Source organism: Hesperophylax consimilis, chromosome 17 (genome assembly GCF_061612785.1).
Source record: "Hesperophylax consimilis isolate HC1 chromosome 17, BYU_Hcon_1.0, whole genome shotgun sequence".
Taxonomy (NCBI): domain Eukaryota; kingdom Metazoa; phylum Arthropoda; class Insecta; order Trichoptera; family Limnephilidae; genus Hesperophylax; species Hesperophylax consimilis.
The window spans coordinates 6,747,407-6,887,772 of NC_142852.1; the positions used below are offsets into that span (position 1 = coordinate 6,747,407).

Consider the following 140,366-nt stretch of genomic DNA (forward strand, 5'->3'; position numbering starts at 1 on the left):
TTCGACTTCGCGTGGTGGGACATGATACGCACAAAGGTTAAAAGTAGGAATTGTCCAAAACGCCTGTTTAAATCGGTTGACAACTACCTATCGGGACGAACTGTCTCGATATCCTATGGTGATTTTACTATAGAACGCGAAGTAAATATGGGCTGTCCTCAGGGCTCCGTTCTGGGACCTGAATTTTGGAATATTGACTTTGACGACTCCTCTAGGTTACCCTTGCCTGAAGGATGTATCATGATCGACTACGCGAATGATAAGATGTATCTTGTCTCGGGGAACAGCAGAAAGGAAATTGAAGAAAAGGCTGGTGATGGTTTGAACACCCTCCTTAAATGGGGGGAGAGGAACAAGATGACCTTCGCTCCCCACAAGACAATGGGTCTCCTGATGAAGGGCTCTCCCAGTAGAAAAAGAAACCCTACCATCCGGATGGGAGACACTAACATCAAATTTGCAGACACGGTCAAGTACCTAGGTGTAACACTCAATCGATCGTCCTCATTTCTGGCTCATGTTAAAGATGTTTCAAGCAAGGCTCAGGCGCTGTTGAGAGCTGAGGAGACTCTCCACCGCTGAATGGGGACTACGCAGTCCGGCACTACGTGCTCTGTACAGTAGGGTGTGTCAAATATTTCAACTTTTGAATTCAGAAACGCCTGATGTCTCAAAAGTTGCGTCTTACAAAGAAAATGAGAACTACATTTAAAATTATTTTTTAAAAAATGGTTATTAGCTCGCTAAAATGCATTGAAAAACAGAAAAAAAAACCCAAAACATGTATTTTTAAATAATGGTAATTAATATTTTCTTCACAATAATTTAACCTTTTAACGTTTGTTTATTATTAAAAACTGCATATAGTTGACAAAAATTAAATAAAAAAATCAATTTTATTAATGCAAGTAAATCTACAAGAATACCAAAATTAACAAAAAAATGATAAAAATCCATTGAAACGTTTTCCATTGCCATTTAGTTTGCTTTAATTTTCAATTATTGGACTTCGTTTGAAATTTGTAGAATCAAATGAACATCTCCCCTTTCCTTTCGTCTGCTCCACCACCTCTTTCTCCTACCACTGTACCCCTACTCCTGCCACAATAAGATGTTTGTTTTTTGTTAAGTTTAAGTTGTTAGTTCCAACAGTTTTTCAGATTCTGATGAGGAACCAGCGCTAAGTGAAGATCATCAATTTGCAGTGGCTCATGAAACATTATCTCCTCGAAATATACAATATTCTAAGATGAAGAATCCCTTGACGAAGTTATCTCAAATTTGTGATCGATACGGTGTATCACACAGAGCAGCAGCTGCCATTGCTTCTGCGGTTTTACAAGATGTAAATGAAGCCGGTCCGTCTTCCGTTATAGATCATAGTAGATTACGAAGAGCTAGAAAGCAAACTTGAGATATGTTATTAAATAGCCGTAAATTGACAAATATCGAAGGTTTATTTTTCGATGGGCGCAAGGACAAAACAATGTTTATTATCAAGAAAGGAAGTAAATTTTATCGACGAATAAAAGTTGAAGAACACATAACGCTTGTGCAGGAGCCAGGATCACTGTATCTCGGACACGCTACGCCATCATCTGGTACTGCTAAAGACAGCGAAAATGCCATATGTTCTCTTTTGGAAGAGGAAAATCGTCAAATGGAGAAAATTGTTGCAGTTGGTTGTGACGGAACAAATACAAACACTGGCCGGAAAAAAGGAATCATTTCAAGAATGGAACAGAGACTTGGAAAGCCATTGCAATGGCTCATCTGCCAGATGCACGCCAATGAACTACCATTGCAACATCTGCTATCTTTATTAGATGGACCGACTAGCGGACCTGTAGCTTTCTCGGGACCAATCGGAAGAAACTTAAAAAAATGTGAGAACAGGAAAATTAAGCACGGACAAAATTATTTATATAATATGTGTCTGGTTGTGTCAAAAGGTATGATAACTGTAGATTTGGCAAGGAAACAACCAGGGAAAATGTCTCATGCCAGGTGGCTAACAACTGCAAACAGAATATTACGGCTATATGTTGCAACGGAAAACTTAACAGAAATTTTGCAGATATTGGCCACCTTTATTGTGAGAGTATATGCTCCAACATGGTTTACCATATAGTGCAATAGTTCTTGTATAGATGGAGCCCGTAATCTCTGGAAAATGGTTAGCATTTCCAGATATCTTTCAGCAGAATTGAAAGCTATTGTCGATCCCGTGATTCAGAGGAACGCATATTTTGCACACCCGGAAAACATTATTTTATCAATTTTAACCGATGACAATAAATGTATAAGGGAGCTAGGATGTAGAAAAATCATTAAATATAGGGCCCTTCAAACTTCAGGAGTGAGAGAGTTCATAATTCCAAAAATTAATTTCAACTGCAATAGCTATATAGAATTAATTGACTGGCAGGCCACAGATTTAATTCTGACAGAACTTCCACTCCTGAGCAACGTAAAAACGGATGAATTACTTAAATTGTGTGATGAAGGAAATGAAAAAAGGTTCGATTTTCCTAAATTTCCTTGCCACACACAATCAGTGGAAAGGTGTGTGAAGTTGACCACAGAGGCGTCTTCTTCTGTTGCTGGTTACAATGCTAGAAAAGGTTATATTTACGCCAAGCAACATTCAAGAAACATAATGCCAAATTTTAATTCAATGCAAGATTTTAAGTAATTACTGTTTTAACAATATGTTATCATTCAATTTTGAGCATCCATTATTTTTTATTCGTTGTATTTTGGTCAAAAATGTTGTTGTACGTTATTGTTTAGTATCTTGAATTTAACCATAAAAAGTGTTATTTTTCCCTTTTATATTTTTAACAAACACATCACATATGTTTAAAAAAATATTTATTTTTCGTTCTTTGTACTGCAGTTATGGAAATAAAATTAAGTGTGCTACTAAATATAAAATATGGACCCATTGTTTTATTTTTTTCCCAAATCACGAAATCAAATTTTTTTCAAAACTTCCGGCCATTTTAGCGAGCTAATAGTGAACACCAATTTCATTTATTTTTACGTTTTCGAATAGCTACAGATCATACGCAACTTTTGAGACCCCAGGCGTTTAAAAATAAGGCTTTTTTTTCTCTCTATGGAGAGCGACACACGCTACTACCCACCCATCATACCTATTTCCTTCCCAGAACTCACTGTCCTTCCTTTCTTTAAAAATACCCCCAACACAGCATTCACAAAGATGACATAGGCCTTGAGGGTTACGATTTTCCTTAGGGCCTCCTGTGTGGAGACGATGTAAAAAAATACAAAAAATAAACAACTATCTCGCTAAATCGTTGGCTGTGACTAATGGTAGGGGTATTGGTTACCTAATAAATGGTTCCCGGGGCGGCAGAACACATAATTGTAATCATTCTTGAGGGCACTGATGTACAGACATTATGGCTCCTGTTGATTGACGAACATATACTAAAACATCGTTGGTTGGAATCGGTGCTTGAAATGACTTTAGCCATGTTTAGTAAAAAAACAAATTGGAATACATTTTTCAGCAATTTTAATTTAAAATTTGAAAAATTAAATTCTCACCAATCTAATCGCAGCAATTTTAATAGGCACATATTATGGATATTACGCTTTGTTTCAACTTAATCATTACAAGAAACTTACGTCGGGAGAGATGGTAAAAGATACATTAAAATAAAATTTGATTCAATCAATGTTCGAAATTTGTCTTTTAAAATGACTCAAAGAACCTCACCGCATGAACCCGGGCACCCCTGCTTAGTCACGAAACGTAGTAAATGATGCATTAAAGTTACATTTTTTCTTTAATCAAGTTCAAAAGATTTTTTAAGCATGGATTTGACGTTTGCGAAAGTTCTATTTCAATATAAATACGCGTGAGGCAGTCTATCCTCTTTAAGTATAAAGTCATTTTCATAGAATATGGATGTTCTAACAGAATCTAAAAAGTACGACAACGCGCGCGAAATTGGCGGTTAAGTTACAACGCATGCAAGCCGTCAAGTTTGTCAGAAATATATAGATCAACAAAATAAATCGTGTAAAATGTATATGCGACCGAAAAATGGGCGTGGATACGAGAGGGGATATATATATATGTTTGTGTTTATTTTATAGAAAACTTTGGCAATTTTTGTGAGTTATTGAAAACATCTTTTTACTAATTTTCAAATTTTATTTATTATTCTACCAAAATATGTTTACACTAGATTTTAATTCAAACTAACCATTCCTCCATTGGGCACCATGAAACAGGTAGCTGCCTAGTATGGTGCTCTAATATATCTTCTCTAAATAAATGTATTAATCATGTAACATGTAATTATAAATAAATAAATAAAAATAAACTGTTTATTTTTATTTTATTTTATTTTATTTTATTAACGCCTAGAAGGCTTTTACATATACATGTTATGGGTTTTGTTGTTCAGATTAAAATGTTTCATTGTTTTCAAAAGAAAAACAAACATTCCCTGGTTATAAATAACTTCTCCTACTACCATAACAGTAAACGGAAAATTTTGACTGTGAAGAAAAGTTGTGCAAAAAAATAGTTAAGATTGAGTGTTGTTGTTGATCCAAGATAAATAGGAGCTGACCCTGACGAAAATATCCGGCTTACCCACGGCACAAGGAACTACCCTGGCTGCAATACCGACCAAGACATTTCCATCGACGAGTGGGCTACCGGAGTCTCCCTATAAATAAAAATATTTTCTTTAGTAAAAACAAAGAGGATTTTTACATTCAAGATATTAGTAGTGATCAAAATAAGATGCCGGCATAAAAATTGGGAGTACTCGTCTATTCAATTAATGTAATAATTGAACCTTAACTATTTGATGAATATATGGAGCAGGTGCGTGAGTTTGTATGTTAAATGGAATTGAAATCGTATGGAAATTATGTTGAACAATTGGAAGAGGTGGGATTGGGCTTGAAATTATAGCATATATAAAATTATATATTATTGATAGCATGGAAGATCTACGGTCTCTCGTGAGTAGGATGAACCAAGTATGTATGAAGAATGAGTTAAAATTATTGTATATAAGTCTTAAGTCATGGTGCTTGAAAGATAAAGAACGAAAACAGTGTACAATGTAGATGTGAATGATGAATACTTGGAGAAGGTGGATGGATGAGTTCGTGTATTCGGGAATTATGTTTACGAGAGATGGAAACGCCGATTGGGATATTGAAAAATGGTTAATGCAGGAATGGTTAACTCTAGTAATGGAGGAGTGAACGCGGTTGGCGCTAACAAAATATGTAATGAGGCGTATATGTGGTGAAAATTGTAGTGAGTAAAATTAAGAAAAGGATGCTTTCATCGTTTGGGCATGAGCGAATGAATGAAGAATTGAGTGTAAGGAGAACAAATGACGCGAATATAAGAAACAGTCCATTTTTAATTGCCATTCGGGCATCAAACAGTATGTATCAGACTATGTATGAATGTGAATGAAGCAAGGACCATGTACCAGAACCGAGTGGGAATTTACAAAGGAATTCTAACGAAATATGTAAAATTCTTAAAAATAAAAAATTGAACCTGCAGAAATTTTTGAAAATCTGCCGAATATAGTTCAAACCCGCCTATATTCACTAAAATTTACCCAAGATTTGGAAATCTCGTACACAGGTGGCGTATTTTCCTTCGGTATTTTCACAAACTATGAATACCGTTGACAAAGACATCATGAAAACAAAATTGTTATAAGTAAGTTTTGCAAAATAATAATATAATATATAAATTAAATTAAGATTTTTTTTAATTTATGTTGAGGGATCAGTAGGATTTATAGGCCCTGTTAGAAGTTCTACCGAGCCGAAACCTCTGATATGAAAATATCTGGAGTCAGTGAATTATTTTCCATTTGATCTCTGCTGAGTTGACGTGTTGTTCTTGTATTGTTTAGTATTTATTTTGCTTATATAATGCACTTACATTATGTTGATTGACTAGAAGATCATTTGTGGAGAAGTGTGTGGAAGGGTTTAGTTTTTCATATGGGGAAGATTTAACCCGGACAATAAAATCGGAAGTTTAAAAATAATAACTTATATCATTGATGTCGCTATTCCAAAATCTTTTAATATTCATAAATCTGTTAATGAAAAAATAAGAAAATACACAGATTTAGGAAATGAGATAAAAAGAATTTGGCATTCTCAGACCATAAAAATATTACCATTCGTTATTTCGGCTACTGACATTATACCTAGCTCTCTCATTAAAAATTAAGGCGTATTAGATCTATCAAAAAATGTATATATAAAGATGCAAAATTTGGACATTTTGAATACATGTAGGATAACGAAACATTTTTCAAATATTTATGTTGAGGGATCAGTAGGATTTATAGGGCCTATTAGGAGTTTTACCGAGCCGAACCCTATGAAATGAAAATATCTTGAGTCGGTGAATTATTTTCCCATTTGATCTCTGGTGAGTTGACGTGTTGTTCTTGTATTGTTTTTTATTTACTTTACTTATATAATGCACTTGCACAATGTTGATTGAGTAGGTGATCATTTGTGGAAAAGTGTGTGGAAGGGCTTAGTTTTTCCTATGGGGAAGATTTAATCCGGACATAAAATCGGAAGTTAAAATATTAATATTGTTCACATTTATTCTAGGATGTGGGGAGGTTAGTGCAATCCCACACGTCCCATATAGAAATACATTTTCTTGAACAATAATTATGCAACATACAATAATATTTTTAACAAAAATATATAAAGAAGAATAAATTAACAACAGAGAAAAGATATATGAAAAATGCAAAAATATATAAAGAAGAATAAATTATCAACAGAGTACTGTGCAGGGCGTGGTCTTGAGTGAGCTTGGGCCCAGCGCTCACTCAGGAGTGGCGCTTGGTGCTGGTAGACTGCAGTCACCAACGTGTTGGCGGAGGCCATTGGCCGCATCCTTGCTCCAGTGACCCGGTGTCTCATCAGGCCGGAAAATCCATTCAGTCCTAGTTCCGTGAACATTGTCGATGCGCTGCTGTATCTTCGGTATCCAAATATGACTCTACAGGCGTCATTATATTGAATTTGGAGTCGTTCCATCGAGCAAGTTCGGTAGTGACACCATGTCTCACACGTATACAGGCCAGTACAGAATGCGTTGAACAGTATTTTTTTAACGGTATTGCTGCATTTGCAAAATCTGCGGGCAATTATATTAGACACTATGGCTTCTCCTTTGTCGTACGATATCGCCATCATCCGATATGTCTTGATTAATAATGTGCCCCAAGTATTTTACGTTCGAACATGTATTTATTCTTGCCTCTTTAAAGTATACGGGAAACATCTTACTTGTATCTGAATTTTTTCCGTGGTGGAACGCAATCAATTCCGTCTTCTTCGGGTTTTACATCATATTATGCTGTTTTCCATATTCTTCACAAGTGTTTAGGAGTAATGTTAATCCCTTGATCGACGCAGCTAGGAGGATTATGTCGTCCGCGTAGCTTATATGATTCATACATATACTGTTAACACGACAGCCCACTCTGATGTCCAGGCGACTTGATAACTTGTCCATGTATACATTAAATAGAATGGGGGACATACACCCTACTTGCCTTACTCTTGACCGCAAATAGTGCCAATAAGAGTGCCAATGAGAGTGCCATCGGGATAGTGTGTTTATAAATAAGGTAGGTATATTCATAGCTTTCAATTTATCCCATAATGTTTTATGACAGACCCTGTCGAAGGCTTTACTTAGGTCTAAGAAACACTCGTATACGGTAGTTTTTCGTTTCTTATAGAATCCTATTATTTGCTTTGCAGTATATTTTGCCATATTAGTGGATTATCTAAATTTAAATCCCATCTGGTTATCTTTAGACATTAATTTATCATGTATCTTATTTAATACCTTTTCAAATAATCTTGCAGTTATAGTTGCAAGAGATATTGGCCGGTAATTGCTGGAGTTAGTCATGTCAGGCTGTCCCGATTTCAGGATTAGAGTTATAATCGTTTTCGTCATTGCGCCCGGTAGAAAGATGTGTTTAAGTATTGTGTTGAACAGTATGTTTAGTAGTTTGGGTATGTATCTACCTCCGTATTTTATGTGTTCAACACTTAGATAATCATGTCCCGGAGACTTACCAGCCTTAGTTCCTGTTATGGCCTTCATTATATTACTTTCAGAGAGGTAAACGTTTTGTCCATCATATTCCATAATATCGGGGACAGACGGTACTTCACTTCCGGAAATATCTGCAAAGGTTCTTTTAAAAGTATTAGCAATTTTTTCCGGGTTTGTGGACCCATCAATTTGGCTGGCGATTCGAGTTTTTGGTTTGATCAGGTTATTGCTTTTCTTCCAGAATTGGGCAAACTGCTTTGTGTCAAGTGATTTTACGATATCATCCATCTTTGTTTGTTCAAAAGAGCTTTGACAGTGTTGAAGAGCTATTTTGAACTCCTTCCTTTTTCGTTTTTTTTTCATCCGCAATGGGACCATGTAATGGTCTCCCATTTTTAATCCACTCCATCAACGCCGATCTGGAATTTTCGTAGTATTCCTTAACTTGTTGATTCCACTCAGACATGTCACGATGTATTTTGGTTTACTTTGATCGTTCTCCCGATAAAATACAATATTGGCAGCCTTACTTAGGGCTTCAACAATATCTGTGTATATATTGTCCATATTTTGTATATGGTCGCATTTGTCACATATAGAATCCGAATTACAAATGGATTCAGAGTGTCTTTGATAGATTACACTAAGTAATACTTCTGCTACAGACGTATATCCACTGATTTTCTTATTATTATTCCTTCTCCATATTATGTTATTAGGCTGTTGTGGATTATTAAATATAGTTGCAGGTTCAGCAGCGATTACGCAAGATGTCGGCCGGTGATGGGACCAGTCGGTACCATAGTGTATTTTCAGACTAACTAATTTGTTCTTAAGATTATAAGTGCATATACAGTGATCGAGCCAGGAAGTGGTATTGTGTGCATCGCTAATATATGTATATGTGTCATTCGGAAGTGTTTCAATATCGATACAACTGTAGTTATTTTCGGTGTAGAAATGAGAGAGTTCTTTCCCGAATATGGAGGATGGGTGAGCATTGAAATCTCCCATAACAATGGTTTCAGAGTGTTCGTTATCTTGAATGATCGTATGTATTTTGGAAAGGTAGTTGGTGAAGACGGTAATGTTGCCCGCATGACATACCGGCATGTAGACAGTCAGTATGCTTATCGTCCCTCCGTTGGTGGTTATCTGAATACCAGCGATGCGGTCATCTCCACACGGTATTATTTTAGCTTGCAGCTCGTTCCTCCAAAGTACTGCGACTCCTCCTTAGGGTCGGCCCCATAGCGGTCCGTTTGATAAATCTACAGCAGAGGTACCCCATCCCTGGAAGTTCGGATGAATTTTGGATAGATTCGATGTTTCGTTTTGTAATTACCATGTTCCTTGCAAAAGTATTACATCGTACATATCTATAACGAAGATGACATTTCTTTTAAAACTTTTGCAGTTTATCGAAATTATCTTAATTTTGTTCTTTTCTATTTTATTTTTTTTAAATAAATTTACTGAAAACAGTGAACCAAAATTCTTTGTTCATATAGGGTTTGAAATCCGTATTCGGTATAGTCAACTTGAAAGATCCAAACTGCGTGGGATTTCGTTTATTATTTTTTTCTATTTGGATATTACTTCCTTTTATTTAACAATTGATAAAGTCTCGAATATTGTCCTCAGTAACACTATTGTCGAACCTCGAGACATAGAGCGTTGTTTTTTACTCAGCTATTTTGATCAAGTTCTCCATCGCTATTCCAGTTGTCATAATATTTTTCGATCTCCTTAGTTTTCTTGTAACGGTTTTATAACCATCCGTATTTAAATTAGTTGTCTCTGGTTTAAATGTATTTTTGTGAGATTATGTGCGTGCAACTTTGGCTGATTCATCCATTCCCGGTTGATGTACCTGTGATGTCTGTAGTATGACTTTTTGTTGTTGTGTGAGAGAGCTAGACGCCGCTACTTTATTCCATGATTGAGGAGAGTGCGTGACAGGTGGGGGAGCTAATGCGAGAGGGGCGGGCTGGGTTATCACATTATTGCAGTGCGCATTGTTGTCGAGATGTAATTCATTAGTTGGCGACCGTAAGTTTGAGCGGTTCTTTTCTACCGCAACCGGTATGGTGACCTTCAATGTGTTCAAGGACGGCGATGTGTTTAAGTCTTGATTTGGAACACGGTTATATTTATTTATTTTCAGTTCATTCCTTAGGAGAGCCATTTCAGAGCGCAACACTTCATTTGCACAACATTTGTGACTGAATTGTGGTTAGTTCACCCTTTAATGCCATTATATCTTTTAGGAGACAAGTGACATCTACGTGATCGAAATTGACAGGCGGTAGTTTGAGTAGATTCTGAGCCACAAATGTCGGTAGAGCTTCTTTCTCTGTTTCCTTCAGTATTTTAATGATATCATATAAATTCTTACACTTCCTACCTTCGCCTTTCCTCATAATCCTGCGTTTAACTGTTTCACTGCACAGAATGTCTTTTGCAGCCTCCACTTAATCTTTTGAGAAATGATTGGAGCATATTTGGACCGCGGTTAGTTCGTCTAAGACATCGATTTTGTTTTGAAGAAACGTTAGAAGTTCATTAATAATTAATTTATCACTTTTTTTCGTAACATTCATATTGTTTTCGTAAGCGGCGGCAGCAGCGTATGCAATTCGATCTTGCGCACGAGCAGACTGAAAAATACCCCTCATAAATGGGAAGTTATATACTCGAAAAAAATGTATTAGTCATCCGCCATTTTGCCTCTAGACCTAAATAATGTATAAATGTATGGCTTACTCTGCAAGCTCCCTCGCCAACCTTAGTGAATGTGCACAAATTAGTCTCGTCAACGATGTCACTAGTGAACTGTTTTTTACAGTCTTCATCGGAGAGGGTGAGAAGAGTGATCTTCTGGAGGATGTTGGAGGGTGGTCCAGGCTCCTGAAAATACAACAAAACATTTAAGCCACCACAACGATGAAATATAATGTAAATCATTCTTTTAGTTTTCAAGGTCTGTTCAATAAAAACATTTGTAAATCTCTGAATTTTATTTACAACGGAACAATCACATGATGATTTTAAAGATCTAATCTAGAAAGGTTCCGATCTCCCTGTTGGTCTGCAAAAACCTGCTTGCTCTGTGATTTGTGATGGAAGACAGAATATTCTAGTAAACACATCACATGTATTAAAAACAATACTTGATATTTTCAAATAAATAATAGTTGAAAGTGAATTCACGCTGTGAGTTTTCAACAGATCTCTGCGTTTTCAGAATTACCCCAGTGCAGCAATTAATTTTAACATTAACTTCATCATATGTTTTCAATCGCTTGGCGGTGCCATGTTTAGGCCGCAGTGTAAGAGTGCCACATTAGTTATTTAAAATAGAGTACTCCGGCTACACAATGGCAGGGAAAAATAAGACGGGAAGTAGGTTTGAGTGTCAGCCAAACCTAAGACAATTCACGGCTAGCTCAAAGCACCACATTGAGTTGTCCTAGGCCAGGGAACAGCTATCTTGTTCCGATTACTTCATTTATGTCAGGACGGCGATCGTTAATAACCACAAGTGATATTTATCAAGTGTATATTATGGTAGGGCTCAACACAAAGGAGATGTACACAGATCATTTCAAGCTTACACATACGGGTTCATGAATTACAATACGGGTACATGCATTCTATACCTAATCTCTCCTATCATCTCTCTCTTCTGGTGAATTATAAAAAGAAACTCGGCACTGAATTGTTATCGAAGCACATGAAGGGTAGCAGATTCGCAGTAGGATCCAGCCAGGAGTCCATCCTACAATTCTTGTCAAAAGCTCTAATATCGACACGTTTTAAATTAATTTAATTTCCGCGCAACGCGAGAGGAAAGCGCATCACATGTGTTGACTCTAGCAACGTTGGTATACAAGAAAGGGCTGTTGCCCGCCCACATCTCGCGAGCTAGTTTAGTTCTGAGACGCCGATTCCTGAGGAAGCACTAACTTGTGATGATTCAAAACGCTTTTGTAACAGCGGATGGAATGATTTCGATACTTCGACTTACAGTTTGTACCTTAGTCATTGAAAAGGTCTGTCCTTTCAGATTTATTATATATCTTAAGAAATCTATAAAAACAGTCCTGGGTCATGAAATTGCACTAGTTCATAAAAATGAGACTCGGCAATAAAAAAGCACCTTGTAACGAATTCCAAAGAACTTAATGATAAATATATTGTTCAAAATATATACTCATTTAGACATACATGCAAGACCACTGTACTTGGGAGTATTATTGTTTTTTTCGTAATCCCAAAACCTACCTCCCGTACACTGTCTAGCGCGCGAAGTTCCCTTGCTGCTTTCTGTAGAAATAAAATTATGGCTTCACGCAGTTCGCCGCCCGCTTTCCGCTGCTCGCTTCTAGTAATAAGCATTGCATTGTTTGTGAAATATAAACGAATAATACAATGAACGAATAAAGGAGTGAAATGAGAATATATGACGTGAATTTTAATGGTAGAAGAACTCGCGGACGCCTGAGGAAGACATTGCACGATAATGTGATCAGACACTTGAGATCAAGAGTCAGAATAATAAAAGAGTATGTAATTAGTTGAAGAGCTGTGTGCTCGAACAAAACTCACCTTGGTTTGTCCCCATCCAGTTAGAGTGACGTTGACTCCGCCGCCAGTAGAGCTGGAAGGCAGAGCGATGAAGCCGACGCTAGTGCTGGTGGTGATAGGCTCGCTGGTGGTAAGGATGGCGATATCATTGGCCCAGGCATGAGTTTTATTGTAGTCGGGGTGAGTGGTGATTTTTGACATCAGGTATTTGGTACCTCCTGAGTTCAGGTATATGCTTCCAACGATGATCATCAATTCATCAGCTTGGCGGCTGTTGGAAATGATACAAATATTTAACTAAAATATGGGAAGGCGGGTACGGGTACCGCCGCCCAGGGAACCATTCTACCATAGGTCACCCCAAGTAGTTCGCTACGTTTGGTTACTTATCCCGAGGTCGATCTTTATACCTCTACAGCCGGGCTTTTATTAATTCATATGTCTGTTACTCCAGGACAATAGCAAGAACTTAATAGTTGTCGCTGTTACTCCAGGACAATAGCAAGGACTTAATAGTTGTCGCTGTTACTCCAGGACAATAGCAAGGACTTAATAGTTGTCGCTGTTACTCCAGGACAATAGCAAGGACTTAATAGTTGTCGCTGATATTTTCGTCTTTAATTTAGACACATTTACAGCTAAATTAATTCAGCTCTTTTAAGTAAATGTAAATAATTTATAAATATGATTGAGCAGCAGTATTCATTACATATTTTTTATGTTGTATTTCAAAAGTTCTTTCATAAATATTTTTAATTGTGTTATACTGTGGTTTAGTTCAAGTTTAAGTAGCTGTTGTTTTTAATAAAATCTTATTATAAAAACCCAATTGGGCGTTAATAAAAAAGGATCCGACCAACTACAATCGCAGTTCAGTGAAATCATGACTACATTCAGGTAATGTGCAGTGTACAGAGCTAGATTTTACAAGTTTTGAATGCATTTCAATACTGTCCATGAAAATTCCTAAGTAAAACGTTGATATTGTAGATGTCACATATGGTTTTTTTACAACATTACAAATTTATTCTGAAATTTGTTTCAGAATATTTTTTTTTATTGCTATTTGCTAAAATAGCAAAATGTCCAAATAAGTCAAAAGTCATTCATCCCAAGACTAGCTATCGGAGATACAGCATATTGACACATCACGCGACGCGCACTTGGCACGGATAGCTGCCTACACGTGAGGTCAAAACGCTGAAACTCAAGCATTCTGTCTCCCCCACCAAGACAGACTTATAATTCCACACCGAAGGCCCTGAGGAAAACAAATTCCTTGAGGGCCAGTGTCTTCTCTGGAGATGTCGTGTGGAGGATCATTTAGAGAAGAGGAAGGAGTGAACATGGGTCTTGAAGAGACCCATGTTGTAGGAGGGAGGAAACACAAAGGCTTTCAATCGATCTACAGTCGAGCAAGAACGAGTCGTAGAAGCGATACGTTCTAATATAGGGCAAGCGTTTGGCGTATTTCCTGAATATGCACCGGTGCCGGACGCTAGTTCTAGTGGCAAAACAGCGTATTTGGCAGAATGCTGTATTTTAAGTTGAAATGTTCTGTCATGACAGAAGTGTGCTTTCGCAGTAACATCATTGTGCCATTTTTCTTGGAAAGTAACTACATAAAACAACTAAAAGAGACACATTAATGAAGAAGAAGATTACATTAAGAAAGCTAAACGAAACATGAAACAGAACAACGGTCTAAACTGCAAATCGAACACATGATCTACCGGAACAAGGCCTTTAACGACTCGGACATCGGAACACTATTATTTTACGTCGAAATTGTCGATCTCATATTTCAAATTCAGAATAACAAAATTATCTTGCAACTGTTTTTTTTACATATTATTGGAAGCTATAAATTTTTAATTTTTTAATTATGAGATATGAAATAAATACAAAATGAGATCGACAAATCTGACGTAGGTCCATGTATATATTGTATATATATAAGGAGGTTTGCTTACTATTCAACGCAATGTGCAGCTGTGAGGACGGTGTGTGCGTTCACAATGGAGCCTCCTCAAAGAAACTGGTTATTGATGTCCCTCAAGGACGCTATGTAGGGAAACTCATCGACTTCTGCATCTGTTCCTCCGACCACACGCCATTGGATTTCATTGTCAGCAGTGGGCGCAGCTAGAAATACACATACATTGTATTTCATGTTTATTTTTAAAATTATCTCCTTTTTTAGTTTTTTTTTATGTATAACCGTACAACTGCTTCCAGCAGTCTATAGCCAGTGAGACTATGGCGTCCCCAATTCGTGTATGTTGTGATGCTGAAGGAAGGGAAGGAGACGCGGTAGAGGAAAGTGTGGAAATTCCTGACAATTCAGATCTGATCACCAAACACGGCCAAAGCCATTTCAAGCATCCTTTCAATTCTGAATGGTGATTTTACACGAGGGCGATACTGAGAGTATATTTCACTCTCAAACGTGCAGAAATAACAGAAATTAAACGAATAAAATTAGCTCGTGCACAGTGGGTGTTTAACCCGCGACCTCCAGCTGGCCAGTCGAGAGCCTTTTCACTCGAACTAAATCCCAAAAAGAAACTGGAACTTATATACCTAGTACTACGTCGTTTGATTGTAAACAATCACAAAATCTACAAGAAACTGTTAATCTGTTTGCTGAGTTTTTTGGTGGTGTATATGTTAGTAAAAGTGTAGACAGTAAGTACTCTTGCTCTAATTTGGTTGAAAATCTTGATATATCTGACTGTACAGTAACTATAGAGGACGTTATATCTAAGCTGAAGAGTCTCGATTCCCGCAAATCCGCAGGACCCGATAAAGTTCCACCTAGATTCCTCGTTAACTGTATGCATTCATTGTCACATCCCATACATATGAAGTTACACATGAAATACATTTATGAAGTCACTCTCATCAGGTGTGTTTCCTGATCCTTTAGGATTCATTCACTTCTTACAAATTTGCGGCATCAAGTGGAGTACCGCAAGGATCTCATTTGGGCCCAATAATATTTTGTTTGTTCGTCAATGACATAGCAAATATTTTTAGTAAAGTCAAATATTTATTAATTATTTGCCGATGATCTGAAGATCTACAGAATAATTTAAGATAATAATGATCGCGCTATTTTGCAGTTGAACCTGAATAAACTATTTGCTTGGTGTTCTGAAAATGATTTGCAACAAAATATTAGTAAATGCCAGATTATTAGTTTTTACAAAGGTAAAAATCCTCTTTTCTTATTTCATTAAATCTTCTTTGAGTTTCACAGATTCTAGATCTCGGTGTGTTATTCCACGAAAGTCTACAGCTTAACTTACACATCGATGAAACTACAAGCGATGCAATGAGAATGCTCGGTTTTATTTTGAAAATGGGGGCAAAGCTTAAAATGTTTTAACTTTAAAACTTCTATATTGTTCATTAGTACGAAGTAAATTAGAATATACTTCAACAGTATGGTCAAAGTCCATTATAAAGTCCATTCTCAAGCCTTCTAAAAGGTACAAAATAAATTTCTTCGGTACATCAATTTTTAAATTAATATTTCCATCGAATTTATAAATTATAATAAGAATCGTACCGAAACAATAATTCTCAAACTATCAGATAGAAGAATTCTAACTAAGAATTCTAAGGTTCGGGTTGAACTGAAACCGGTTGGTTATAAATATATACAATAAAGTGGTATTAAAACAAAGTTATTTATTTTAATTATTATAATTATGTATACCCACAAAGTGTTTGCTACAAGTGAAAAATTAATTCTAACTGATATATTATTTTTATTATCCTGTTTGACAAACTACTTAACTGTAGTTTAACGGGATATATATGAAATAAAAAAAATAAAAAAAAAAAAATTCAAAATTATCAAATCTCTAATTGACAGCCCTGAATTATTGGAATTAATTTATATGAATTTACCTGCCAGACAAACTCAAAGCAAAGACTCTTTTAAATGTAACAATAACCTTAATTCTAACTACTCTTTGTATTCACCAATCCAAGAATTCATCACCTTGCAAACAAATACATTGAACTTATTGATATATTTGGTGTTAATAATTTTGTGAGTTTCAAAAGGCAACTAATTTCAGACCTAATTGCTAGTTATTAACTTGTTTTATTTATTGGCTTTTAAAAAATACTCTTGTCTCTATACCTTCCAACGTTTAACTAACGTACTCCTTAGTTTATTTGTTATTTATTTTTTTGGACGCATATTAATGACTGTATGCATTTACGGTCATACTTGAAATGTATATTATATTTTGATTTACTTTACCATTTCAAGTACTATTATTTTAATTCGATAGTAATTAGGGCATTGGTATTTTGCCTTATTTATTAGTTTTTTTTCTAGAGATACAACAGACATTATTTTTCTTCTTTTTTTAAACATTTGTTTTATAATACATATCAGTATATTAAATATAATTATTTTCTATTTACCTGACGTGTAAATTATTTTACTGTTTTCAGTCTTACTGGTTTTGCAAAAAAACATAAATAATTATATGCATATATGAATGTACAATGTACATACTGTGATGTTTTGGACACTCACATAAAATAAACGAAACGAACGTGCACAAAAAAAATTTTTGTTTAGACAACGACGGGAGATTTTATTGACAGACAGGGCTGGAGTAAACACATTCACACGGGACAGGGCGCAGGGACGGACAGTCAGGTTTGGAACTTGAGTGCGTTGACAGCTCCATGAAATCGATACAAATGAGAAGTGTTGTGTGAAATTGCAGTGAATTAGTGGATTCAGATGGTGTTAATAGTATTGTGGAATTTTGAACTAAAGTGAAATATTATTGATCCGGTGTTTGTGTGAAGTGAAAGTGGTTCGACTCAGTGAGAAAACAATTAATAATAATGACAATAATAATAATTGGATAATTTGTAGAGCGCCGTTTTGTAAAAACCCACCTCAGGGGCGCCAGGTGTTGTGCAATCGCGATTGTGTTATAAAGTTGTGTTGATTTAAACGTGATTTCGTATACAGTTCGAACTAGATTGCTTGTCTTAAAAACATGAAAATAATAAAAATAATGATCGCGTTTTTAAAACAAAGTGAACATATAAAGGCAGGAAGTGTTTAATCGGGCTAAGTTATTGATTTGGCGAGATGGCATTCTATCCACGGAGACCGAAACCCAGAGAATCAAATAGATTATTAACTGTGGGTTCGAATCCTAACAGATTAGGGAGGTACAATTTTATTTACAGGAATATTTAATTACCCTTTTATAAGCGTAGGGAGGAGGTCGAAAATTAAAGTGATTTAGCTATATAGTGTAACCAGGTAAGCTTCACGCTGAGAATGAGAGGTGATTAACTGGGTGAGTTTTTATATTATTTATTAAATTTCAGAGGACCTTTTTAAAAGACGGATACAACCGAGGTACAGGAACTAAGTTTACGACACCTGCCGCCCAAATAATGTTATCATTAACAGGGATGTGCTAGGCGAACCGTCAATCAGCTGTGAGCGAGAGACGAGTCAACGACCTTTTCATATATAGGAAAAGACGTAGGTACAGTCAGTCAAAGGGGGAAGTTTTGCTAGCGTATGCCGTCCCGAATTGAAAGCGATCGGATGCAACCAGACGGAACAAAATGAAAACTTTTCTTCTGTTATTTGACTTTCTAATTTAATACTTTTCATCTATTATTTGACTTTCTAAGTTACGAATTGGGATGCACAAAAACAAATCTAAAGTCGAAAGAGGGAGATGGTAATCTCCGAAATAAAACTACCAACCGAACAACTTTTCTCAACAGGTACCTTTCGAGAGGTATTTTTATTTATTTATTTATTTATAATGTATTACAAAAAACATGGTAAGTAACACATTATTCCCAATGAGTTGAGATAAAACTCATTACGGGAAGTACAGACACATAAAATACATTTTACAAGGATATTACACTTTTAAAAAAATACAACATATTGAAAAGGAAAAGAAAAATAAATAAAAAAGGAAAAATACTTTGTTAAGAATAGAGATTTTAGAAATACTGAGAGACATCTATACACATGAAACATAGTAAACCAACATATGAAAGCGAGCGAAAATTCACTGGTTTAAAAACATTTTCAGGAAATAATCTTTAAGCGTTTTAACTAATATTTTTTTGTTAGTTACTGATTGCTTTATTTCATTAGGTAATGCATTGTATTGTCTATATGCAATATATTGTAATGAGTTAATACCAAATTTTGTTGTGTGGGTAGACGATGCTAGGTGTATTAGATTTTGGGACCGTGTTTTGTGCTGGTGTATGTCTGAATTAAATGCTGGTTTGATGTTAGTGTGTGAGGATCTATGTATGATTTGTAATATTGTACAAGTGATATTGTATTTAGGTAGAACCGTAAAAGGAAGTATGTTTGTCTTTAAATATATATCTTTGATATGTATATCCCACGGTAGACGGTAGATATTCCTTATTGCTCGATTTTGAATCACTTGTATTTCTGATATTTGTTTTTTAGTAATAGTGCCCCAGATACTAACTAAATAACTCAGATGGGAGTGAATCATCGCATAGTATGTGGCCCTTAGTAGAGATGTAGAGAGAAGACCTTGGAGTCGGTACAGTACGCCGGTTATTGGGGATATTTTAGATTTCACATGCTCAACATGGGAATTCCACGAAAGTTTAGAGTCTATTAATAGCCCTAAATATTTCGTGACTTCTATATTTTGGAGCTTCTCAGTTCCAAGTGTGATATTCATTGGCACATAATCCTTATTACCGAAAGTTAGGTAGTGCGTTTTTTTTATATTGAGGCTCAATTTATTAATACGCAGCCAATTAGCTAGAATTGAGACATCTACATTCATTTGAGACTCCAGGTCACTCAGGCTTGTACTGTGATAATAGATTACAGTGTCATCCGCATAAAGTTGGAGGTTTCCAGAGATACCACATTTAGTTATGTCATTGACATATAGCAAGAAAAGCAGAGGCCCAAGAATTGATCCCTGTGGCACTCCACATGTGATTTTACCTAAGCCACTCGAGACACCTTTGACTTCAACAAGACAAAATCTATCATCTAAGTAGCTTCGGAGGAGATTTAGGGGCTTCCCAACAATTCCCAAATATTCCAATTTCTTTAAGAGTATTTCATGATCGACCGTATCAAAGGCTTTTTTGAGATCTATAAATATGGCTGCCACATATTCACCCTGGTCTATATACTGTTGAAGGTTGGAGATAAAATCAAAGGCGGCACATTGAGTACTAGAATTTTTCCGAAAGCCATATTGTTGTGGTGTAAGGATATTATTCGCAGATATGTATTTTAGGAGTCTATCTTTGATTATGGTCTCAAATACTTTTGAAAAAACCGATAGAAGTGATATAGGACGGTAGTTAGAGATACATGTTTTACAGTCTCCTTTGTGTATAGGTATTATCTTCGCTAACTTTAATTCATTTGGAAACTTTCCCGAGGACAGTGACCAATTAAAAAGTTCTGTAAGGTGACCCGCTAATTCTTCTTTACAAGTCTTAAGAACTGATGGTGTTACTCCATCGAGTCCCGGTGCTGCTTTCAGCTTAGTTTTAGAGATGATCCTCAGTACCTCATCTTTGTTTGTCCTAGCCATGTACAAGGATTGGCAAGCCTTCGGTTCCACAAAAACGGTATTACAGTCATCCGGGAATGACGGAATGGTAGCTGCTAGCTTTTTTCCTATTGAGAGAAAAAACTCATTAAATGCGGATGCTATTTGGCTCGGATCCTTAATTACGCAGTCATTTACCACGAGGGATTCTATTTCGTTAGTTGGTTTATGTGTTCGGTTTGATAGAATAGAGTTTATGATTTTCCAGGTTTTAGTGGGGTTATTTTGGTTTTGTTGAAAGCTGTTCGCATAATATTTGTGTTTTAGATTTCGCCTATAATTAGTAATCGTATTTCTCAATCTCTTTTTAAGTGTTACAAGAGTAAGATTACCAGGGTCTTGTTTCCACTGCTTGTGAATCTGGTTTCGTTCTTTGATTAATGTATTTAATTTGGAATCAAACCACGGAGTATTCAGTTGTACCCGACTTCTTAATCCTGTTTTTGGTGTAGTTGTACCTGATTCTATTGCCTTTTTAATGTGATAATTGAAACTTTTAAAAGGGTCTTCTGAGTTGCTTAAGTTGATCGTGAAATTGTTATCAAGAAGATAGGATTTTACTGACATACTGTTGATGATAGGTCTCGTAATCCGGGATTTGGTTCTATTATTAAAACATTTTTTAAAGTTGTTCTTATAATCAACAATAAGTATATTATGGTCACTAAGTGGATCATCAATATTCGATATAGTAGTCTGAATGTTTTGCCTATTTGATAAGATGTGATCTATTAAGGTGCAGCTTGTATCAGTGACTCTCGTAGGTAGGCAGCCTCTTTAAATTAAATGCAAAAAATCAAACCAATTATCCGTTTATACCTTACCTGAGAGGATAGGTATTCAGTAGGAGTTACCCACACCTAATACACGAGGATGCTAGTAACCTCATAAAATAAATACTGGAACCAAATATTAAAATACAGACAGTCCTCATCCCAAATTTGGCATATCGAGTAGACCTTACATATATCTCACATGATAATTGGCTGAATGGGTAGGCACACAACCTATCGTTAATAAGCGGGCAAAATGTCGACAAGATCGTCGTGTGTTATCTATGTATTGACCTAGAAAGGGATGTAAATCCCCGACGACGTGGGAGTTACAACGTTTTCTAGAGGTGGCACGTAACTTAGGACCTTACGTGTCACATTTTCGCGACTAGATTCGTGATAAAGGGATGTTATGGTTTTCCCCTTCTACACTCAGTAAAGTAGTTTATCCTGGAGGTGTTTGAGATTGGGGCAATTCTGAAATTGGTGAAGAGACCTGGTTTTCTTTATTCTGGCGTGAAGGTTGCCGATTTGGAACAAGGGGAGACCCGGCCGGTTGTGATATCCAGACACGCAGATATCGATTGCCTTGTTCGAATTATCATCCATCAGTTTTGTTTGGTAAGCGGAGGAGCCAGTCTTAACTTGAAAAAAAATTCATTTCCTTTCCTCTCCTTCCCCTCCCAAAATATATACATGGATGGCGCCGACAACTAACACCATAAATTTATCGTATGTATATCACATATATAAAATCTAACACTTTATTATACTCACATAACCCTACGATAGATAGAATCGCGTAGCTAGTTGGGGGAGCAGGCGACTTAGAAGATAAGGTTTATGAAATGGTTTTAAAACACAGCGGTAATGGATTCAACTCACTCTATCTCAAAAGAACCGAGGGATACCACACATACATACATAACTAGGATTCTAAACCGAGAAACAAAAAACCAACACAACGTTCGGTGAAGCCTTTTTATACTGAACCGTCACGTGAAATGAGTACGTTCAAGGTCGTACGTCACGTGGACAAACTAGGATGTACACACTTGAAGGGGTGTGTAATAAAGAGAGGAGGAAAGGCTTATAAAGACCACAGGGAGGATATTCCTACCCCGGATATACATAACCAAAGCCTTATGGAAAAGTTTCCTATGGGACTTACAGAAAATTTATCGTAGAAAGAAGAGAAGGAAAAGTTTGAAGTAGAAAGGGCAGATCATTACATCTGATGCCGCAAACCAGGAGAGATAGATTTAAAAGCTGGCTTGAGTTCATTACTGTTGTTGAGGAAAAAATGGATTTCATAAACCTTATTAATTCACACTAACAGCAAAAGAAATGGTACCTATCGTCAAAAATGATAACAGAGACATCGTACTTCAAAGGCAAAATAGAATAAACAGACAGACCCGGAAAACATTGAATTCATTGTGACGACAAAAAACATCTAAAATGTTCATAAACAACGAAGCCAAAGGATAAACAAACATCGAAATCGGATTAATTATAACACAAGAATTAGAATAACTGTAAACAATTATTGTTTATTCCAGATCTAAAAGGCAGAGAATGTTTAAGTCATAAATAACACAGACGGACAAAAAACCATCGGATCACAGCCGAGGACACAAAATAAAAACAAATCAACATGGAAATAAATAACACTCGAACATAATACAAATAACGTATTGAGATGAAACAACACTGTTTAAACAATTAACTCAGAGTTTAAAATTCGAAAATAAACAAGTGTGACATGACATATTGAATTTCTACCCATAGAGACACAAAAACACTTGAAAAAGCTGAGGGCGGAAAAAAACTCACCAGTAGAACAAGCCGATAATCACGGAAACCAAAAAATAAACAGATGGTAGGTTGCGAAGAAAAAACCGAAGAACAGGGGCGCTCAACATTTTGGAAGAATTAAAAATAAAATTTAAAATAAAAAATAAAAAATAAATACAGAGGTATTCGAGAAACGTAAATTACCTATAGTTATTTCTAATCCCATCGACTAACACGAGGAAGCGAGATTACCCGCTGGGCTTAGAACTAAAGGGAGGCTGTGATGTTTTGGACACTCACATAAAATAAACGAAACGAACGTGCTCAAAAAAAATTTTTGTTTAGACAACGACGGGAGATTTTATTGACAGACAGGGCTGGAGTAAACACATTCACACGGGACAGGGCGCAGGGACGGACAGTCAGGTTTGGAACTTGAGTGCGTTGACAGCTCCATGAAATCGATACAAATGAGAAGTGTTGTGTGAAATGCAGTGAATTAGTGGATTCAGATGGTGTTAATAGTATTGTGGAATTTTGAACTAAAGTGAAATATTATTGATCCGGTGTTTGTGTGAAGTGAAAGTGGTTCGACTCAGTGAGAAAACAATTAATAATAATGACAATAATAATAATTGGATAATTTGTAGAGCGCCGTTTTGTAAAAACCCGCCTCAGGGGCGCCAGGTGTTGTGCAATCGCGATTGTGTTATAAAGTTGTGTTGATTTAAACGTGATTTCGTATACAGTTCGAACTAGATTGCTTGTCTTAAAAACATGAAAATAATGATCGCGTTTTTAAAACAAAGTGAACATATAAAGGCAGGAAGTGTTTAATCGGGCTAAGTTATTGATTTGGCGAGATGGCATTCTATCCACGGAGACCGAAACCCAGAGAATCAAATAGATTATTAACTGTGGGTTCGAATCCTAACAGATTAGGGAGGTACAATTTTATTTACAGGAATATTTAATTACCCTTTTATAAGCGTAGGGAGGAGGTCGAAAATTAAAGTGATTTAGCTATATAGTGTAACCAGGTAAGCTTCACGCTGAGAATGAGAGGTGATTAACTGGGTGAGTTTTTATATTATTTATTAAATTTCAGAGGACCTTTTTAAAAGACGGATACAACCGAGGTACAGGAACTTAGTTTACGACACCTGCCGCCCAAATAATGTTATCATTAACAGGGATGTGCTAGGCGAACCGTCAATCAGCTGTGAGCGAGAGACGAGTCAACGACCTTTTCATATATAGGAAAAGACGCAGGTACAGTCAGTCAAAGGGGGAAGTTTTGCTAGCGTATGCCGTCCCGAATTGAAAGCGATCGGATGCAACCAGACGGAACAAAATGAAAACTTTTCTTCTGTTATTTGACTTTCTAATTTAATACTTTTCATCTATTATTTGACTTTCTAAGTTACGAATTGGGATGCACAAAAACAAATCTAAAGTCGAAAGAGGGAGATGGTAATCTCCGAAATAAAACTACCAACCGAACAACTTTTCTCAACAGGTACCTTTCGAGAGGTAGGCAGCCTCTTTAAATTAAATGCAAAAAATCAAACCAATTATCCGTTTATACCTTACCTGAGAGGATAGGTATTCAGTAGGAGTTACCCACACCTAATACACGAGGATGCTAGTAACCTCATAAAATAAATACTGGAACCAAATATTAAAATACAGACAGTCCTCATCCCAAATTTGGCATATCGAGTAGACCTTACATATATCTCACATGATAATTGGCTGAATGGGTAGGCACACAACCTATCGTTAATAAGCGGGCAAAATGTCGACAAGATCGTCGTGTGTTATCTATGTATTGACCTAGAAAGGGATGTAAATCCCCGACGACGTGGGAGTTACAACGTTTTCTAGAGGTGGCACGTAACTTAGGACCTTACGTGTCACATTTTCGCGACTAGATTCGTGATAAAGGGATGTTATGGTTTTCCCCTTCTACACTCAGTAAAGTAGTTTATCCTGGAGGTGTTTGAGATTGGGGCAATTCTGAAATTGGTGAAGAGACCTGGTTTTCTTTATTCTGGCGTGAAGGTTGCCGATTTGGAACAAGGGGAGACCCGGCCGGTTGTGATATCCAGACACGCAGATATCGATTGCCTTGTTCGAATTATCATCCATCAGTTTTGTTTGGTAAGCGGAGGAGCCAGTCTTAACTTGAAAAAAAATTCATTTCCTTTCCTCTCCTTCCCCTCCCAAAATATATACATGGATGGCGCCGACAACTAACACCATAAATTTATCGTATGTATATCACATATATAAAATCTAACACTTTATTATACTCACATAACCCTACGATAGATAGAATCGCGTAGCTAGTTGGGGGAGCAGGCGACTTAGAAGATAAGGTTTATGAAATGGTTTTAAAACACAGCGGTAATGGATTCAACTCACTCTATCTCAAAAGAACCGAGGGATACCACACATACATACATAACTAGGATTCTAAACCGAGAAACAAAAAACCAACACAACGTTCGGTGAAGCCTTTTTATACTGAACCGTCACGTGAAATGAGTACGTTCAAGGTCGTACGTCACGTGGACAAACTAGGATGTACACACTTGAAGGGGTGTGTAATAAAGAGAGGAGGAAAGGCTTATAAAGACCACAGGGAGGATATTCCTACCCCGGATATACATAACCAAAGCCTTATGGAAAAGTTTCCTATGGGACTTACAGAAAATTTATCGTAGAAAGAAGAGAAGGAAAAGGTTGAAGTAGAAAGGGCAGATCATTACAATACGTACTTTATAGATAAAACTTTTTTTTATTTACATTTATTTGGATTTTATGTTAATCTTATTATTAGCATTTGATTTTGTATTTTTTTTATTTAGTTATGGTATGATAATAATCCATGTATTATGTTTAATGAATCGTTATGTTTAATAATTGATAGGGCGTTATTAATGAATGATAAATAAACACGGAGACCGTCATACGGCCCCGAGGAAAATAATGATGGTGTGTGGAGTGTATTATAAAGAGAGGAAGTTCTGGGAAGGACACGGTATAAGGGGTGGATAGGAATCTAGGGATCAGTGTGTCCAGAAGTGACGGACTCCAACCCTCCCACAAACCGTACCGCATGAACCCGGGCACCTCTGCCAACAAAATCACTACATATAGCGAACCACGTGGACCAAACTTTGCCAGAGGCGTTGGTTATCCAATAAATGTTTCCCAGGGCGGCGGTACCCATAACTGCCTATAATATTAGAGTCTACTCTGAATTCAACCTTAATCTCCTTATTGTAGGTTCGCCATTATATTTTATATTTATTTTTAATTATTTAAGTTACTTTTTCCTGAACGTTAGTCCATTACTTTTTACTAGGAAAACCGTAAGTTGATACAAATAATTTTTTAAATTTTTCTGTCAATGTAATTAATAAGAACTAACTACAAGAACCTAACTATTTTTCCATTAATTAAGATAAGATGTTAAAATAAAACCTGCAGAACAGCAGTTACGTTTTTTTACAAAACACAATAATAGTTTATGTGTTATAATAAAAATATGCATATCATTATATTATTTATTATAATAAGAAAGATTTTAAAAATATTTATATTGAGGGATCAGTAGGTTTTATAGGCCCTGTTAGAAGTTCTACCGAGTACCGGAGTCGGTGAATTATTTTCCCATTTGATCTCTGATGAGTTGACGTGTTGTTCTTGTATTGTTTTGTATTTATTATGTTTCTCTTATTACACTCTTTTTATTTAATACCAAAAATATACAAATATTTAAGGATCGATGAAGGAAAAGCGACTAAGGCTTCCTTTTTGTAATTATAAATTAAACGCTAGACTGTTGCGAGTCTAGTCAATATAAGAGAACCCATTTGACACACTTTGCATAAGGACATATTTAATTGTCTCTTTTCACAAACAAATTATGTAGCAAACTCGACGATTCCTCGCTTACATAGTTTAAAAAACTAATATACAAATAATATCCACATTTTTAACAAAACATTAAATGTTAAATATTATTTCTGTAAATGATTGGATTATTTAATTTTTCATTTAAATTTATCCAATTTCAAACCATAAAACCACTGCTTATTACTCACTTCTGTGTAAAAACATAAGAGTCATAAATAAATCTATATGTACAAAAATCGAGGTTTTTTGGTTTGTCCCCCATAGACTCTAAATCTACTTTACCAATTTAACTGAACATTTCGAGGTTTCTTTTTATTAGCGCCAGGACTGTTCAAAGAGTGGTTTCAATGGTTGAAGAATTCTGGGACGCTCGAGATCGACTTAACACGTTATCTCAGCACTAAAATGAGATACGTAGTCGAATTAAAGTCAAAATAATGCAGTCAACAGAAACAATATAAATTTCGTGATATTGTATGAAGCGAATGGCAGAAAAATCCTAAGATTCCCGAGGAAGACACGAATCAAATAATTATTTGTGGTAAAATGAGATGTAAGTGATGAACGAAGAAAGAGGTGCTAGGAGAATATATGACTTGGAAGTGAATGGTTGAACAGGTCGAGGAACCCTGAAGAACACAAGGCACGATCAAGTGACACAAATAAAAACACTCAAAATGACATAAAAAACATTTGTTTGCCCTTTGCCACTCTCGTATCGAATATGGTATACTAGGATGGGGTTCTGCAACTTCAAGAACATGATGCAACCATCTAAATAAGCCCAGGAGGGTATTTTAAAGACCATCCTAAAAGCTCCCATAAGGACGCCAACAACAGAAATCTTCAAATATTTTGCTGTCCAAAACATTAAAAAAATCCAAGGCAAAATGTTTTAATCAAACATTTTGAAAAATCAAAACAAAATGATGAAAATAGCAGATTAGTTTGTTATAATTTTGAATTGACTTACCGAAAACTGCAACCAAGACGGTGGAGAAAAGAAAGAGTGCCCTGAACATTTCTCGACAAATGATGAGAAACTAATGATTTTTCAACTAACCAAGTTAGCCTTTTATTCAATCTCCTTATCAATTCACATAAAAAAATAAAATGTGTCACATGAGAACGTATCACTTCTATGCGTCTCTACCCTGGTTCTTGTATTCAACAGCTCGGCCGAGATATGATTCTTTGTTTCCTTCATCCTACAACGTGGGTATCTTAGAAACCCAACATTACTACGATCTTTCCGTTTCGGACAGCATTACAGCGTCCATCATCAGGGCAGATGTGGTAAACTAAAATCATAAAGGCAGATGTTTTACACATCTGCCTTGATGATGGACGCTGTTAACGTTGGCTAAAGAAGGAGGTAGCGCAACACGGCATAATTCAAATAAACCACTTTTATACATTTGGCCGTGAAAATCTCAAATCGTATGTATTTTTATATTTGTTTAATCGCCCAGAGAACTTTTCCATATATTTATTACGAGTATACCTGGTGTCTGGGGGTAAAGTGCGATAACTACGGAAGGTGATTCTACATGATGGTATTCAAATGTATGTTATTCCCTTACAAAAAGAAATTTATTTTTTCTCACCAATTTTCAATTTTTTACCTAAAAACAACCTTAAAACATTTGAATTCCGACAAAAAGTTATTCATCTTTTTTACTTGTACTATCATGTAGAATCTTTATAATCACCCGGAAAATGACATCTTTTTCAGAAATTAAAATGACAATTAAAAAAAATAATGTAAGTACACGAGTTAAGAGATACATAAATAAAAATATTACATTTTAATTCGATAACTTTTCTTTTAATATGTAATATATCATTTAAGAAGAAGATAATACGTATAAATCTAAAAGAAACATGAAACAGAACAATACACAGAAAAATAAAAAAAGGTAACGGTCTCAACTGGGAATTGAACCCTTGATCTCTAAATCAGTTGCAAGATAATATTGTTGATACTGAATATAAAATATAAAATGAATGAGTGGTCAAAGGCGTTGTTCCGGTAAGACATAGATCCTGGGTTCTGGGCTCCTAGTTGAGACCATTATCTTTCTGTATCTCGTTCTGTTTCATGTTTCCTTAAGATTTGTAGCGGCAGCTTCTAGTTGGTTCTAGAAATGCAATAAATGCAACGCGCCTCACATTGGAACCTACCAGTAAGACGGCAAATGTACGCCTCATCTACCTATCTATAATGACAGCTAAGCCGCAATCCTACATACTCGCGATTTGTTCTCAAACGAGTGGTACATGGTGACATCGCGGTACATAGTTCAGTCTTACAAGTGAGTCAGTCCCATCCAAGCGTCCTTCTACAAGTGACGACGAACGGCGACTCTGTCCGCATCAATCCGCAGGTACCTACAAGCGTACCGGCCTCGCTCGCGGTTCGAGCCCATCATCAGCCCGCATATGGAAACAAACCTTCATTTGAAAGCAAGAGCACGTTTTCATCTCCCTACATATCTTGACTGAAACTGATGTCACATTTATCATCTACCGCGATTTATTTGAAGATAATCTATAGCACAATGTAAGTAATAAATTAAGTCCTCCGTTGACCTCACAATAGCGGCCTCAATGTCATATATAACATATACTTTTTTATTTAGGAAAATGCACAATTTATTCATTTATTCTCAAATTAGGATAACAAATTCAAGAACACCCGAATTAAGAGTATTAGCTGTTGTTGTTAGGAGTATTACATGTTAATATTGTTTTTTTTCTTAAATTTTGAGTAGAGAAATAAATATAACTTAACTTACATTACGAACTAACCTCACCGCTAACACCTAAGCCAAATCCTATATAATATGTTAACTGCTGTAAATTTTTAAAATATAATTTCATCAAATTTCAATATAATGGCTTCTCGTGATTGCTAAGTTAATTAAAGCGAATATCAAAAGGGAAGAGAAAACCACATAATTCTGTTTCTTCCTTCAATCTTAAGCGCAATGTTAATTTGTATCCTTATATTTCACACAAGTAGACTGTTTGGCTAATTAGATAATTATGCATACAATTTGTACTTTTCATGTAATTTATAATAATGAATATTTGTTTTAATATGACAGCATTCTGGGTACGTAATCATAATAATTTTAACTCGCATCTGATGATACGTTTACAAATCCATATAAGATTTAATAAAACGATAAATAATACATTTTCTCTATCTCGATTTTCTTAAGCGGTCTTGCATAAATATCAAAAAAATAGTAGTTACCTATCATAGATTTCAATTTCAGATTAGCAGAGATTACCCACGATCGGTGCGTGATTACAATAATAAAAGTTATACCGTTAAAAATAGTAATGAACTTAAATCATTTCCATGCGATAACGTCATACAACTAACATACTTTGCACTCCCGCAACTAAACTGTAATAAGTCGACAAAATTTTTATTTTTTTTATTTAATATAATATAAGTGGGTACAGGATGTTATATGAGTACATATGGTTACAAAATATATTTATGTTCGCAATCTCACCAATGAAGAAACTGGTTCTTGTGCTTGGTGAGAGAGTTGCACTAATTATAAGAAAATTAGAATACCATTATGCTATAGGTAAGTATATATATATATATATAATACGAACATTATATATATATAGGTCCCACAACATTTATTGCGTCCGTGCGTAAATCCGTCTTTGGGCGTCCAGCACTTCTAGTTCTTTTTTTTAGATTGTTTTTGTGAATATTGCACTATGTTTTACTCACGATAATCGCTTACATTTATTGCGTCCGTGCGTAAATCCGTCTTTGGGCGTCCAGCACTTCTAGTTCTTTTTTTTAGATTGTTTTTGTGAATATTGCACTATGTTTTACTCACGATAATCGCTAATATCATATTTTTTTAATATTCATAATAATGCAGGTTTTGATGTTTATTACACTTTCATACATTTCTAGCGTCACGTACATACTCACGTCCGGGTGTATATTTTTTGTATATTGAAGGTTCCTTTTAATATAGGTTTCACGTCCTTTCACTCTAATTTAATTGTTACGTCTTCCGTATATTGCTGACTATTCTAATAAAGTTTTCACGTCCATACTGAATAGTTTATTCTGGCGTCCGAGTGTATATTATTTGTTTGTTACATGGCGTTTTGAAGGTCGATTTCATTTTTACGACTTCCGTATATAAGGCCCTTAAGACTCTTGGATTTGTTTTGAGAGTTTCAAAAGGTAGATTTAGGCCGTTGTTTTGCCCCTTATATTATAAAACCCCTTAGGATTGCATGACTTATTCTGATATGGGAGATATATTATTTCACCTTAAAAATAATCAATATAAATATTGTTTATTTTAATTCTTTTATATATCGAGACAAATAGACATCTATAATTTTTGAAATCTTTTGTTTATTTTGAATATCTACTTATGTGAGACTTCTTATCATTTTTACCAATGTATCTTATTTTATTATACGCTTTTGTTGTAACATTTTATTTTTTTTCGTTCTATTTTGTTTTCTCTATTGTTTTAATTTTGAAGAATTTATAATAACTGCGATACTCAACTATTAAACTAGAATGTAAAAGTCTATTAGGTGTAATAAATAAATTAACAAATAAATAAACAACACAAATTTCTTACTCTTCTAGTGAAGTTTTCACGTTCATGGTGAATTAATTAATTAATTACAGCATCTGTGGTTGAGAGGTAAGACTCTCGACTCGCAATCCGAATCCCGTAATCTGACGGTCAAACCCGGCGTGCCCAAATAATTTTTTATTTGTTTGTGTTATTTCACAATTAATACATTAAACATAATATAAAGTGTGTTTTCAACACGTTTCAGAGTGAAATATACTCTCAGTATCGCCCTGGTGTTAGACAACCATTCGGAATGGAAACGTTATTTCTAAGCTTTTGCCGTGTTTGGTGACCAGATATAAATATCCAGGTACTTTTCTACATTTCTCTTACCCATCTTCTTCCCCTCGCCAATACCTTCACCCTTGTACTCAGATTGGGGATGCCGCAGTCTCGCTGTTCCAGACGGGAGCGGTTGAGACTCTTGTGCGGTATATAAAAAATGTATGTATATATATATGTTTTATTTTCTGGCATCCAGAAACACACCAGACCTGACTATATCTTGTTATCTTGTTGCATCTTGTATACAAACGTACCTACTGGGCGCAGGCGTGTGACAATTTTTTTAACAACGATATCCTTAGTAAAAATGTATCATTTCATAACGCACCAGTTCGCTCCATTGCAGAGGGCGGTTGGACCTTTTTGGGTCGGGACGTCAATTTACCGTCTACTGTAATCCATCTTACAAAAATGTCCACCCGCGCAGGGTGATTTTTAGTTCTGAGTGCTATGTGGCATCGTTGTAAATGAACTAAATGTTGCCAAATCTAGCGTTTTACGTCACCAAGGGCTCAAACAATACATAAAAATGTACAAATTCGCAAACGGCCATGGGGACGCATTACTATCGACGTAATGCGTGGACGCAGCACGGCCGTCGTTATGTACACAAAATAATATCTACTCGTGATCGGTCACGAGGATACAATACCATCGACGCAACACTTCCGTCGTTACGAATTCAATATAATAAAATTTGTTTTTATATTTAACTTAATTAGTTCATCTTCAAAATTGTTATATTTTAATTAATGAGCTAAACTTATTATTATCATTATGTTAAAAATAAAAATATTTTTATTTATATTTCTTAACATCTTTAGTGTTACAATATTTACAACATAATATTTCAATCACTTTCTGATAAATCAGATGCTTGTGCTTAGGAAAAGACAACTATATATTTTTACATATATTTATATTGCAAATATTATTACAAAAACTATTTATAACCTTACAAGAAAATACAATAAATGTAATAAAAACAGGTTATTTATAAATAATACCTAGGAATGACAAGCAGAAACATAATATGTGGAGTTTATTAAACAGAATTGAAAAGTACCTACACGGCACACACGCTCATGTAATCTATTCAAAGTAAAACACTGTAAAACCATTTCAAATAAAAATTCTTGTCTTAGAAGAATATGTTCAACATATGTATAATAACATTCTCTCTGATTCTATCTTCAATGTAACCAAAATAAATATAATACTCAATAAAAAATGTATTAAACGTGTACCAAACTGCATAAAATGTAATGACATATATTATGTAGTATTATCTTCTGTTTTAATAATCTCCTGTTATAATAATCTCATGTTATAATAATCTCCCTCTTGAATAACGTTATATTTTTTACAAAAAAGGAAACAATACTTCTTTTTAAACCACTTTATATTTTTGTTGTTTGTTTTTGGGGTGTTATGCCGTGTTGCGCTAACTCCTTCTTTAGCCGACGTTTCGGACAGCGTTGCAGTGTCCATCATCAAGGCAGATCCGGTAGATCCGAAGATGTGAAGATCCGAACACCCCAAAAACAAACAACAAAAATGCTTTTGGCCGTGAGAATCTAAAAACTTACCCACTTTATATTTATTTAACACAATATTTGGGTTCAATCCAAACCGGTCGACAAAATATAAATTAAAATAAAGTGGTTTAAAACAAAGTATTTGTTTCATTTGTATAATGTCAAGCCACAAAGTGTTTGCTTTCTTCGATAAATTTAATATTTTTTAGATAAATTTAAGTATAGTGTTTAAATTTTTAGATACATTGTAGAATAGTATGTTGAGGAAATCTGTAATTGGTTTCTCATTTAGGTAAATTACACATGTATAAGTGAACCACATTGTAAACTGTTGATTTCCCTGAAATAAAATAAATAATATCAAACAATATAAAAAGCTATGAGGTGGTATTAGAAAATTTTAAATTGATTTTTTTTTGTAACTGTTATAATTTTTCTCAGAAATACCTACGAGTAATTTATTAAAAAAAATTATACCGTTAAATAAATAGTGATGTTGTGCTGTTGTAGTTCAAACTAGTGGTACGGTTAGTCCTCCAATATAAATATATATTTTTTAAATTAATTGTGGTATATTATTTTTATCAGAGAAATCTTTATGTAATTGAAGTACTTAATATACGAGTATTTTTTTCATAATTTTTTGTGAGAGGGGGAACTGGGAAACCTTGGAAAACATGTGTTGTTGGATAGTAATATGGCTTGTTTAAGATAATTTTTATTAATATTTTTTTAATTGTCACAATTGGAAGTAGGCATGATTTATATGCACCCCCCCCCCCCCACAAGCCACGATTCCATATATTGTAGTAGTGTAGAATGTGCAAGTGCAAAATAAATATCTTTATGTATTTTTAATGATACAGTATTTCTAAGTCTAAAAAAATATAAAGATGAGTTTTCTCATTCTGTCTACTGTGGAGTTTATTTGATTTTTCCATTTGACGTTATTATCGATAATTATTCCAAGATGTTCACACCCTAAGCACCCTTATCAAGTTTCTGAAGGAATCGCTTAGGTACCTGCTCACGCAGTTCGAGTTGAATCATGCAATCATACATAAAGATAGCAGCCTATCAAAATATGCGTTAAGAAAATTAAGATTATGTTTTATTTTTATTTTTATAGTGAATTCCTAAAAAGAGTCCCAACTGCTCTAGTCTGGAGCCAGTGAGACTATGGCATCCCCAATTGGGGTATATTGTGAGGCTGTAGGGAAGGGAAAGAGAAAGGTGGGAAGAGAAAGGTGGGAAGAGAAAGGTGGGAAAGTACCTGACTATTCAGATATAGTCATTAAACATGGCTAAAGCCACTTGGAGCAAAGTTTCAATTCTGATTGGTGTTCTTACACCAGGGCGATACTTGGAGTAACTTCCACTCGGTTGATAATTCTCAGTCGAAGTATATTACAGTAAATATGATCGAATCGGATAGGGACACATTATCTCAGTTGGTAAAGTCATGGTCTGGAAAACAAAAGGTCCTGGGTTCGAGTCCCAAATGTGACGGTGCCTTTTTCAGATTTTTCCGTTTCAGATGTTCGATTGAGTTTCGCTAATATTGTCTTCATTAATTATAAATATTACCTAATCTAGATCGGCCACGAGTACGCAATACTATCAATGTAATGCGTGGATACAGCACTACCATCGATATGTATTAAAAATAATATCTATTCGTTAACGGACGCAATACTACCAACGTAATGCGTAAACGCAGCACGATCGTCGTTATGCATTAAAAACCACGCAGGATGCTTCTTTGTTCTGAGTATCAAGCGGCATCGTTGTAAATTAACACAATGTTGCCAAATCTGATGATTTACTCAACCAAACGCTCAAATAATACATAACAATGCACTCGTGAATGGCCACGGGGACGCAGTACTATCGAAGTAATGCGTGGACGCAGCAAGACCGTCGTTATGTATATTAAATATTATCGACCGTCGTCGTATATTCAAAATAATATCTACTCGTGATCGTTCACTGGGACGCCATACTATCGACATGATGCATGGAAGCAGCACGATTGTCATTAGGTGTTAAAAATAGTATATTATCATGAGCGGCTACGGGGACGCAGTACTATCGACGTAATGCGTGGACGCAGCACGATTGTCGTAATGTATTCAAAATAATATCTACTCGCAAACGGCCATGGGGACGCAATACTATCGACGTAATGTGTGGATGCAGTACGACCGTCGATATGTATATAAAATAATATCTACTCGTAATCGGTCTCGAGGACGCAATACTATCGACGTAATGCGTAGACGCAGCACGATCGTCGTTATGTATCGAAAATTATATTACTTCGTGGACGCGGCAAGATCGTAGAAATGAATAAAAACATACACTGCTCGATATATACATCGTGTAGCGAACCTGTCGGCAAAATGTCAAACGTTCAATATTCGTTTCCAGACATTCTGAGAAATTTTTTGCTTCCACAAAAATTTTTGCCATACGATTCTACATGGGGTAAGCATCGTTCTGGCCAATTTTGACGTCAAAACATTGCAGCGTCCGTATATCGGACGCTGTAAGTCGGTGGACGCTACAATGCTATGGAGTTTTTAGGGGTCGGACGCAACAAATATAGCGGGATATATATATTTATCCCCTCTCGTACTATGTTGATCTCGCGCGACGGTACGCCAGGTATATGTTGATCCGTTTGCATTTGTTGATCCACCCCGGATATGTTGATCCACTACCCAAGCTGGCATACATATGTAAATCCCTACAGATCAACTTGTGTCATCGAGATTTTGCTGTAAGCCACGCCCATTTTTCGGTCGCATATACATTTTACACGATTTATTTTGTTGATCTATATATTTCTGACAAACTTGACCGCTTGCATGTGTTGTAACTTGTAACCGCCAATTTCGCGCGCGTTGTGGTACTTTTTAGATTCCGTTAGAACATCCATATTCTATGAAAATGACTCTGTACTTAAAGAGGATAGACTGCCTCACGCGTATTTATATTGAAATGGAACTTTCAAAAACGTCAAATCCATTCTTAAAAAATCTTTTGAACTTGATTAAACAAAAATGTAATTTTAATGCATCATTTACTACGTTTCGTGACTTAGCAGGGGTGCCCGGGTTCATGGGGTGAGATTTGTCTAAGTCATTTTATAAGAGAAATTTTGAACATTGATTGAATAAAATTTTATTTTAATGTATCTTTTACCATCTCTCCCGACGTAAGTTTCTTGTAATGATTAAGTTGAAACAAAGCGTAATATCCATAATATGTGCCTATTAAAATTGCGGCGATTAGATTGGTGAGAATTTAATTTTTCAAATTTTAAATTATGATTGTTAAAAAATTTATTCTAATTTGTTTATTACTAAACATGGCTAAAGTCATTTCAAGCTACGATTCCAACCAACGATGTTTTAGTATATGTTCGTCAATCAACAGGAGCCATAATGTCTGTACATCAGAGCCCTCGAGAACTATTACAATTATGTGTACCGCCGCCCCGGGAACCATTTATTAGATAACCAAAACCCCTACCATAGGTCACCGCCAACGTTTAGCGAGATTGTTGTTTATTTCTTATATTTTTTACATCATATCCACACAGGAGGCCCTGAGGAAAATCGTAACCCTCAGGGCCTATGTCATCTTTGTGAATGCTGTGCTGGGGGAATTTTGAAGGAAACGAAGGAGAGTGAGTTCTGGGAACTAAATAGGTTTGATGGGTGGGTAGTAATCTGGGGTTCAGTGTGTTCGAGTGATATACATAAGAATCTAACTCTCCTACTGCGTTGCAAGGCGATGCGTTGAAAGAGGACTAATCGATCCGGCCCACCACGCAGTTATTAGGCAGGCGCATCCGCCGCCAAGCCCCTCACATACCTCACCCCATAAACTCGGGCACTCCTGATAAGTCACCAAACATATCAAACAACTTGGGGAGACCTATGGCAGAAGTGTGGGTTATCAAATAAATGGTTCCCGGGGCGGCGGTACACATACCCTCCTCCCAAATTGTGATAAACTTCTACTTTCAAATGTAAAACATAATTTAAAACGTACCTAAATGACGGCCTCCGTTATCGAGGGGTAAGGCTATCGACTAGCAATCCGAAGGTCGCGGGCTCAAATAAATTTTACTAAAATAAATTTGTACTATTTTACAATTAGTGTTTGGCAACTAGATCTGAATAGCCAGGTACTCTCCCAACTTTCTCCCCGTCATCTCCTTCGAGGTTCACAATATCTTCAGTCTCACAACAACCCCAATTGGGGATGCCATAGTCTCACTGGCTCCAGACGGTAGCAGTTGGGACTCTGGTGCGATATTGCACCAGATATACCATCAACTTATTTTACCGTACATATGCCTCAGGGATCTCATTTCTACAGTATTCAGTCTACTTTCAGCCTTCTTCTGCCAGTTCCATGCCTCACTTCCATATATTAGGGTAGGTACCAGCACTCCATTGTGGACTGCTAGCTTCGCTTCTTTGGACAGTTTTTTGTTAGCTCCAACCTCGTCCAATCATCCACTAATTACCCATTATAACCAAGAACCCGGCCACCCCTACTAAGTCACGAAGCGTAATCAGGAGAGATGGTAATAGATGCAAGTTCAAAATTTCCCATATAACATTATGCCTTTTGCCGCCATTTTGGATTTTGATGGTCAAAAGGTATCCCTCAACCAGTCTCTTTCGATCCGGCCCGCCACGCAGTAGGTATTTTTTATTGATTTGATTTTTGCGAAAGTTTCGTTTCAATCTGAATACGCATACATTTCTTATAAACAATTCAAGCAACATATATTAGGGTAGGTACCAGCACTCCATTGTGGACTGCTAGCTTCGCTTCTTTGGACAGTTTTTAGTTAGCTCCAACCGCGTCCAATCATCCATTAATTACCCATTATAACCAAGAACCCGGCCTCCCCTACTAAGTCACGAAGCGTAATCAGGAGAGATGGTAAAAGATACAGGTTCAAAATTTCCTACATAACATTATTCCTTATGCCGCCATTTTGGATTTTTATGGTCGAAAGGTATCCCTCAACCAGTTTATTTCGATCCGGCCCGCCACGCAGTAGATGGGAAAACGCATCCGCCACCAGGACCTAGACAAACCTCACCCTATGAACCCGTGTACCCCTGCTAAGTTATGATTTTTTTATGGATTTGTTTTTGCGAAATTTTCGTTTCGATCTAAATACGCATACATTTCTTATAAACAATTCAAGCAACACACGTCATTTTGATTTGAAACGGTACCATTTCACAGTCATTTCATGCGATATTCGACTCTAGAGACTAATACTTTGAGTTCAATATCACAAAAGATTACGGAATCACATAAAACCTTGTGATGAACAGTCCACCGATTGCCCCTTGATTCAAGATCAACTTTGTCTAATAACTTCTTAACTGGATCAACATACAACGGGAATAGATCAATATATATGAGATCAACATAAGTATGCCAATTTGGGTAGATCAACATACTACGGGAATAGATCAATATATATGAGATCAACATAAGTATGCCAATTTGGGTAGATCAACATAAATTATGCATCCGATTTCCATACAAATTTTGAAAATTTTACTAACAGTATATCAAATGGTTTTTCTGGCAAACTGGCAACATTGATAATTACTGTACCACTGTTGTCAATTCATTCAGATGTATTCCATAATAGCCAAGTTATATGGTGTTAAAGGTGGATCAACTTAGTCTAACAACTTCTTACTGGATCAACATAATACGGGAAGAGGACAATATATATATATGTTGATCCAGTAAGAAGTTGTTAGACTAAGTTGATCCACCTTAAACACCATATAACTTGGCTATTATGGAATACATCTGAATGAATTGACAACAGTGGTACAATACTTATCAATGTTGCCAGTTTGCCAGAAAAACCATTTGATATACTGTTAGTAAAATTTTCAAAATTTGTATGGAAATCGGATGCATAATTTATGTTGATCTACCCAAATTGGCATACTTATGTTGATCTCATATATATTGATCTATTCCCGTAGTATGTTGATCTACCCAAATTGGCATACTTATGTATGTTGATCTCATATATATTGATCTATTCCCGTAGAATGTTGATCCAGGTAAGAAGTTATTAGACAAAGTTGATCTGTGTCCCTATATATGGTTTTACTAAATGAACCAATCAAGGGGCAATCGGTGGACTGTTCATCACAAGGTTTTATGTGATTCCGTAATCTTTTGTGATATTGAACTCAAAGTATTAGTCTCTAGAGTCGAATATCGCATGAAATGACTGTGAAATGGTACTGTTTCAAATCAAAATGACGTGTGTTGCTTGAATTGTTTATAAGAAATGTATGCGTATTTAGATCGAAACGAAAATTTCGCAAAAACAAATCATAACTTAGCAGGGGTACACGGGTTCATAGGGTGAGGTTTGTCTAGGTCCTGGCGGCGGATGCGTTTTCCCATCTACTGCGTGGCGGGCCGGATCGAAATAAACTGGTTGAGGGATACCTTTCGACCATAAAAATCCAAAATGGCGGCAAAAGGAATAATGTTATGTAGGAAATTTTGAACCTGTATCTTTTACCATCTCTCCTGATTACGCTTCGTGACTTAGTAGAGGAGGCCGGGTTCTTGGTTATAATGGGTAATTAATGGATGATTGGACGCGGTTGGAGCTAACTAAAAACTGTCCAAAGAAGCGAAGCTAGCAGTCCACAATGGAGTGCTGGTACCTACCCTAATATATGTTGCTTGAATTGTTTATAAGAAATGTATGCGTATTTAGATTGAAACGAAACTTTCGCAAAAATCAAATCCATAAAAAATACCTACTGCGTGGCGGGCCGGATCGAAAGAGACTGGTTGAGGGATACCTTTCGACCATCAAAATCCAAAATGGCAGCAAAAGGCATAATGTTATATGGGAAATTTTGAACTTGCATCTATTACCATCTCTCCTGATTACGCTTCGTGACTTAGTAGGGGTGGCCGGGTTCTTGGTTATAATGGGTAATTAATGGATGATTGGACGAGGTTGGAGCTAACAAAAAACTGTCCAAAGAAGCGAAGCTAGCAGTCCACAATGGAGTGCTGGTACCTACCCTAATATACAGAAGTGAGGCATGGAACTGGCAGAAGAAGGCTGAAAGTAGACTGAATACTGTAGAAATGAGATCCCTGAGGCATATGTACGGTAAAATCATGTATGACAAAATGTGCGTATGCTGTGTCTATTCTACAGATATTTTATTAGAGCCTGTTAAAAGGAGCTAGCAGCATTGATCCCCGGTGCACCGTGCACGTGCTTGCTACTCGACGGACCGAGCGGAATACACGTTCACAGTTAAGTTGATGTTATCTATACATATATGAACGGGTCGTTTCTCCGACTCGTTTTATCGTAAGTCGGCTCGCATGTGGAACGAGCTATCAATATAATCCAGGCCTCTTTAAGACCCGCATTAATAAATTCATTCCTACAGCCCCTACCTTAACCCGCCTCATAACGCTGCCCAACCGGTTGGCGACGTAGTTTCTCTGTATTTAGAGTGTAAAGACAGGGGCGCTCTAGTGAGAGGTGTCACATAAAAAAATCATACCGCCGAATTTGAATATGGAGACTTACAAAAACTTCCGTCTGGAGCTAGTGAGACTATGGCATCCTCAAAGGAGATCTCAAAGGAGATGACGAGGAGGAAGGTGGGAGAGTACCTGGCTATTCAGATATAACCAAACACTAATTGTAAAATAGTGCAAATTAATTTTAATAAAATTTATTTGAACCCGCGACCTACGGATTGCTAGTCGAGAGCCACCTCAAGTAGTTTGATATGTTTGGTGACTTAGCAGGAGTGCCCGGGTTTATGGGGTGAGGTTTGTTCGGTTCTTGGCGGCGGATGCGCTTGCCTACCAAATGCGTGGTGGGCCGGATCGATTAATCCTCTTTCAACGCATCGCCTTGCAACGCAGTAGGAGAGTTGGAATCTTATGTTTATCACTCGAACACACTGACCTCCAGAATACTACCCACCCATCCATACCTATTTCCTTCCCAGAACTCACTGACCTTCCCTTCTTTCAAAATACCCCCAACACAGCATTCACAAAGATGACATAGGCCTTGAGAGTTACGATTTTCCTTAGGGCCTCCTGTGTGGAGACGATGTAAAAAAATACAAAAAATAAACAACTATCTCGCTAAATCGTTGGCGGTGACTAATGGTAGGTGTATTGGTTATCTAATAAATGGCTCCCGGGGCGGCGGTACACATAATTGTAATAATTCTCGAGGGCTCTGATGTACAGACATTATGGCTCCTGTTGATTGACGAACATATACTAAAACATCGTTGGTTGGAATCGGTGCTTGAAATGACTTTAGCCATGTTTAGTAAAAAACAAATTGAAATAAATTTTTCAGCAATTTCAATTTAAAATTTGAAAAATTAAATTCTCACCAATCTTATCACCGCAATTTTAATAGGCACATATTATGGATATTACGCTTTGTTTCAACTTAATCATTACAAGAAACTTACGTCGGGAGAGATGGTAAAAGATACATTAAAATAAAATTTTATTCAATCAATGTTCAAAATTTCTCTTATTAAATGACTTAGACAAATCTCACCCCATGAACCCGGGCACCCCTGCTAAGTCACGAAACGTAGTAAATGATGCATTAAAATTACATTTTTGTTTAATCAAGTTCAAAAGATTTTTTAAGCATGGATTTGACGTTTTTGAAAGTTCCATTTCAATATAAATACGCGTGAGGCAGTCTATCCTCTTTAAGTACAGAGTCATTTTCATAGAATATGGATGTTCTAACGGAATCTAAAAAGTACCACAACGCGCGCGAAATTGGCGGTTACAAGTTACAACACATGCAAGCGGTCAAGTTTGTCAGAAATATATAGATCAACAAAATAAATCGTGTAAAATGTATATGCGACCGAAAAATGGGCGTGGCTTACAGCAAAATCTCGATGACACAAGTTGATCTGTAGGGATTTACATATGTATGCCAGCTTGGGTAGTGGATCAACATATCCGGGGTGGATCAACAAATGCAAACGGATCAACATATACCTGGCGTACCGTCGCGCGAGATCAACATAGTACGAGAGGGGATAAATATATATATATATATATATATATATTGTCCTCTTCCCGTATTATGTTGATCCAGTAAGAAGTTGTTAGACTAAGTTGATCCACCTTAAACACCATATAACTTGGCTATTATGGAATACATCTGAATGAATTGACAACAGTGGTACAATACTTATCAATGTTGCCAGTTTGCCAGAAAAACCATTTGATATACTGTTAGTAAAATTTTCAAAATTTGTATGGAAATCGGATGCATAATTTATGTTGATCTACCCAAATTGGCATACTTATGTTGATCTCATATATATTGATCTATTCCCGTAGTATGTTGATCTACCCAAATTGGCATACTTATGTATGTTGATCTCATATATATTGATCTATTCCCGTAGTATGTTGATCCAGGTAAGAAGTTATTAGACAAAGTTGATCTGTGTCCCTATATATGGTTTTACTAAATGAACCAATCAAGGGGCAATCGGTGGACTGTTCATCACAAGGTTTTATGTGATTCCGTAATCTTTTGTGATATTGAACTCAAAGTATTAGTCTCTAGAGTCGAATATCGCATGAAATGACTGTGAAATGGTACTGTTTCAAATCAAAATGACGTGTGTTGCTTGAATTGTTTATAAGAAATGTATGCGTATTTAGATCGAAACGAAAATTTCGCAAAAACAAATCCATAAAAAAATCATAACTTAGCAGGGGTACACGGGTTCATAGGGTGAGGTTTGTCTAGGTCCTGGCGGCGGATGCGTTTTCCCATCTACTGCGTGGCGGGCCGGATCGAAATAAACTGGTTGAGGGATACCTTTCGACCATAAAAATCCAAAATGGCGGCATAAGGAATAATGTTATGTAGGAAATTTTGAACCTGTATCTTTTACCATCTCTCCTGATTACGCTTCGTGACTTAGTAGGGGAGGCCGGGTTCTTGGTTATAATGGGTAATTAATGGATGATTGGACGCGGTTGGAGCTAACTAAAAACTGTCCAAAGAAGCGAAGCTAGCAGTCCACAATGGAGTGCTGGTACCTACCCTAATATACGGAAGTGAGGCATGGAACTGGCAGAAGAAGGCTGAAAGAAGACTGAATACTGTAGAAATGAGATCCCTGAGGCATATGTACGGTAAAATCATGTATGACAAAATGTGCGTATGCTGTGTCTATTCTACAGATATTTTATTAGAGCCTGTTAAAAGGAGCTAGCAGCATTGATCCCCGGTGCACCGAGCACGTGCTTGATACTCGACGGACCGAGCGGAATACACGTTCACAGTTAAGTTGATGTTATCTATACATATATGAACGGGTCGTTTCTCCGACTCGTTTTATCGTAAGTCGGCTCGCATGTGGAACGAGCTATCAATATAATCCGGGCCTCTTTAAGACCCGCATTAATAAATTCATTCCTACAGCCCCTACCTTAACCCGCCTCATAACGCTGCCCAACCGGTTGGCGACATAGTTTCTATGTATTTAACGTGTAAAGACAGGGGCGCTCTAGTGAGAGGTGTCACATAAAAAAATCATACCGCCGAATTTGAATATGGAGACTTACAAAAACTTCCGTCTGGAGCCAGTGAGACTATGGCATCCTCAAAGGAGACCTCAAAGGAGATGACGAGGAGGAAGGTGGGAGAGTACCTGGCTATTCAGATATAACCAAACACTAATTGTAAAATAGTGCAAATTAATTTTAATAAAATTTGTTTGAACCCGCGACCTTCGGATTGCTAGTCGAGAGCCACCTCAAGTTGTTTGATATGTTTGGTGACTTATCAGGAGTGCCCGAGTTTATGGAGTGAGGTTTGTTCGGTTCTTGGCGGCAGATGCGCTTGCCTACCAAATGCGTGGTGGGCCGGATCGATTAATCCTCTTTCAACGCATCGCCTTGCAACGCAGTAGGAGAGTTGGAATCTTATGTTTATCACTCGAACACACTGACCCCCAGAATACTACCCACCCATCCATACCTATTTCCTTCCCAGAACTCACTGACCTTCCTTTCTTTCAAAATACCCCCAACACAGCATTCACAAAGATGACATAGGCCTTGAGGGTTACGATTTTCCTTAGGGCCTCCTGTGTGGAGACGATGTAAAAAAATACAAAAAATAAACAACTATCTCGCTAAATCGTTGGCGGTGACTAATGGTAGGTGTATTGGTTATCTAATAAATGGCTCCCGGGGCGGCGGTACACATAATTGTAATAATTCTCGAGGGCTCTGATGTACAGACATTATGGCTCCTGTTGATTGACGAACATATACTAAAACATCGTTGGTTGGAATCGGTGCTTGAAATGACTTTAGCCATGTTTAGTAAAAAACAAATTGGAATAAATTTTTCAGCAATTTCAATTTAAAATTTGAAAAATTTAATTCTCACCAATCTAATCACCGCAATTTTAATAGGCACATATTATGGATATTACGCTTTGTTTCAACTTAATCATTACAAGAAACTTACGTCGGGAGAGATGGTAAAAGATACATAAAATAAAATTTTATTCAATCAATGTTCAAAATTTCTCTTATAAAATGACTTAGACAAATCTCACCCCATGAACCCGGGCACCCCTGCTAAGTCACGAAACGTAGTAAATGATGCATTAAAGTTACATTTTTGTTTAATCAAGTTCAAAAGATTTTTTAAGTATGGATTTGACGTTTTTGAAAGTTCCATTTCAATATAAATACGCGTGAGGCAGTCTATCCTCTTTAAGTACAGAGTCATTTTCATAGAATATGGATGTTCTAACGGAATCAAAAAGTACCACAACGCGCGCGAAATTGGCGGTTACAAGTTACAACACATGCAAGCGGTCAAGTTTGTCAGAAATATATAGATCAACAAAATAAATCGTGTAAAATGTATATGCGACCGAAAAATGGGCGTGGCTTACAGCAAAATCTCGATGACACAAGTTGATCTGTAAGGATTTACATATGTATGCCAGCTTGGGTAGTGGATCAACATATCCGGGGTGGATCAACAAATGCAAACGGATCAACATATACCTGGCGTACCGTCGCGCGAGATCAACATAGTACGAGAGGGGATAAATATATATATATATATATGCATAAATGATAAATAGATATATATGCATACATAAATGTAAAATTGTGATTACAAGTATAATAAATTATATTTAAAAATAATAATAAACATGAAATACTAAACAATATTAGTAAAAAGAATGAGTAACATACAAAATAGAAATTAAAACAACACTACATATAAGACAAAACACTAAAACTACGTAACCAATGCTATTCTAATTTGTAGGATTCAACAAATTGCTGGTAAAGATTATGTTAGTTCTATAAATGGAGTCAGTAAATATATCATATTTCACGGCCGGCATAGTCCAGTGGTAACGCATTGGACTGCCATTCCGAAGGTCGCGGGTTCGAACCCGGCGTGCGCAAATAAATTTTATTTGATTAATTTGTGTTATTTCACAATTAATTAATTAAAATAATATATAGTATATTTGCGGCACGTTCCAGAGTGGAAGATACTACCAGTATCGCCCTGGTGTAAGACCACCATTCAGAATTGAAACGTTGCTCCAAATGGCTTTAGCCGTGTTTAGTGACTAGATCTGAATAGCCAGGTACTTCCCCACCTTCCTCTTTCCTTTCCCCACTTACCTTCAGCCTCACAACAACCCCCAAATGGGGATGCCATAGTCTCACTGGCTCCAGACGGGAGCAGTTGGGACTCTTGTGAGGTATTCACTATAAAAAAAAAAATATATATATATATATCAATAGTACCCCCATACTTGTTGCCCAGATCATCTTATTGGTCAGTGAGTGTGTCTGTGTTCTTATGTTATCGTCAATTAACCTTAACTAAATATATATAAAATACGGCTTCTACGTGGTTAATCAATGGTATATTCGTTATTTTTACGGTTAATGCATTTTTAATTAAAAATATATGTTTCGTTTCGTATCGATGATCAATGCACGAATTAGTGTTTTGTTTTTCCAGGTAGCTTTAATGCGGGGACTGTAACCATCAAGGTGGAACCAGGACCCCAAGAAGAAGACAAAAGAGGATGTCGAAACATGGAAATTGATATAGACCTGCCGGATGTTAAAAAGGAATGCTTAGAACGTTTTGAAAAAATTGCCTAAACATCAGGTAAAACCAACTTTTATTATATAATTTATCCATTCGTGCTTTCCTATTTTATGAACGAATTTTTGCGATTTTATTTTGTGTAGATGATAAAACTTGTTGAGCCTTAATCGCTTTTTTTTCACAGATTTGAAGACACATCCTGTGGAAAAACGATCATCCTGTCCTCATTGTAACTACTCCTGCTCTTATAAGTCTATTTTGACAAGACACCTGCTGACTCACAGTAGAGAAAAACCTTTTTCGTGGTCCCAGTGCAACTATTCATGTTCCCATAAGAGTAATTTAACAAGACACATTCTTACCCACAGTGGAGAAAAACCATTTTCCTGTTCTGAGTGCACATTTGAGCCACATACTGACCCACAGTGGAGAAAAATCTTTTCCATGTTCCCAGTGCAACTATTCATGTTCTCATAAGAGTAATTTGACAAGGCACCCGCTTAACTACAGTGGGGAAAAACCTTTTATACGTTCCGACTGCAATTATTCATGTTCTCGAAAGGGAGCTTTGACAAGTCACATGCTGACCCACACTAGAGAAGAACCTTTTTCATGCACCGAGTGCAACTATTCATTTTCTCATAGGGGTCATTTGACGACACACAGTGGAGAAAATGTTTTCAAAGGGGATCTTTGTCAATAAACATGTACCTGACTCAGAGTAGAGGAATACCATTTCCGACTGTAACTATTAATTTTCACGAAAGACACATTTGACGAGCCACATGGTGTGATACAGTGTGAAAAAACTTTTTTTTATGTTCTGTCTGCAGCTATTTATGTTCTTAAAAGGGTCTTCTGTCGAGCCCTATGCTGACACACAGTGGAGAAAAACCCTTTTCATGTTCCGAGTGCAAATGAAGATTGGAAGGAACACATGATTACCCACAACTGAAAAAAAACATGTTCCCAGTGTAATATATAGTTGTATGCATTGATTACCAAAGTGACTTTTTTCATTTGTTTAACTTTTTATAATGAAAAATAATAAAAAAACATCGCGAATCCTGGTTGGAGGGTAGTGAGGTGATTTTACTGAACCGCACTCCTGACCCGGACCCAAGATGAATATGTTCACCGCTTTCATTCACAATACCATACCAGTGCCAACGCACCCATTCGCTGGATTAGTTAGTGGGGGCATTAGATTACCAATATATTATCACTATGATTTTTTTTTTATTTATCTTCATTTGACTATGAACCCTTGGAGTTTCTTTTCTAGAACTGTTGATGTTGTTGGGTTCCTGTTTGGTAACCACCATTGTTCTTGTCTTTTGGTTCTCCCAAACAGAACACTGAGTTGCGCCGCATGCTCCGTTCGAGATGTGATTGTTGTGTTGTTTGGGCTACTACTGCTTGCTGATATAGTACCTATAGCAATTACATGCATACTTACATCTCAAACGAATCTTCTACATAAAGTATAATATCTAGGACCTAATGTCAAAGTTAAAGAAGGTATAATGATATCTTTAATGATTTTTTTTACATAAAAATGACACAGGGATGATTTCTAAGGAACCAAAAAAGAAAATTAAATAAAAATTACGAGCTACATGGACATGGAGTAAGAAACGCTAATCTTTATTGTTAGATTGCCAACAAGGAATAACAATACGTAGGTACCATAGAATAAACAATATAACATTACGAGTTCCTCCCATTGAAACAAGTGTTACATGTTGCACAACTGCCTAGCATTCCGTCTCTCTTATGACATAGTAGATCTCCATCTCATTTGAATTTCAAAAGATGTTTGTATGAAAATATAGGCACCGATAAGCAAATATTTGGATCACGAAACACGCCCCCAAGGCATTTCTTTTGTTATAATTTATTCTATGCTAGGTAACACCATAAAATGCCGAATGAAATTATTACAACTAAAAATGTTCAATTTTAAAAAAGAAAATATGTCTGCCGCCCAACATTTCGACGGTACCGAAAAAAATGTCAGATGTGCATATTTTTAGTTTGGCAGGAGAGTTTTTTTTATTTTTATATATGTGTTTATTCAGTTTTTTTTATTTGTACGTTATTTTCTCTTGCTTAGATCCTACAAAACTGATCAATCAGTTTAATTGTAAGAAATCTCTCACTTTTTCTATTTATTAGCTTATAATAATATATTTAATTTGAACTTGATACTTATCTTGATCCACAATATTAATAGTTTTTATGTTTGACGGAGGTAGAACAATCTAATTTTCGTTTTTATTTTTGAATAACATGTCTCATTTTTAATATCTTCCGGTAATGAGTTAAATAATTCCGGAATTTTATGTCTTTTTGTTCTACTCCGTATACATTTTGCGATATTTTTATAATGAACATTTGTGCTTCTCTATGCCTAGTAGGGTAGTTATGGTTTACAGGTTTTTTGAATTCTGTGTTCCAGAATTCATCTAGCGTTAGTTGGTAATCTATCCTACTATGTATAGAGAGCACATTACACAAAGAAAACATTTTTTTATAATCGCCTTCACTTAATTGTATTTTTTTTGCCTGATATCAATTTTAGGAAACGGATTTGTAATTGTTCTATTTTATTTCAGTACATTTTATACGTTAATCTGTAACTATTTACTCCGTATCCTATAATTGATTCCGCTAATGCATTACATATACAGTACAATATATTTTTATTAACAAAGTTTTTGAGGTGATAAAATTTCCCTAATATGGATCTTAATCTATTACATACATTTTCAATGTGATTTGACCAGTTAAAATTGGCATCTCTTGTAAGACCAGGGTATGTATATTGGTAAAATTTTTCTATGTTTGGGCATTTACATGGCAGAGATTGGTTTTTTGTGTGAAAACAATCGTATAAGAAAGAAAGTTTCGTTTTTGCATTTTTATTGTTTTCGATTATGTATTTCTCCATTTAAATAAATAGCCAATATATCTAACAACACAACATTTCTTGATTTCAAAAACAGTTAAAATACACAAATGAAACTTTAAACAGCCTTGTGACATTGTTTTTCGGGACTGTCTATTTGTTAGGTTTGTTATTGAATATAGTCACATTTATTTATTTTAATATCAACGGTATAAAATATACCATATACAGTAAATTATCAACAGTGACATCAGAAAATATACAATTAACAGAAAGTCTAGATGGAACGGAAAGTCTAGATTGGAACAACAACAACAATCATAAACGTCAGACGACTATTTGAGTGCTCCAACATTAATCTAATCAAAAGTGTAGTAAAAAAGTTAAGTGGATCACTTCAGTTTATGAAATACAGTGTAGTTTTTCGCGCACTATCATCGCGTGATCTTAGATTCCCAACTGTAACACCCGAAAGTATCATAATAGTGTTTTGAAATTAAAACAAAAAACTGCCTACTAGATTGCACAGTTTAATCTCATTAAAAATTAAAGTTATAAAGACTGCATTTCGACAAGAAGCAAAACAAAACAAAGAGAACAATAGTAAATAATTCACAGTTTTTCGGTGAAGATGAAAAGTGAAATAACAAAATAAAAAGTGCTAAAAACGTAACAAGTGCGACAGTAAATACATGTGTATACGCAAGAGCATAAACAAAATATAAACAAGTTCTAAATGAACTTTATACAAGTATATTTAAACGTATCCCACAGCTCTCACCCAAGGCTCCATAGCTCAGTGGTCTAAAGCGTCAGCACCGCTATTCTGTCGTTCCTAGTTCAATCCTCAGACCGGCGAACAATAAAAAAATCTTTTTTTTTTAATAAATATACTCAACCCGGAATATAAAACTATCAATTGGATTTTAATAACAGCTTCACAATCAGCTACCATCACGGATTCAAACCAAAACATAACCTGTGTAACTGGTTTTGCCTGCCTATAGGCGCTAGAGAGTGTGCCAGTGTTTTTGCCTACCAACAGGAGCAACCCTCAAAATACATAACCTGTGTAATCGGTTTTGACTGCCTTTAGGCGCTAGAGAGTGTGCCATTGTTTTTGCCCACCAACAGGAGCAACCCTAAAAAAAACGACAACACAACATGTCTAAATCTCGCAGTAAATTCTCCAGCACGAAGAAAACCGCATCTTCACCACAAACTAGCACCATGGACATACCGTCGGTGACACATCAATCTATGATTAATATAGACAGTGAATCAATATTTGAATTCATCAATACGAAATTCGAGGATATGAATACAGTAATGCTCAATAAAATTGAAACAGAGCTGCAAGAAATAAAAAAACTTCACGAACTTCATCAATGACAAATATGATGACATTATACAAAAACTTCAACAAATCATGGACATTCCAAACACCGTCAACAAAATCAAGGAGGAACTAACGGATTAAGAAATCAGATTGTCTACGGTAGAAATCCACCTGGCGGATATAGAACAAGCAGCCCTGCTGAACTCCATAGAAATAAACGGCCTAAAATTACAGGACAACATATCCCCAGTCCCAAAAAACCCTTGACTCTATGCAAAAACGGGCGGTCCGTTTGATAGATTCCCCAATCTTAACAAGCGGAATGCAATCTTTAGAGCACAGGCGTCAGGTAGGTATGCTGTCCTTGTTCTATCGGTATTACAATGGAAGATGCTCTGAGGAACTAGCGTCATTGATCCCTTCGGCACCGGTGCATAGTCGGGATACACGTCAAACGCGCGCCCAACATTTGTACACGGTTGACATTTGTCACATGAGAACGGGTCGTTTCTACGATTCGTTCTTAAGTTCAACAGCTCGGCTGTGGAACGAACTGCCGGCCTCTGTGTTTCCTCCCTCCTACAACATGGGACTCTTCAAGACCCATGTTCACTCCTTCCTCTCCACAAAAAGACCCTCCACACAGCATCCCCAAAGATGACATAGGCCCTGAGGGAAATTATTTTCTTCAGGGCCTCCTGTGTGGAGTTAATATAAATTTTTTTTTTAAAAGTCCACGCTGTTACACGGATCGCTGAACTCGCAGGCGTCACGATGTCCCCAGAGAATACATACAAAGTCACAACAAACAAAACAAATGATCAAACAAAAATAACGATTAATTTTAAGGATACCACAAAAGGACAAACCATGTTAGCATCCAAACACAGCGACCCAAAAAATTCAACGGAGAAGGAGCCAAATATGTTTATCTTAATGCGGCATTAACCCAATATTACAAAAATCTGCACTGTAACACCAGAACCCAAGAAAAAGACTACAAATATGTTTGGGTAAAATCGGGAAAAATTCTCGTCAGAAAATCCAAAGACTCAAAGGTTGTGGAAATAAAACACCTAAACGATATATCTAATAAACTGACATAAACACTACTGTACATCTAACACAACCTCACATCACATACTTACACAAATACACACCAACATGGCAGATTACATGGAATATATAGACTCGGACAATCAACACTACTGTGAAAGTACAAATGATATTAACCTCTGGACCAACTTAACAAAAGAAAAACATAGAATCAAAATATTACACCAAAACATTAGATCGATCAATGAAAATTTTGATGAATTTTTTATATACCTCCAACAGCTTGATATTAATTTTGATGTCATTGTGCTTAATATTAATTGTTCCACATTAATTTTGATGTCATTGTGCTGACAGAATGCTGGTTGAATGACAACTATATACCAAAACCAATCAAAAACTATAATACACACCATACGAAAATACACAAAAACCAAAATGATTGTATAGTTATATACATCAGTGATAAAAATAACATAACCATTCAAGAAATAAACATCATAGACTCCAACTGCATACAAATTACAGATGAAAAACAAACATGTATCCTAGCTATGTACAGATCTCCATCCAAAAACAACATCACAAATTTCTTAACTGAACTTAACAATACATTAAATGATCTCAACAAATACAAAAATATCATCATCAATGGAGACCTTAATATAAACACTCTACAAAACGGACACCCACAAAACATAGAATACCTAGCAATACTAGCACAACACGGACTGGAGCCAATAATAAATGTCCCAACACGGGTCACACAAAACACTAAAAGCTGCATAGACCATATAATGATCAAGACAAAACTAAAAACCAAAACAGTAGTACTTGAAAGCACAATCACTGATCACTACATGAATATGATAGCAATAGACACCGAAAACACTACTTTGAAACAACATAAAATATTTACAAAAAAAATAATTGACTACTCAAACTTAAAAGAAAAACTCCAAAAAATAAACTGGAATACAATATACCAAATAGATAATGTCGAGGAAGCCTGGAATACATTTACAAATACGCTAACGCAAGAAATAAATAATTACACTACAATAAAACATGTAAAACTTACACACAAAGCAAAAAAAATTAAACTATGGATAACACAAGGAATATTAAACTGTGTCCGTAAACGAGACAAAATTCACAAACAAATTAAACAAACACCGTATGACATAGAACAACTTAATTACTTTAAAAGATATAGAAACATATGCACGAAAATTATTAGAGTAGCTAAGGAGTTGTACTACAAAGAAAAACTTAAAAAAGCATACAATTACCCAAAGGAAATATGGAGAATATTAAAGGAAGTTACATACACACAAAAATACAAACAAAAAAATACTATCGAACATCTAAATATTAACTCGAAAAAAATAGATGCCAAAACAAATATAAAAATGATGGCAAACCACGTCAATAACTTTTTTTCAACTATAGGGAAAGTTTTAGCGAATCGTAAAAAACACAGCACAAACACACTAACACAAACAAACAGATCAAACATCGATACCCAACCAACACAACACAGATTTATATTAAAAACAAGTTCGGAAATGGAAATTAACAAAATAATAGACACATTAAAAAACGGGATTGCTCCTGGATTAGATGAGATAACAACGGATTGCATTAAAATAATAAAAAATGAAATATTAAAACCTATAACACACCTAATCAACCTTAGCATAACACATGCCTGCTTTCCTAATACTCTTAAAAAAGGACTGGTAATCAGAGGCGGTTCCTTGGTACGTGCATTTGTGCATTGCACTGCTTGTCTTCAATCTCCACATAACAAATTACAACGACATCTGTGCCCCAGTGATCGATGTAAGAAATTCGTAATTCCCGTCAGGTCATTATTTGAGCTATCGTCTAGTAAAAAAATCCCGCGCAAGAGCAAGCGGTCGTGCATACCCCGATATGCACAGAACCAACTTTTACCATACTACTAAAACAGCGTCGGGCGGTATCGAGACAGCCCGAAGTAGCCGAAACGGTGACATGAGCGAGACAGATTACACTCTTAACGTCAAATTACGTGTTAGAGCAGTGCAGATACATAACCCATCCGTGCATTATCGAAGTGCTTTGACGGCGAGTGAATTTTGCATCACTTTGATCATGCGTAATCCAATGCGTTTGGAATGGATTCGCTTAGAAATACTAATGTTCAATGTTAACGCAACAACATTAACACATGGAACTCGTTCGCGGTGAAATCAAACGGTTTTGCTATATTTTCAACGATGAATTGAGTGTTCTTTATTTTCAAGATAATTTTGTATTATTTAATCAGTTATTTTACAAATATAACTTAGAAGATAGAATGAATTGCAGTAGGTGTTCCCATTCATTAATTTGCTCCACCTAAATTACAGACTAGGTACATTTTAAAAGTGAAATGCACTGCTGGTAATTACAGTCACGGGCCGCGTCTGCTGGTAATCCCTATGTATAAATCCGGAGATAAAATGGAAATAACTAACTACAGACCAATCACTTTGTTAAACTCACTATCAAAGATTTTCGAAAGACTATTAAAAAACCAAATAATAAAATACCTGGAAGAAAACAAATTAATCTCGGACAATCAATATGGATTTAGAGAAAAAAGAAGCACAAAAGAAGCTTTAGCAAGTACAATAGATTATATACATAGCAACTTAGATCAAGGGTTTAAATGCATAGCGATATATCTAGATGTAAGCAATAACAATGGATCAAGGGTGATTGACTTTGCAGAATCACGAAACATGATAATAGCTTCAACACAGTTCCCAAGGAAGAATATACATAAATGGACATGGACATCACCTGGCGGCAGATACCATAATCAAATAGACCATATCCTAATTGAAAGAAGAGGGGCGACCAGTATCACAAATGTAAGAAGTTACAGAGGAGCTAACTGTGATTCGGATCACTATTTGGTAGTAGCCAGCTATAGATGCAGAATAGCAAGAGATAGAAAAGGAAATCAGCCAAGTATCCCAAATCTAAACATCGATGCTCTTAAAACACCAGAAGGATTGGATAGATACCACGACTCACTGTCGACAAACCTACCAAACCAACTGAGTGATCAGCTCTCCTCAAAAGATTTAGAAGAGGATTGGACCAGTCTGAGAGATGCACTGCTGACAGCGGCAGAATCAGGCATTGGAAATAGACCTAGGCAGGTTAAAAATCCCTGGTTCGATGAGGAGTGCATACAGAGCGTCTGCAAGAAAAATGAGCTAAGAAAATTATGTATAGAAAGAGGATCAAGATCAAAAAGACAAGCCTACGAACAAGCACGAAGAAATGCTAACCATTTGATTAAAAGAAAGAAGAGACTATATTTTAACAACATATTGTTGAAAATGGAAAATGATTTTGTTAATAACAATCCACGTGAGGCATATAAAGGCGTCAATGTATTTAAAAAGGGCTTCAAACCCAACACATCCCTGTGCAGAGATAGTAATGGAGACATAATAGGAGATAAGGAAAAGATTAAGACTAGGTGGAAAGAATACTTCCAACAGCTCTTGAATCCCAATAACAACCTGACAGTCGAACCAACTCACATTCCGGATGAACTAAATAATGATGAAACGACTAGAGCGCCATCGGTGGCAGAAGTAAGGGCTGCCCTAAATAAATTGAAAAACAATAAAACACCGGGAGGAGACAATATCCCGGCAGAGCTCTATAAATATGGAAACGAACATCTGAAAAACCTGCTACACAATCTTATTGTAAAAATATGGACCGCCGAAAGAGTACCAGAAGAGTGGCAAACTAGTATAATATGCCCCATACATAAAAAGGGAGACAAATTGAAATTGAATGTGAAAATCACAGAGGAATATCACTACTTTGTACAGCATATAAAATCTTCACAACAATTTTGAAAGAAAGACTAGAACGTCATTCCGAGAACTTGCTGGGAGAGTATCAGGCAGGTTTTAGGAGGGGGAGAACTACCACTGATCAACTCTTTACTACTCGACAAATCCTGACAAAATGCTGGAAATTCGATATAGACATATATCAACTATTTGTTGACTTCAAACAGGCATATGACAGTATAGATAGGGAGAAAATATATGAAATACTCCTAAATTTTGGTATACCGTCCAAAATAGTCAAGCTTGTAAAAGCAACCATGGTTGGTTCACGATGTCGAGTAAAGATAGGAGGTGAAACAACGGAGGATTTTAACGTCTCCCAGGGGCTGAAACAAGGTGATGGCTTAGCTCCCACTCTTTTCAATATTGTTCTGGAGCACGTCGTGAGGAAGACAATGATTGCTACCGACTCAAACATTTGCTACAAAAGCAATCAAATAGTTGGATATGCAGACGACCTTAACATTGTGGGAAGATCCTTACAAGCTGTAAGAGAGGTGTTTGACCCTTTGGAGACTGCAGCAAGAGAGGTGGGCTTGCAAATCAATGAGAACAAAACTAAAATCATGATGCAAACCAGAACCCCACACCGCAGAATAAAAGATAAAGTGAATTTTAAAAACTCCTATAACTTTGAAGTGGTCGAAGAGTTTGCCTACCTGGGCTCCATCATAACGCAGGACAACGAAGACCCAGTAGAAGTAAGAAAGCGCATCACAGCCGCTAACAACACTTACTTCGCGTTGCTGCCAGTGTTCAAATCCCGAAACGTCCATAGGAAAACCAAAATAACCCTTTATAAAACAATTATTTGAACAGTCTTGGCCTATGGATGTGAGGCGGGAACACTGACAGCAAAGTCTGCGGAATGGCTGGACATCTTCGAAAGAAAGGTACTTCGAAGAATCTTAGGAGCGGTGCGAGAGGGAGAGGCATGGAGAATCCGCCACAATAAGGAGCTATATGACATCTACCAAGCTCCCAGACTCTCTACTCATTTACGGCTCCAAAGACTAAGATGGGCAGGACATGTGCACCGAATGCCAAGCACACGTGTACCAAAGAAGGTTCTAACAAGACACCCGGGAGGCAAACGAAAGGCGGGCAGACCTAGGCTGAGATGGGAGGACGATGTCAGGAAAGATGCCAGAGGACTACTCCATGTTGCAGATTGGAAGACGACGGCCGAGGACAGAGGGCGGTGGAGGCTCATGTTAAAGGAGGCCAAGGCTCGAAATGGGCTGTAGCGCCATTGAAGAAGAAGAATATCTAGATGTGGCTAAAGCTTTTGATTCAATATGCCACAAAACACTTTTTAAAAATTTGAAAATATGGGTATCAAAGACAACGAACTACAACTATTAAAAAGTTACATGAGCGACAGAACACAACAAGTCAAAATTAATAACTATACTAGCAAACCAATGCCGATTACACACGGAGTTCCACAAGGAAGCATACTAGGGCCCGTTTTTTTCACAATTTATATAAATGAACTTTGCAGCATGGAAATAGATGGAGAAATAATTAGTTACGCAGACGACACAGTTTTACTATTTAAATCTAAGGATTGGAATAAGGTTTATAACTTAGCGAATCTAGGAATCACGCAAGTGAAAAAATGGTTGGACTCAAATACACTTACACTAAACATATCGAAAACAAAATTCACAACGTACAGCATAACCAACACAGGACAGCCAAAAAAACAATACAAACACCATAAAAATACACGAATGCATAAACACCAACATCTGCGATTGCCCCCCTCTAGAAAAAACAGAACAAATAAAGTATCTAGGAATCGTAATTGACCATAATCTTAGATGGACACATCACATCAAACAAATCACAAATAGACTCCTCAGAACAATACACATTTTCCTAAATATAAGAAACATATATAAAATAAAACAATTGAACACAATATATTATGCACTATGCCAATCAATAATAGAATATGGAATAATTGCTTGCGGAGGAGCAACAAACGCAGCTTCCGCTCAAATAGAAATCGCACAGAAACCGATATTAAAGGTAATACTAAAAAAACACAAACTAACCGACACAGACTAAATATTTAAAAGCTGTGACATACTTGATATACGCCAATTATATGTAAAAACACTACAAAACTATATTTTCGACCAAAAAAATAAACCCCAACAAACACAAAATATCACTAATAGACCGGTCAGAAAAGCGTATAAAAAAAACATAAAAACTCCGACGGTAAACACTACCTTTGGACAAAGACACCATAAATACCACGCTATTAAAGCATTCAACAGTCTTCCACTTGAAACAAAAATTGAGGAAAATAAAAATAAATTCAAACACAAAATAAAAAATGGATTAAAGAACAAAAAAGACAATATTTCCAAAATTCTATACCATAAAAGAATAAAACATATACACGCAGCACAAAAAAAATATATAATCACGCAACACGCACAAACACATAAATCATTATAAATGCCGATTTCCATTCTCTTTTAATATTTTTCTTTAAGTGTGATAATTAGATTTTAATTTATAATCTTTATTTTTAGTTTAAATTTATCTTTAATTTAATGTTGTTTTTTTGTTTAAATGTATAAATTTTTATATTATAAAATGGGGGCCTCAGTACGGGTAAACAACCCAGTGAGGCCAACATTACTGAATTAAAATATGAAATACTGTAAAATAATGTATCAATAATAAAAAATAAAAAAAAAAAAAAAGTGAGAGATACAAGTACATGCAAAAACTATAGGTAGATTAATTACAGGTGTATAAAATGTATGCATTTATATTCAGGTTTTGGTTGAAAGTAGTTAAGTGCCAATCAAGCTGTTGGTTCAACTTATTGACTATTTATTTTTATTGACCCAAGTTTCCTCAGTTGCCCCAGGCAGTTCATTTTATATACATATTAATTTGACTTTTTACGTAAGTATGAGTAGACTTACATTTTATTGGGCATGATTTAAGAGATATGATAAAGGCTTTTTTGTACCTAGCTTCTGTGCAGTTAAACAGATCCGCTACATCTACGTACCTATTACTAATTTCATGTAATCTAGGTACAAGCGAGTGTTTGAAATGTTCAGTCTTAGAATTGTTACAATTGAAGAGGGTTTTAAAGCGAGTAGCTCTTATGGGTACATGAAATTCAATGAGGTTAATTAAATCAAGGCTGTCTACACTACCATTTACAATTTTGAACATAAATATTAAGTCGGATATAATTCTTCGATCTGAAAGTTTTAATAAATTTAATTTTTTCAAGTAATTATAGTTTATATTTTCAATGGGAATACCGAGTTTAAAGTTAATGTGTCTTAGGAATTTGTGTTGAATTTTTTCTATTGAATCTGAATGTTTTTTATAATGTGGGGACCAGATCGAGGAGTTTTATTCGACTTGACTTCGAACTAAAGATGTATACAAAATTTTCAAGGTTGAAATATTTCTGAAGCCTCTGTAGTTTCGAAGAATGAATCCAAGCATTTTCATTCCCTTATTGTTAATTGAGTTTATGAGAGACATAAAGTTTAATTTAGAGTCGAAAATGATGCCCAGGTCATTAATTTCTTCAACAAATGTAAGGGTTGAGTTATTAAGTTCATATGAATAAATAATTGGTTGACTTATTTTGTAAAATTTTATTGAATGGCACTTATTTATATTGAGGTATAGTTTATTTAGAGTGAACCAATTAATTAACCTGTTTAAGTTATTTTGTAGACTGATACAATCTTCTACGGTTTTTTCTTTTTTTATATATTTCTAAATCGTCTGCAAAAAGTAATACATTTATATCCTTATCAAATATATTAACAATATCGTTTATAAACAGTAAAAACAATATTGGGCCTAAATGAGACCTCTGCGGTACACCACTTGTAGCTATAAATTGGTTGGAAAGGAATGAATTGATTTTTACTAGTAGAACTCTATCAGTTAGATAGCTTGCGAACCAGTCTAAAAGTTTTCCATCGATACCGAGCTTACATAGTTTGACGAGGAGAATTTTATGGCAAACTTTGTCAAATGCCTTTATAAAGTCCGTATATATGGAATCGACTTGTCTATTAGCTAATGCGTTCGATATATAGTTTTCATATAATGAGAGATTTGTCAAAGTTGATCTGCCCGACAAAAATCCATGTTGATTCGGAACAATGAGGTGGTTAATAAAAGGTGAAATTTTATCAAGTAATAGTTTTTCAAAAAGTTTCGGTATTACGGATAGCTTACATATTGGTCTATAGTTGGTTATATCACATTTATTGCCCTTTTTGAATATAGGTGTCAGATAACAACGTTTCCAAATGTTAGGGAAGCAACCTGTATCAAGGAAATGATTAAACAATAAGCAAATCGGCTCAGCCAGTGAATCAATACAATTTATAAGGATACTTGTTTTTGTCTAGGGATTTAATCTTAGTTTTAACGTCGTTTATATTGATGTGTATGGCAGGGATATGTATGGTCTCGTTAATGGATGAAGGTGGGATGTAATTGTCTGGGATATCTTCGTCATAAACACTTTTGAAATAGTCAGCAAAATAGTTAACCTTTACTTTCATATCAGTACGACTCTTTTCTTTGAAATGCATTGAGATGGGTAAGCCTTGTTTGTTTTTTCTTAGAGAGTTAACATGATTGAAAAAGTTCTGAATGTTGGAAGGTATAGAATTTTCGATTCCATTTATGTAATTAAAATACGATCTTTTAGACATTTTTTTACATTGAGATCTATAGTTTTGAAATATCTTGTAGTTGCTTAGGGATTTCGATTCTTTAAAATTTTTGTGGGCAATTTTTTACAGATTACTAAGTTAATTAACTCTCCAGTGAACCATTTTGGGAACTTTGCTTCTTTGAAGTGTGAAAGTGGTACATATTTTTCAATGGCCCTATTAATAATTGTGTAAAATAATTCCATATTGTGATTGATATTATTGTTATTGTTGAGGTGAAGAAATGACCAGTCTTCATTAGCAAGATAATGTTACATGTTAGGATAGTCAGCTTTAGAAAAATTATAAGTACCTAAGGTTAGGCAGAATAGTTGTGTCGTCTAGAATAATTAAAGGTAAATTTTAAATTAATAAAAGGTTTTAAAAACAATGTCGATGGACGAAAAAGCTATGGGACAGTAAGTTGTAGACAAGTGTACAGTACTGTAACTTGGATTGGTTTCGTCGAAAGAGAATCACAAAGAAATGGCTCTCTGCAAGTGTCGATACATGCAATTAACTACACAAACAAAATATTTACATAAAAGCGTCAAAAACAAATAAACAATATACTTGAAAAAATCACAAACATGTCCACATTAAAGCTCAAAAATTATTAAGTTGCAAACAACATTGTTAATTTTTTCTACTGACACTCGGAAAACAAATGAAAATATAATCAAAATTAATAATAACATCAATCTTAATGTTCTTCGTATGTAATTATGATATACCGGGTTATTTAAGTGGATATCTAATCTTTCCAGAACATATCTAAATATCTTGTACATTTCGGTACTTCATTAGGGTAAATGTCAATATTTCCAGGTTACTGACTTGATTTATGTGAATTCGTTAATAGCACAGGTGAGGTGTCTATAGGGAACGATATCCAAATTGTTTCTTTCACCGGAAATGTTCACTAACTTTGTTTTATTAATTTCTAAATACAGCTGTAATAACATATTGAATTTGAAGTGAAAAATGTTGAAATACCCCTATATCGCGCCAAAAATATCGAATCGTCCCAATTAAGCATTTTAATAAACAAATTAGAAAATTAATTGATTGAAGAACATATTTTGGGGAAAAGGCTTTAGTCGGAGGCATGACGGTGACCATAAAGAAGGTGACAGTTGGTTAAGTGTTGTTTGGCATATTTTTATATATTTTTTTTTATTGCACAACAGAATATTTTGTCCAATTACAGTACAATTTTATTTATGTCAGCATTTAGCTAGGTGACTATTCAATAATTGTTTTAAGTCATTTAGAGAACAGTCACTTACATCCACATTCTTTGCAAGTTCGTTTAACAGCACACCTCCCCACGTCGTGCTATGCTTTGCCAGGACGTCGCTTTTGCCTTTTGGTACTTTGAATAGGTCATGGTATCGACTTCGGCTGTAGTGGTCTGGTACATATAAAACATCCTAAGAGGAATGGGCTATCGATAAAATTGTTCCTAATTTTGAAATACATAATAGCTAAACTTGTTTTCCGCCTCTATATTGTTAGTTGGTACCACTCGCGAGGAATGACTCGCAAATTGTGCTGAATATGAAATTTTCTTTAAAATCATTATTCTTAATTAAGATCGTTCTTAATAATAACCATTCTTATAAATTACCGTGATTTATTATTATCATATGATGAATATGTATGTTAACAATATATGTATGTGTTCAAATGTCACACGATAAAAATGTTTTTTTTTTTTAGTTATCTGGTCGCCATTAAAATAACAATAATTGTCTATGACTTCATTTTTGTCTATGCATAACCTTTAAATATTTTTGACAAGTGCTAACAAGTGCTTTCTTCTCCGAGAGCCGATTCTTCCTGTTAAACATACTATCCCACGCCTGTGATGGTTATTGGTAAAGAAAGTACTCATTCTTATATTCATCGCTATTTATTTGGTAGTTGCCGTTATTCCAGTTTAGTTAGGGAATCATTGTGCGTTTTGTCACAGTAGAATGTTTAAACTATCAATATGACTTTTTTTGTTATTTGTTTTTGGGGTATTATGCCGTGTTGCGCTAACTCCTTCTTTAGCCAACGTTTCGGAAAGCATTGCAGTGTACATCATCAGGGCAGATGTGTTATTTGATAATACATCTGCCCTGATAACACATCTGCCCTGATGATGGATACTGCAATGCTGTCCGAAACGTTGGCTAAAGAAGGAGTTAGCGCAACACGGCATAATACCCCAAAAACAAATAACAAAAATACTTTTGGCCGTGAAAATCTTAAATCATATTTGTCAATATGACGTCTACCTATTATTAGATTAGCATTTCGAAGGCATTTATTACAATGAACACAAAAAAAAACATATGGTTAACAGATATTTTGTTAAAAGCGGAATGGCGGTAAACATTGTAAATCTTCTTCTGGCTTTAGTAAGATTAGATTGTTAATGTTAATTTTAGTTGTAAGTTGCTAAATATGTAAATACTCGTATATATGTCGTTAAGATAGTAGTTATAGGCCTTAGTCGTAAGTCTTTGAGATAAGTCACTAGTTTAAGTCAGTAGTTCTAGTATTAACTATTTAAGTAATATATTTGTACAGCGCCCTTGAGGTGATTTCTCACGAAAACGGCGCTACATAAATTTGCCAAATATTATTATTGTTATTATTATTAATGAATGACTCAAACATTAAACCAAATTTATATTTAACTAATCTTCCTTCGTTGTTCTGATTTCGATTCAGGACACCTCTACCGTAGTAATGAACGGAGTGCACATAACCTGTTATAAACAAACAAAAAGAAATATTAACATATGACATACATTGTATTATTAATAAGAGTCTCAGTTTTTCAATCGAAGTCCTCTTTGTCTCTCGTTCACTGCGGCAAGCAATCCAATGGTTACGAGGGGGGGAGTCCTTCCAGACAACATTAAAAATGAAAAAACTGCAGATATATTTAATAAAAAAATGGTTCAGTTTTATGGTAATGGTCGATTCTGTTGGATTGGATGGTGTGGTGTGGATGGTGTGGGTGAGGGTGATGTGAGATTTGATGCTGTTATGGTCGATTCTGTTGGATTGGATGGTGTGGAGGTGGACACTGTAATGTTTGATTCTGTTGAATTGGATAGTGTGGGGGTGGAATGTGTTGGATTGGAAATTGTGTGTGGTGGATTCTGCTTAATTGGATGGTGTGGGGTGGATGCTGTGGGTGAGGATGTGCAGTGTGGGGTGGATTCTGTTGGATTGGATGGTGTGGGGTGGATGCTGTGGGTGAGGTTGTGCAGTGTCTGGGTAGATTCTGTTGGATCAGATAATGTGAGGGTGTAAGGTTGAAAAGTGTAAGGTAGGTTGGTGTGGATGATGTGGGATTGGACTTTGGGTGGTTGTATTCTATGGAAGTGGGTAATGTGTGGACGGATTCTATGGGATTGGATGGTCTGGTGGTGTATTCTGTTGGATTGGATGGTGTGCGGGTGGAAAAAGTTGGATTGGAAGTTGTGTGGGGTGGAGATTCTGTTAGATCGGATGGTATGGGGTGGATGCTGAGGGAGAGGATGATGTGAGATTGGACAGTGTGGATTCTGTTGGATTGGATTTAATTTATTTAATTCCAACGGTATAAATATACCATAAACAATGATAACATGTCACAGTTAAAATCGTAGAAATATTTTAAAAAAGAATTACAAATATATGTGGCATTTGATTGTGAAATGACATTAGAGAGTAAGTAAGTAAGTAAACAAGAGATACAAGTACATAAGTTTCTATAGTGCAAATAAGGTAGAATTAGATTAAATTAATATTGATTGAAAAGATTTGATAGCATAGCCCTCTTGTACCTATCTTGCGTGCAGTTAAATAGATCTGCCACATCTGCGTATCTATTACTAACTTCATGCAACCTAGGTACAAGCGAGTGTTTGGAATACTCAGTCCTGATATTGTTGCATTTAAACAAAATTTTAGAACGAGTAGCTCTCGTGGGTATATGAAGTTCAATGAGGTTAATTAAATCAGGACTGTCTATACTACCATTTACAATTTTGAACATAAATATTAAGTCGGATATAATTCTTCGATCTGAGAGTTTTAATAAATTTAGATTTTTCATCAAGTAATTATAATTTATATTTTCAATGGGAATACCGAGTTTAAAATTAATGTGTCTTAGGAATTTATGTTGAATTTTTTCGATTGAATCTGAATGTAATTTGTAGTGGGGGGACCAGATCGAGGAGTTATATTCGACTTGACTACGAACCAGGGATGTATACAAAATTTTTAATGTTGAAATATTCTTGAAACCTCTGGAATTTCGAAGAATGAAGCCTAGCATTTTCATTCCTTTATTATTAATATTATTTATATGCGATATAAAGTTTAATTTAGAGTCAAAAGTTATCCCCAGGTCATTAATTTCTTCGACAGAGGTAAGGATTGAGTTATTGAGTTTATATGAATGAATAATTGGTTGATTTATTCTGTAAAATTTAATTGAATAACATTTATTTATGTTCAGATGAAGTTTGTTAAGAGAACACCAATTAATTAACCTGTTCAAATTATTTTGTAGACAGATACAATCTTCAGGGCTTTTGATTATTTTAAATATTTTTAAATCATCTGCGAAAAGTAACGTATTAATATCTTCATCAAATATATTTACAATATCATTTATGAACAGTAAAAATAATATTGGGCCTAAATGAGACCCCTGTGGTACACCACTGGTAGCTATAAATTGATTGGAAATGAACAAATTGATTTTTACAAGTAAAACTCTATCAGTTAGATAGCTAGCAAACCATTCTAAAAGTTTTCCGTCAATACCGAGCTTACGTAGTTTGATCAGGAGAATTTTATGGCATACTTTGTCAAAGGCCTTGATAAAGTCCGTATATATGGAATCGACTTGAGTTCTGTTAGCTAATGCGTTTGATATATAGTTTTCATATAACGAAAGATTTGTCAGAGTTGATCTACCCGACAAAAATCCGTGTTGATTCTGAACAGTGAGATGGTTAATACATGGTGAAATTTTATCAAGTAATAGTTTTTCAAAAAGTTTAGGAATTACAGATAGCTTACATATTGGTCTATAGTTAGTAACATCACTTTTATTACCCTTTTTAAATATAGGAGTTAGATAACAACGTTTCCAAATATCAGGGAAGCACCCTGTGTCAAGGGATTGATTAAACAATAGAAAAATCGGCTCAGCCAGTGAAGTAATGCAATTTATCAGGATATTGGGATGTACATTATCAGGTCCAGCCTTTTTGTTTTTGTCTAAGGATTTGATTTTACTTATAACGTCGTTTATGTTGATGTGTATGGCAGGGATATGTATGCTCTCGTTAAGCGACGAAGGTGGTATATAATTGTCTGGGATATCTTCGTCATAGACGCTTTTAAAATAATCAGCAAAATAGTTAACTTTTACATTCATGTCAGTACTACTCTTTTCTTTGAAGTGCATTGAAAGGGGTAAACCTTGTTTGTTTTTTCTAAGAGAGTTAACGTGAGTGAAAAAGTTTTGTATATTAGAAGGTATAGAGTTTTCGATTCCATTTATATAATTGAAATATGAATTTCTTGATAGTTTTTTACATTGAGTTCTATAGTTGTGAAATATCTTGTAGTCGATAAGAGAGTTCGATTCTTTAAAGTTTTTGTGTGCAATTTTTTTACAGATAACTAGGTTAATTAGCTCGCCACTGAACCATTTTGGGAACTTCGCTTCCTTGAAGTGTGAAAGTGGTACAAAGCTTTCAATGGCCTTATTAATAATTTTGTAAAATAATTCAAGATTATAGTTAATGGTATTATTATGGTGAAGAAATGACCAGTCTTCATTTGCAAGATATTGATTCATGTTAGAATAGTCAGCTTTGGAGAAATTATAAGTTAGGTTAGGAAGAACAGTTGTGTCATCTGGTGAGTTATTAGTAGTGATGGTTATGCTTAGGGCGGGGTGGTGGCAGTCTAGGGGGAGAAGCTCGTCAACTGATTTAGCAATATGGACTGAGGTATCACTGCAGAATACTAAATCCAGCAGCCGATTATTGGTATTGTAGACTTGATTGACTTGATGTAGAGAGAGTAAGTTCGTCATATCTATTATTTCGCGGGCATTTTCTGGTAGGCTTAAGTTGTTATAAGAGTCCTTATTCATCCAATCAATGCAAGGGGTATTATAGTCACCAAATAAAATTGTTTTGGCATCAGGGTATTTATTTTTAAAGGTTTCGAGGTCATCTATGTGGTTTCTGTAGACTGTGATATTGGATCCAGGAGGAATGTAGACACATCCCAGTAGAATTTTGCCTGATTTAGTTTTTAGTAAAACGAATACCTGTTCCACGTCCAGATGTTTACAAATTAATCGAGTGGATGGCAGTAATTTTGTAACGGATATAAGAACTCCTCCTCCTCTGGTTTTAGTACTAGTGGCTGGATTTCTGTCAAGGCGGTAGGTGTTGTAAGATGAAAATCCAAGTTCCTCGGTGTGAATATCAGGATCAAGCCAAGTTTCGGTAAGAAGAAAAACTTCAATGTGTTGGAGTAGTGGAAGAGTAGTTTGTAGCTCTATGAGTTTGGTACGGCAGCCTCGGATATTTTGGCCGTATCCGATGATGTGTTTGAGTTTTTTGAAGTTGACCTTATTATTGTGGGCTTGTTATTCATATATTTTATTGTTAACCCAACTTCTCCTCCCTTTATCCGAGTTTCCAATTCTTGGCGGAGGTCCGACAAGAATTTTCGTTGGTTCGGTGTTTGGTCGGAAAAGATTTTAACAGTGGAGTTGGTCAGATAAAAGTTCTTTCTCCTGAGGATATTTATTGCTTCAGTGGAGTTCTTTAGAATAACCTTAACGGGCCTAGGTTTATCCGGCCTCACTGCTCCAAGGCGTAAAGTGTTGATAGAGTTAATTTCAATGTTACTATCAATCTTATTCAAGATATTTGTAATTTGTATTTTGTCATCTTGTATTTTTTCTATTTGGTTGAGCTTAGAGCTTTCAGGAATATTTATGATTATTAGATTATTTGCTCTTTTTTTTCTTTCTTCGAGTTCGTCGGCTGTTTCACAAGTAGATACTACTGAGTTAGGTTTATTGGATAATGCTTTAAAAGCTGACAGCTCACCCTCGAGTGCTGCCATTTTGGCAGCCATTTGAGCAATGGTTCCGAGAATAGCATTTGTTTTTGGTACCATTTTTGCGATTTGATCTTTGTTTAATTTGCTTGTTGGGTCAATTATTAATTCAGTGAGGGCCTCAACCGCGTTTCTCGCCAGATTGATGAATCCTTGGGAATCCATTTTATTAACTTAAATTTTTTTTTTTTTTTTTTGGAAAAATGGAGGATGGGTCAGCCTGTATTTAAGGTGGAGTGATTTGAAGTAGATACTAGGGACCCAGCCGCGCGGTAGTAGTTTGGGTGACAATAATACTTAATGTTTTGACTTTTAATTATATTGACAATGCTCACTCAGTTATGAATTTAGGAACCAGCAGGATTGCTCTCCGACTTCCTTAAACTTGCAGTCTCTCAATGACTCGTTAACTTGTTAGTTTCACTGTTTAAAAATACTGTAAAATATTAAATTGTGTTAAGCGTAAAATTGAGTGTGCTCTCCGTGTCACTATATAAGGTTAACTGATCACTATATAAAGTTATGAATTCGCGAAGATGATTTCGACGTGGAGCACTTTCCGAAGAAAGTAATAACTAAAATGAACTCTGCGATAATGGTGTGAGAATGGTACTCTGATATAACTAGTAGTTCTGTAGAATAGTAGACTTCGTGTCCAAATAAACACTATTCTCTTTTTGGATGGTGTAGTGTAGATGGTGTGGGTGAGGGTGATGTGAGATTGCATGCTGTAATGGTCGATTCTGTTGGATTGGATGGTATGGGGGTGGAATGTGGAACGCAGTGGAAAAAGAAACTCTTTTTCCATCGCGTTCGCTCTAGTCACTTATTCCAGTTGAGGATGTCATAGTTCCACGGGGATCCAAGATCAATAAGGAAATGGGACTAGTGGAACCTCTCGTAACGAGCGTAATTCGTTTCAGAATCTTGCTTGTTATGTGAAAAACTCGTTAAGAATGTGCCGATATTAATATTAGTAACCCGGAGTCGGTCCATACATTTTTTGACCGTGTACAGAACCTGTCTTCTGTACATTTTCTTCCTGAGGAGATATCCCTATTGGCAAAGGGATTAAAATATAACCTTAAATACTCGAATAATAATTTTAATGCTGCAATAGAAGAGGTAGCAGTGGATATAGACACAGCTCTATGTGGTAAACCGAAAAAATTCTGTTACAAAAGTGCTGAAACTTTACAAAAAATAACACCTAAATTTAAACCTAACCCAAATCCTGAGTTGACTATAATGAAGAATATTCGTGCCAAACTAACAGATGAAGATTTGATCCTTACGAAAGCGGACAAGGGGAATACAGTGATCATACTCCCTCGAAATGAATATAATTCTAAAGTGGCGGACTTCATTGACAGTGTCAATTTTGCAATACTTGCGAAAGACCCAACCAATAAGTTCCAAGAAAATGTGAAACAAACACTTCAAGCATCTAAAACTAAAATATTCAAAGATGAATCATATCACATAGTTAAATTTTTAACTAAAAATCCCAAAACTCCTAAATTATATGGGTTCCTTAAAATACAGAAGAATAATTGCCCCGTCAGGCCAGTAGTTTCATGTTGTAATGCCCCAAATTTTAAAATATCTTCCGTTATTACTAATGTGTTTCAAAATACCAATGTTTTTTCACCTAAACATGGCCAGTAGTTTAAACAGGCCAGTAGTTTCATGTTGTAATGCCCCAAATTTTAAAATATCATCCGTTATTACTAATGTGTTTCAAAATACCAATGTTTTTTCACCTAAACATTTAAAAACTCTTTTTCATTAGTAGAAGAATTGGAAGATATGATTCTCCCTAGTAATTCTACACTAATTTCTTTTGACGTTGTAAATTTGTTCCCCAATGTTCCCATAGAAGAGAGTAAAGGTTTAATTTCTGATTTATTAAATAGTTCCGATCTCTCTATAGATTTTATAAAAGATTTAACTTCCTTGTTTAATATATGCCTGAATCAAAATTATTTTCAATTTAATAATGTTATATATCAGCAACGTGACGGCCTAGCTATGGGGAGCCCTACCAGTTCTCTGATTGCTGATATATTCATGGATAACTTAGAGAATAAAATTTTATCTAGTACCTCACATCTTATTAAACATGTCTTGTACTGGAAAAGATACGTTGATGATTTTTTGTGTATATGGACAGGGACTAAGCGTCAACTGAATTCCTTCCTCAATCTTATAAACTCTTTTCATAATAAGATTAAATTCACATTAAAAATAGGCATAAATTCAACCTTAAATTTTTTAGACCTTACCTTATCGATCGTTAATAACAGAATTAATTTTAACATTTTTCGTAAACCCTCCTATACTGACGTTGTCATACACAGCACCTCCAATAACCCTATTTCACATAAGCACTTCGCATTCCATTCAATGGTCCATCGTTTAGTCACAATTCCAATGTCCGATAGTAATTTTGATAGTGAACTAAAACTAATTAAAGACATAGCAGTAAATAATGGCTATGAATCAAATTTTATAGATTTAATCTAAAATAAAAAACTAAAACAAATAGCCATTAATCGCTTCCTCTTCGCTAGTCCTTGTCCTCAAATCAATGATAATAATATTGATTATCAATGGCGGCGAATTTTATTCATTAATCACTTTTCTACCTTAAGTGTAAAAAACCTTCCTTCTGAAGTCAAACCGGCCTTTTATACCAATAACAATATAGGTAAATTTCTAATTAATTCTAAAGATAAGGACGATAAATTAAGTCATTCGGGGATTTATAAATTAAATTGTAATAATTGTTCGGCTTTCTATATCGGTAAGACATCACGTAATGTTAATATTAGGATAAAGGAGCATCTTCGTTGCCTCAATAATAACGGTTTTTCCGAATTCGCAAATCATTTGATCGATAAAGATCATACATTCTGTCATAGCACCGGTGCTAACATCTTACATAAAAACGGGCATGGTAACAGACTAATCAATTTAGAGGCACTAGAAATTAAAAAAGCTGTAAAAACCAAAAGTCAGATTCTTAATAATCAATTAGACATATCAAGTAGTCCAATATTAGGTCTGTTTCCAATAAACCCATAAAAAAATTCCCAGTTCTCCTTACCTCCTTACCACCATGCCAGTTAATGCTTTGTTTCTCCCGATTTATTGATATAACCCATTAGTCTACATAATTATCTGGCGGTTTTTCCATTACTTGTGCACTTATGTTAATGTATTTTATGACCGTCTTTGTGTTGCTTATATTTGTATTATGTTGTCTCCCTCTATATTTTGTTATATATATACACACATTATGTACTTCTTGTTTAGTATTAATTTGTACCCTGATGATGCTTAAGTAAAGCGAAACGGTTCTTAAATTAATAAATATCGTGGTTTTAAAACAAAAAAGGATTTTATTTTAATAAATATGTCAAACTACAAAGTGATTGCTTTCTACAATAATAAATATATAATGATAACCTCACTGGGATCTCCGTGGATTTCATTTAAATATGGTTAAAATTTAGTTGTATAGATAATATTAATTAATCTAATTAAAATTACGTTTTTTTCGAAATAATTATGGATATATTACATGGTGATTGTGGTGTTTTTGCATAAAAACGGCGTTATACAAATCATCTAATTATTATTATTATGGTGTTTTATGTTCAGTTGAGTGGTATCAGTTTCAGTCTGCATTTATCTATTTCTGATCTCCCTATGTTTTGTTTGCAGCTTTTTATTTGATATTTAAATGTTAAAATATTGTTGTGAGTTTTAAACGCGAGTGCGATTTTACTGTAAAGTTTAGTAACATAGTATAGGAAGGTTTTTTGCCTAAATTTTGTATGTCGTAGTTGCTTGTTGGATATGTTTTGGACCTTGAGATTTAGTGGTTTATATACATGTGTTAGTTGTTATTTCTTGTTTTTTTTTTATTTATGAATGTAAGGGAGTATTGTTTTAGAAAAGAGTTGTTTAAGTGACATAATATTAAGTATGTTAAGGATTTCTTCAGTGCTAGTTCTTACAGGCTCTTTCAGAAAAGTACAAGACAAGTATTCAATCCTCAAATTTTTATTTAATCTTCACATGTCCCATATTTATAGAATTACCCGTGAAAAATTTCACAACTTTTTTTCAACAAAAAATGCATAATAACATCCAAAACTCATACAGTATTGCAGCGTTACAAGACGACATGATGAAGATATTTTAATCACGGCAAGGAAAAGTTTATTGAGAGGAAAAAATGATCATATTGGTCAGCAAGTTTAAGAAAAGAATTTTCCAATTATCCAAGAGCATCTTTGGTTGTAATTAATACAGGTGTATGCTTAAGTACTACTAAATTAACGTTGAAATTTGATGAATTGTTTAAATTCTATGAAATATCCCGTCCTTAGATTAGGGGTGGTAACGGTTTTCTTTCACAGTTTTTCACATATGATTATTTTAGCCCCTGGACTCAAGACGAACAATTCTGTTGTTAAAAATTATTTAATATAATCTTTTCTTTAGTTTTCAAGGAAAACAAATCAAATATTTTACCTTGCAATAAAAAATAGGAAAAAATCTATGGAAACAAAAACGATTTTAACCACTCATGAATGATATTATCTTTGAATACTGAAGACTCCCTATTATCACGTCAGATCTAAGATTCGTTATATGTTTCAAGAAAGCCTTTCCTGTAAATGATTCCGCTTGTATCATAACTTCTTTGGAACATCTGATCTGATCTTCACTGTGAATCCGCATGTGTCTCGTCTAATGTTGCTTTTGAGAACAAGAAAAATTGCAGTCGGAACATGAAAAAGGTTTTTCTGCACTGTGATTCCGCGTATGTTTTGTCAAATGTTGCAATCGAAAACAAGAATAATTGCAGTTGGAACATGAAAAAGGTTTTTCTTCACTGTGATTCCGCGTATGTTTTGTCAAATGTTGCATTCGAGAACAAGAATAGTTGCAATCGGAACAAGAAAAAGGTTTTTCTCCACTGTGAGTCAGCATGTGTACCTTCAAATGTCCCCTTTCAGTACATACATAACTGCAGCAGGAACATGAGAATGGTTTTTCTCCACTGTGAGTCCGCATGTGTTTCGTCAAATCTTTATTTTGAGAACAAGAATAATTGCAGTCGGAACATGAAAAAGGTTTTTCTTCATTGTGAGTCCGCATGTGCATCGTCAAACTTCCCTTTTTAGTACATTAATAATTGCAGTTGGAGCATGAAAAAGGTTTTTTTCTACTGTGAATCCGCATATGTTTCGTTAAACTTCCCCTTAGAGTAAATGAATAACTGCAGTCGGAACATGAAAACGGTTTCTTCCCACTGTGAGTACGCATGTGTGTCATCAAACAATCCTTACTAATTCACGAATAGCTGTAGACGGAACATGAAAAAGGTTTTTCTGCACTGTATGTACCCATGTGTCTCGTCAAATGAAAACGTTTTAGGCATTCCTTTTTAACATCCGACAGCTCTACGTCAATTTCCTTATAAGGAATTCCCCCTCCGTCTTCTTCTCGGGGTCCTGGTTCCATCTTGAAGTTAACAGTCTCCACTTCAATGCTACCTACAAAAACCAAACAACAATACGTACATTGATATGCCCAGACGTAGAAAATTTTACATTTTAAATTACAGCAGTCCTTCTCCGAGAGAATGCTTCGAAAGACTTTAAAGTACCAAAATGTTAAATTATAAAATATACGAATGAAGATATCATTGATTAACCACATAGAAACGGGTATTTGGATAACTGACTTTAAAAGGTTAATTTAAGAAATCACCAGATTACCGCTATATGAACGATGCTTCATGGAGAAAATACATTTAATCATGAACACATTCCATAGAGAGTTTTGTAAATAATGTTTTTTGTCAATTAATCAATATTATTTTTAGTGCAACTTATATCATATCACAAAATAAGACTGAAAAAAACTGTTGCTGTAGTTTGGCAGTTTCCTGTAAATGCCATAATAAGGTGTTAATGTTGCTCCCCTCGTAACCAATGGATTGTTTGCCGTAATGAGTATGTATGGTGTTTAAATGTATTTTATCTTGTTGCCTTGTAAAGTGTGTGTGTACTTGGTACGTTTTAATAATTTCTGTATTTGGATGGATGAGTTTATTATTTATTTTTCATATAAGGAGACATGTATTATATTCATAAGAAAGTTTCTTAATGTAAATAGTTTTGATTTCATACATAATTTTTCTGTGGATGTTCCAGTTTGAAGTCAAATAGCTTTTTGATTACTTTGTTTTGTTTTACGTGTAGTTCATTTATATATGTTTCATATGCATTTAACCAGATTTCAATCAAGTAGTTTAAATTTGAATTTACGAGGCTGTAATATAGACCTTTTTTAATTTTATTTGGTAACAGATATGATATCCGGCTAAATACGCTAATTAAAGGGGAGACTTTATCTATAATATCTTTAATAAGCTGTTTAAAAGTTAAGTGTTTATCAATGCACAGCCCAAGATAATTCTCCCGTATCAGGATTTGCAGGTTGTTATATTCAATTTTTAAGGATATTCTGTTTCAGATATATTTTTTGGCGTTAAACCAGTAACCAAACTCTACCAAAGCAGACCATGGATCTACTGAAGCCAGCTACTATATCCATCAAGACGGAACCAGGGCTCCAGGAAGAAGATGGAGGTGAAATTGCATTTTCAGATTTAGATTTCGACCTCCCAGCTGTAACGAAGGAATGCTCGCAATATGCGGAGAGTACTCAGACAGCCAGTTTGTTGCATTGCATACGTGTAAAATATAGAACTTAAAATTCGGATGTCCGGAATCAACGTCTCTTTAGAAATGTCATGCAAACAGGACACACACTTGTGCACAACATCCTCTCTTATAAAATATGAGGTTTATTGGGTATTTACCTTACTCTGCGTCCTTGCCGGAAAATACAAAAATACATCACTCATTAAACTTTATTATATTATTCATAATAAGTTGTCAGTTTCTCGATTTACACCGGGATATGATGTGAATAACACGTATTATACGTTAAAAATACATAAGTATTGATTGGAAAAACAATATCGCTTTGACCGAAAACTACCAAACTCTCTACTACAGGTGCTCTAGAGAAAGAAAAGAATCGGTCCCTGAAGCGGACATCAAAATGCAATTTTTCAATAAAAAAATTCTCGTTTATAACAATTTGACGAAGATACAGCGCTGGCACTATGTGGGCGAAATTGGTGCAATTCGCTCCGGGCGTCGAATACGAAACCTAACACATCGCCCTTGATATTATTTTTGATAAATACCGCTCTACAAAAAGACACAAATCATCATTTTAATCATTACAGTGATATACTGCCTTGGCGTGTACTAATTTAGACTGTTAGGGCAGTCAATATTAAACTCGCGCCAGGCGGCGTTTGGTTCAGGGCTGGCCATGCAAAGATTTATTCTATTTTTGTCCTTTTTTATTCCAGGAAGCATAAATGTAGAGACAGTTACCAAAAACGCGGATCTCTTACCCCGACAAGTTGAAGCGGGGCTTACTTATATGAAAATTGACATAGACCTACCGGATGTTAAAGAGGAATGCTTAGAACGCTTTGGAAGAATTACCAAGGAAGCAGGTAAAACCAATTTTTCACTGTAAACTTGAACGACTCGGACTCTCCTATTTTTTTTAACCTTTCTACGAACTTACTTCGCTTATTTACTCTAAGTTTAGGAAATAAGTTTAACTGAGTCTTTTTCACCCATGTTATTTTTCAAATTTGTCGACAGATCTTCAGACGCATTTTGTGGAAAAAGGATTCACTCCTCCCCATCACAACTACTCCTCTCCTAAGTCAAATTTTGCAATAAACGTACGCACCCATGTTAGAGAAAAAACTTTTTCATGTTCCGTGTGCAACTATGCATGTTATAAAAAGAGCCGCCTAACGGGCCACATGCTGACTCATGGTGGAAAAAAACCCTTTTCATGTTCCGAGTGCAACTATGCGTGTTGTCAAAAGGGTCAGCTGAAGAGGCACATGCTAAATCATAGTGGAGAAAAACATTTTCCATGTTCCGTGTGCAACTATGAATGTAGTCATAAGGGTCGTTTAATGAACCACATGCTGACTCACAGTGGAGAAAAACCTTTTTCATGTTCCGTGTGCACCTATGCATGTTATCGAAAAAGCGACCTAACGAGCCACATGCTGACTCACAGTGGAGAAAAACCTTTTTCATGTTTGAAGTGCAACTATGCGTGTCGTCAAAAGGGTCAGCTGAAGAGGCACATGCTGATTCACAGTGGAGAAAAACCTTTTTCATGTTCCGTGTGCAACTATGCGTGTTTTCAAAAGGGTAATTTAAAGAGCCACATGCTCACTCACAGTGGAAAAAAACCTTTTTCATGTTCCGTGTGCAACTATGCGTATTTTCAAAAAGGTTCTTTAAAGAGCCACATGCTCACTCACAGTGGAGAAAAACCTTTTTCATGTTCCGTGTGCCACTATGCATGTTATCGAAAGAGCGTCCTAACGAGCCACATGCTGACTCACAGTGTAGAAAAACCATTTTCATGTTCCGTGTGCAACTATGCGTGTCGTCAAAAGAGTCAGCTGAAGAGACACATGCTGACTCACAGTGGAAAAAAAGCACTTTTGTGTTCGGAGTGTGACTATGCATGTAATCAACAGGCTAAACTAAAGAGGCACATGCTGACTCACAGTGGAAAAAAACCCTTTTCATGTTCCGTGTGCAACTATGCGTGTTGGCGAAAGAGTGACCTAACGAGCCACATGCTGACTCACAGTGGAGAAAAACCTTTTTCATGTTCCGTGTGCAACTATGCATGCTATCGAAAAAGTGACCTAACGAGCCACATGCTGACTCACAGTGTAGAAAAACCATTTACATGTTCCGACTGCAGTTATTCGTGTATTACTAAGGCTTATTTGACGAAACACATGCTGATTCACAGTGGAGAAAAACCTTTTATATGTTCCGATTGCAATTTTTCTTGTTCTCAAAAACAATATTTGACAAAACACATGCGGATTCACAGTGAAGAAAAACCTTTTTCATGTTCCGTGTGCAACTATGCATGTAAACATAGGAGTAATTTAAGGCGCCACATGCTGAATCACAGTGGAGAAAAACCTTTTTCATGTTCCGTATGCAACTATTCGTGTCGTCAAAAGGGTCAGCTGAAGAGGCACATGCTGACTCACAGTGGAAAAAAACCTCTTTCATGTTTGGATTGCGACTTTACATGTTATCATCAGGGTAACCTGAAGACACACATGCTCACTCACAGTGGAGAAAAACCTTTTTCATGTTCCGTGTGCAACTATGCGTGTGGTCGAAAGGGTCAGTTGAAGAGGCACATGCCGATTCACCGTGGAGAAAAACCGTTTTCATGTTTGGAGTGCAACTAAGCGTGTTGTCAAAAGAGTCAGCTGAAGAGGCACATGCTGATTCACAGTGGAGAAAAACCTTTTCCTTTTTCCGTGTGCAAATATGCGTGTTGTAAAAAGGGTCAGCTAAAGAGGCACATGCTGATTCACAGTGGAGAAAAACCTCTTCCATGTTTGGAGTGCGATTATACAAGTTGTTACCAGGGTAACGTGAAGGCACACATGCTGACTCACAGTGAAGAAAAACCTTTTTCATGTTCCCTGTGCAACTATGCGTGCTATCGTAAGGGTCAACTAAAGTTCCACATGCTGACTCACAGTGGAGAAAACTCTTTTTCGTGCTCCGTATGCAACTATGCATGTTATCAATAGGGCCAACTGAAGAGCAATATGCTCTCTCACATCATAGGAAAACCTCTTTAATATTCCATGTGCAAATATACATGTTTTCTGAAGTGCAACATGCTAACTCACGGTGGAGAAAAACCTTTTTCAAGTCCCGTGTGAAACTTATCAAAACGCCCATCTTAATACCCACATGCTGACTCACAGTGGCGAAAAACCTGTTTTATGTTCCAGAGTGCACATAATTATGTTATTGCAAAGGCAATCTGAAGCGCACGTTGAGTCACTACGGAGAAAACTTTTTCTTGTTCCTTGTTCATCTATGCATATTCTCAAAACGCATATCTTAAAAGCCACATGCTGACTCACAATGGCGACAAACCTTTTTCATTTTCCAAGTGCACATATTCAGATTCTAGGAAAGGCCACCTCACCCCCCCTATAGGACATTTGTTGGAACACATGCTGACTCAAAGCGGAGAAAAACCCCCTTTTTTTCCTTTTCCGAGTGCAACTATGCAAGTTATCAACAGTGTTCCTTGAAGAGAAAAAACTGACTGACAGCTAAAAAACAACTTTCCCTGTTTTCTGGCTGACGAGAGATTGAAAAAAACGCGTGCCCTCTCACTGTTTTTTTCGTATGGAATTATGCATTTTCTCGAAAAGACTCTTTGACTGGACACTTTTCTTGTTCCTTGCGTTAACATTCACCTTCACGAAAACTATTTACAGAATAAATTCTAGTATTATATCTGATAAAATTATAATTATTATGTTTCACCAGAGCGTTACCAGTATATAAAATTAATATAATTTTATAATGGTCATAATATTTATAACCTTGCGATTACGTTGAATTTGTTCTGAATCGCATTGGAAAAGATTGGATTTTTTTAATCTTAAATGTACGTGTAACTTAAATGTAAATGTATGCGTAAAAAGATAATTCTGTCATACTACTAACACGAATATAAAAATATATATGAATATGTGTACAGTAATGTATTTAATTATTTTCAAATAATATTTTTACACTTCTAAATTCACTTTCAAAACTGTAGAACTGTAGCAGCAGCTACTAGTGCGTTCTAGAACATTTTCTTTTCTGTTTACCCTGTGGAGATCGCACCTTGTGCCTACAAGAATTATTTGGTTAACCCATCTGCTAGGTACTTCAACCGCTAGAGAACGTACTACCTGGGCAGACAGAAAAAAATTCCGATTTTCCTCTCAGATACATTAAAATGTAAGTATTTTTCTCTCTACAAAACAGAAACTTATTAGTAGTTAATACAGATAATTACTTATTGGCTGCAATTTTTCATTCAAATCTAACTTTAACAACCGCATTTAGCGTTGTTCACCGTAGTTAACATTTGAACTCTGATATTACTGAAAATTTAAAAACCTATTAATTTTATTTCTATTTTTTTCAAGAACTGTTTTAGACCCAGAATCCTTATAACACGGTTTAACTTTTTTAATTTCATTTTTTATATCCGTGCCTAGTTAAGGGTTAACAACTAATAGGATAGTTATGTGTTTGCCTTTAGTTTTGAAAGTGATTTTAAGCCTTATGTATAAAGAAACTGTATAAAGGTCAGTGTCCAAATCGCTTGCACTAAATTTTATTTTAGAAACAATGTTTTTTTAATTTTGTGTAAATATTTTATTGTGATTTGTGTTCAAGGTTCCGGATTTCCCAAAGTCAACAGGTCGAAGATCTGCTGGCCCGAATATTTTTTTTTTCTTTATTTAATATTAAATTTACAATTACATGTTATTACATTACATTAAGTTTATTTTCTTTATGTTACAGTACATCGTGATACACCTTTTTTTAGAGCAAATGCTCGTGTTAAAAAGCGGAGAAACGCGTGTAAATAAATAATTTAACATATTTTTTCAGAGAGTGTAAAGATAATGAAAAGTTTTTTTTATTTATTTTTTAATTTAAGAAAATAAAAATTTTTCATGTAACAAAATTTTACAAATAGAAAAGAGAAAAGTATGTAAAAGAAGGAAAGAGATAAGAATAAGAAATAAGAAATAAGAGAAAAGGATTTCAATATAGTAATAATTGAGAGATTATATTGTATTTTTAAGTATAAACGATTTTAATATGCTATTGATATAGTGTTTTTATTGAGCTTTTGAATTTTTTATAATTCGTTTCCAATCTTAAGTAAAGAGGTAATTGGTTAAACCATTTGACACCAAAATATTTATAAAATTGTTGGGCTGTGGTGGTGTTACAGCGCGGGATAGTTTTAGAGCCAAGAATACTTTGTCTATTGCTGTTCGAAAAAGTTATTAAGTTGTCATTGTTGAAACAATCTTTATGTATTTGAAAAAGAGTTATTTTTTTATAAATAATATGAAGTGAAGGGACTTTAAATTCTTGAAATAATTTAATTGTGGGGTAATCATACGGTTTTTTCAAAATTATTTTTACTAATATTCTTTGGATGATTTCTAAAGGTAACAGAGAAGTTTTGAATGCTACACCCCAACCAACAATTCCATATTGTAATACTGATTGAATTAGTAAAAAATATATGGTTCTTAATAATTTAAAATTTAGTATGTTTCGTATTCTAAGAAAAATGTACAATAATTTTCTTAACCTTTCTACTATTGCATTGATTTGTAATTTCCACTTTATGTTACTATCTATAATTACACCTAGATATTTTACATTAGTTTTAACAGTGAGTACAGAGCAGTCAGGTTTACATAAATTTGAAATTCTATTACAATTACATGGGTGTATACTTATCTTTAAATTATCAGGGAATGAATTTTTATTAATGGTGAAAGGTATTATAAAAGTTTTTTCAGTATTAAGTGTTAAAAAATTTTTATCGAACCATTTTTTTATTTTTTTTTTTTATTTTTTTTATTTTTTATTTTTTTTATTAAGGAGAAAAAACAGATACAGATATCAATTGACAAAAATATATACGAAACATCAACTAGAGAATTCACCTGCATCCAAACTATTTCTCACGAATTAACTTAAACAGCAGAAAACATTTACAAATATTTTCACTTATAAATAGGGGAAAAATATATACATAAGAATATTATTTTACAAATAGAGATATGAAAGAAATGCGCAATATCCTTTTAAGAATTTACAAATTATTTTTGAAAAAATTTAGAGGGTAAAACAAAAAAAAAAAATATATATATAAATAGATAAACAATGTTAAACAGAAAGTAAAAAATATATAAATATATTTAAACGAAGTATGTCTAAGTTGTTTACTTTGAACTTTGTAGGAAAACAGTCTTAATTTTTCTACTAAAAGTAGTGCGTGTATCAAAAAATAAGTCAGAGTCCTTGAGGTTTTGTTTCTGATTAAGTGATTCGCACATTCTTCTGATTGGATCCCTGACACCAGCATTTGTACGCGTCCTGCTAATGTGGAATAAGTCGTTAAGGCCTTGTTACTCTGGGTGGTACTTTGAAGTTTACCAATTTCAGTAAGTCGGGACAGTCAATAACATTGTTACAGATTTTATACAGAGTCATGAGATCAAGGTATGTTCGCCGGTTAGATAGAGTGGAGACGTTATAACTCGAGAGCATATTTATGTACCCACGTTTGGGTGCGCTCATTCTGTAATTGAGGCATCGCAGAAATTTCTTTTGAATATTTTCAATATTTTCTTTATAGATATCGTAAAGTGGATTCCATATGGAGGTGCAGTATTCAAGTTGAAAACGGACCAGAGTGTGGTAAAGAAGAAGATATGTTTCAGGTTTTCGAAATTCACGGCTGTTTCTGATGACAAATCCTAGCATGCTGTAAGCTTTATTCACAATATTATCTATGTGCGCATCGAAGTGGAGTTTGGAATCAAAAAGTACGCCTAGATCTCTTATACAGTAAACGCGCTCGAGTAAATAATTACCAATACAATAATTGTGTTTGATAGCGTTGTGATTTTTAGTAAAACTTATTTGTTTACATTTATTGTAACTTAGGTAAATTTGGTTTTCATTGCAAAACGTTTCGAACCTTACTAAGTCGCTTTGTCTGAGAAGACAATCGTTTAAATTTCGAACAATGGCAAATATTTTTATGTCGTCAGCGTACAAAAGATATAAACAATGCATGAAACATTTAGTAACAGTGTTAATAAAAAGAATAAACAACAGCGGACCCAGGATTGACCCCTGTGGCACGCCAGAAGTAACTGGTTCCCATGTAGAAGTCTGTCCTCGTAATGATACGGCTTGTTGTCTTTTTGTTAAATATGAGATAAACCAACGTAATAAATTTCCTCTAATTCCGTTATACATAATTTTTTTAATAAGAATAAGGTGGTCAACCTTGTCGAAAGCTTTTTTGAAATCGCAATATATTGCATCTACCTGGTGGCCTCGATCCATGCTAGTAAATAAGAAATTTGAGTAAATAAGTAAATTACTCGTGGTAGATTTGCCTTTTACAAACCCGTGTTGTTGTTCAGTAATTTTGGCAGCAAGCTGGGGATATATATTGTCATGGACAAGTCTTTCCAATAGTTTAGGGATCGCCGAGAGAATGGATATTGGCCTATAGTTTTCCACTCTTTGACGCGAGTCACCCTTGTGGACCGTTATAATATAGGCCAACTTCCACCTATCAGGGAAAACCCCTATCACTCAGACATTTATTGAATATTATGGTAAGCGGCACACACAGTGACGACGCAGCAGATCTAAGGAAAAACGCCGGTATTCCATCGTGACCCGCACCCTTGTTTATGTCTATCAGTTTTAAACTCGATTGCACTTCTTTTTCCGTTAGTTTAATTGTGTGAATGTGCGCAAGTCCAGAGTCCTGAACTTCCTCGAGTTGGTCAATGTTACTAATTGGGTTAACATTGACCAACAAATTAGTATGTTTATATCTAACTCTGCTGTTCTTTGGGTTTCATTCCAAGTTAATCCCCCAGTTAAAATTGCTGTGTCGTCAGCGTATGAAATAAGTTTAGACATAATTGAGAGTTTAAAAATATCGTTGACATAAATGATGAAAAGAATTGGACCTAGAACAGCTCCCTGCGGGATGCCAAAATTTGTGATCTAGAGAGCCATTTAACTTTACAAATTGCTCTCTATTAAATAGGTAATTTTCGATCGACGTTAAAGCATTGTTAGTTAAACCAATTTTCGCTAGTTTAGAGATAAGATTAGAGTGTGATATACTATCAAATGCTTTTCTTAAGTCGACAAATGTTCCAATGCATTTTTTTTTACTATCTAAAGATTTATATATTTCAGATGTTAAGTCTACGATAGCATCTTGAGTGCTCATATTTTCTCTTAAACCATATTGATTTGCATTTAAAATATTATTGTCTTTTACAAATTTAAATATTTGTTTTTTTACAATTTTTTCAAATATTTTGGCAATGTTTGAGGTGAGAGAAATTGGCCTATAATTACTACTTAGATTGGGGTCCCCAGATTTAAAAATTGGGGAAATAATAGTTTTTTTGTAGGTAAAGGGAAAGTTGCCATTTTCAAAACTTGTATTTATGATGTGAGCCAATGGTTTACAGAGTGAGTCAGATTTTTTTTAAAGTATTTCTACAGAAATGTTGTCAAAACCAGGGGAAGAATTACCTTTTAATTCATTAACAATTTGTTTAATTTCATCAACAGTTCGTTGAAATTGACTCAAGGTGTTACAATTATTGGATGGTGACGGTAGATCTTTATTATCAGTGTTATTTATTTTAAGTGCTAATTTTTCATTATTATCAGTGTTTTTTTTTATTTTGAGTGCTAATTTTTCACCAACTGACGCAAAATAACTATTAAAAATATTTGCACATTTCGTTGGATCCGTGTTTACATCGTAAAGTTTTTTATCAATATCTGTGATTTTGTTTATGTTAGATTTTTTTGGTTTTTTATTGATAATTTCATTTATAGTTTGCCATATCTTTTTATTATTGTTGCCAGCAATATTGATTTTTTCTTTATAGAAATCTTCTTTGGTTTTCCGAATAATGTGGCATAGTTTATTTCTGGATTTTTTAAAATATTTTTATAGTTTATAGTTTTCTGGAAACTTTTTATGTTCTTTATAATTTTTTTCTTTATGTCTAATTGAAATTATGATTCCTTGAGTGATCCACGGTTTTAATTTTTTAATTTAGTTTTTGGAGAGTATTTTATAATGGAAGAGGAAGATTTGATGTGCTTATTCAAGACTGCTTCAAAATTTAGTGAACATAAGTCGGTGTTATTAGAGGATAGAACAGTTTCCCAATTTTCAATTTTTAGGTTTTGTTGTAATTTTTCGTAATTAATAATAGTTTTTGGAAAATTATTGCGGGAGTAATTATTCACATCTATTTTGTCAATTTTAAAAGCTAAAATGCATGTGTGATGATCAGTAATGTTATTTTTCCAAATAATTGTTTTTATTTGTTCAGTTTCATTAGAATTACACCAGATATGATCTATGCATGATGGCCTTTGTCCATGAAATTCTCTCGTATATTTTTTTATACATGGTTTAAAATTTAGTTCCGTTAATGTGTTGATATATTCAGTTTTTTCTTTATTTCTATTCTTTTCAAATTCATTAGATATATTAATATTAACATCGTCTACAACAAATGCATTTTGAGAACAATTAGTATTTATAATAGATTTCAGATTCTCGGTGAAATTACTAATGCTCGAGTTATGTGTTCTATATAATGCTATTATATCATAAAACGTGTGTTTTATAATAATTCGAATATGAAGACAATTTACAAGATCGATATGAATTTCATTTTTAATTTTTTTTTTTTTTAATTTTTTTTTTATCGTTTCTTTACATTGTATCTTTTTTTTAAGTTATAATTTTTAACCTCACTAGGACAAGCCTGTGTTGAGGTTAATAATTTTACAAAATATTAAAAAAATAGTACAAAGATTATAAGAGATTTAAAATAGTACAAATATTAAAAAAAATAATTCAAATATTAAGATAACAATATTGTTACATTGACGTTTCTGCGAATTGGATACCTACATGGTACCTATCAGCCTATTCATTTATTAACGGAAATATTCTCGTGAATAGATTTTACAAAAACAATGATTCCGCTGTTTTGATTTATTTTGTAAGTTGTCACAAAGTATTTGTAACCAGGTAAATTATAGATACCTGAGTAGCCGCTAATTCTGGCTTCAGACAACACAATACAATCCGGTTTACGAGTGAGTTCGTTTAATGCAAGAGTAAAATGATCAAAATTTTTCGAGACACTTCGAATATTTAGGTGAAGGATTGTTAATGCTTTTAGAGGATCTATTTCTAATAATGTGTTATTACATTCGACACTAGTTGAACAAATATTTTCCGAAATATTAAAAGATGAGTCTATCTCTTCAAATAATAAGTCAGACATGGTAGTGTTTTAAGAGTATAGAAAAATAAATTATTGATTTTGACATTATTGTATTGTTGAAATATAATTGTAGGAAAAAAATGTATTTGAGGAGAGAAAGTGTTCGCCGAGTTAAACATTAGTTTCAGCAAGAAAATAAATATTAACAAAATTATTAGAAAAAAAAAACACTTAAATTGGTAACAAAATCTCTTAATATAAAACACTTTTTTATCACAGATTTATAGTTAGTGATAAAATTATTGATAAAACGATCTTTATATCGAAGTAATAGTAAGGTATATTTAATGTTTGTAGCAATAAATTTAATTTTAGTTTGTATTTTAAAATAATTTATGCAGTTAAAATATATAATACGAGTAGTTAATACATGAATCTTTACTTATGTGTCATACTTCTACTTACTTTAAGAAAAATCGATTTTGTCTTGAGCGATTCTAAGCATTTTGGCACGATATAGACATTTAATGCTAGATGCATTATGGTTAGTGTCGTAACTTAGTTTGTAGTTTTTGTTTTGAGATGAACAATTATTACATATTGGATCCGAGTTCTTGTTGTTACATTGTAGAGAGTTGTGGTTTCCACAACAGTGATTACATGTAGCTGCATTTGTTTTATCCAGGCATCGGAGCGAAGTATGTCCGAATCGAAGGCAATGGTAGCACTGCGTAAGTATATTGCTGTCTTCCACCTTAACCCTCTGGAAGCCGATGTTTACTTTCTGTTTGTATAATAGTAATTGTCTCATATTTCCACTTGTTTCTAGAATATAGTTTTTTGAATATTTAGTTTCGAACGATTTTAACATTTTAAGGGAGTTTTTGTCACTATTTATTTTATACATTTCTTCCAGGTCAGGGTTCTGTGCAAGTAGATTAGGCACAATATCTTCATCGTTAACTCTTAAACCCTACCTGGGGTACTGGAGTACCCCCCTGGTGTTTAAAATATAAACAATTTTAACAATATCGCACTGTTGCAAAAATCGCTCTAGCTAATCTACTCTCGATAATTGGAGCGTAAGTACGTCTGAAAGCCGTGACCGCCCGGCAAGTGCAGTCGCGTCCACAGGTGTTTCGGGGTACCCCAGTACCCCGTGGTAGGAATAGTGTTACTTCTTCCTTCCAGTTATACTTGAAGTACTGAAGTTGTTTTTCGACATCTCTCTGGTAAGTTTACACATTATTTATGATTTACTTTATTTTGTGATAATGGTTAGAGTACAGTGTTGATAGGGAGGGCCTGCGCCCAATAACGAGACATTCATGGACTAATAATGTGTTATGAATGTAATGACAATGTATGCAGTGTAATGAGATATGACAATTAATAATTGGTTCACGTCTATACCCACAGCCAAGAAATTACTGGAAAAAGGGATAACATTAGTTGGAACTGTAATGAAAAATAAACCAGAAATTACTCCGGTTTTCTTGGACACTAAAAATCGAGAAAGATGCACATCAATGTTTGCCTACGACGGACCATTCACACTTTTGTCGTATTGTCCTCTGAATTCAACTAAGAAGAAAGTTGTAATCATGCTGTCCACCATGCATGACAGCCCTGACAAGGATAATGAAGTGTACCTTCCAGAAATAATACATTTCTATAATTCAACCAAATGCGGAGTGGATGTTCAACCAACTTTGTAAGAAGTACTCGACGTCCAGGAAGACCAAAAGGTAGACCATGTATCTCTTCTACGGGTTGCTAAATGCTGTTGATGTCAACTCTTGGGTCTTATTCAAGCTGTCAACTAACATTGATAAAGAGAAAATCACCAAGCGGCGTGAATTTCTAAGAGTTTGACAATGGAACTCATAAAGCCTCATATGAGAGCAAAATTACAAAGGCCAAGTTTACCCCGGGATTTCAGAGAAACTATACGTGCAGTCTTGAATATTTATATTGAAGATCATAGGCCGGTCCCTGATAATCCTAAACCTGGTCGCTGCTGCTTTTGTCGGCGCACATAGGACATAAAATCTTGATCTGTCTGTAACACTTGTCGCCGCCATATTTGTGCTGACCATCTTTACAAAATCAGTCCTTCATGTAAAGGCAAATATGTCTATTAGTTTTTATTAATAAATTTTATTGTCTTTTCATATTGTTTTGCCATAATAAAAATAATATTTAAAGAAATATCAAAAACTTCTATTTTATTAATTTTTTTTGCGCGGGGTACTTCAGTACCCCGTGGTAGGAATAATTACATTCCCAGAGTGGTAGGGTTTAAGAGTTAATATCTTCATGCAGTCCTTTTTGAATGATCCTAGGTTTTCTCTTCTTTATTTCTTCAGCTTGAATGTTACGGAGATTTTCGTTTATCTCTTTTGACAGTGTTAAAGCATAATTTTTTTTTGGGCAGTGAATAATCAGTCTATTCTTGCTTATTTTTTTAACTCCGTTTACTGCAATTTTTAGTTTTGCAACAGAAATTTTTTTCGTGATTATTTTTTCAATGTCTTCTGATGATTTGTTTTTATCGTCAGAAGAAATAATGATTGAAAATTTATTTGTATCTTGAGGTAAATTATTTGACGTTTTAGCTTCGTTACTTATTGGATAACTTCGGTTTCTGTTTTCTAATCCTTTGGCGTATTCTTCTGTTTTTGTTAAGAGTAGATCTTTTAAATTGATTATTTCCTGTTGGTCTGATATTTTTTGTTTGTTGATTGTATTTTCAAGTTGTAGAAATTGTTTTTCAATCAAATTTTTGATTTTAACATCTTTGATGTATTTTATATACATCACTCTTCAACGTCTCCAAAATTTCGTTTAGCGACATATTGGAGACCTCACTTGCGCGCGCAAAGGGTTAGGGCAAGTAGCACCCGACCCGAGTAACAGATACTAATGACTCGATGCAGCGGTGCAGGCGTGCGGCGTGCGCTCTACTCGAGGTTGAAACGTTGACTATTCTTTTGTTTTTCCAGGTAGCTTCAATATTGTGGGGACTGTTATCATCAAGCTGGAACCAGGACACCGAGAAGAAGATAAAAAAGGATGTCGAAACATGGAAATTGACTTAGACCTGCCGGATGTTAAAAAGGAATGCTTAGAACGTTTTGAAAAAATTGCCCAAACATCAGGTAAAATTGACTTTTATTATATAATTTATCAATTCGTGCTTTCCTATTTTATGAACGAATTTTTACGATTTTACTTTGTGTAGATGATAAAACTTGTTGTGCCTTAATCGATTTTTTTGCACAGATTTGAAGACACATCCTGTGGAAAAATGATCATCCTGTCCTCATTGTAACTACTCCTACTCCCGTAAGTCATCTTTGACAAGACACATGCTGACTCACAGTAGAGAAAAACCTTTTTCATGTTCCCAGTGCAAATATTCATGTTCTCATAAGAGTAATTTGACACGACACATGCTTACCCACAATGGAGAAAAACCATGTATATGTTCCGACTGCAACTATTCATTTTCTGGAAAGGGAGCTTTAACAAGACACTTGCTTACTCACTATGGAGAAAAACGATTTTTATGTTTGGACTGCAACTATTCACATTTTCCAAAGAAAGCTTTTACAAAACACCTTTTGACCCACAGTGGAAAAAAACCTTTTTCTTGTTCCCAGTGCAATTATTCATGTTCTCAAAAGAGTAATTTGACAAGACACATGCTAATCCACAGTGGAGAGAAACCTTTTTCCTGTTCCAAGTGCAACTATTCGTGTACTCAAAAGGGTAGTCTGTTGAGCCACATACTGACCCACAGTGGAGAAAAATCTTTTCTATGTTCCCAGTGCAACTATTCATGTTCTCATAAGAGTAATTTGACAAGGCACCTGCTTAACCACAGTGGGGAAAAACCTTTTCTATGTTCCGACTGCAATTATTCATGTTCTCGAAAGGGAGCTTTGACAAGTCACATGCTGACCCACACTAGAGAAGAACCTTTTTGATGCACCGAGTGCAACTATTCATTTTCTCATAGGGGTCACTTGACGACACACAGTGGAGAAAAGCCATTTTCATGTTCCGATTGTGGTTATTCATGTTCTTAAAGGAGATCTTTGTCAAGAAACACTTACCTGACTCACAGTAGAGGAAAACCTTGTCCGACTGTATCTATTAATTTTCACGAAAGACACATTTCACGAGCCAAATGGTGTGATACAGTGTGAAAAAACTTTTTTATGTTCTGTGTGCAGCTATTTATGTTCTTAAAAGGGTCTTCTGTCGAGCCCCATGCTGACCCACAGTGGAGAAAAACCTTTTTCATGTTCCGAGTGCAAATGAAGATTGGAAGGAACACATGTTTAGCCACAACTGAAAAAAAAACATGTTACCAGTGTAATAATAGTTGTATGTATTGATTACTAAAGTGATTTTTTTTATTTGCTTAACTTTGTATATTGAAAAATAAAAATAAAAGTTGAATCCTGATTGTCTATCATTCATTAAACCATTAAAAAAATATGCCTCACAAAGAGTGTGTTTTGTTATATTATTATCAAGTCAAGACGAGGCGTCGAGAAACCAGTATAATTATTATTGGTTTAGCTAAAAGCTATAAAATACATTATTTTCTATTTTCTGGAACACAAATACTCACTTCTCAATATTGTCTATCTGATAAAAAGTCTTTGGTAAATAAAATGTGCGTATTAAATGAGTCCCTATTTTCAATATATTTTCAAAAATTTGTTCACAAGCGCGGCCTCATAATAAAGTAATGAAGTGACATTTTTTCAGATCTTTGTTTTCTGTACCTACTCGAATGAATTAATTAAAATATATTTATAGACTATGACTTATTATGTCTTTGTTGTTTGCACAACCTTACTTGGTGGACAAACATGCTTTCGTCATCTGCCAATCGTTTCATCCTGTTTAATATCCCTAATATTGTTTAACCCACGCCTTTAAATTTATAATCCCATCAAATGAATGATGTTTGTTGGAATTGGGCGATCATACATGTAAGTTTGAAACATGGTATGAAAGAAGGAAAAAAGGGAGACGAATCACTCTCCATGAAGAAGCACACATCATAATATAGAATTCAAGCACAACACAATCACATGAGTTCCACCGCGATACCTCGAGGTAATAATTGTGGCCACAACATAACGAATGCATAAGTACTTTCAATATAGGTAAAGATTATGCACACCATAAACATCAACCACGTGCTTCCAATTGTGCATTAGATAAAAAAACCTTTCCTTAGATAAAAAAAAACAAATGCAAATGTTTCTTAGGTTTTTAGTTGAAGTTGTTTTATGACATTAGTTGCACTTCTAGTTTAACGTATGAACATAGATTTATGCAACATATTGTTACGTATGGATTAAATAATATAAAGATTAACCAATTCTTAGCGCGCTTCTTATTATACCGATAACTTATGTTGGGTTGGATTCCATTAAAGTTGAAAATAAAATATTTCATTGCTTTGACCAAGCACTAAGCGATGTGCGAAATGTGACGCTACACCCATAATAGGCTAAAATACTGTCCGTCGTAGACGTTGTCTGTGTCCGTCTGAGTAATAATTTATAACGATGTATACCCTGGTGAAATAAGCATTGCCAATGAAATATGTTGCTTTCCTGGATAGTAAAAAGTTAGTAAAACTTATTATTTATTTTGAATGAAGAAAACAAATCTCGAAATTGACAAACATTTTTACTCATATTTTCGTACAATTATAACAATATTACTTTTTGTGTGAATTTTGTACTAAAGCAATAATAAGTAATATTTTGTGCTTATACTATCTTTCTTTTTAAGTTTTTATGCCTTCCCCAACCGTCTGGAACCAGTACCTCGATTGGAGTATGTTGCGAGTTGCGAGGCTGAAGGTAGTTGGAAAGGGAAGGAGATGTGTAAGAGGAGGATTACCCTATGCTATTGTCTATGTCTCTTTCTTATCGATTGTCTTTACTTGATAACCTATAATTGTCTATAATATGTTATAGAACAAATATTATAACTAATAATAATAACCACGTTTGTTTCATCCGAATTTACATGTTTTACTTTCTAACTACACAATTCACCACAACATATTTTATTCAATACTGATAGCAATAATAAAACGCTAAGTAAATGGTTATGATAAAATAAAATAATCTTCACGGTCTAAGACATAAGTATCATCTAATATTCAGTCAGGTTATATCGCGTATTGAGCAGTTCAAATCCCACCCGTTGGCTGTTGGCAGTTGGGACCGGGGGCTGCCTCTCCTCTCCTGTGCTGGAAGCAGGTCCAGTCAATCCCTTCTTTATAATAGCCAATATATTAAAAAAAAACACAACATTTCTTGATTTCAAAAACAGTTAAAATACAGAAATGAAACTATAAACAGTTTTATTGCAAAAATACAATACATGCAAATCTAGCATTGTTTTTCGGGACTGTCGATTTGTTTGGTTTGTTATTGAAGGTTTTAAAAACAATGTCAATGGACGAAAAAGTTATGGGACAGTAAGTTGTAGATAAGTGCGCAGTACTGTAACTTGGATTGGTCTCGTCGAAAGAAAATCACAAAGAAATGGCTCTCTGCAAGTGTCGATACCTGCAAATAAATACACAAAAAAAATATTTAAATAAAAGTGTCAAAAACAAATAAACAATCTACTTGCAAATGTTACAAACACATTAAAGCTAAAAAATTATTTAGTTGCAAACAACATTGTTAATTTTTTCTACTGAAACTCGGAAAACAAATAAAAATATAATTGGAATTAATTATAACCCTTATCAAATCAATAATTAACCAGGTAAAATAATGGAACTGTTTTGTTGAGACTTTGAGGCAGAACTAACCAACACAACGAGGGTGATTTGAAAAGGTTTATAATTGATAACGATTATATTTTGATAATCAATTATTAAGAATTCTAAAAATCATCAGTTAAGTTTTGTAATGAGATTTTAAATGAATTAATAAAAATTTGTCAAAGTTGTGGAGTTTACTTAGGTATTTCATGCATCAATCTTAATGTTCTTGGTATGTAATAATGATATTATACCGTGTTATTTAAGTGGATATCTAATCTGTCCAGAACCGATCTAAATGTGTTGTACATTTCGGTACGTTATTAGGGTAAATGACAATATTTCCAGGTTACTGACTTGATTTATGTGAATTCGTTAATAGCACAGGTGAGGTGTCTATATGGAACAATATTCAAATTGTTTCTTTCACCGGAAATGTTCACTAACTTTGTTTTATTCATTTCTAAATACAGCTGTAATAAGATATTGAATTTGAAGTGAAAAATTTTGACATACCCCTATATCGCGCCAAAAATATCGAATCGTCCCAATTAAGCATTTTAATAAACAAATTAGAAAATTAATTGATTGAAGAACACATTTTGGGGAAAAGGCTTTATTCGGACGTAGTCGGAGGCATGACGGTGACCATAAAGAAGGTGACAGTTGGTTTAGTGTTGTATGGCATATATATATTTTTTTTTTGCTAAATAAAATTAACAGAATATTTTGTCCAATTACAGTACAATTTTATATATGTCAGCATTTAGCTAGGTGACTATTCAATAATTGTTTTAAATCATTTAGAGAACAGTCACTCACATCCAAATTCTTTGCAAGTTCGTTTAACAGCACACCTCCCCACGTCATGCTATGCGTTGTCAGGACGTTGGTTTTGCCTTTTGGTACTCTGAATAGGTCATGGTATCGACATCGGCTGTGGTAGTCTGGTACATATAAATCATAGCATCCCCAGAGGAATGGGCTATCGATAAAATTGTTCCTAATTTTGAAATACATAATAGCTAAACTTGTTTTCCGCCTATATATTGTTAGTTGGTACCACTCGCGTGGAATGACTCGCGAATTGTGCTGAATATGAAATTTTCTTTAAAATCATTATTCTTAGTTAAGATCGTTCTTAATAATAACCATTCTTATTAATTACCGTGATTAATTATCATATGATGAATATGTATGTTAACAATATGTATGTGTTCAAAAGTCACACGATAAAAATGTTTTTTTTTTTAGTTATCTGGTCGCCATTAAAATAACAATAATTGTCTATGACTTCATTCTTGTCCATGCATAACCTTTAAATATTTTTGACAAGTGCTAACTAGTGCTTTCTTCTCCGAGAGCCGTTTCTTCCTGTTAAACTTACTATCCTACTCCTGTGATGGTTATTGGTAAAGAAAGTACTCATTCTTATATTCATCGCTATTTATTTGGTAGCTGCCGTTATTCCAGTTTAGTTAGGGAATCATTGGGCGTTTTGTCACAGTAGAATGTTTAAACTGTCAATTTGACGTGTACCTATTATTAGATTAGCACTTCGAAGGCATTTATTACAATGAACACAAAAAAAATATGGTTAACAGATATTTTGTTAAAAGCGGAATGGCGGTAAACATTGTAAATATATCCAATATATACAATCCAAATATATACAATCCAAAAAATTCAAAAGGCGATAATTTAAATAATCCTAAAAGTACCATTCGACACAGAATCAAGCGAAATTTACAAAACATTAGAAGTCTTGACAATAAGACAACTTTATGCCAAATCTGCATTACTACACATCTTCCGACACAAACTCCATATTCCAATTCAACCAAAAATCTCGTTAAAAACTAGATCCTTAACAAATAAAACACTAAACATACCGATAACACACACCACACACGGACAAAGACACTTTCAATACTACGCTACTAAACTGTTTAATTGTATGCCCATTACTCTGAAGCAACTACTAACTGCAAATACATCCGCAAACATTCACAAAAAACATATCACAGCCTGGATCAAAAACCAAGATATTTTATTTTTTCAAAACATAATAACTCCAAACCGAACATAACTAAACCATAAAAAAGTATATAATAAATAAACACGTTTTTCGAGATTTTACCAACTATACTCACACTTACAATACAAATATATGCACTTACATATATGTTAATATATATTAGCATTTTTTTTTTTACATATTTATTATGAATATTCTTTTTACAAAAACCATAAAAATTAAAAAAATTAAAACTAAAACTTATAAATAATAAAAACTTTCTTCTACAACACATAAATACTTGTCACACCTATACATAACCACGTAAACACCTCAGCACAGGTTCTCCTAGTGAGGTGTTCACGAAACATACAATATTACTCACATACAGTATCACCTTCTCAAACCTACCTTACACACAACATATTTTAGTTATAAGTTTGAAATATACCAAATACAAATATAAATAATTATGTGAAACTGTAAATTACATATAGAAAAAAAAAAATATATATATATATATATATAATAGGAACATTATATAAAGATACAACATCTAAATACAGTGGAGTTGAGTACAGACTGATAATCAATATCAACAAAGGGAAAAACAGGCAATTATTCAGTTAATTATTTCTGAACGTGTAACTTCAGTTTCAGTTTAAGTATGTTAATATAATTTAATTTATTTATTTCAATCGGAAGGTTGTTGAAATACTTTATTCCTAAATAGGTACCTATAGTTATTTTGCATTTGTTTGGTATTACATTTTTTAATTTTGATGTTTCTTGGGGATTACTTTAAGGATTAGCTTTTGGACCACTTTGATCGGGGTTAGAATCTTATTGTATGACCCCCCCATCCAATAATTCCGTATTGAATTAACGACTGGATTAGTGCGGAGTATACTCTTTTTAGGTTACTTCTTTTTAAAATATTTCTTAATCTTATGAATATGTATACACACTTTCTGATACGCTTAACCAATTCACAGGTATTTCTCTTCCACTTCATATGTTGTTCTATTATCACTCCGAGATATTTAATTTCTGATACTGAGTTAAATATTGAACAGCCTTGGATATAGGTATGTGTTTTTATTACATTTGTTATTGTGAATAATTATTTGAGTGTTAGGGAGTGTTTGTAGTTTGTTAATTGAGAAATGTATATAGTATGTCTTGTTAGTGTTCAATTAGAGAAGATTTGTATCAAACCATCGTTTCAATGTGTTCATGCTTTTATTTGCTTGTTCGTTTACTACATTCCAGTCGATCCCATTCATTGTGTCGTTGGCATATGATATTATGTTTGTGTTAATTTGTAGTTTGAAAGTATCGTTGAAATAAATTATAAATAGTAGGGGAATTAGGACTGAGCCTTGCGGTATCCCGAAATTACTTGTTAGTGATAGACTAAGTGAGTTGTTTATCTTTACTACTTGGTATCGTAGTCAAGATAAACATAAATAACTTTTTATCCATTTTAGAGCTTTATCGTTTATCCTAACACAATTCAAATTGTCTATTGTGTCCTGAATTATGTTCGATAATTTGGCAATTGCATTTTGGGTTCTTCTATTTTTCATAAATCCATATTGGTTGCCGTGAATTACGTCATTTTTGTCAATAAATTCAGTCAATCTTTTTTTGATGATTTTTTCAAAGATTTTCGCAATTGTTGAGATCAGCGATATTGGACGACAATTTGTCACTTCTTCTGGGTTTCCAGATTTATTAATTGGAGTGATGATGGTTTGTTTATATATAGTTGGGAATATTCCCCTTTGGAGACTAATGTTGATTAAATGTGTTAAGGGTTTTGTAAAATGGTTTTGGTAAATCTATCAAAACCCGGTGCTGATCTCCCCTTCATGCTTGAAATGCTCGATTTCCTGGGCGAAGTAAGGTGAAACATGTCAATTTTGTTTGTTATATTAATGTTAAGGTTTTGTTCGTCATTGGACGGTACTTTTTTAATTTGATTCGCAAGGTTCTTGCCTACATTTGCAAAGAAGTTGTTGAGTATGTTAGCGGCATCTAAAGGATTTTCTTTGCATCGTATTTTGATATTGTTATGTGTGATGCTATGTATTTCATTTTTTTATGTGATTTCATTAAAAACATGCCAGACTTTTTTTGCATCGTTCTCCGTTGCTTCTAATTTTAGCCGAAAAAAGTTTTCTTTTGTGTATTTTTATTAAATAAGTAAGTTTGTTTTTGTATGCTTTTTGGTGTTTCTTTAGTGTTTCATGTGTAGGTTGTCGGATATTTTTTTGTATAGTGCTTCTTTGTGTCTGATTGATACAATTAATCCAAAAGTTATCCATGGCTTAACCGGTTTAAATTTTGCTGATTGTTTTCTGGAATCAATGAATAGTGCAGTATTTACGTGCGTTAATAGTTTTTTTTTCAAATAGTACCATTACAATTGAAGATGTCGTGCCATTTCTCTTCATCTAGATTATGTACTAAGGCATTTATGTTGAGCGTTTTGCGTCGGCCGTTGTCATTCTCCGGAGTTAGGGTTGGTACTGGTAAACATTTTTTTTCGTAATTGTAAGTAAAAAAAGCACCCGAAATGATCTATATATAACTGCAGATACTATATTTTTTTATTTCTTGAGTATTTGTAAACACATGATCTATGCACGAAGGTCGTTGACCTGGGATAATTCTCGTAAATGAATTATTACACGATATATAATTTAATTCTGCCATCATATTAAGATAATTATATTTTTCATAGGATGAGTAATCATTTGCGATATTGAGGTCAATGTCTCAATGTGTTTTAGTTCATTTACATATGTTGGTAATATTGAGGGATGGGTTCTATATATAGCGAATATGTTGAATGTGCACTTTTGGAAACTGATTTCCATATTTAAAATGTTTACATTGTTCATGTGGATTTCTCTGTCAAAAGTAACAACATTTTTATTTGAAATAAATATTGCGATTCCGCTGTTTTAATTAATTTGAGTATTTGTTGTATAGTATGTAGGTATAACCCGGAATATTATAATTTATATCGCTCGATGAATGCGTCTCTGTTAATATTATGCAGTCTAGTCTGTTGAGTGATTTTATTGTTACCAGGAGTTCGTCTAGGTGCCGTTCGATGCTCCTTACATTCATATGAAATATGGTTAGGCTAACTTCGGAATTTATCGCTAAAATGTTGTTTGTTTCGTTCACCGATGCATATATTCTTTCGTCTATTGATATGGTTTTATTTATAGCACTTACCACAAAGTCATCCATATCGAAGAAATAATAATAATGAAATTCATTAGTAGCCGTGAATAATCTTTATTTGCTTCACTGTTGGAGTCAGATTTTCTGAAAAACGTACTTTTTGAGAGCCTTTGTGTTTTTTTATTGCTAGTAAGTAGGTGTGCAATTTAAATAATATTCTACTCTCTCTTTGGCGATTCAAAGCATTTTTTGTCTGTATGGGCAGTCTAAGGTGGAGTGAAATTTTTTTTTTGAGAATTTCGAAATCGGCATAGTTGGGAAAGATGCTCCACATATTAAAAATTTCAACAAAAAGAATTAAAACAATATATTCACAATACCTGGACATCGCCAAAGCTTTATATTTTATCATTTTCTCGATTTTACCTAAGTTTTTATAGCTCATATACGCGAAATAAAACACACATAAAATTTGTATTTTATCATTTATTTTACAGATAATACATTTGTAGATTGGTAGAATGGAACAAATAGTGGATATAAAAAATGTACATACAGTATTTACCGCATTGAAAATTACAAAAGTTATTATGAACGGTACTGCATTTTGGTGTTTAAAATAGGCATAAGGTGTCGTGACTCTAACCTTGTTTTTATTAATCCATCTCGCCTCAAGGGTCCACAAACAACGGCTGAGGCTTCTGTTACAATTTTCACACATCTCTCTGTAGCTTGAGTGTGGCAAGGAAAATTCTTTATCATTAGTAGTATGACATCCTCAATTATCGTGTGATCGGTAATGGCTTGTAAAATTATCTCGTCACTTACAAATTTTGTTAGTGGTGGCTCGGTTATATTTTTCCACTTTATAACATCAATATAATCATCTGCTTAAATATCAAAAACAGGCACTTTGAAGGTACGTATAAAGTCTGATTGCATTTTAATTTGCCGAGCTTTCAATATTATTCTCAACGCCAACTCTCTTATATGATTGTCGTTTAACATGGCTGACAATATATTTTCATGATGCCCAAAAAAGCCTTTACGCTGGATTACTGGATCAATAATATTTTTTAAATCACTGGGCAAATACCGTGAAAGCACTATTGTTTCGTGTAAATGCCTTGCACTGGAAATACATAAAGGTTTGTTCTTAACGTTGAACCACATAGGTGCGTAAACTGTTAATACAAATGTCGTTAAAGTTACCATATTTGTTGATGTTTTTAGGGAAGAAATGTAAAGCCGAAGAATCCGATTCGCTGTAGTGAGCCACCTGGATTGTACAATTTTACCGGGATTTGTTTTTGATAAATTTTCATTGCAGAATCCGGAGTCAATAGTTGTACACATTTTCAGTAGATACAGCTGATCTGTACTTAAATTCTTTGTATTTGTCATACTTGGTAATGAACATTGAATGATTTTAAATTTCACGTCAGGAAGTTGTTCACACGTATTTAAAGATTTACCAATAATTACAGTGAAACTTTGCGGCGCAAAATGAGTTCGTTTGCATGTAATTTACAGACAATCCACTGTAAAGGCCGTTTGAGATGTGATTCAAGGCGCCGAATAACACCTCCTTTGTACCCCGTATTAACTGCAGTTCCGTCGCATCCAATTTCAACAATTTTTTCCAAAGCAATATCTTTCAAAGACAGTAATGGAATAATTCCATTACTTATTGCTTCAGATTTTCCGGTTTTTAATGAAATGTGTCCCATGTACTCGCTACCTGGTTCTTTTACTAAACTAACGTGTTCTTCAGTTATTATTTTTCGCTGGTTGTCCTCCATGCTTAAAGTTTTGTCCTTCCGTCCGTCGAAGTATGAACCAAATTGATTGGAAACGATTAGTAACGGCTTACTAGTAAGGGCAGTTCTTTTCTTCATTCGAGCTCGACGAATTTTACTCCTATCCACAACGCGAGATGTATCGTTCTGTGAAATTAAGCCAACATCTTGTAATACAGCGGAAACAATTGCAACTCCTGCTCGATCTGAAATACAATATCTGTCTAGTGTTCTGGCCACAACAGGGAAGTCTTTCACCTCATGGTGAGAATTATTTGGTTGTGCTTCACTTTGCATTATTTCTTGAGGAATTGAAGACGAAGCACATTTTTTGAGAGTCTAAAGTTTAAACTACAAGAATGAATAGCGTCAGTTAATTTGTTTTTGCACTCAAACTCATCATGATGACGTATCCTTGTCAATAAATTCATGTTTTTTTTTGTAGCATCTCGGTCCAGACCTCATATCATCATTTTTCGATCCGTTCGCTGATCCAGTAGGAATTTTTGTTCTTTGATATGAATTTGTAGCTTCTTTTCACACGAACATAAGTCAAAAGATGTGCATCTGCATGTCGCTATATCAAAAAGAAACGGGGTTTTTTTCTAGCGAATCGGAAACTTCGCCAATACACTTCACTCTGTTTGATACGCGTTTGGGGTAGAAGGATTCGTTGCTGTGTGGGAATAGTTTAACTGTTCCTACAGTCCTACTTTCTAATTATACTATAAAATAATAATGTAATTATATCATAGGTATTAAATAAACACTTAACTTTTTTTTTTACATAATTAAGTGTTTATTTAATAAATAAACACTTAATTATGTAAAAATTTAATTAAAACTTAATTTTTTTTTACATAATTATAAGCATTTCTAAGAATCGGGAGAACATTATTGGTGTTTTCAGTGTTTTTATTAAAAATTCAAGGTGGTGGCGATGTCGTATTTATAAATAAATATTTTTTATATTTAAGATAAATACATAACGGAGCACCAATTCCGCGTATGCCGCATTCTATATTACGAAAAAAAATTCTCCATACAAGACCGCTCCACCTTATTATACACTATATATGCTTATACTATATAAGCAGCCGTTATTTCAAATCAAACTGAGCGACTACAGTTATTTGCATTCCGTATTAGAGAACGAAGCATACTTTTGTAAGGCCCTGGATTAAAGCTCCCCCTCAATTACCTGTTATCATGGAATTAAGGTTAGTGAAGGCAAAGGGGCTCATTGGGGATTAACGTTAAATAAAATTTGGCTACGATGTAATTTTTTATTAAAAAATAAGTACAACATTTATATTATTTTTATACAGCTTAGAAGTACATCCATACTAAAATTACAATTTAAACGCATTATTCTTCAAAATATTTATACACTTACCATGAATTAAAAAAAAAAACAAGATGCAAATATTACAATAGATATCATGTCTATGTATATATATATATATATATAGATATCATGTCTATGTATATATATATATATATATATATATATATATATACATAGACATGATATCTATATATATATATATATATATACATAGACATGATATCTATTGTAATATTTGCATCTTGTTTTTTTATATATATATATATATAAGTTTGGTTGTTTTTTTTTTTTTTATTAGTACCTACATGATTTGGAGGGTAAATGTGGTTTTTGTGATATTTCACCTTCCATGCTAGGGATGACCCTGTGTTATGGCGGGTGAATTTTACAGTTTGCGGACATAGAATCCATACATTACTATAATATGAAAAAGAAAAATAATGTATAGCTAGTTTGGGTTGCAAGAAGAGAATGGAGAAGTTAAAGAATTATAAGAAGATCTCGCCATAGTTTGCGTAAATAGCACGTGATTATGAGAGAAGCATTTACACAATAAGTAGTAGTTTATAAAAATGAAATGAAGTATAAAAACCCTCTAGTCCACAGCACTCGCTTTAGGGAGAGCAAAGGTTTGATCGTCCCTTTAATATCAAATAACTATGGGGGCCAAACGCTGGAGTATTGTGTAGCAGGTATATTTAGTAAACTAAAACAAAACATAAAATGGTGGATTATAAAATATAAATCAATGTATCTGTATAAATATTTTTAATTTATTAACTTCGATCTCGAAAAAATTAATTGATAACTTTTACTCTGAAAGCTATTCATTCTATAATTCATATGAAAGCATTCCACACCTACCTACTGAGTCTAGTGTTGACATATTCTTACGTCTGCTATAATTTAATAAAAATCAACATAAAACTGAAGTGTACTAAACTCAAAGATCTAAACTATTAGAAATCAAAGACCGCGCTTCAAATCAGTGCATTTATATCTTGTGAAGTGCTATTTTTTCATGTTTTTTTGTCTTCACAAAGAAATTGCATGTTAACTGTCAAAAAAAAAACAAATAATAAAAATAAATCTGTCATTCTGTACTAAAACGAGCCAGCTGTTAAAAAATACAAATGTGCCTAAACTGTGTTGAAACTATCAATAATATACATCATTCAATCAATTTTATTCACAGCGAAATCACTTTTTATAAATTTATTTCAACATGAATACACTATGCATCGTTTGTGACAAAAATATTGACAGTCCAGCCGAATTCATATCTTGTGTTGTCTGTGATAATGGCTATCATCTTGTTTGTGCAGAGATTGGTGAAAACATACGCGGTGCTCGTAATTCTCAGTGGAAATGTAAAAAGTGCACTAAAGCTTTTACTAAAAAAAAGTCCAGGAATATGAATTATTGTGATGAAAAAATCGATCAAGAACCATCTACCGGCAAACCTACCAAACAGCTAACTCAACCTTCTAAATCTGCAATCGAGCAGTCAACAGACGCAGAGAAATTTCCTTCCTCAACCGTAGATGGCGCAAGCGGTATACTTACGTCAGATAAGTTTATTTTAGAATTAAACCATTTCAAAAAAACAATAATGGATTTTGTGGAACAAAAATATGATTCGATTATCGCACAAAACAAAGAAATCCTTGTTTCATTTAAATTTTTAGCGGATCAGCAAGACCTTCTAAAAAAACGAATAACTGACATTGAATCCTCGCAAGAAAGGGTCATTACTGATATGCTAGAATTAAAAAAACAAAACGCTGTATTAGAAAATACTACTTCTCATCAGGACGACAAAATTGACCGGCTGGAGTACATTACACAGATGTGCAATATCGACATCAGAGGCATCCCTGAAGCAAACAATGAAAATATTATGGAAACTCTTAAAAAAATATCAAAAATCATAAATTACGGAGATACCACGATACCTTTACAATCTGAAATCAATAAAATGTACAGACAAAACTGTCCGAAAAAAATCCCAGATCTGTCATAGTGTCGTTCAATAGTATTAAATCTCGAGATGACTTCCTACTCAAAATCAAAGACTATAAAAAATCCTCTACCTCCAGTTCAAGCAAACTCAATACAGCAGATCTAGGGCTATCTCAAGAAGCAAAACGGATTTACGTGTCCGATCATCTAACGCAAAAAGGAAAATTCCTACTCTCCCAAACAAAAAAATTCGCCAGAGAAAATAACTACAAATACTCTTGGTCATCTTCGGGGCGCATTCTTCTAAGACAAACGGATACATCCAAAATTATTACGATTAAAAACATCACTGATCTTGATCGAGAAAAACGCCAACAACTGTGACAGATGATAAAAAGTACCTCAACATTTACTGCACTGCTAAACAAAAATAATCCGGATAATATCATCTTCATCGCAAGTTTTCTTATGAGTTTTTTCTTTGTCTTTAAAAATAATAATGTTTTAATTGAAAATAATCCATTCTTACTCTTTTTAGGAGTTCTTTCATGTAGCAACAATATCAGTGTGAAAATTGTTTATATCAGTATTCACTATTTTTATTATACTTTACCTCCTTTGACTGTAACTCACGTTTCTTTAACTCTCTCTAAAAAAAAATTATATATCTCCATAAATAATACTTTCACTACAAGTTTTTATTTGAATATTACCGCTATATACTATACACACACCCTAAGCATAATACCTAATATTTATCAAAATAATTCATTCTTACTTTCATTAGTAGCTTTCCCTAGTAACATCAAAATTATTATAAAAATTGCGAATCTTACAATTAAAAATTCTAATTTACTCACTATATGATGCTCCTATTTTCTTCAATAATCTTTTTATTTTGGTTAACTTTTATTATATTCACTTGTATTTACAGAATTTACATTAACTACAAATGCTCGAGGTCTGTCAAAATAATGTTTTTGTATTTCTCAAAAACCTTTACTACTGTTTTATTTACATATTTTTTCCGCATTATTACTTACCGGGTTCTGATCCATTTACTTATACAAGCTAGATATGAGAGTGGTACATCTACCTTGTATTTAATTATTCGCTCGTTGAAGTGCGGCAATACATTCAATCCGTGGGCAATTAGGAGTCAGTTCATAATTCTCTTCAGAATATTATATATTCAAGGTAATATATTCTATATTCAGTTTTCGACATCCGTGATTAGCACATTGTATTTGACATTAGGATACAACAGACGTATACATAATGTTTATATATCAGGGAAAAAATCCCGCTACAAATGCCCACGCACATTTTTAAACATACTTTTGCATTTTTCATATGTTACTAAATTTAATTATTGTCCTTTATCACACCTAACAATTACAATCAGAAGCATTATACACTATAGTATGCACTTTACGGTTAAAATATATTTTAAGTTGGAATACTATGTATCAACATTATCATTCATGTTATATAATGTTCTCTCATTATCTCATAATAATGCACTCTCTCTATTCTCTCTCTCTGTGCTTCAATCAAACTCATATGTACGTATCACAAGCAGCGAGAGTCTTTGTAAGATTATGTTCCCAGCAAATCTATGTAAATCTGGAAAAAATCTTAATTTACATAAATATGTCCTAGTATTGGTTCTTCTTTGCATTTTTCGCATGTTATGGTATTTAATTATTGTTTTTTGGCATTTTTTTTCGCATGAACTCCTCTACAGAATCAGCACATACTTTGCATTTGGCCATTTTATTGATTTTATTGTTTTCATATTTATTGTATTTGCAGCCTTCATGACAGATATCTACATAATCATCAACTGCTTAGATTGCTCTTTACGTAACATACCAACACCATCATCTTTTATAACATCTTTTATATCTAATATAATTAGTGGAATCAACTTTCATCTCGAAGTAAAATACGCATCATACTCGAATTATCAGAACTCACAATCTACTATACAATATATTAATAAAATACTGATTAACAACACAGTAATTTACACTTTCGTTTTTAACTTTTTGTTTCCTGACTTTTCGCAAAAGAACTACGGGTTCACCACCACACATCATAGTAAATTTAATCATAATTATGTTTCAGTTACCTTCGGATAATTACAATGATTCTGGAATTAGCATTAATATGAATATAATTCGAGATCTGGAGAATTTAAACAACTATAACTGGGACTCATATAGTCTAAAAATCATACACCAGAATATTAGAAGCATATCAAATCTCGATGAATTTACAATTTTTCTTGATCTATTTAATTCATCTTTCGATGTTATAATATTAACCGAATGCTGGTTAAATAAATACTACACCGTAAAATCAATCCACAATTACTCTGAATATCACACCACAACCAACCTTAACAAATCTAGTGGAATTGTTATCTACATCAAGGACGGAATTAAAGCTCATGTAGAGGAAATTACATTAGCACAATCAAACTGTATGAAAATAGTATTGAATAATAAAATATGCATATTTGCCATTTACAGATCTCCTTCGTTCATCAATATTGACCCCTTCCTTTTTTCATTGCAAGCAAATTTAAACAATGCGAAAAAATTTGAACAGCAAATTATAATGGGAGATTTAAACATTAACACTATCCCTGACTACCACCGTCAATCAATCGATTATCTATGTCTACTCGCGGAAAATGGTTTCACACAGACTATTAACAGCTTTACTCGTGAACAGGGCTCGAGTAAATCCTGTCTTGATCACATCAATGTAAAAAATATTAACTTTATTGACACTTTTGTTATACACTCAACTATTTCAGACCACTATACAACATCTCTTTGTCTTAAAAACAAGCCTCCCACTTCTTCGAAAATTAAATACGTTGCTAAAACTAATTTCAACAATTTAATTGAGGACTTGAGCGCAGAAAACTGGCTAAATGTTCTAGATAAATCAGATACTGACTTAGCAATGAAAGAATTTATTATCAAACTACACGAGTATATATCAAAACACACAAGTAATATAACCGTATCTAATAAACAAATTAAATTCACACCATGGATCACCCCTGGGCTAGTTAATTCGATTCACAGAAGAAATCATCTTCACGAAAAGGCAAAAACATATCCTGAGAATTTGGTATTACAATGTTATTATAAAAAGTACAGGAATTTGTGTAAGAAATTAATTACATCGGCGAAAGAAAATTATTATAAAAAACTCATTTACGAAAACAACTGCAATCCAAAACGTTTTTGGGATACCTTTCACAACATAACCAAATCCAAAATCAATAAATCTTCTGAAATAAAATCGCTATACATTAACACATCAAACTCTGAAGTCCCCAAAGATATGGCAAACTTTGCAAACAGTTACTTTTCATCTGTGGGTGACACACTTGCCAAAAAAATTCTCGATAAGTGTAAGAAATCAGAAACCGCTCTCGCCAATTTAACTATCCCTAGGATCGGTCACAATATAGACTCAATCACAACTTCAACTAACGAAGTCATGAAGATAATTGACGACCTTAAGTCATCAAAAGCATGTGGTCCCGATAAGATTTCATCAAATCTTCTAAAAATAATTAAAGTATACATAGCCATACCGATTGCGTTCATTGCGAATCTAAGCTTTAAATCAGGGAAATTCCCTAACCATTTAAAGCAGTCAATCGTCATTTTACTGCATAAAAGTGGGGACAAATCACTGATACATAATTACCGGCCTGTTTCCTTGCTCAACTCTGTCTCTAAAATTATGGAGAAAATTGTAAAGAACCGTCTCATCCATTATCTCGAAAATAACAACATCCTTTCTAGTAGACAATTCGGCTTTCGCAAAGGTTTAAGCACTGAAAACGCCATCGCTAATTTGACAAAAATCATCTCTAATACTCTAGATAAAGGTAGTAAATGCATTGCACTTTTTTTAGATCTAGCTAAAGCGTTCGACACTATCTCGCACAAAATTCTGCTGAATAAACTACAGCGAATTGGGATACAGGGTCAAATTTTCAAGTGGTTGGTTAGTTACCTAGAAAACAGGAGCCAAAGAGTGGATATTAACGGTACTCTAAGTGATCCAGCCAATATTAAATATGGCGTACCGCAAGGAAGTACACTAGGTCCCATATTGTTTAATGTTTATATAAATGACTTATGTAATACTTCATTTGCAGACCACATTATTACATTTGCTGACGATACAGTACTTTTATTCGAAGGCAAAACCTGGAATGAGTCTTGCAGTACAGCTGAATTTGGCATAAACAAAGTTAAACAGTGGCTAGATAGTAATCTCCTCACTCTAAACTCGGATAAAACGAAATTCATCTGCTTCAGTTCAACACAAGCGGGTCAACCACAAGAAATTATTAACATTAGAATACACCATTGTTACGACATTATTACATGTAAATGCAATACCTTAGAATGTGTGGACAATGTAAGATACCTAGGAATTATCATTGATAAATTTCTGAGATGGGACAAACACATAGCCTTTACTTCCACAAAGGTCAGGAAACTTACACATCTGTTTATAGCAATAAGAAATATTCTATGTCTAAATGATTTGAAACGAATTTACTTTGCAATGTGCAATTCCATATTAGACTATGCTTCCTTAGGTTGGGGAGGTTGTGCTAAAACCATACTCGATCCCTTAGCTAAATCCCATAAATCGCTTATAAGAGTCATACTGAAAAAACCTTTCAGGTACCCCAGCGATTCATTGTTCGCAGAGTTTCGTGTTCTTGATGTAAGATAATTATACATGAGGAAAATCATATTACATACTCATAAACAGAGGCACTACTTAGCTTCCGTAAACCACTGTCATAATACAAGACATGCAAAAAAACCCAACAGTTCCGCCCACCACTTCCTCATCTTTAGCACAGAGACAATTCTCATACTTAGGCCCTAAACTGCTCAATCTCATACCTGATGCATGGAAGGCAAAGAGTACTAATATTCTGCGTATGCAGGTAAATAATTGGCTTCTGGTCTTGGGGAGAGCTGAATGCGAGAATATGCTAAAAAACAGTAATTGAATTGTAAATTTTGTTTTTCTTTACATTCTTCTTTACATTTTAATTTATATTGGTATTATATTAGCATTACAGGAACTGTATTTTTACATAAAGAAAGTTCGAAAATTGCTCAATTCTTCGTGATATTTTTCCTTAAAGGAAAAGTTCCTTCTTTACTTTCATTTTTTATTTTTTTATTTTTTTTTCATTTCCTTGTTTTATCTATTAATATTTCTTTAGTTTATTATATCAGCTAAACAATAGTAAAAAAAAAAAAATGTCGTGGTATAACTGAAAGTATACTAGATTATGAATATACATTTGTATTAATTTACCAACAGAATTTCTTCAATTCAGTTTCATTTTCAAATTCATTTTCTTGTTTTTATCTATTAATATTTCTTTAGTTTATTATGTCAGCTAAACAATAGTAAAATATGTCGTGGTATAACTGAAAGTATTCTAGAATATGAATATACATATGTATTATTTTAACAACAGAATAGTCAACACTATAATTTACTATAATTTACATGTAAAAACATTATCATATTGGAATGTCCTAAAACGGGCAATCGCCTAGTTGGACATTTTAAGTTCATTAATTGTATTATGTAATATTTACAAACAAACAATAAATAAATAAATAAAATAAAATAAATATTGTAACTTCTGAAGTTAGCACAGAACAAACAAAAAATTCAAATTTCTATGAATTTAAAACTACGTAAAATTGTATTAACACATGTATTATTAAATAAAAAATAAAAACTAATTCGGAACTGGGCACTTTCCATTATATACTGGTTCGTGTACGAACGTTGTGTATTTAAATTAATACAATACAGTAATAAACAAACTATATTCAAAATTCTTACGTGTGATATATGTAATACCGGTATTCGAATTAGTTAGTTAGTTAGTTGCCAATTGCTATCAATTACCTCAATTAAATTTATAAATAATATCAGACAACAACTGTAAAAGCCCCCGCCAAGACATCGAACATTTACAAAAACGACAGTTTAGGGGCTATTTGCGCGGCCTACAAAATAGTACAGAATTTTTTAAAATAGGATTATTTTATTTAATAACATATTCAAATATAGTTAACTAGCTGTTGCAATCAAATATTTCATTCTTTTATTATACTTTGGCCTTTGGTCCCTCAACTCTTGACCGTAAGTAGCCTAACCTCACTACGTTACTGACATTACCAGACCATCATAGCCTTTGCCATGTTCGCTGCTTTATCATCTTCACCAATACTAGACCATAAACTTATACATATATTGTTCTTATTGCTAGTTATTTTCATCTGTTATCAAAATAACTAATTACAAAATTGAAAACCCCTTAACATTTGCGTTACGGTGGCAACTAGCAACACATATAAAAATACCGGGGGGATACTAGCAATGATAACCTTTATTTACTTTGAGATAGCAACGTGAAGATCTTAGTATTAAGGTAGAATCACACTTAGCCCGCGCCGCGCAGAGCAACGCGACGCAACGTTCTTGTTGGTGTTCACACTGGCACACTGGCACACTAGGTACGCGTCGCTTGTGACCACGTGATAAGGGGTCTCGTGGTGCGCATGCGCGTCAGTTGATTTGTGTGATATTCTATTGCTCGTGGTATTTCTTATATTTTATTACACCTTTAATGTTGCTCCAGGCTCGTTAGATTATTGAAACTCTCAAGGTTCGTTTACAGATTTATTACGATAAATGCTTACTACAACCGAGCTGTACAATAGAAGATTGGTAACGTCTGCTCGCTAGTGGGGTGATTTCTTGTCTGGCGCTGCTCCCGCCAGCGTCCGTAGTCAATGCTACCGGCTCGGAAGCGCTCGGCCACCCGAGCAGTTCCGAACCGCTTGTACAGTGTTGCTAGACAGACACTGCAATTTGATATTTACTTTTTAGGTTATGTTTATGTGATTCTCTTCTCAGCAGACGATAGCTTTTCCATGTCTTCTGAATCTGAATTTGAAGATGATTTACTACGAATATTATTATTAAATCAATATTCTCGTAAAAAGAAAAATAAAAAAGTGGGAAGAAGTATTTGGGTCCAAAACATTAATAAAAAAAGAAAAATGTTGGTAGAGTTCCATACTTTAGTAAAGGAACTAGAATCAGATGACGAACGATTCTTCATGTAGGTACTTCCGTATGAGCAAAGTGGCATTTGAAGAGCTTCACAGCATTATTGAATGTCATATGGAAACAAAATACACGTCTTCGAAAGTCAATTGATACCTGAGAAAGACTGGCAGTTTGTCTAAGGTGTGATTGTCATTCATTATATTATTGAAAGTAGTTATTTATTTATTTATCAACGCCCTAGTGGGCTATTAGATTATTACATTATACTTACAGTGTGTATGTACAAGTATGAAAAGATTGTTATATTAGTTACAGTACCTATATAACTATAATACCAGTACAACAAGTATGAAAATATTATTATATTAGTTACAGTGTTTCGGCCTTACTCATGTTTCCAAAACAGCTGTATTACGACAGAATTGCACGGAATCACGACCGGGATAGTGAACTAACTCGTGGTTCAGTTCGCGTCTTGTTCGGTAGATGAATACGTAGCATTAGATCTGGACAAGATCTAGACGACATTTTATTTATTTTTTATTTTTTTATTAGTAAAAAAAGATACACGAATTACATTACACAATATAGTACAGTTATTAATTACATAATATTATATAATATAAGTATTTGATGTACCCCCATAAATAAGCAGAGCTTGTGTGTATGGGGGGTGTTGTTATATTGGTTTATATTTCATATGATTCAGTTCAACTGTTCGGAATACTTTTTAAGGTGGCTTTTGAATTCATTTATATTTGCATTCATGTTTCTAATTTTTTCTGGTAATGAGTTAAAAAAATTAACTCCGAGATATTCATGGTTGAACTGTCCTATTGTTTTTTTACATTTAGGAGTAGAAAGTATTGACGTTTGTCTAAGATTTCTGTTATTTTTAAAGGGTGCAATTTTATTTTGAATATAGTTTTTATAAATTTGTAATGTTGCATGGTAGAAGTATAATGCACTTAATTTTCTGACCTTAAATTGTTTGAATAAAAGTTCGGCCGAATATGAATAAGGTTTTTTTTTAATATGGTTTTTATTATTAGTTTTTGTGATATTTAAATTGTTTGTGTTTGATTTTTATATGTACCGCCCCAGCCTATAATGCCGTATTGTATAATTGATTGACAGAAAGCGAAGTATGTGGTTCTAAGTAATTTTTCGTTTAAAATATCTCTTAAACATCTAAATATATATGTTAGTTTCCTTATTCTGTTGTTCAGAATATTTATATGTGGGGACCATTTTAAACGCTGGTCTATTGTTATGCCTAGGTACTTAATATCGGTCTTGCTTTCTATGTTTGTGCATAACATATTGCATTTGTGGTTTTCTGTATTTTTCACAGAGTGGATAATTATGTTTATTTCTTTAGGTGTTTCTTGTTTTTTAATGAAAAATGGTAAATAATAAGTTTTTTTAGAATTTAAAGTCAACAGGTTTTCATCAAACCATAATTTTAGTTCATTGATATCTGTATTTGCCATGTTATTTAATTCTGACCAGGTGTTAGCTTTTAGTAATAGACATACATCACTTTTTTCTGTACGACTGTAAAAAAACTGCAAAATCTTTATTCGGCTATGAGCTGAGCTCAAGCAGCTGGAGGAGGAACAACAGAGACCACACTTACAATGTTGACAGTTATGATTAAAATAAATCAATATTTTTATTCCAGATTAACATTACAAGTGTGGTCGTAGCGATAGCTACGCAGTTGTTCCTCCCTCTCCAGCTGCTTGAGCTCGGCTTCGTGCACGGCCGAATTAATTATTGATTTTGTTTTCAACTGGTATCTATCTACCTTTGGAAGTTTTTTTACCGTCTTGCATATGCCCAGAAAAAGTGATCTATTTCGTCCAGATCTTGTTTTTTGCCTTATTTTCAGGGAATTTCTCATCATTCCCGTAATTTCCGCCACAGTTCCATCAGGACTCGCATTCCGTTTGTGCGCCCCACTGGTCGTGGGCGTCATGGTAAGATTAAGACTTTAAGGATATGAAACGTCTGATAAATCTACGATAGATGTGGCATCAAGATTGCCTGTGGTGGGACGTCCTTCCAAATACGGCAAATCTCCAAGGCGCCATCACTTTCCCCGCTTGGCCATTTTTCTTAATGCGCCTTTTAATCGCACTATTTTAGCAAGTGCGCAACTTACTCCAGTCGTCTTTACCCACTGGAGCGACCACGCGAAATAAATAATTTTGCCTCGATTGCTCGAGATTTCCAGACGATCATTTTTTTAATTTTTCGCCAACATTAAAAAAAACATATCTTACAATTTTTACATGGAGTCATACAAACTTATTATGGTGCTATATAGCCAATGAGTTAACCTGTATTTTGTTGTTTGTTTCATTTTTCGTCGCTCATTTGGTGATGTCTTATTTTAAGATGTTTTAGTTAATAAAATTTTAAAAGTAAATGTCGTTGCCAAGTTCATATTACGTTTGTGCTTTCAAGTAGCCAACCACCCCTGTTTTACTGAATGTGAGTCCTTGCTCTTGTATTTAAAGTTTGAATTAAATATACAACATATTATTATATCTCAATTGATATTCCGCGTGTTCATTTCAATTCCCTTGATATTGCTGCAAGCTATGGTGGATCACTTCACCGGAATACGGTAAGATATATACATGCGGTGACAATCTACGTTGTAATTTATTCCGGAATAGTAGGGTTATTCCCTTTGCGTTGAAAGGTAAGATAGAAAGTAAATTAAATTATTTACTTTCTGAGGGTATTATTGAACTTATAACGTGTAGTGAATTTGCCAGTTCCATATTGCCGGTGGTGAAAAAGAATGGTAGTATTAGATTTTGTGGGTACTACAAAACGACTGTGAACAATCAAGTACTAATCGACAAGTATCCTTTGTCGAGAATTGTGGAACTTTTAACAGAGGTTAGTGGCGGAAAGGTCTTTGCGAAGATCGACCTCAAGCAAGTCTACAACCAGTCTGTGGTAACAAAGCAGTGTAGATCTTTCACAACAATTAATACACACCTAGGATTATTTCAGTATAAGAGGTTAGTGTAGCGTCAGCGCCAGCAATCTTTGCAAAAGCAATGGCAAGTTGCCTGGCAGGTATAAAGAATATGGCGTTTTATCTTGAGGATATCATTGTAGTGGGGGAAAATGAGGAGATCTATAAAGGAACGATTGTGTAGTATTAGAAAGATTAAAAAGCTGTAATCTAACGGTAAATAGTGATAAGTGTGAATTCAATTTAGCGGTTATTGAATTTTTAGGATATAAAATCACAGAAGAAGGGATTCAAACGTGTGATAAAAACAAAGAAGCGGTTTTGAATGCACCTCCTCCGAGTGATTCAAATCAGTTAAGAAGTTTATTGGGAATGATTAGTTATTATCGTAATTTTATTCTAGACATGGAGAATTTATTGTCACAGTTATATGTGTTACTTAACCCATTACCTCCATGACGATGTCTATAGGCATCAAAAAAATAGATGAAAAGTATGATTTTTTTTCACTGTGAATAAAGCTAAATCCCACCAAGTTGTTATGCAGCATTTACAGATTGGTATGTTAGCTTTCTATAATTAACATAATTTAATAAATTTTATTAATTATTCTATTTTTAATATTTTTTTTACTAAAGCCCTGAAAATAGACCCATTTAAAAAAAAAAAAAAAAATTTAAAACGGAAAAAAATAAAACATGTGTGAATCACAATTGTTATCAAAAGATGAAATAGTCGACAACACTGTTTCAACATAGTATTATATGCATAAGATGACCGCTGGATGTCACTGAAATCAGGTGATGCCTGCGCGCAACGTTTGGAGGTTAGCTGTGACAGTGTTTTAATATGTTTTTGGTTAGCTTGCCTTCAAATAATACGGTTTTGTTGTGTTTTTATGGGTGATTTTTATTAAAAATAATAGTTAGTCTGCAGTATTCGGATATTTTTAAACAGATAATGTTGATGAACAGACGGACGAAGAGCTGATTGACGATGATTTGATGGCATATCACGACTTGACTGGAATCAGCCTTTGACATCCTCTGGTGCGAGTCGTAATACCTTGCGAATATCTATTTCAAATGCACCACCAGCCAAAAAATTAAAACTACAGTAAACTGTTGCGTTCCTGAACCGCTGAATGTGGTGCATATGTAAGATATGTACAAAAAGCTTAAGTCTTATAATGCTTTTCAAGTGTTTTCATTATTCTTTGATGACGAAGTGATTCAGTTTATTCTTGAGAGGATGATCAAATACGCTCGATTTAAAACCAATACCGAATTCCAGTAAGATATATACGAATTGAAGCGTTTTCTTGGTTTCTGTGTTGACCGGCTACAATACATTGCCATCTACAACAGATTATTATTCGTCTGACCCGACCTTGGGTGTAAGCGTCATCATAAAAGGAACCAACGTCCACATTTCGAGCTTATAAAGCGCTATATACATTTTTACGATACCAACAATCTAGATATAACCGACAGAATGGCTAAGGTATGATAATGACTAACGTTCCATCTTTATTTGAATTTGATGTTTTTGCACACAAACTTTCCATCGACGAGCAAATGGTGCCATATTTCGGTCGACATTATTGCAAGATGTACATTAAGAATAAGTCAATCAAAGTTGGCTACGAGATTTGGTGTCTTGCTTCCTCCGAAGGCTACCTGTTTCCAAGCAATGCCATATTCCTGAGCATCTGATACATATGACCCCGTATTAGGTCAGAGATTATCCTTCGTACTGTCTATGATGGAATATATAGAGTTCCCCGCATGCCATGAGTTATTTATCGACAATTTCTTCACATCTCACCATTTGATGTGTATCCTGAAGGATAAGAGAATGTGCGCTACTGGCATATGTAAGCCAGTTCGCTTCCCTAACCTTGAAGCTTCAGGCAAGTTGAAGACAGGAAAGTAATTGCCTAAAGGTAACATTTTCTTCTATATTTCCCTTGCGCATAGCGAACATTTACCTAGCAGGTGAATTTGATGCGGTGGTAGACGTAGAAAGCCAAATCCTCGTATGCCGTTGGTTAGGACAACTGTGAAGTAACAGTGGCCACGAACTATGATCGAATGGAGCCAGTAAGTCAAGTGCAGAGTTGGCAGAAATTGAAGAAAGACAAAAAAGGCAAAGTTTTGAAGGAAGCATGCAAAAAAATCGGTGCCCAGCGTGCCAACACGAAATTATAATTTGGGAATGGGTGGGGTAGACCTCCATGATAATGGTATACAAAATTATCGGGTCAACATTCGGTCAAAGAAGTGGTACTGGCCTTTATTTGCATCTTGCCTGAGCAGCACTCTTTTAAATGGATGGAAGTTGCTATGCTTCTTTAGGAAGTACGAGCATGATATGCGAAACCTGATGACTAGGCGACAGAGAAAACCTTCCCAGAAGGCATCCCGTGTGGAGGTTACCCGTACTCTTTTATTGTCTTTTCCAAATCAGGTCAATGCCGAATTCGGAGATTCTCGTGTGAAGGAAGAAGGCCATGACGCAGAAGATGGGAATCGTGTGCGTTGAATGCAAGAATTTAATTTGACATATCTTGGCGAATCTCGAATTCGTTGTGCTCTATGTAAAAAAAAAATCCAGCAGTCTACCAATGCCGGACCTGCAACCGCGCCCTTCATTTTGACTGCTTCGAACGGTATCACTTAGAGAATAATTGGGTTAGATTTGGTTAGTTTTCCTCATTCTAGAAGGTTTTTTGTAATATTGAATTTTTTGTTATTTTGCGTATTTTCCATTAATAAATTGTATTTTCATTGAATTATAAACAATGGCAATTATTTATTTTAAATTATCAATATAAATCATACAGTTTACTGCATTTTACCCATAGTTTAGGGTTAAAAAAGATGCTAGCTTTAAGTGGGGTAATGGGTGGAAGAGCAAGACAGTTTTGCAACAGTTAAAAAGATACTAACATCGGATAGAATCTTAACACATTTCAATGAAAATATTCCTGTAAAATTGGTTACGGATGGAAGTTTTAACGGGATTGGGGCAACAATTATACCTACATGTGATCAACGACAAACTGCTCACATACCTCGAGAAGAACAAAATTATCAATGACCGTCAATACGAATTCCGGCGGAACCGCTCGTGCGGTGATCTTCTCGCGTATGTGACGCATGATTGGGGGCGGTGAACAAATTGCCTTCTTACGGACTTCCCGCATCCCTGTGTACGTGGATTGCTGACTTTTTAAGGGATAGGTCGATTCAGGCGGTTGCTGACGGTTTCACCTCTTCCTCGCACTCTATAAATGCTGGCGTCCCACAGGGATCGGTTCTGTCTCCGACTTTGTTTTTGTTGCACATCAATGACCTTTTGACATGTCCACCCATTCATTGTTACGCGGATGACAGTACAGTTCATGATAGCTTTTTGTTTGAGAAAACCCCCAAAGGGCACACAAACTCAAACAGCTCGGAGGGCTTTGAAGCAGAGAATGGACGGTTCTCTCGAGAGTATTTCCTCCTGGGGTAAAAATAATCTCGTCGAATTTAATATTTCAAAGACCCAATCCTGTCTGATTACGTCTAAAAGGGATCTAAATGATAATCTAGTCTCCTTCAACGGAAGCAATCTACTGAACAGGCCTTCCATTGATATGCTTTGTGCAACTATAAGTGACCAGCTCAGGTATGGGGGCTCCATCGAAGCCAGAGTAAAGCTGGCCTCTCAGAAGCTGGGCGTACTGTACAGGGCCCGCAGATACTTTAATAGTACACAACTGCTGACCCTGTACAAATCGCAAGTACGCCCTACTGTCGAATTTGGCAGCCATCTCTGGTCCGGAGCCCCTAAATACCTGAAAAAAACCCTTGACTCTGTGCAAAAACGGGCGGTCCGTTTGATAGATTCCCCAATCTTAACAAACGGACTGCAATCTTTAGAGCACAGGCGTCAGGTAGGTATGCTGTCCTTGTTCTATCGGTATTACAATGGAAGATGCTCTGAGGAACTAGCGTCATTGATCCCTTCGGCACCGGTGCCTAGTCGGGATACACGCCTAACGCGCGCCCAACATTTGTACATGGTTGACATTTGTCACATGAGAACGGGTCGCTTCTACGATTCGTTCTTAAGTTCAACATCATGAAAAATACTTACATTTTGAAATATCTGAGAGAAAAATCGTCATCAGTCAAATCAATGGAACTTTTTCCTGTCTGCCCAGGTAGTAAGTTCTCGAGCGGTTGAAGTACCTAGTGGCTGTGTTTACCAAATAATTCTAGTAGGTACAAGGTGCGATCTCCAAAGGGTAAACAAAAAAGAAAATATTCTAGAACGCACTAGTAGCTGCTCTTACAATTCTATAGTTTTGACAGACAATTTAGAAGTGTAATAATATTATTTGAATAAATAGTTAAATTCAATTAAATTAACTAAAATTTATTGTGTAAATAATTTTCTTGAAGATGAATGTTAACACAAGGAACAAAAATAGGGGCCAGTCAAAGAGTCTCTTCGAGAAAATGCATAATTGCATAAGAAAAAAACTAGTCTTCACTGTAAGTGTGCAGGTATTTTTTCAAATCTCTCCTTTGAGAACATGAATAATTGCAGCCAGAAGAAAACGAAAAAGTGTTTTCTGAGCTGTGAGTCAGAACGTGATGCATCTAATGTCCAATATATATCTTATATAGAGGTAAGATGGCCGTTCCTAGAAACTAAATATGTTTACTTGGAAAATGAAAAAGGTGTGTCGCAACTGTGAGTCAGCATGTGGCTTTTTGAAGTGCTTTTTGAGAACATCCATAGATGAACAAGGAACAAGAAAAAGTTTTTCTCCGCAGTGAGTCAGCATGAGCTTCAGAATGCCTTTTAAAACATTAATATGTGGACTTATGGAAAATAAAACAGGTTTTTCGCCACTGTGAGTCAGCAAGTGGGTCTTTAGATGGGCGTTTCGCTAAGATGAAAATTTTCACACGGAACATGAAAAATGTTTTCCTCCACTGTGAGTCAGCATGTGGTTCGTAAGGTTGCTCTAGTGATAACATGCATAGTTGAACAAAGAACATGAAAAAGGTTTTTCTCGACTATGAGTCAGCATGTGGATCTTAAGTTGACCCTTTCGATAACACGCATAGTTGCACAGGGAACATGAAAAAGGTTTTTCTCCGCTGTGGGTCAGCATGTGTGCCTTCAGGTTACCCTGTTGAGAACATGCATAGTCGCACTCTGAACATGAAAGAGGTTATTCTCCACTGTGAGTCAGCATATGCCTCTTCAGATGATCCTTTCGATAACATGCATAGCTGCACACGGAACATGAAAAAGGTTTTACTCCACTGTGAATCAGCATGTGGCTCTTAAGTTGACCCTTTCGATAACACGCATAGTTGCACACGGAACATGAAAATGGTTTTTCTCCACTGTGAGTCATCATATGGCTCTTCAGTTGACCCTTTCTATAACATGCATAGTTGCACACGGAACATGAAAAAGGTTTTTCTCCACTGTGAGTCAGCACATGGCTCTTCAGTTGACCCCTTTGATTACACGCATAGTTGCACAAGGAACATGAAAAAGGTTTTACTCCACTGTGGATCAGCATGTGGCTCTTCAGGTGACCCTTTCGAGAACACACATAGTTGCAAGCGGAACATGAAAAAGGTTTTTCTCCACTGTGAGTCAGCATATGGTTCTTCAGTTGACACCTTTGATTACATGCATAGTTGCAAGCGGAACATGAAAAAAGTTTTTCTCCAATGTGAGTCATCATATGCCTCCTCAGCTGACCTTTTCGACAACATGCATAGTTGCACACGGAACATGAAAAAGGTTTTTCTCCACTGTGAGTCAGCACATGTCTCTTCAGTTGACCCCTTTGATTACACGCATAGTTGCACACGGAACATGAAAAAGGTTTTACTCCACTGTGAATCAGCATGTGCCTCTTCAGGTGACCCTTTCGACAACACGCATAGTTGCACACGGAACATGAAAAAGGTTTTTCTCCCGTGTGAATAAGCATGTGGATCTTTAAATCTCCCTTTCGAGAAGATGAATAGTGGCAATCGGTACAGTAAAAATATTTTTCTCTTTCATGGTTGCGTTCGTTTATTGCAAAATTTGACTTAGGAGAGGAGTAGTTGCTATGTGGAGGAGTGAATCCTTTTTCGACAAAATGCGTCTGAAGATCTGTCGACAAATTTGAAAAATAACATGGGTGAAAATGACTCAGTTAAACACACTTTTTCTAAACTTAGGGTAAATAAGCGAAGAAAGTTCGTAGAAAGGTTAAAAAAAATAGGAGAGTCAGAATCGTTCAAGTTTACAGTGAAAAATTGGTTTTACCTGCTGCCTTGGTAATTCTTCCAAAGCTTTCTAAGCATTCCTCTTTTACATCCGGCAGATCTATGTCAATTTTCATATAAGTAAGTCCCGCTTCATCTTGTCGGGGTCCAAGATCCGCGTTTACGGTAACTGTCTCAACATAAATGCTTCCTGTAATAAAAAGGACGATAAATATAATGTATCTTTGCATGGCCAGCCCTGAACCAAACGGCGCCAGGTGCGAGTTTAATTTTGACTGCCCTAACAGTCTCAATTAGTACACGCCAAAGCAGGATATCACTGTAATCAATTAACTGATGATTTGTTTTTTTTGTAGCGCGGTATTTATCATAAATAATATCAAAGGCGATGTGTTAGGTTGAGCACTCGACGCCCGGAGCGAACTGCTCCAATTGCACCAGGGTAGGGCCAGTCCTGTATCTTCGTAAAATTGATATAAACGAGAATTTTTTTAAATTGGAAAACAATAAACTATTTTATTACGAATAAAGAAACTATTGATCAACGAGGTCAATGTCAGATAAATAATGACCTCAGATGTCCGCTTCAGGGACCGATTCTTCAAAAAACAGAAACTTTCTCTAGAGCACCCGTAGTAGAGAGTTTGATTATTTTCAGTCAATGGGATATTGTTTTTCCAATCAATATTTATGTATTTTAACGTATAATAAATACGTGTTATTTACATCATGTCCCAAATGAAATTAAGTGAAAATCGAGGAATCGAGAACTTATTGTGAATAATATAATAAAGTTTTATGAGTGCTGTATTTTGGTATTTTCCGGCAAGGACGCATATTAAGGTAAATACCCAATACACCTCATGTATTATAAGAAAGGATGTTCTGAACAAGTATGTGTCCTGTTTGCACGACATTTCAAAAGAGATATTGATTACGGACATCCGAATTTAAAGTTCTATATTTTACACGTATGCAATGCAACAAACTGATTGTCTGAGTACTCTCAGCATATTGCAAGCATTCCTTCGTTACAGCTAGGTGGTCGAAATCTTAATCTGAAAATGCAATTTCACCTCCACCTTCTTCCCGGAGACCTGGTTCCGTCTTGATGGATATAGTATCTGAATTCAGTAGATCCATGGTCTGCTTTGGTAGAGTTTGGTTATTGGTTTAACACCAAAAATATATCTGAAACAGAACGTTGTTAAAATAAAATAAAATGATAAAAATCCAAAAGTAAAATTAAAAGAGGATACATGATTTTAAGCTCAACTCGTTAAATTATTCCTCCTCATGTACACTTAAAAATTGAATATAACAACCTGCAAATCCTGATACATTGATAAACACCTAACTTTTAAACAGCATATTCAAGATATTAAAGATGAAATAAACCCTTTAATTAGCCTATTTAGCCTGATATCATATCTGTTACCAAATAAAATTGAAAAAGGTTTTTTTTTGTAAAACAAAACAAAGTAATCAAAAAGCTGTTTCACTTCAAACCTAGAACTTTAACAGAAATATTATGCATGGAAACAACTATTAACATTAAGAAACTTTTTATGAATATAATACATGTCTCCTTATATGAAAAATAAATAATAAACTCATACATCCAAATACAGAAATCATTAAAACGTACCAAGTACCCACACACTTTATACGGCAACAAGATAAAATACATTTAAACACCATACATACCTTTATAATAAAAACACATACATTTGTTTTTGACCACGATAGTTTTATTTTCACTCTACCGGTTTCGGAAGATCCCTTCCTTCGTCAGGAGAATATTTAAAACTGTTTTAAATATCCTCCTGACGAAGGAAGGGATCTTCCGAAACCGGTAGAGTGAAAATAAAACTATCGTGGTCAAAAACAAATTTATGTGTTTTTATTATAAATTATGATGAGCCACAAAGTGAATGCTTTTTACAATTACACCATACATACCCATTACGGCAAGCAATCCATTGGTTACGAGGGGAGCAACATACATAATTGCCTCCCAAACGAAATTAAAAATGAAAAAAGTGTAGGTAAATTTAAGAAAAAGTTGTTAAGTTTTATGATCAATCAACAAAGCAATGATCGTGAATAAAATCGTTGTGTAATATATTAATGTGTAATGTATTAGTTTTTTCTAGTTAAATAAGTCAAAATGTAATTTATTTTATCTAGAATAAAAAAAAACATAAAAAAATATATAAAATGTGTTTCGCTTGGAATATCCTGTCAAAATAACGAAGTCGTAGCCAAAACACATATTTGAAAACCTTGAAGATATGACAACGGTTAAGAGAAACGTTGTTTAGCGTGGGAAAAATATATTTACAATGTTTACCGCCATTCCGCTTTTAACAAAATATCTGTTAACCATATGTTTTTTTGTGATCATTGTAATAAATGCCTTCAAAATGCTAATCTAATAATAGGTAGACGTCAAATTGACAGTTTAAACATTCTACTGTGACAAAACGCCCAATGATTTCTTAACTAAACTGGAATAACGGCAGCTACCAAATAAATAGCGATGAATATAAGTATGAGTACTTACTTTACCAATAACCATTACAGGCCTGGGATAGTATGTTTAACAGGAAGAAACGGAGAAGAAAGCACTTGTTAGCACTTGTCAAAAATATTTATAGGTCATGCATTAGAAGTGAGTCGTTCGCGAACGAGTCGGCTCAGTGAACCGGATCTTTACGCAGATCCGTAAGATCCGGTTCCCAAATCAGCCGCTCACTCGTTCGGGAACGATGAGTCGGTTCAACTCGTTCGCGAGTGGTGAGCCGGTTCACTCGTTCGAAAATTTGAGGAACTTTTTGAAATCGAATTCCGTAGCCACCCCCCCCCCCCATGGATTTCAATATTTTGTGGGGAGTACGTATGTTGAATTTTTTTGGGGGGAATTACGTTTCATAGAAATTCTGTAACAACCCCCCCACCATGGATTTCAAATATCTCGTGGGGAGTACGCATTTTGAAAATTTTTGTGGGGAATTATGTTTCACAGAAATTCCGTAACAACCCCCCCCCCCATGGATTTCGAATAATGAAAGCGGGAGAATATTTGTGGGGAATATGTGGGCAGAATTAGTGCAACTGAAAAACAGCGACATTAGGCCAAGATCCGTAATACTGCCGGTGACCCGGTGAGCCGGTTCACCGAAGCGGATCTTTCAATTGAACGGGAACTAGTAAACCGGCTCCCTCAACTGAGCCGCTTCGCCCATCTCTATTATGCATAGACAAGAATGAAGTCATAGACAATTATTATAATTTTCATGGCGACCAGATAACTAAAAAAAAAAAACATTTTCACCATGTGACTTTTGAACACATACATTTTGTTAACATACATATTCATAATATGATAATTAATCACGGTTATTATTAAGAATGATCGTTACTAAGAATAATGATTTTTAAGAACATTTCATATTCAGCACAATTTGCGAGTCATTCCACCCGAGTGGTACCAACTACCAATATATAGGCGGAAAACAAGTTTAGCTATTATGTCTTTCAAAATCAGGAACAATTTTATCGATAGCCCATTCCTCTTGGGATGCTATCATTTATATGTATCAGACCACTACAGCCGAAGTCGATACCATGACCTATTCAGAGTACCAAAATTGCACCATATGTGACCGATACAGGAAGGGATTTGTCTGCTGATATTTCGTGTTGCATTATTTATATATTTTTTATAGTTTAGTGAAGTCATTACATTTATATAATCATCTTGCGTTTTGCTTTGTGCCCAGTGTCTGATATTAATGTTAATGTCACCAACAATAATATTTAAGGTACTTTTTAGATTCAGTAATAATTTTTCGGTTTCTATAATGAAATTAGTGGGATTCGATCCGTGCGTCCGGTAGATAGCCAATTTTTACATTTGCTTACCAAGTAATTAATACTTACTTTGATGATATGTGTATACAGAGATGTACTTTATTTGAAATAAATCCATTTAAAATGGAAATGCAAAATGGGTATTTTCCATTTTGCATTTTAAATGCTTTTCTAAAAACCATTTTGCATTTTAAATGCTTTTCTCAATGCATTTTCCATTTTAAATGCTTTTTGCAACATTCTTCCTACAATCTCCACTTTTTTTTTCTTTGAAATAATAAGTTATTCCAATTTTTTTTAGTTACTGAATTCGGGAAAATTATCAGAAAAATTCCATCACGTAAGGTTTTTCCGCAAAACGCAAAATACTGTGAGATTGCCTATCTTAAGGCGCAAAACGGGGTTTGTTGCCGAAATATATATTTTTTATTATTTACAACTTATTATAAGATAATTTTAAGTTTTATAGACTGAAACAAAACATTTAGTAACTCATGACGATAAAATTAGTCAGCTTTGAATCATATATATTGGGATTTTCCATAGTAAGTATTATGAGAGAATGCCGAAATTCCCAAGGTGCCCACTCCCTTCTATGCCCTTTCATTAATTTATTTCTGTTCCAACTTTCGTAACGTGCGTTTCAAAAATGACTTCAAGAGGTTGTGTAAATTCTTCTGAGAGTTTTTGCTATATTTGTGGTGAATTTGTAGTGAAAAAACAACAACTAAATATTACTGATTTCATTAAAAAAGTATATTTTGGGTATTTTGGTGTGAAGATAGGGAACCAGGACAAATCTTGGGCCCCGTATGGAGTTTGTTCAGGGTGTGTTGAAGGACTTAAAATGTGGTCAAAAGGTAAAGTTAAATCATTTCGTTTTGGTGTTTTCTTTGTGAATGGGATAGTCGTGCCAAAGCTAAACACTAAAACCAGAAAGTGTGGCCGAAAAGAACAATGAAGGTCGGAGAGAAAAACGTGCACTTTCTTCTTTGGTTGATCCTAAAAAGGTTCTTCTACCACCGCTCCATATCAAACTTGGGATGATGAAGCAGTTTGTGAAGGCATTGCCAAAAGATGGCGAGACATTTAAATACATTTCAAGCAAGTTTCCTGGTCTGTCTGAAGCAAAGCTGAAGGGGGGAGTTTTTGTTGGTCCTGACATTCGTAAGCTGATGAAAGATAAGAACTTTAAAAATGTGATGAACGATGTTGAGAGGTCAGCATGGAATTCTTTTAAAGATGTAGTTACGAAGTTTCAAGGGAATCAGAAGGATCCGGACTTTGAAAATATCGTAGAAAATATGTTGTTCAATTTTAAAAATCTGGGATGCTCAATGAGTTTAAAACTCCATTTTTTGAACTCCCGTTTGGATTACTTCCCGGAAAATGTTGGTGCAGTTAGTGAAGAGCAAGGTGAGATAAGATATCAAGGAAATGGAGAGAAGGTATCGAGGTCGATGAGATACAAATATGATGGGCGACTACTGCTGGATGCTGCATAGGGAAAATATAAAGTCACATAAACGAAAAAGCACAAAACGAAGCTTCCAAACTAAAAAAAGCAGATTTTATAAAGATGTATAATTGTATATAATGTAAATAAAATATATTAAGACTTAAATTTAATTAAATTTGTATAATTTTATGATTTTTTTTCTTTTGAACATTCCCTACAGAAGTTGTGTGAGGCGGGTTTTCCCTATATTTTAATTTCCACTTTGCGGAAAATCCTTACGTGATGGCATTCTCGAATTCAGCATATTGAAATACATATAATTCAACCATTACCATTTAGAAAAAAAATTTAAAATGTAAATTTGCGGACCTGTGTAATTTACATTTGTCAAGTTGCTCCCTGGTAGAAGCCCTGGCAATTGAGTGATACCATTACAAAAAATACTGATTCAAATACTGAACACGGGGCCATGACGCTGTAATGTTAAATATTAGATAGCAATTTCTATGTTTTTACGTTGGCAACATTAGTCCCGCGCAATTTTTTTGTGGAATAATCCGTAGTCGTGGCATTTTTTGATTTACCATCATGTAATATGTCTGTTATACATTGATGTCCATTATTTAATGACAAAACTGTTTAAAAATTCTATAATTATTTTAATTGTTTGACCTGAGAAACCATTTTGCATTTTCAATGCAATTTGAAAATAGGTATTTTGCATTTGAAATGCTTTTCTAAAAACCATTTTGCATTTTGCATTTTCAAACGGAAAAGTTTTGACCCATTTCCATATTGCATTTCAAATGGTTTTGTGTACCCATTTTGCACATCTCTGATGACGGACCATATCATCACTGAAGCAGGATGCTTTACACGTTTCACAATGCAGTCTTCATTGAATTTTTCATGCGTCTTTCGCCGAACAAACTCAGTTTTATCTTGGACAATCTGTATTGACGACTCGTCCGAGAAACAAACCTGCAAGAAATTGTTTTTGTATAAATGTGTAAAAAACGATACTCTAAGCATGTGTATTCTTGTATTAGGGTTATTCAAACCTTGCTCCAGTCTTCCTGTGTCCAGTGTCGATGCTCCTTGGCCCAGGCCAGACGTTTGGCCTTCATGGCAGGAGTGAGTTTTGGTTTTTTTAGTGGCCGACAACATTTCAGTCCCATTTCTACAAATCTTCGCCTGAGAGTCCGCTCTGATATTTGTACTCCATTATCATTAAGAATTTGTTTTATGACGAGCCGTGGCTTTCGACGGTTTTCAAGTGTAATGCGACGTATTTCTCGCTCAGTTCGAGGTGTTGTAATGCGTTTTCGCCCGCATTTACCGACTCGATCCTCCTTGATCGGTATTTCGGCGTCCACTTTTTGCTTGATATTACGCACACTGGACTGTGATACATCACACAAATGAGCAATTTGACGCTGGGTATATTGACAATGCCGTAACATTGTCGAAATCTGTGCTTTTTTTCCTTGGTGTGAGGTCAGCACACTTCCCCATATCTGTTAATAAACATTTTTAGGTTAGGTCGGTTGACAACCAATAAAAAAACTAAAACTAACTAAAACATGATCACAATGTATTGATCGAGTACTAGAATAATTCTAAATGTAAAAAAATCGAACACTTACTCAATAATAAGTCGATAACACTGAAGCCAAGATTTTTTTCGAAGACTTCTCACAAGCCAGCACAGTAAAATTTTCGATATGTACTGATACTAGCAGCCGCCATTTTGATAAAAAAAACATTTATGTGTTGCCACACTGATGAAAGTGTTGCCAGATATAGTGGCTAATCAGTAAATTGAAAAACCATAACATTTCATTCCAATAATAAATTAATTATAGCCACCACTTTCACAGATAGCGATGTTTTTTTGTTTGAGTATAATAATTTGGCCACCCACTGTACTAACAATTTAAGTTTAAAATAAAAATTCCTACATTATAGTATATTTTTTTCGGGAATTAAAAAAAACAGTGCTAATAAGCTTTGATAATGTTTAACAAATCAATCTTGAAAACTTAGTAATAACCAAACTTTTTGCAGAACTTCACTTTAATCAAGGTTAAAAAAAATGCACAACTTACTTTACACATCTGACAGCAGACACATAAAAAAGCTGTTACAAAACAGCACGGACTATTTGCCATATTATATTCACTGACGTAATTAAAAAACAAATTTCGGAATGTAAGTTTTTAGATTCTCACGGCCAAAAGCATTTTTGTTGTTTGTTTTTGGGGTGTTAGAAGTTGCGCTAACTCCTTCTTTAGCCGACGTTTCGGACAGCGTTGCAGTGTCCATCATCAGGGCAGATCCGGTAGATCCAAAGATGATCAAACAAACAACAAAAATTTCGGAATGCCCAGAAGTGCTTGTTCGTTTAGGAATTGCGAAATTCGATGTTGTTCGCACCAAGGTGCCCGATTAAGGGTTTTTAACAATCTAATGGGCAACACTGACTATTAATTTTTATATTAAACTGGTTGATGCATTGTACTTCACTGCAAATAGTTTCACCCTGTTTCCATTTATAGTAAAATAATCTTGCACTATTTTTATCCTGGCAGTTATATGTATCATCTCAAGCTTGTGATAGTTACTGGTAAGTTTTAATGCTGACTTTTTTCTACACGAGTATTAATCACGCTAGGTATTCATTTTGACAGCGGCTCTTATTCCAAATCAAACCAAGCGGCCACTCTTCTTTAATTTAGACTACGGTTTGCTCAAATGCTGCACTGTGCAAAATTGCTCAGTTTTAAATGTAAACTAGCTTAACTTGCGCCAATCGGCAAGTTTGGCCCAAGGGAATTAATTTCTTTAGTGTCTTATCCAAATTCACACATATACGTCGTTATTTAATGATATTTTTACTGTTAATCTTTTCTCTAAAAATAAAAATTAAGTCATATTCAGGATCTCTGGAAGAAAGCAATCATAATAATTTGAAATGTATTTTGTGAAGTTATTGGAGGTGTTTTGTACATCTTGGCATACAAATGATCACTCTACCTACTGTTGTTTTGTTTTTCCAGGTAGCATTAATGTGGAAACTGTTACCATCAAGGAGGAACCAGGATCCCGAGAAGAAGATGAAGGGGGATTCCTTATATAGAAACTGACAAAAACCTGTCTGATGTTAAAAATGAACGCTTAAAACATATGGAAATTGGCCGATTTACTTTGTAAGTTTTAGTATTTCCTGATATCCTTATATATTTTTTAAATTATCTGTACTTATTCAGCTTCCTGGACAAACATGATACGAAAAAACGATTAGTTTGTCCCCATTGTAACTATTCGTCCAATTATAAGGCAATGGTAGAACCGCATTTGAGCATACATAGCTTTATCATGTTCTCAAAAGGTATATTTAAAGAACCACATGTTGAATCACATTTTAGAAAATCCGTTTTCATATGATAAATGCAACAATTCATGTTCTCGAATGGGAGATTAAAGGAAACGCATGCTTACCCACAGTTGAGAGAAACCTTTTTCATGTTCCAATTGCAAATAGTCATGGGTTCATAAGGAATCTTTAAACATGTTAAAAATAATGAATAATCTTATTTTCTCGAAAATTTCTTAAAAATCTTTTTAATATAAGTTTTGATAATATCTGTAGTGAAGCCACTGACATCCGACCAGTGCGATTGCTATTTAGGTTGGTACTTTGTACTAAAAGGTTAGGCATTAAAAAAAACGCTTATTTGTGCAGTGGTACACTGGACACATATAAAACATTTATTTTATAATAATTGTTGTAGAACTCTCTGGGAAAGGGACGACTGTTGTATCATTTTAACCCGCTCTTCGTCTTCAGATTACATTGTTGTTTATTTTTATAGGTAATATTAAAATAGAGACTATCTTCAAGGTAGAGCCAGGACCCCTAGAAGAATACGGAGGGGGAATTCCTTATGTGGGAATTGACATAGAGCTGCCGGATATTAAAAAAGAATGTCTAAAACACTTTCAAATAATAACACAGACAACAGGTAAATACAAATTCGTGCATTCTATTTCTTTTTCATTTTTATGAATCAACGGTGCTTACACTATTGATTTATTCGTAATCTTTTTCAGATTCATTAACAGATCCGAAGACACAAACTGAAAAACTATTATCTTGTCCTCATTGTAACTACTCCTGCTTCTATAAGGCAAACTTAGAACTTCACTTGCGTACCCATAATGGAGGAAAACCTTTTTCATGTTCCGACTGCAAATATTCATGTTCTCAGAGGGAACATTTGACTACTCATATGCTAACGCACAGTAGAGATAAACCTTTTTCATGTTGCGACTGCAAATATTCATGTTCTTTGAAGGAATATTTGAAGAAGAACATGCTAACCCACACTGGAGAAAAACTTTTTTCTTGTTCCGTTTGCAAATATTCATGTTATCAAAGGGGGTGTTTGAACAAGCACTTGCTGACCCACACTGGAGAAAAACCCTTTTCGTGTTCCATCTGCAAGTATTCATTTTCTCGAAAGGCACATTTGAAGAGACACATGTTGACCCACACTGGAGAAAAACCTTTTTCATGTTCCGGTTGCAGCTATTTATGTTCTCAAAGGGAAGATTTGAAGAAACACATGCTGACCCACAGTGGAGAAAAACCTTTTTCGTGTTCCAACTGCAAATATTCATGTTCTCGAAAGGGAGATTTGACAAGTCATATGCTGACTCACAGTAGAGAAAAACCTTTTACATGTTCCGACTGTAAATATTCATTTTCACGAAAGGGAGATTTGACGAGACACATGCTGACCCATAGTCGAGAAAAACCTTTTTCGTGTTCCGATTGCAGCTTTTCTTGTTCTCAAAGTGGGGGTTTGAAGAGACACATGTCGACCCACACTGGAGAAAAACCTTTTTCATGTTCCGGTTGCAGATATTTATGTTCTCAAAAGGAAGATTTGAAGAAACACATGCTGACCCACGGTGGAGAAAAACCTTTTTCGTGTTCCAACTGCAAATATTCATGTTCTCGAAAGGCAGATTTGACAAGTCATATGCTGATTCACAGTAGAGAAAAACCTTTTACATGTCCCGACTGCAAATATTCATCTTCACGAAAGGGAGATTTGACGAGACACATGCTGACCCATAGTCGAGAAAAACCTTTTTCGTGTTCCGATTGCAGCTATTCTTGTTCTCAAAGTTGGGGTTTGAAGAAGCACATGCTGACCCATACTGGAGACTAAAATTTTTCATGTTCCAAATGCAAATGTTCATTTTCTCGAAAGGCATATTTGACCAAACACATGCTAAACCACAATCGAGAATAACCATGGAAGTGAGAACCTTAGTAATGTGATCTGTATGGAAAGCATGGTAAGCAGCTTCTAAGGCATACTTAGGGTCAAGGTCAGGCCGTTTGAAATTTGGAGCGAAACAACTTGTGCATACATCATTCGCTTGCAGTTTGTCTTTACGCCATGTTGCTTGATTGGTCTGCGGTGATTTGTTCTTTTGAGTGAAAAATGATTTTTTTTTGTCTTCATCATTTCGTGTTCTAACAAAAGCGATGAAAATACTAAATCGAATAGCGGTATATAAATCGCACGCGAAAATTTATCGTATAGTTTCTACATTATTGTATAGTATAAATTTAAATGTATTTACATTTACAACGTTTATCAATTTTTAGTTAACCTGTATATTACCAAAAGTGCTCACAGCCGAATAAGATTTTATTTAATAATAAAATCGTTTCACACAATTAACAAAACAGAGGTAGCTCAGTAAAGTTGCTACACAGCTGCTTGTCTTTTGGTTCTCCCTAAATTTGGTTGTCGTATTCAATAAGAAAATAATGCAGTATTTGACATATTACATTTATAGAAATGTGATTTTTTTTGTTTTTACTGTGTTAACATTTTTTTTTTTTTTTTTTTTTATAATTTGTGTATTACAGACTGTGTGTCCATTTACAATACACATGTAACATTAACTACACAATGTAAAGAATAATAAATAAATGATACGAAACAATGAAAGAAAAATAATAGAAATAACAAGTTATAAATAGTGATTTTTTGCATTCATATGCCTCTTGAATTCTTCAAGGCTACTATTAAAAATATCGATAGTCTTGGAGGCGTTGTTTAACAGCGCCATACCTCGTGTCATGCTATGCCGAGCCAGTACGTCCGTTCTGCCACGTGGGATACATAGCAGATCATGGTGCCGTCCCTGGCTGTAGTTGTTCGGTACGTATAACTTATAGCATTCCAGAAGGTATGGGCTATCTATTAAATTATTAAGAATTTTGTACGCCGTTACTGCAAGGGCCCCACTCCTCCTCGAGTGGAGACTTTGGTAGCGCGTTTCGGCAAGCAATTTTTCGTGATGCATGAATCGCGGGTACTCTCCGTGCATTCTCAAATACATGTATCTCAAAAACTTTTTTTGAATCTGTTCTAATTTTTCAATGTATTTTTGTTGGTATGGGGCCCATACAGCAGAGGCGTATTCAATTTTGGATCTTATAATGCAGTTGTACAAAGTCATCATTGCCTCGGGATTGGAAAATTGTTTGCAGAGTCTTATGACAAATCCGAGAAGCTTGTAGCATGATGTCGTCAACTGCAATATATGGTCCGAAAACGTTAGTTTGGGATCAAAGACTACCCCAAGGTCCTTGATGGATTTTACTTTTGACAATATATCATTTTTGATCCAATAATCGAATTTGATAGGGTTTCTCGAACGTGTATACGACATAGCGACACATTTTTTTGTATTAAAAAATAATTTATTTTCATCAGCCCATGATGAAATTGAATCTAAATCAGTTTGCAATTTGACACAATCTTGACCATCACAAATTTTCTTAAGTAATTTTAGATCGTCAGCAAAAAGCAGGCAAGTGGAATGTTTGATGCATTCTTGAATGTCATCAATTAAGATTATAAATAGCAGAGGCCCTAGGTTTGACCCCTGTGGCACTCCAGAGAATGCAGAAAATTCTCTAGACCTGTATCCGTCGATGCAAATATATTGTTTTCTATTCCTTAAATACGTGACAAAAAAATTTAGGAGGGGTTTGTCGAAACCAATTCTATGTATTTTTCGTAAAAGTACGTCATGATCTACTCGGTCGAACGCCTTGGCGAAATCCGTGTAGATCACATCAGTTTGATGTTGAGCATCTAATCCTCTTGCTACTCTCTGTGAGAGTTCTAGAAGATTAGAGACGGTTGACTTATTTGATAGAAATCCATGTTGGTTTCCCCAAAGAAACGGTTTAATTTGTTTGTTTAGCTTTTCGCAAATTATTGTTTCAAATATTTTTGGGAGTATTGACAGAACCGCTACTGGTCTATAGTTCTGGACTTCCGTTTTTGTTCCAGATTTGTGTATCGGGCTAACCTTGGTAAGTTTCCAGGATTGAGGAAAAGTGGAAGTTGAAATGCTGAGGTTGAAGATAAAGCATATCGGGTTAAACAAATGTTCTTCCAACATGATAATGATATGAGGTGGGATTCCATCTGGCCCCGTGGCCTTGTTGGGCTTTTGTTCCCGAATACACGCTTTGACTTCCTCTGGCTTAATTTGTTCCAGAGATATTGAACCTGTGTTTCTAGGCACCTCAGCCCGGAGACTTTCTACATCTAGGTGAGGGCTCATATGGTTGTATACCGACTGGAAATAGTCCGCGAATCTCTCTGAAACTTGTTGGGGACATTGGATTATTTGATCGACATTCATAAGTCCAATAGGAGTACCCCTACCTGCTTTTTGTGATCTAATATATTGCCAGAAATTTTTGGGGTCTTCTTTGATCCCATTTTCAATATCGGATAAATATTTGTTCTTTTTTAGAGACATCTCTTTTTTGAGATCGGATCTCTTTGCAGAAAATAATAAATAGTCTGATTTATTATTAGTAGCTTTGTACTTCCTGCGAAGAGATTCCTTACATTTGATTTTTTCTATAATATTTTTATCGAACCAAACTGGGTAGCTAACATTTGCTTTCGATAATTTTTTTAAAGGTACACATAATTCAAATATACTAAATAATACAGAGTAAAAATATTCCACAGCTTCGTTGACAGATTTCATGTTGTATAAATATATCCAGTTGAAGTGTGAGAATATTTTTAGACATAGATTGATATTAACGTGTTTAAAATTAAATTTGTTAAAGTTCGAATATAAGTTTCGTCCCGTTTGATGATGGTTTGCACGCATTCCACGCCTACTGTATTGTGTCCTCGCCAGAGTGGCCGAGATGGCCAGTGTAGGATGGTGGTGATCTTCTCTAACCAATGCTTCATCGCTGTACGTCACCTCACATATATTTAAATTACTTAGCACTAAATCAAGCATGTTATTGTACTTGTTTACAACTGTACTATGTTGCGTTAGTCCATTGGAGTTTATAAAACATATGTGATCAAGTATGACATCTTGAGGTTTGTTATGCAAATTGAAATCTCCCATAATAATAACATTTTTGTTGGATAATAGGTTGGCCTTATTATTGAGATGTTCATAAAACTTCGTGCGGATATCTCTGTCGTCTGTACAGTAGAAATATGCCACACATACCAGCGCAGTGAAATTTGTTTTTGTAATTTTGATCCAGATGTTTTCGCCCTCTGTTTCAAGTTCAGTTAATCTTTGTGACATAATCGGTTTGCGTACAGCAATGCATACCCCACCGCCGCGCGAGACGTTCCTACTGCCGCTACGGCTGGCAGCGAGTGCACTTGTAGTAGTAATATTACTATCGCATCTATCACGGCGATGTACTTCATACCTATTATCAAACAGTTCGTTGTCATAGACAGAGGTGCTCAACCATGTCTCTGTCAACCCAATTATTTCATTGTTTTGAGATAGCAAATTTGTTGTAAATTCGTTTATTTTGGAGTTTACACCCCTAACATTCTGATAAAGGAGTTTTAGACGCGCCATTAAGCTGAGGGGTCTTTGTCTGATTTGATTTCAAAAATGGGAATTTGAATTTGTTTACCGAAATACCTGCGGGCCAGACTTCGGGGTTTAGAAACTTTTCCTTATCTTGTTCGGCAATCCCGATTTTAAAAGAGCTGTAGTTCCCGCGGGCTTGAAGCTTTACGACTTCGACGGTGTCTTGTGTGACACCTTCCAGGAATTCTTTAATGTTGTTAACTTCTGTGTTGGGACAGAATGGCCAAGCGTGAATGTAGAACTTGCGCTCTACTGCGCGTAGGGTCGTGTCGGCCTTTGTCCCTTTGACGATGGGAGCAGGTTTACGGACACGCGGTTTCCGGGTTTGAAGCACCCAGCCACTATTAATATCCTCGACGTCGTCTTGTGAAGATGTCTGCGGATCTAATTTTGAAGGCTTAGTTGTAGAATTAGCCTCCGTTTTCTTATTTTTCTTGTTTTTGTCTTTTGTTATGCGCGGGCCTTCTGTGGGCGCGGTTCGTGGCTCCACGGTTGTGGGCCCCGGTAGCGGCGTACTACGCCCGGCTGCTTCGAGTGAAGCTACCTTAGCGCACAACTTGGCAATAGTGTTATTTTGGTAGGATAATTCGGATTTTTGCTCACCAATTATTGTCTTTAGATCGGACACCGTTGTTGTGAGCACGTCGATTTTCCTGATCAACTCCACGACGTTTTGATTTATAGATTCCCACGCTTGGTTTGATCGCGTAGCCATATTAATTTTATTTGTTTAGAGCGTTTGAAAACACGACTTCACTGATGTAGTATAATTGTTACGGTCACGGTAACATCAGAAGGAACAATAGTTTACTGTGTTAATATCAGAAGGAACAATAGTTAACTGTGTTAAGATCAGTAGGAACAATAGTTTAAGCAGTAAAAGTTATCAATTAATGTTTTAGAAAGGAAAAACTATAAAATTAAAAATTATTTAACAGAAACATTGATTTATCTTTAACTATCCACCTTTTTTAGGTTTTTAGTGTTAGGTTTCCTATTTCATTAAGAGGCAATTTATTTTTTAGTTTATTAAATATGCTGGTACACAATATTCCAGCGTTTGGCCTCCAAACTCATTAGATATGAGTGGGATGATCAAACCTTTGTTCTCCGTAAAGCGAGTGCTGTGAATGTGCACTAGTGGTTCTCTATACTCACTTTCTACCCACTTATTCATAATAGTGAGGAACCATAGAAGTACTTTAATTGTAAGTATTTGAACAAAACGATAGTTGTACATTGATTTTTATCTGTATTTATTAGGCGTGAGAATGTTTTTCACTATTGCTATTTGTACATATTTTATGTAAGTATTGCCCGTATTTCCCGTGTTCTTATTCCGTATGTAAGGAGAGAAAGAAAGTTTAAATTGGCTTTGAATAAGATTAAGAAAGGGACGCTTAGATGGTTTGGGCATGTTAAACAAATGAGCGAAGAAAAGAGTGTAAGGAGAATAAATTATGCAAATGTGAATGGTAGGAGAAGTCGGGGACTCCCGAGGAAGACATGGCACGATCAAGTGAATCAGATACTCGAGTTGGGCCATGTCAAGAGTCAGAATAATAGAAGAGTGTGTATGAGACGATGTATGAATGTAAGTGAGGCAAGAAGTGTTTGCCAAGACCGAGTTGTTTGACGGTCAGTCATATCTGCTTAACCTTTGCTGGGAAACGGCGTGATGGTTAGTTAGTTAGTGTAATCCTTTTAATTATAAAGTTAACAATTATGTTTATAACCTGTACCAATTTGTTATGCATTAATAATTGTTATTTTGCATTTGTGTAATATATATAAAGAAGTGTTTTTTTTAATAAATTATATTTCTTTAACCTATTTTTTAAAAATAAGTTAAAAAATCTTCCATGCTCTGAAAATAATTAACTTACTTACTTCCCTTCCTTCCTTAGGTCAGTTAATTTCACTTTGTTACGTCAATTAAAAATTAAGGTATTTTTGGTGATTATAAAAGTTTCTAACTACAATGGAAATGAGAAATTTCAATAATTACATTTCCAAAGAAATCTCCAATCATTACTGCCAGACTTGGGTTTTCCCAATTTACATTGTTTGTTGATGATGTATATAACTAGATACCCATTTAATCGGATTTACCTCAGTATCTACTTCAAGTGACTAATACTTGGAATAATATCAATGATCAACTGTCATTATGTAATATTCATCTCGGTTTCCTTTGTTGAATGTTAGCTTATTACAGGTATTACTAAGTTTTAGCAAAGGGCAAAGTACAAATTGGTACAATACATCCGACGAAAACTCAAACTAAACGAACATAGGAATTGAAAAATCTATAAGTCAGATTTAGTCTTTCTGAATTCTGACAATAATACCTTTCAATATAGAATTAAGTTCGTAATTTGATTTTATCTTTTAAAAAGGTTTAATTTGTTGATTTGTATTCTTTCGTAGTACATTTTTATGATTAAAGTTTACATTGATTTTATTTATATTTATGTTTTTATAAATTATAATTTTTTTTTTGGTATGTATGAATACTATTGTATTATATTTTTTATTTTAATTGTATCATTTTATTTTTCATATCTTAAAGCTACCTTTTTATTTTTTATAGTACCTTCTTTACCTGTGAATGAAATGCTTTTTGTAATACTATAATAATTTTAATAATGTTATACTTGTTTTTGTAAAACTTGATTTTTGTAATAATATTTTTATGCATGTAACAAAAGAAAATTATTAATAAAAAAAATTTCATCGTTTAAAGACATAAAATACTATTCTCATTTTTATAACCTTCAACTTATTGTGTAAATGATTCTCTCATAATCACGAGCCCTCGTTGCCATGATTCTAGAAGAGGTCCTGTAAGAGCACGCTTGGAAGAGAGTGCTACGTGCAATCCCGAAGAACTCGCGTTCGTAAAATCCCTCCTTTCTCGCTCCCTGGCTTAATTTGCCAAATATAATGATTATTAGAAGCATTTTAATAATATAATAATTATTATTCTAACAAGTTTATTCCGGAATGTGGGGATTTTTGTGCAATTCCACACATCCCATAAAATATATTTAATAAAAATAATAACATCAAGAGAAGATGTTAAGCATTAGATTAAGCATTGATTTTATTCTTATTTTCTCAATTATCTCTCTTACCAAAACAGTATCGTCGTGTCCCATGAAACCCCTAGTTTAATTTTATCATTGGTAAATGTGATATTATTATACGTCATATAAAAATGCGTGACAGTATGCAGTTGTTCTCAGACAGCATTTATTTATATGATACAAGTGAACTAAGTATTTTTAAAACGCAATTTGTGTTAATTCCTCCAAAAATAAACAATCCGCGGATGTTTATCCAACATCCACACGTTGGCCAAAAGAACCCCTCGTTTTTAAAACAGCCATTAAGTTATATTTTATATTAATTTATCCAACATCCTAGTGTGAAATCTCCAATTACTCTCCGTTACGGGCGTATTATTCTAACAGAGCAAACAGCCCCGTGGACTGTTGGGAGAATGCATGACGCGATAATGAAGGTGAACATTTATTTTGGGTCATGCTAAGAATTGTAATTATGAAAAAGTATCTGAGATGATGTTGGAATGTGGATGAAGCAAGGATTGGGGGCCAAAACACAGTTGCATGGCGATCCACCCACTCTGCATACCTCTCAGGAGAAACGGTGTGATAATTAATTAGTAGAAATTATAGATAGGGAATATTATTCGTCGTATTATAAGTAATTTAATATTTCATTAAAATAAAAGAACGGTAAAGTTAAAATCTAACCAATGACTGATTCAACAAAATAGTTATTCAATTATTGAAGAAGTCAAAAAAATAAATTGTTTGTTGACAAAGTTAAAAGGAAGTTGGAACTTTTATATAGCAGCAGCCGATGATGACGAAGCTATTGTTTGTTTACATCATATAATAGTAAATCTTTATGAGAGATTGTACTTGTGATGTTTAAAACAGTGTCTCACACGATATAAAGGACGTGAATCAATAGACGCGTAATGTCACACGCATTAACCCTAGAAGCTTATCTACCTACCTCTGCAAGGCGTACACACAATCTAATTATCTTTCTAATGGTTGAAGTTAGCGCCTCGTCCTCTTTAGCGAACCAAGTTGCCGACGGGAGCTCGCTGATGTAACCTATATCACTAAAGTAAGTCCAGCCATTTTTGAGTTTTTGAGGTATACCTAGTACGCCGGCAAGACGTGTGTTTAGGCTGTGTGTAACTTTTATATAAGATTATGTGTTTTTATTTTCGTTAATTTTTCGTAAATTTTATGTTTATTTCGGCATTGTTTCAGATAACAATATGTCATTGTCTAATATATTAAACAGTAACGATATTTTAAAAATCTTAGACCAAGTAGATAGTCTTTCTCTGGGAGAATCAGCTTCTGGAGACGAGGACAGCCAGTTTGTGGATGGCATTCAAAGCGAAGATGAGAATAACTATGTAACTGAAGAGGCATTTCCTTTATAAGAATCTGCTCCCTCTGAAGAAGCCGACTCAAAATTGCAGAAGCTGACCTAGCATCTGAATCTGCTCATGCTTCGCAATTTGCCAACTCAGGGTGAATTCATCGTGTTCCTGGAAATACTATTTGCGGTAATAATGGACGCGGGATGTTTGGTCAACTAATAAGGGTCAATCATCTCACAGAACTTCAGCTATGAATATAGTCCACACCTCTCAAGGAACAGCTCAAATTACAATTTAAATCTAGTCGGTACAATTCGATAAAATAAGCGGGAAATCCACGAACAATTGAAGAACTCGAGATCTTGACCTGTTGGCAGTTCTACGTTTTGTTTTGATGGCCCTTTGACACTTCTATCGTACAAGCCAAAACCTGCAAAGGTGGTTTATCTTTTATCGTCTTGCGATGATAGTTCAATAATCTATAATTCAAACGGCAAACCAGATATGATTCATTTCTACAACCAAATGAAAGGAGGAGTGCAAAAGATCAAATGTGATCCTTAATGCCCCACTTGCCCGCCCTGCCCCACTCCCATGGTTTTCACTGCCGGGACAATTGTTGTTGCTGAATGTGGTTAGAAGAAGTTAGTATAAATTGTGTAATAAATATAAATCCTACCACATTTGTTCCAACGCCTATGTATTGTTTTACACATTTCCAAAGAATTTGTAGTTATCTATTGTGTTGGGTATCCTTTGAATTATCTTACTATTTTTAAATGTTTGCTTAATTTCTGTTGTCACATAAATCAAGTCAATTTTCCTGATCTAATCGTACTAAAGCTTTGATCAATATTTATAAGCCAAAATAGGTCAAAACAATAAAATTGTTGATAATTTGTATGGCGCCGTTTCAGTGTAAAATCACCTCTAAGCCGTTTTACAATAATAATGCATAATTAGGCTTGTAAGTTCTTAATTAACGATTGATGACCCACTTGATGCATTCACCGGCTGCTGCTCGTCAATCAACAATATCAATCAATTCCCAATCAAATGATTATGATACGATGCTTAAGTATCAACGTTCAATGACAGACCTTTTTTCAGTATGTTTCATAGTAACATTGATGTGATAAGCTTTCCGATCTTCCTGTAATACCAAACACGTTGGATAAAGCAGAAGTCACGCAAGAGTGCGCGTTTTTGTTCAACACCCATCTTCGATATCCAACTTTTACAAACAAGAATTCGTCACTTTGTCCAACATCCAAATTGAAAATGTGTTTTCTGCGTAATTTTAATCATTTGGAACTATTTAACACAAAAAAAAAAAAATTATGTCACTTTATAATCACTTTAAATCATTTTTGTAATCTTACAATTGAGCTTAACTAATTTCATTTGCCTTTTTCATAAAAAAAATTACAGCGCTATTTCTCCCGATTAACGTTTTTGTATGTTGGATAAAAACGAACTAGAGGAACGAAATACGATACCAAATGAGAACTGATCGCTCTTCGGAAGGTTGAAACCAAACCAAAACATACGGGGAAAATACTAGAAGTATAAGTTTATGAATGAAGTATAGAGAACCACTAGTGCACAGTCACAGCACTCGTGTTACGGAAAACAAAGATTTGGTCATCCCACTAATATCTTATAAGTATGGAGGCCAAACGCTGGAATATTGTGTACCAGGGATATTTAATAAACCAACAAAAAAACTGCCACTGGAGGAAAATGCAAAACCTAACACTAAAAACATAAAAAGGCGGATTATAAAAGATAAATCAATATATTTTTTTAAATATTTTAAATATTAAAGTACTTTAATTTATACAAAACAATAACGCAGAAACTATATTCAAAATGCTCCTAATGTGTAACATATTTTATACCACTATCCGCTTTTGTATTTTCATCGCTTTCGTTTGAACGCGAAATCACAAAACCATTTTTCAATCAAAAGAACACAACACGGACGACAAATCGAGCAACTTGTCGTGTAGACTAAGTGCAAGCGAATGGTGTCTTTACAAGTTGTGTTGTCGCAACTGCCTGACTGTGACTCCAAGCAAGAACTAAATCTGCTTACCATACTTCTCATAAAGATCGATGTAAGTGAAATTCCTTAGGTTCTCAATTACATGGATTTTCTTAAAAGTTGGTCAGTATTTGTTTCGTCAAATATGCCTTTTGTGTGAATGAATATTTGCATTTGGAACGTCAAAAAGGTTTTCCTCAAGTGTAGTGCCTCTTCGAATTACCGCTTTGAGAACATGAATAGCTGCAATGGAAACATGAAAAAGGTTTTTCTCAACTGTGAGTCAGTATGTGTCTCTTCAAAACTCCCTTTCGAGAAAAGGAATAGTTGCAGTCGGAACATGTAAAAAGTTTTTCTACACTGTGAGTAAGCATGTGACGTGTCAAATATCCCTTTCGATAGCATGAATAATTGCAGTCGAAACATGAAAAAGGTTTCTCTCGACTGTTGGTAAGCATGTGCCTCTTCAAACTACCGTTTTGAGAAGATGAATATGAGTCATCATGTGTCTCGTCAAATCTCCCTTTCGATAAAATGAATATTTGCAGTGGGAACATGTAAAAGGTTTTTATTTACTGTGAGTCACCATGTGTCTCTTCAAATCTCCTTTTCTAGAACATGAATATTTACAGTCGGAACATGAAAAAAGTTTTTCTTTACTGTGCGTTAGCATATGACTAGTCAAATGTCCCCTTTGAGAACATGAATAGTTACAGCAAAAACACGAAAAAGGTTTTTCTCTACTGTGGGTCAACATGTGGATCTTCAATGAACCTCTTCGAGAACATGAATATTTACAGTTGGAACACGAAAAAGATATTCCTCCAGTATGGGTGCGCAAGTGAAGTTCTAACTTTGCCTTATAGAAGCTGGAGTAGTTACAATGGGGACAAGATAATCGTTTTTTAGGTTGTATTTTCAGATCTGTAATGAATCAGAAAAAAATACGAATAAATCTACTGTGTAAGCGCTGTTGACTCATAAACGTGAAAAAAGAAAGAATGAATTGTTATTTACCTGTTGTCTGGGTAATTCTTTGAAAGTGTTTTATGTCAATTTCCACATAGGAAATTCCCCCTCTATCTTATTCGGGGTTCTGGTTCTACTTTGAAGGTAACAGCCTCAACATTATAGTTACCTATAAAAAAACAAACAACAAAACGTACGTTGATATGCCAAGATGAATAGCGCGTCAAATTGAAAT

At 34.8% G+C, this 140,366-nt stretch overlaps 1 protein-coding gene across 1 annotated transcript; it reads right to left on the reverse strand.

The window, feature by feature from the left end:
- Window positions 1–4,568: 4,568 nt before the first annotated feature.
- Window positions 4,569–67,729, reverse strand: LOC149415871 (chymotrypsin-2-like). The gene is made up of 5 exons (XM_089641755.1): window positions 67,660–67,729; window positions 14,761–14,866; window positions 12,743–12,992; window positions 10,898–11,041; window positions 4,569–4,712 (listed from the first exon to the last, which is right to left on the reverse strand). Exons 1-5 carry the CDS (start codon window positions 67,727–67,729, stop codon window positions 4,569–4,571), a joined length of 714 nt encoding a protein of 237 aa, XP_089497881.1.
- Window positions 67,730–140,366: the final 72,637 nt, after the last annotated feature.

What these genes read in the sequence shown, in the direction of transcription:
- LOC149415871 (XM_089641755.1), bottom strand. Translation starts at nt 67,729, where the DNA reads ATGGTACCAAAAACAAATGCTATTCTCGGAACCATTGCTCAAATGGCT. An exon ending in CTGGATGGGGACAAACCAAG is followed by an intron (nt 11,042 to 12,742) that starts GTGAGTTTTGTT and finishes TTGTATTTTCAG; the next exon opens with GAGCCTGGACCACCCTCCAA. An exon ending in TTGGCGAGGGAGCTTGCAGA is followed by an intron (nt 4,713 to 10,897) that starts GTAAGCCATACA and finishes TTTTATTTATAG; the next exon opens with GGAGACTCCGGTAGCCCACT.